At 65.2% G+C, this 137425-nt stretch overlaps 1 protein-coding gene across 3 annotated transcripts; it reads right to left on the bottom strand.

Annotated features, from left to right (window-relative positions):
• Window positions 1-63158: 63158 nt before the first annotated feature.
• ADGRB1 (adhesion G protein-coupled receptor B1) lies at window positions 63159-130430 on the bottom strand. 3 transcript variants are annotated; one of them, XM_047073828.1, is made up of 30 exons: window positions 129641-130430; window positions 120019-120180; window positions 118619-118729; window positions 118012-118176; window positions 117345-117509; window positions 116699-116863; window positions 116256-116420; window positions 115957-116058; window positions 114617-114723; window positions 114211-114405; window positions 113995-114063; window positions 113237-113345; window positions 111895-112038; window positions 111338-111413; window positions 111113-111215; window positions 110273-110316; window positions 93686-93827; window positions 86461-86564; window positions 84301-84403; window positions 83491-83641; window positions 82697-82766; window positions 81221-81287; window positions 79087-79172; window positions 73566-73737; window positions 70509-70604; window positions 68895-68934; window positions 65976-66658; window positions 64760-64795; window positions 64450-64554; window positions 63159-63959 (listed from the first exon to the last, which is right to left on the bottom strand). In XM_047073828.1, exons 1-30 carry the CDS (start codon window positions 130428-130430, stop codon window positions 63762-63764), a joined length of 4725 nt encoding a protein of 1574 aa, XP_046929784.1. In that variant the 3' UTR covers window positions 63159-63761. The 3 variants fall into 3 exon arrangements, with proteins under 3 accessions (XP_046929784.1, XP_046929783.1, XP_046929785.1); XM_047073827.1 differs by having other exon boundaries at window positions 116699-116877; window positions 117350-117509; XM_047073829.1 differs by having other exon boundaries at window positions 82715-82766; window positions 116699-116877; window positions 117350-117509.
• Window positions 130431-137425: the final 6995 nt, after the last annotated feature.

Genomic DNA, 137425 nt, shown 5'->3' with positions numbered 1-137425 from the left:
CACCTGTCCAGTGGGGGTTCCCAGGTTCAGAAGACTGGTGTCTGCAGAAGATTCTGTCAACCCCGACATCATGCACTCCTGCCAGCACCCCCAGATTTTATTTTTGCACATAAGCCATAACCCACACTCACAAGCTGGCACGGGCTGCAGGGAGGCCCCAGGGTCCTCAAGAGGGTGTGGCCAGCCCTCCCTGTCCCCAGTGGATCAGGCCTTGATGTCAGGCCAAGCTGTGTGCAGCCCCCTGTCACCTTCCCTGAAGACAGACTTTTTAAGTTTTTGTTAATAAAACACTGAAACTTCTCGGTGCGCGCTGTCATTTCTCTGTGGACTTGGGTTGGCGGGCATGGAGTGCGGAGGGAGGCAGCTCGGGGTGGTGGGTCCCTGGAGCCCCCACAAGTGCAGACTGAAGGGTCTCTGGGGACCTAGGGAGCACAGGCCCATCACCCCACAGGCCAGTTGGTCAGGGTCCTGGATCCTCAGGGTAGAAGGGCCTTAGGGGCTCCCCCCACAGAAGCGAACGCCTGAGGCGGCCGGCAGTGGGTGAGACTGGGCGGAGCCCTCGTTGTAGCTGAGCTGAGCACTGTGCCCCCAAATCCTCCGCCCACTGCCTGCTGGGGTGTGTGTGGTGGGGGTGTCCTAAGAAGTCTGCTGCCAGGGCTCAGCCCACACGGAGGCCTAGGGCTAGAAGCCAAGGGGTTCTTCTCGGGCATCGAGCCCCGGGGACCCAGGCAAGGCAAGATCCCCACTGGGAGGTGACCCTGACAAGTCCTGGGTCATAAACTTGGTCTCTCCAAGCCTGTCTCCTCATCTGCAAAATGGGCATACCATCACTAATCTAATCCACGCGTGGGTTCGAGAACTGAGACACGAGGGCCGTTCGATGCCCCGTGGGCGGTTGGCCTCGCCTGCCTCTGTGAGGTCACCAGGCCCCCAAGACAGAGGGAGAGATAGCCTGGTGGGGGCTCAAACCCCTGTTCCAGCCAGCGTTCAAGGAGAAGCAGGCCCAGTGGGGGTGGATGGTGAGCGGTTGGTTGTGAGCAGTTTTCTTGCTCAGTTGTGGGCCCGGCTAGGCCAGTGCATAGGCCGTAGGGCAGGCTGGAACCCCCCTCCCCCCCCACCCCCCCCCCACTCCCCGGGCTCAGGCTGAGCTACCGTGGGACAGCTTCTTCCTAGGTGATGGCTCAGCTCTGCTCTTAAGACCCATCAACGGATTGAGCCAGACCCACCCAGATTGCCTTGGTGATGATCTCCCTTAAAGTCAACTGACGATAGGCTTCGGTCACACCTGCAAAAGGCCTTCATAAGAGTTTGATTGGATGCCCGGGGACGGTTCCCTAGCTAGGCTGACGTGTACAAGTGACCAGCCCCAGTGCCACAGTCATGGACAGGGGCTTGTCAGGTACCCAGCACAGGTCCTGCCCCTCCAAAGGGGCTGCTCTGCTCCGGGGGCGGGGGCAGGGAGTGTGAGCCCCGCCCAGCCTGGGGAGGGCTGCCCCTGCTAGAGCTTCGATGCAGCATCGTGGTGGAGGACGCGGCCTGCTGGGCACACAGGGGAGACCCGGGGCGGGCAGGAAATGAGCCGGAGCAGAAAGCAACACCTGCCACAAGGAAATGTCGTCACCCTCCGCATGGAGAGGGCTGGCGGCCCTGAGCACGGTGCTCCCGTGGCGAAAAGGCAGCCTCTTCCCTATTCTTCCCTCGTATTTCTTTTAAATAATGGCAACTCTGACAAGAATGGGGAGAGGAAATTGACGGGAACAGGAGGCAGGGGCACCATGGTGATGCCTGGGAGGCAGGGATTTCTCCCGGAGACAGGCTACAGCTCACATCAAAGGCTGGAAACTGTAGGGGCCTTTTCTTTTCAATAAGAAGTTACTTCCGGCAATCGGTAATCGGGTGATTGTGAAACAGGCTCTCGGAGCACTTGCAGTAAGTAAGGGAGATGTGGCTGAGTCCCTGTGTCCTCAGAGCGGGCGGAAGGCGGAGCAGGGGGGGCTCGTGGGGTGGAGGGGCCCAGCCCCAGTGACTCTGGGCACAGGATGTTCCCCATAAGGGCCCGCCTCACCCCTCCCCGGTCCCGCCCATCCATTGTCACAGACCACCCAGCCTCCTCTCCTGACTAGGCGGTGGGGGAGACTTGAGGCACGGGGAGGGGCTGTGCTTGCCTCCTTTTGGGGATCAGTGCTGGGACTGGAGGCAGGGCGTCCAGGAGCCCTGGGGGACTCACCCTGCCGACCCAGCTTGGTGGGGGCTTCTGAGCCACGTGGACGTAAGCTCAAGTTCCCAGGGATGCCTTTTCTAGAAAATCAAGTCTGCCCATAGCGCTGGCGTGAGGGTCCGTGGGCAGGGTGCCCAGGCCGCAGTGCGTGCTCAGTGGGTGCCCTGCTGCCCCTGCAGAGCTCAGTGGGGACTTGGGCCTTGCATATCCCCTGAGGTGCTGTTGGGGATGGGCCGCTGGCCACAGCAGTTAGGAAACTGCCTCAAAGGGGCACCTGGGGGACTCAGTTAAGTGTCCGACTTCGGCTCAGGTCATGGTCTCACAGTTTGTGGGTTCAAGCCCCGCGTCGGGCTCTGTGCTGACGGCTTGGGGCCTGGTGCCTGCTTCGGATTCTGTGTCTCCCTCCCTCTCTGCCCCTCCCCCGTTCGTGCTCTGTCTCTGTCTCTCTCTCTTTCAGAATAAATAGACATAAAACAATTGTTTTTTAAAAAAGGAAACTGCAGGAAGAAAGGGGCTGGGGAAAGTGTAGCAGTCAGAGGGAGGTCCAGCCGCTGTAACAAAGAGGCCCGACAAACAAAACAGCTTATTTTCTGCCACATAAACATGTGGCTGGCAGCTGGGCTCTATCTGCTTACTCAGGACCTTCCGAGGGCTCTGCCGCCCCCAGGCCACTGTCTCCGTCTGCTGGTGAAGGCCAGAGGAAGGGCCCAGAGACAGGAAAGGCATACCGTAGTGTTTAGGCCCAGGGAGGCCCGGGGAGGAGGCCCATCGCTGCCAGCCACAGCCAGCACAGGGGATGCTGTCTCGGGTCCGCAGGCAGCTGCCAAGGGCCCACACGCGTGCAGGAGGGAGGGAGAGGTCTCGGTGGACAGCCGGAGGACAGAAGGCCACATGGAGGACCGTTTGGGGTGATGTGAACTCCACCCTGCCCAACGAAGGTCTGGCCTCTGGCCTCGGCTGCTGGGAGGTCACCGCCAAGCCCGGGGACATCCAGAGTCCAGTGTCCTTGCTTCCCCGGGGCTCTGGGCCACACGGGATCGGCTCGGCCTCCCGAGGGGCCAGAGACTGAGGTCAGCCACGCGGGCAGTGAACCAGGTCTATGCGACGGAAGCCAGATAAAGGCCTCGCACGCCGGGGCTGGGGGCTTCCCCGGTTGGCGACGCTGGTGCGTGCCATCACGTCGCTGCCCACGGCCCCACGGGGAGGGGACAGTTTGCACCCTCCTGGGCCCTGCCCGGTGCGCCCCAACCCCTGGCTGATGGTGGTGTGTGTCCTTTCCCCGCGATAAACCGTGACTGCGAGCGTGATGCCCCCCGGGGGTGCTGGGAGTCCTCCTGGCGGACGATCCCGGGGACCCCAGAGTCTACAGCTGGCATCAGAAGTGAGGGTGATCCGGAGGATTGTTCCAGGTGACACCATTTCACAGGTGATGTGACTCTAGTCCATAAGGGACTTTTAACTCCAAGAGGATTTAGGATTAACGTAGACACTTAAAAGAGAGATGGGGCGCCGTGGTTCAGTCGGACTTCGGCTCAGGTCACGATCTCACGGCTCACGGGTTCAAGCCCTGCCCCCGGCTCTGTGCTGACAGCGCGGAGCCTGCTTCGTATCCTCTGTCTCCCTCTCTCTCTCTCCCCCACTCGTGTTCCCTCTCTCAAAAATAAATAAACTAAAAAAGAAATTTAAAAGAGAATCAACCTCAAAACGTTACCATCTTTGCCAAGAATTAGTATGTGCTTCATATTTTAAGCATTTTCACACTGCAGACAATTTGGCTGATAGAAATGATGCTGACGCGGACTGTCTCACTGGGCCCCTGGTTACGCTCGCGGCTTTGGGTAGAAACCATATACGATTTTATGTACAGTGTCGGAACGTTGGGAAGAGCTTAAGAACCACCATACCGTTCAGCATCATTTACTGAGTTTATAATAATTGAGTTTTTGGAAACTTCACGTCTGACAAAGTAGATTCCATGTAGAATATATTAATCTTGTGGATGTAGCTTAAAAGGCTTGAAGACAGGGGCACCCGCGTGGCTCAGTCAGTCGAACGTTGGACTTTGGCTCAGGTCACGATCTCACGGTTCGGTTCATGGGTTCGAGCCCCGCATCTGGCTCTGCACCGAGAGTATAGAGCCTGCTTGGGATACTCTCTGCCCCTCCTCTCCCCCTGCCCCTCTCCCCCTCCCTCTGCCCTTCCCCCCCTCCTTACCTCTCCACCTCTCTCTGCCCCTCTCCCCACCCGCTCTGCTCCTCTCCCCTCTGCCCTTCCCCCTCTCTCTGTCCCTTCCCAGAGTGCTGGCCTGCCACAGGCAAGGTCTCTCTCTCTCTCTCTCTCAAAAAGAAAAGGCTTGAAGACATAAATGGGACCAAACGTTACTTTGAAGTGCCCTCAAGTGGCTCTGAGCAGTGAGGACTGCAGTGTAACTTGGAATCTGAAGGGAAAGCTTGGTTGGGGGTCGGTAATTGGCCTGTTCCAGCACTAGTTTAAAGAACAAAGTGGCCTCTGAGCCCTCGGCCCAGCACAGGAGCGCTCCCTCGCAGGGGACTGCCGTCCCCGTGCCCCTTGAGTGACTGGTGGCCACTGTCCAGCTGACCTGTCCTGCCCCCGATGCCCCCGCTCCCCATCTCGTCCCCTGCTCTGCTCCCCGGGCTCCTGCTTTTCCTCCTTCTTCCCTCCTCTTCCTTTCAGTTGGATCTCTTTGGGGTCTCCGGGTCCCTGTTGTCTCTGTCTCCATCTCTCTCTGTCTCTCTCCTTTATGACAGGATTCCCATGATAGGGTCCCCTAAGATGGGCTCCCTAGAAGAGGATCCCCTAGGACAGGATCCCCTAGGGCTGGCTCCTCTAGGACAGGATCCCCTAGGACAGGCTCCTCTAGGACAGGATCCCCTAGGACGGGATCCCCTATGATGGGTGCCTCTAGGATGGGATGCTCTAGGGTGGGCTCCTCTAGGACGGGATCCCCTAGGACAGGATCCCCCAGGACACGATCCCCTAGGACAGGCTCCCCTGGGACAGGATCCCCTAGGACAGGCTCCTCTAGGACAGGATCCCCTAGGACAGGCTCCCCTGGGATGGGCTCCCCTAAGACAGGATCCCCCAGGACGGGATCCCCTAGGACAGGCTCCTCTAGGACAGGATCCCCTAGGACGGGATCCCCTATGATGGGTGCCTCTAGGATGGGATGCTCTAGGGTGGGCTCCTCTAGGACGGGATCCCCTAGGACAGGCTCCCCTGGGACAGGCTACCCTGGGATGGGGTCCCCTAGGACAGGATCCCCTAGGTTGGGGTCCCCTTCGACAGCCCCATATTCTCAACCTGGAAACTGAGGCACAAGGAGGTACAGGGACAAGACCAAGATTGCCATGAACCGGCTAGACTCTTGCTCCCCATGCCTCCTTCCTGGAAGATGCTGGCAACGGCGTCCTCACCGGAGGGATGTTTCTGAGCCCACACCCTCCCGCACTCCGCCTGGCACACGCTCCCCCTCCTGGAGGCAAAGGGGCAGGTGGTCCTGTGTCTACGGGAGAGCGCTCTGCTTCGGGCCCTGCCTTTGCCCCCACCGACCCCTGGTTCCAGGTCCAGCCCGGACCGTGAAGCTCCCCGTGCTTCCTCCTCCCCTGGGCTCCTCCACCAAAGTCCCCGCAGACCCGCCACCCAGGGGCTCCCCCAGGGGCTCCCCCACGCTGCCGCGCTCCCAGCCTCTGCCCTACTTTCCGGGCAGTGGCCGTCGCCTGTTTCCTCCGGGAGGGAGGCCGGGCAGACGCAGCCCCGCGGCCCTGGGCTCCAGTGGCCCCAGCATGGGGCCAGGAGCTGCAAGGGGGTCCTCCGGCCCGCAGCCCCCATTCCCCTCTCCGATGGAGCCTCAGAGCCGGACCGGCCGCCGTATGGACCCGGAGGCGGAGGCCCCGGAGGGGCAGGGAGTCGCCAGGTGAACCAGACGGCCCCCTTCGAACCTCTGTCCGCTTCAGGCTGAGTCTCTGGGGCGGCGTGAAAGCCGGACATCCGGAGGCAAGCTTTCCTTCCTGGGCCTCGTCCTCTCTTGTCCCCCCTCCCCTCCCTCTGCAGCCCCACCCGGGCACCTCTGCCGGCACGCCGCTCCCCTCCCTTAGCCACGCCAGAGCCGCCCTGCCCAGATGACCAGACGACCCCAGCGCCGACCCCGGGCCACCCTGGGGGACGCGGGTGAGGGCCGCGTGGCCTGAGCCGGGAGCTGAAGCCAGACCGCGTGTCACCGCCAGGGGCACCCCAGACCCTTCACCGCGGCTGACCAGTCCCACTCTCGCCTCTGCACCCGAATCTGCACCCTTCGCCCCGGGCCTCGCGATGCCCCCAGTCCCGGCTAGAGCCTGCTTGTCCTCCCACAGTCTCAGGCTGCGTCTGCAGGGAGCCCCAATTCCAGACCCCTGCTCCCAGCCGCCGCCCCGCTGTGCTGGGGGGCGACACCTCACGGGCCAGAAGCCCCTTTGGCAGGCCTCCCTGGCCTCCTCGTCCCCCTCCTTCCCCGGCCCCCCTCTCTCTGTGCAGCCTCCTCTGGCCCCTCCCGTCCTGCCAGCCACTTTGTCCTTCCAGAATCCCTTAGAAGCAAACCTCCTCCCGCCCCCCCCCGGCCCCGTTCCCTCCCGTAGGCCCCCGCCCTCTGCCTGGCTCTCCCCAGCTATTTCCTGCCGCCCACCTCTGTGCACACTGCTCCAGAACGCCTCCTCCCTCGGACCTGCCCTCTGCAGGAGCCCTGGACCTTGGGCACAGCCCCACCTGAATGACTTCTGAGCACAGCGTCCTCGGCTCAGGCCCAGAAAGGGCCGGGGGCGGGGGGGGGCCGGCGTCCCTCTCCGAGTCCCTTCCCCCGTCCACGGCTGGGCCCCAAGCTTGGCTCTGACCCACGGGAGGACACGCGCCAGCCGCGCCCCCCTCTGCCCCGCCTCTGAGCCTTGGTGCCACACAGAGCGTGCCAGGCTCCGGCCCGGGCGCCCGGAAGAGGGGCGTCTTGTTTAGAGGCTGCTCCCCAAAGACAGCAGCTACTTGATGAGGGAGCGAGCACCCCGCCCCAAGGGTAACCGGATGGCTCTAGAAGGAGGGTCAGACCGGGGACTTCTGAGGCCCTCTGACGCCTCGCTTGCTCAGTCCTCCGGATGGCGCACCGGGAGCCACAACGCTGCCTCCACCCCCTCGCAGGGACCGGCCACCGTCCGCCAGACTTCTATTCATCCTCCAAAGCCCTGCTGTCTGTCGTTCTCTCCTCTGTGTCTGGCGTCTTCCATGCCAGGAGTCTGGGCTGTGAAGGAGGCTATTTTTAGCCTCTGTTATCCCCGTAATTATCTTGTCTCCGTTTTGCCCTGTATTGGTGGAGTTCTGCCGGAAAATGTCAGTCTGTCTCCACACTCGGGGAATGGGGGCGAGGGAGACCCTCACCGTGGAATGGGAGGGCGCCCCCCGCGGCGCTCAGAGAGCCCCCCGGGGAGCTCTGCTCTGTGCACGGCCCGCCAGAGACGTGGGCCCCACCTAACCGAGGCCAGGAGGACTTTACAGGAAACCGTGACCCCTCCGGCCACAGGGAGCTGGGGATCCCAGGCCGTGGGGCTGGGGAGGGCCCCCACGGCCCTGGAAGTAGGGCCTGGCCTGGATGAGGCGCCCTGAAACCGCGTCCGTAATGAATTCTTGTCGGTGCGCGTTCAGACCTGGCCCTGGAGAGCAGAAGCGTCGCTTTCCCCCGATCCCCGGCTGAGGCGAGATCTGGCGGTCCACTCAGACCCCCACATCGCCCGGAGCCCGTCGCGGTCAGGAAGGAACCCGTGTGCCCCCGCTGCTCCTCGAAGCCTCCGAGGAGACCCTAACTGGGGCGTGCTCCTTTGCGCAGGTGAATCGCCGCTGTGCGGGGCTCCGGGTCAAGAAGAGATAGGGTGGGGGCCTGTGTGCTGCTGTCTGGGGCCGTGGGGTTCCGAGTCCGGCCGCGGGCTGGAGACAGGCGCCTGTGGGGACAGAGGCATGGGACGAGGCTGCTCCGCCCGGGGGGGCGGGGGGGCGGTGACGTGGCCCGGGGTCTGGGGCTGGGACGCCCCCTAGGACTCCAGTTCCTGGGCCCCGGACCTCAACACCTCCCCGAAATCTGACGTGTGACGCCGTCGGGCATCTCTGTGTCCAATCTTCCCTTGGCTCCCGCTGGCCTGGCCTTAAAGGCCCTTCCAGGGCCATCCCTCCGTGGATGCTCGTTTTTGGGAGTTGTTGTTCCTTATTTAGTGTGTTCCTGCATTTCTCCCCTGCCCCATCATCCAGGTGTTGCCATGGGAACCAGGCTGTGGTACCCATGGCATCCTTGATGGATGAGTTTCAGGCACCTGTGTGTGTGTGTGTGCGTGTGTGTAGTAGGGGGTGTGTGTGGAGGGAGGGGGTAGGCGTGTACGGGGAGCAGCGGGGGCAGGGGCTGACAAGGGCCCCTGGGGTGCCGGATCCATCAGGAGGCGCAAGGGGGTGGTGATCAGAAATCTCCATTCGTGGTCCCATCACCGCCACTGTCCTGTTCCTCATGGTGGCCCCTCCTGCTGTCACCATCCCAGCCGGGCTGACATCGGTGTCCAGAAAGGCCCCCAGTGGCCTCACGTCATCCCCCGTGCCCTCACAGCTGCCCCCTCCCTCCGCCTCTCCCTTGACGACCAGGACCAGCGGCACGGCTGAGCCCCCTCCTCGTGTGGCTCGGGCAGCTGTGGCCTCCGCGCTGGCCGCGGGCCCCCAGCAGTGACACGGGTCAGAGCGTCTGCCTCCCGCAGACTCACTGGGCTCCCGTCCTCCCCCTCAGTCTCCCCATCTCTGCGGTGGCAGCCGTGAGGTCACCCTCACACCTGCAGAGTCCTCCCCTGGTATCCGCTCCTGGGACCCAGACCACGGAGGGTGGGGGGCGGAGGGGAGCGGGGCTGCCGTGGGGGGGGGGGGGGCTGCGGCGCTAAGAGCAGCTCCGCGCTGTCTCGGTGCCAGCGTCCCGATGAGCTGCGTGGGAGGGAGAGGAGAGCCAGGAGACTGCAGGGCCGCAGCCTCCTCCCTCCTCCTGCTCTGCCTCCCCCCTGCCCGCCCCCTCCCCTGCCCCCACGCCAACGCGTGGGCCGTTGGGGAGGGGATGGGGGCGGTCTCTGGAGAGCCAGAAGGAGGAGGGGGGGGTGTCTCATCCCAGGGCAGAGCCGGCCCCCAAACCACGCTCTGCTCCCAGCCCTGCAGACCCCACAAAGGACGGTCGGGGCCGCGTGTCGCCTTACGCTGACCACTTCCTCACTGGCAATGCTGTGCATTTACCGGGTTAAATAAAATGCGTGATTTAAATGAATTTCTCTGGTTGCCAGAACGTTGTAAGTCACATTGGCGGCTCGCTCTCTGTTGCCTGGTGCTGGGCGCCTCACCCAGGGAACATCTCCGGGAGGGGCAGGGGCTGGTCGGCTGGGCCCGACCGCCGGGTGAAGGGGCCGGGTCCCGGGGTTGCGGGAGCTCTGGCTTCCCCGGCCGTCATCCGGGAGCCCTAGGGGCCCCAGAGGCTGTGAGGGGTCTCCGGGAAGAGGCCAGAGTCACCGCAGGGGTGTGGTTCCCGAGCCCCGAGGACGCAGGGAATTGTGGCCAGGAGAGATCCCAGGGGAGCCAGCCTGCTTCCCGCGCAGGGCCAATTGGGTGCTTATCCAACCGCGGGAAGGGATCCCTCCCACAAAACCCACACCAGCTGAGATGCGGGGCTGGGGCCCAGCCTGCAGCCACCCTGCCCCCACAGTGGCACCCCAGCCCCGCTCCAGGGCAGGCCCTTCCTCTTGCCTTCTGCCCTCCCTCCCTGGGCCTCAGCCCCCCTGGGGGCAGCTGACCCACCCCCTCCAACCCAGGGGCTCCCGTCATGGTCACCCCAGCCCTCGGGGACCTGGGTTAAAGACTCCTGGGCTGTGCCTGAGGCCTGCCCTGTGGACTGTTGCGAGGGAAGGAGTGGAAAGTGAATTTCTAACAGGCCTTCCAAATGTTGTCATGGTGATGCGGATCAAAGCCCCTGGGGGGGGACTCCCTGTCCCATCCCCACATAGGAGGCCACACTTCCCTTGCCTTCAGTGCGGGCACCTGAAGGACAGTCAGGTCAGTCTCAGGGGAATGGCCCAGGGGGCTGTGGATGGCTGCCTGTAGCCCCCCCAACTAGCCGGTGACGCCTTCGTCCAAGAGGTGCCACCTGCCTGTGAACACGGCAGTCCAGAAAGGGGCTGGGGACCGGCGGGGCCTCTGGGCCCGGCCCACAGACTGAACCCTTGCTCATGGCCTCCTCTGTCCCCTGGCCTTGGACGTGGGGCTGGGTGGTGCCGGTGCCCGGATGTGTCGGGGGGGGACTCGGGGCCTGCCCCCCAAGATGCCAGCCCGTCTGTGCCCTGGACTCAGCTGTTCAGAGAGCCCAGACTTGTGCGGCCAGGCCCTCTGCGCCCGGGTCCCCCGGCGGGGGGTGCGGCCGCCCTCCCGGGAGACCTCCGACTTCCACCGACGGGCAGCTCTGTGGCCGTGGGCCACCCATCAAAATGCACATAATTCTTGTCCGTGGAAACCCCGCTAAGTCTGGTGGCAGGCAGGTGACCGACCACTGCCCCATCCACCTGCAGGTTCATTTCCACATTCCTTCTTCCCTGTGTCCGTGTGGGGCTCTGGTCGGAACATCTTACGGGTTTTGACGGGGAGTCAACCCTTACCGGGCACGAGCTCTGGCTCACGTGCGTTTCTTCCCCTTTGGCCAGAAAACCGGAATATGTGCTTCCCTTCACCTGCAGCGACCCGGGCCCCACTGAACCTCAAGCCTTCCTGGAGCCCCGACCTCAGGCCTCCCTAGAGGTTTTCCTGGGGGATCCGCATCCTGTGGACCCCTCCTCTCTCCTCCTGGACCCGCCTGCAGCCTCCGCCTCGGCCCTGCTTCCTGCTGTCCTCACAGCTCTGCGACGGCAGGTGGGCTCCCCAAGGGGGGCGGGGCTTAGGTATGCTACAATGACCCCATCCCCCCTTACTTCTGGGCCCTCACTGTCAGGACCAGGGGCGGGACCGTCACACCCTTCCTGCCCCCGAGTCTCCAGCTCTAGTCCTTGCAGCAGTTCTGAGATGAGTCCAGCCTTCCGAGTCTGTTCATGCAGGCTTCCTCCTGCTGTTTCCCCTTCCTCCCGTGTGCGGGGCCCGCTCCTGCCGTGTCCCCAGGAGCACCCCTTATTCTTTCCCTTCCCTCTCTTCCAAAAGGCTGGGTACTTCCATGTGCACCCCTCCCAGGACAGCCCCACCCCCCACCCCCTACCCCCCTACACTGCACCTTGTGCTACATTGTGTTGCATTGTCATTTTCCTTCCTGGGCTCAGTTCCTCACCTCCTCCAGGTTTGTTTTATGAAGCTAGTACTACCAGAAAGAGACAGTACAAGAAAGAAAGAAAGAAAGAAAGAAAGAAAGAAAGAAAGAGAGGAGAGAAAGAAAGAAAGAAAGAAAGAAACAAGGAAAGAAAGAAAGAAACAAGGAAAGGAAGGAAGGAAGGAACAAGGAAAGAAAGAAAGAAAGAAAGAAACAAGGAAAGAGAGAAAGAAAGAAAGAAAGAAAGGAACAAGGAAAGAAAGAAATAAAGAAAGAAAGACACAAGGAAAGAAACAAGGAAAGAAAGAAAGAAACAAGGAAAGAAAGAAAGAAACAAGGAAAGGAAGAAACAAGGAAAGAAAGAAAGAAAGAAGAAAGAAAGAGGGAAAAACACAGATCAGTGTCTCTCATAAATATAGGTACAAAGATCCCTAACAAAATAGAAGCAAATAGAATGTCGCGGTGTATAAAAATAATCATGTACTGTGACCGAGAGGCTTGTTCCTAGGGTGCAAGGCTGGCTCAGCATTTGAAAATAAGCAATGTAATTCACCATATTAATGGGCCAAGACGATAAATCACATGATCATGTCTCTTGATACTGAAAGAGTAGTTGAGAAAATGTAACACTTTGGTCACGATAAAAACTTGCAGAAAAATAGGAATCGAGGGGAGTTCTCTCGACCTGATAGTCTACAAGAAACTTACACCTAACATCACACCAGTGGTAAAAGACCAAACGTTTTCCTCCCAAGATCGGGAATAGTGGAAGTCCTAGCCACTGCAATAAAGCAAGAAAAATACATAAAAGGCGTACAGATAGAAAGGAGGAGATAACACTATCCTCATTTACAGATGTCACAATCGTCTGTGTAGAAAATCCCAAAAAAAACCTTTCGAGCTAATAAGTGCGTTCAATAAGGTCACAAATGAGATCAACACACAAAAATCAGTTGCGTGGGGCACCCGGGTGGCTCAGTCAGTTAAGCATCTGCCTTCAGCTCAGGTCATGATCTCGCGGTCCGTGAGTTCGAGCTCCGCGTCGGGCTCTGTGCTGACAGCTCAGAGCCTGGAGCCTGTTTCGGATTCTGTGTCTCCCTCTCTCTCTCTACCCTGCCTCTGCTCATGCTCTGTCTCTCTCTGTCTCAAAAATAAATAAACGTTAAAAAATAAAAAAAATCAGTTGTGTATTTCTATGTACCAGCAATGAACACGTGGAAACAGAAATAGAAATATCATTTACAGTCGCTGGGGAAAAAATGAAATACTTAGGTGTAAATTTAATAGAACATGCTCAGGCCTTGTCTGCTGTAAGTACAAAAGATTGGTGAAATTCAAGAGGCTCTAAATAAAAGGAGCGACATACCATATTCATGGATTAGAAAAGTCAACAGGGTGAAGATGTCAATTCTCCACAAATTTATGTAAGTTTTAAGGCAACTCCTGTCAAAATTCCACAAGGACTTTTTGTAGCTATGGAAAAGATTCTTCCAAAATTCTAAAATTTACAGGAAAAGGCCAAGGAACCAGAATAGTTCCTAGAATAGCTGAAATAGTTTTCAAAAAGAAGAATCGGGTGTGAGGGATCGATCTACCCACCTCTGAGGCTTGTCACGACGTCGCTGCAGTGATCAAGACCGTGCAGAACCGGGGGCGGGAGGGGTGCACAGGTCGGCGGAACAGGACACAGGACGCAGCACCCAGGCGGGGACCCCCGTGCGGCCCAGCTTGTCTGCCTGCCTTGCAGGGAGGACACGTGTGAACACCCAGCGCAGCTGAAAACCTCCCCCTCCCTCACCCCGTGGCTCCCACGACCCCACGACCCCCACAACCCCCCACCACTGTGTAGGCAGCCCCTCCTGGAGGCCCCCCGTCCCTGACTGCACGCCTTGGGGAAGGGAGGGGAGAATGGGGATGGGACAGGCCCTGGCTGGGCCAATGGGGGCGTGGCCTGTGGTTGGCCTTTTCCCACCACTGCTGCACTAGGATTTGGACACAGCTCCCGTCAAGTTCCTCCATCGGGCCAACTTGCCTGGTTATTTCCCTTCGCTGAGCGCACCTTCCCTCCTCTGTGCCAGTGGCTCACTTCTTCTCTGGAGACCGGCAGGGCCGCCCATGCCCACCAACTCTACGCAGGAAAAGGTCTCATAAAGGGGTCTCTTCAAAACCTCTATGGCTTTGGGGAGACTGGGGGGTTCTGCATTACCATTGCCCTTGATGGGTTATCTGGGGTCTTAGATGACCCCTATCTTGCCTCCCTCCCTGCTTCCTTTACATGTTTGGAAAGATAGTGAGTTCCCCAGCCTTGGAGGTAACCAGCCAGAACCTGGAATGCCAGGGACGCTGTGGAAGGGACTTCTGTCAAGGAGGCAGGAGACTGGTCACGCAAGTCCTCTCTGGGCCCGAGAGAGCTTCTCCCAAAGCTAGCTGGTCCTTTGGAAGGAGCCTACTGACGGGGTGGGGGGTAATTTCAGCCTTGAGGAGGTGGCCAAGGGAAAAGTGAAGGAATCGTCAAGTGACTGTCAAACCCTGGGAGGTGGAGGGACATCACCCTCGTGGCTCTGCAGCTGTCACCTCACGCTGTCAGCAAGGTGGTCCTTGAAGAAGCAACACCTTTGTGATCAGAGCTGCTGGATTATTCACGACAGAGCAGTGCCCCAATAACTTGTTAGTGATGGTGGGTCCCCTCCGCTTGGTGTCTGGGAGACCCGGCTGAGCCGGAGAGAAGCTGGTGACAGGCTCCGGGAAGACTGAGGGTCTGACCTCAGGGCCCACGCTCCTGGGGGGTGCCCGGCCCGCAGGAAGCCCTTGGAGGTGACGGTCTATTGTCCCGCGCATCATCTGGTCCCTGAGTGCCACTGACGTCGCTGCGGGGTGCCGGGGGCCGGAGGTGATTTCGGGGCTTCACGGTCCAGTGAGGGGACAGACCCCAACCGGCAAACACAGTGCGAAGGAGGTGTCCTGGCAGTGACGAGGACGTGGTGTCCGTGGAGCCAGTGACGACGGGGGCGGGCAGTGAGGTGGGAGAGGAAGGGGGTCCCCACGGAACCCCCAGGAACAATAACGTCGACTCTGCAGGTCCCGCCGGCTTCCGGCTCTCAGCCACACGAGGCAGGAGGGGCACGGGCTGTCTACACGGGCTTCGGGCTGCCCGCTCCGACCTCGGATGCTGTGAGAGGAAGACGCTCTCAGCCGGGCAGGCTTGGGCCGCGTCGGCTGCGCGCACTTCGGCTGCGCGCACTTCTGGCTGGGCCCTCCTTGGCTAGCTCAGGGACACCTGACCAGGTGGGGGCGCTGCTGAGTGCCAGCCTCTCCAGGGGCCCCCAGGCCTCGACCCACACCTCTGCTCCGGGTCATACCGGCGGCCCCAGCAGGGAACCCTCTCAGCAGCAACAGGCACAGAGGCCCTTGCCATGTCCCAGGCCATCGCTGGTGAGGCGGGGGGGCCAGCGGGGGGGTGACAGCGGCAGCATTCGGAGCCAACACGCTCCGCCTCCCCCCGGTGGGGGGGTCTCCTTCTGATGGGGTTCCGTCAGCAGGGGAGGGGCCCAAGGGGATGGGCACAAGAGTGTCTCCACCTGATATGGGGACGCGGCCTGAAGGCGCGCGCCTGTCCCTCTGCTCGCCTGGCTTGGCCCCCGGCCTTCTGGGGACTTCCACGCTCCTGGCCAGCACACCGGCACCCCCTTCGTCAGCCCCTTTGTTTCTCCCCTCCCGCTGGGGCTGGCGGGCAGAGTCCCCGCCTTCTTTCTGGTAGGCTCCAGTGGTGGCTCGCGGTGGGGACCCGCTGGGACCCTGCAGGTGAAAGAGGGACATGGGGGAGGGGCGTCCTACATCCGCCAGAGGTGACTGGAGGCGACTGCAACTCGGCTTTCAGCGGATCGGCAGCAGCTGGGAGGCGAGCCCCTCGACACGGCTCTCCCTCACCCACTGTGCTCTGGGTGCCCAACGCTGGGTGCTTATTTGATGCTCGAGGGAAGAAAGGAGGGGAGACAGGAGGGAGTGACGAGAAGCCGCGCGGCCCGCTGGCCTCCGGTGGCCCCCCAACCGCAGCCTCCTGCTTCTTCCTGAGTCTGCCCAGACGTCACCGTCCTGGCCACCGTTTCCCTGATTACCCACTCTGAGGACAGGACCTGGCCCAGGTCGCCCAGCCACCCCACCCCCCCAACGCTAGCCTGGTGAGTATAAGCACCCAAGTCCTCAGTCATCCTTTTTCGCTGTCTTCCTGCCCCAGCACGCTGACAAGCGGCTCACGAATAAATGCTCAGTTTACCTTCATCACAACCCCATGCCGCGGCTGAATTTTACAGGCAACTGAGGCACAGAGTGGCTCAGTGACCTGCTCGAGGCCACACAGCATGCGGTGCGGGAGCACAGCTGAGCCCAGGCCCTGAGCAGGAGGGGCCCTGGGGGATTTGGCCGTGGTCGGGCTGACCGCCGGAGGGGTGAGCCCCGGCCTGGGGTTGCTTGGCTGCAGACATCTTGAAGCACCCCCCCCCCGCCCTCCCTCCGCCGAGAAGGCTGCCCCTCCTGGCCTTCCCTCCCTCTCCATCTGCGGGCAGAGCAGGACCCAGAGCCGGGACCCGGGAGGAGAGTGTCGGGAAGGGCCTCCGAGGCCTCTTGCCTTGTCTCAAGTGCGGCGTGAAGCCTGAGTCTGATGGCGACCGGGCGCCGTCTCCCTGTGGCCGACACCCTGCTCCTTCCTGCTGCTTTGAAGCCCCAGAAGCCTCCCTTCTGCCAAAAGGCAAAACCCGAATCCCAAGCCTTGCGTTTGCAAAGGATACTCGCCCCCTGCCCCCGCCGCGGGGGCCACATGCGGCCCCCCAAGCACCCCCTTCTCCGGGCCCTGGACCGGCTTCCCCTGCTGTACGCCTTTGTACGCTGTTCCCTCCCGTCGCGTGCCGCGGTCTGGCAAGCTCCTCCCTCTGCTTCAGGCCCCAGCGCCAATGCCCCTTCCTCCAGGAAGCCTGCCCTGATTCTCCCCGGCAGACCTGGACGGTTTCCACTGGGCGCTTTTGAATGACTGTTGGTTTAGGAGTCTGCCTCCCTGGCAGGCTGAGCCCCCCTTTTCTTCCTTTCCCGAGCCGACGGGGGACAGTACATTCTGGGTGTTCAATGATCATATGTGGAATAAGTGAGTCAGATGGTGACAGCCTGTCGCGGGGAGCCGTGGGCTGTGACGGGACTCAGCGGGGCCCGTGTCTTTCCCATCCCACCTCCTCCCCACAGGGAGGGGTCCGTCCGTCTGAAGCCGTGAGGCCCCCACACCCTGCCTCCCCAGCTCCACGCGGACCTTGGGCGGCAGGGAGAAAGTCAGCCTGGTAAGGCTCACAGAGTCACCAACCGCAGGTGCAGAGGCGGCCCCCCTCCGTGGCACACGCTTGGGTTCCCAGGCTCCCCAGTGTGACCCCAGGGCTCCTGCGGTTCAGGGCCTCCCTCCGCCCAGGGGTCCCTCCGGTGGGGGTGCCGGAGCCCCCACACTGCTCCGTCTGCCGCCTCCATTTCTGTGCACCTGATTCTGGGTTTTCAAACTCCGGCAGTGACGGGTGCGTGCTGAGGGACTGACACCGGGTTCGGGGGCCGTGAGGATGTGCGGCAGGGCAGGGGCCTTGTCAGCTGCAGCCCTGAGAGCGGATCCCCTCCGAGGGGCTGGAGGGTGGGCGGCCCTCGGACGGCTGCCTGGGAGGCCCCATGAGCCGAGCCTTCCCCGAGCACTCTGTCCACTCCATGCCGCCGACTCGGGACCCCTCTGCCCCTGGCTGCCTTCCCCCAGTACCCTGCGGTCACTCCCATGCAGCTCGACCTTGGCCACAACGGGGCTTGTCCCCACCTCTCAGATTGCTTGTCCTGCCCCCTTCGCCCCGCCCCTGCCACCGAGCAGCCACACAGCCCACCTGTCTCCAAAAGCCTCGCGGTTATGGTGTCGAGGTGGGATTCCTTCCCCCCAGCCCCACCCCGTGCCCCTCCCCTGCTCCCCACCGCTGCCATTGTCAAACCCCCCATGACCCCCCCACCTCGGCCTGCCCATCCTCGCCCCTCCTCTCACAGTGGTCCCCCCCAAGAGCACCCAGGGTCCTCTGTCCCTCTCTTGCCTCCTCCAAGAAGCCTTCCCAGGCCGCTCCTGATTCCACACCCACTCCAGGGTGAGGGCCATCCTCCTGCTTCCTCAGATTTTTGGCCCCCAGCCGCAGGGCGATGGCCACACCACGGGCACCTGCACTCTCCTGTCTAGAAATTGGCACTTTGAGTCCTGGCCGCTGCTTGACTTCTGACGCGGGCTGTCACCGGCCTCGCCGGCTCCTGGGCAAATGCACCCTGGCCGCCCTGCAGCCCTCCTTCTCCAGCCGAACTCAGGCCTGTTTCCCCCAGCCCCTCGCCTCCTCCAGGACGCCCCTTCCTGGCAGCAGGATGCCTCCCAGCCCCCATGCCGTGCTCCCAGCCTCGGGAGGGGCACCCACTGAGCACGGGGCCTGGGGGCACCAAGCCCCTGGGCTGGGCAGGGACCGGCCAGTGGGGTACTTCCCGGTGCCCCGGCGCCCCCCACTTCCGCTCAGAACCACCACTGGCCCCTTGCTCTACCCTCCAGGTGGCTGCCCGCCCAGGCCCGGCGCGCCCGCGGCCCCTGCCTGTGGCCTTTCTGCTCAGAGCTTTGAAGCAGAGGCCAGCCAGTGCCCAGTCCCTCCCCCCTGACCAGCCACTCTTCCCCAGACAGCCCTCGTCACCACAGAGATGGCACGTGCCACCGGAGGCCCAGGAACTGAGGTCCCCGTTCAGATGTGGGGCCCTCGAGGGCCCCGAGCCCGCAGTGTGGCCCGAAAGTTCGGTTCCACCTGACTGCAATCTGGAGGTGTTGAGGGTCTTTAGCGAGCCGCCCCCCCACCGCCCCGACACATCTCAGGGCCACTCTGGCCCCTCTTCTCGTGGCAAATGGTCCAAGGGGCTTGTGGGGGTTGGGAAAGCCCTTTATGTGTCCCTACAGTGCCCCAGAGCCTGGACAGGGCTGCATCAGGGTCCCCCACCCCGCCACGCCCTCCCCACCAATACCCTCCAGAGCTAAGAGCTGTGGGCCTTGACAGGGAGTGGGGGGCACAAGCACCCCCCCGGCAGAAGGTTCCTCGGGCCACAGCTTTCAAACTGCCCAACAAAGCGGCCGCTGCCTGTCCTGGGGGAGGCCTCGTTCTGGGGCTTTCTCTCTACACCGGGCTCCCAGCCTCCCGATGGCCTCACAGGTGGAGGCCTCAGGCCAGCCGCCCACAGGCCCCCCGTTCTGAGCCCGGGACCCACCTCTCCCACGGCACTCATGGCAGGAACCCCCCCATTGGACCGCTTGTGGGGTCACCCCCAGGTTCCTTGGGGCCCCATCCCTTATCAGCCCCTGCTGGTGGCTACGGTGGCCTCAAGGGGCCGGTTCGCATTCTACTCGCCCGCCTGCCTCTCCACCAGGGCAGCGGCGCCTTCTGGGGCCTCACCCCGAGCTCATCCGAGGGGAGGGGGCCTCTTTCTAACTCAGCGGTCTGCAGCCCTGGGATTTTCTCTGCCTGGGGAATTGGAGAGCCCCACTGTTGATCAGGGATGCCCTCGAGAGCGTCCCAGAGACAGTGACGGACCTACAGCACTCTCAAGGGGACCTCTTCCAGCTGCCCCCAGGGGTGGCTGGCGGGGGCGTCTCTGGAGGAGAAAGTTCTTGCAATAAAAACTCTTAACAGGTGGAGGCTCCTCAGGGGAGTTACGCGGCACGCTGTTCTCGGGAAGGCTCAGGAGTGCACCGGCTGGTGGGGCTGGGGGGGGCGGAGGGGGGGTCCCGGGCGGAGGGCGCGGCCGAGGCCCCCTGTGGCAGTTGCCAAGGAGGGGGCCCCTGGTCTGTCCCGGCCAGAGGCTGCTTTCAGTCACTGAGCAGCCCTGGGGGATGGTGAGGTGGGTGGGCGGGTGGGGGGAGAGGATCCCTTGGGGAGCACTGCCAGGGAGGGGCTCGGCTTCCCCCGGGGGCAGTGGGTGTGGCTGCACCTCCGAGTGCCCGTCAAGGAGAGGCCGTCATGGAATACGCCCGTGGGCAGGTGGGAGCAAGTCTGCACCCGTTTTATATTCTCGGGGCTTTTGGGGGCCTGGCCCCGGGCAGCACCCGGATGGTGGTGCCGGGGACACACACCCCCGAGGGTCTTCAGGGTGCTGGTCAGAAGCAGGCAGGGGTCTCTCCAAAGAGGGGCCCCTCGAGCGAGGCCTGACTGCCGCTTCCCGGCTGTGACAAGGCAGGGTGGGCACCGCCGTCTCGGGCCCGTCTGTCTGGGTCAGCGTCCGGGCTGGGGGCCCTCTCGGCCTCAGGAGCAAACCCGCGGCCACGCGCGCCCGGAAGGCCCTCAACTGCCCACGATGTCGGTTGGGGATGGAATTCTCAGGACAGGGTGGCTGTTTGGGAAACAGGGTCAGCCAGGGAAACGCGGTTTCTGGACCCACTTTCTCAGGAGACGTGTCCCCACTGAGCCCTGGGATCAGAGACTCGAAGACTCACGGAAGGAAGGCCGCCCGGAGGTATCCAGCCCGACCTGAGGCACAACTGAGCCGCCCGTAAATGCGCAGCTGGAGCCACACCCACAGGCCTTTCGAGATTTTTTGTTAATGTTTATTTCTTTTTGAGAGAGGGAGAGAGAGACAGAGAGGCAGAGCAGGAGCAGGGGAGGGGCAGAGAGAGAGAGGGGGACACAGAATCCGAAGTGGGCTCCAGGCTCCGAGCTGTCAGCACAGAGCCTGACACGGGGCTGGAACCCACGAACCGCGAGATCATGACCTGAGCCGAAGTCAGATGCTCAACGGACTGAGCCACCCAGGTGCCCCCACCACAGGCCTTTCTAGATGCCCCCCAGCACTCAGGGCACCACACTCACAATCACAGACGATTTTGACGGGGGCCTCCGGTCTGCATGACGTCCACGGGGCCTCTGCTGACCTCCAAACGGCATTGGGGAAAGCCAGACACACAGCTGCTCCTGCCCCCCGCTGCGCGGTCTCCCTGGGTCACTGGAGGAAGGCCCTTCTGGGTCACCTCGGCCTGGCTTGGCTCCCAACCCCGTGAACCCATAAATGTCCTCCAAGTCTCCCCCAGGCTCTCTTGGAGAATAAACCCTTTGCCATCTGGTGGCGGCCTGTCAGGGCCTCTAGGGCTGGGTGACCTCGAGCTGTCACTGCCTCCCAGCGGCTCAGATGTCTGCAGGACGCTGCCGGTTTGTGCAGGGGCTGGGGATGGGCTGACGTCCTGCCCCCCTGTGAACCTCTCCCAACACCGGCCTCTCCCAGGCCTGAGCAGAGCCCCACCCTCGAGGCCGGGGCCTGACCCCTCCCTGTCTCCTCAGGGTCCCCGGACCTCAGAACACAGGTTGCAAATTGTTGCAAAGGGTACAGGAAACAGAATCCCCTGGAAGCCCGACACCCCGAGATGACTTTTGACTGTAAATTTGAGTCATCGAATTTTTTTATTCCCTGTGGGCTCCTAAGCATTTCCCCACGTCATTGAACAGTCTTTAGAAACCCGACTTTTGATCACTGCCCCTCCTTCCTCTACTTTGGAACATAGCTTTTTAAATCCATGAAGCACCCTCGAGTAGGTAGATTTTTCATGCGTTTCTCGTTTTCCAGAGATTAAATTCCCAGAAATGTGCACCTGTGTGCACTCTGGGGGACTTAGCTGAGATTCCCTGTCTTGGGGGCTGTTATCTTTCACAACCTTTTAAACAGTCTTTACTCGTGAATAACATCTTTTACACGAGATTTCGTGGATTAGCCTGAAGCTCGTCTCTGAGTTGATTCCCAGCGTCCCTGAAGCGTGTGTTTAGCAAGGAAGGCTCCCCGTTGGGACCTCATGGCCCGGGGAGGGAGGCATAAAGGGCACCCCGGGGGGCGAGTGGGTGGGGGCCAGAGCGGAGGGCCAGCAGGTTAAGGGAGCACGGAGTGGAGGGGTATGCAGGCGACGGGGAAGGCGTGCTCCGGGCAAACGTAGCTTGTGCCAAGGTACAGGTAGGGTCTGAGTGCGGACCCTGGGGACCAGGCAGGGAGCAGCAGTTGACAGGGTCCTGGGGTGGTTCCTTCCTTTGAGAGCAGTGGGTAACTCGGAGGGTGGGTCACTGCATCTGGTGGTGGTGGCGGGAGAGGAAGGGCCCTGCAGGTGGGGGGCCATCCCTGTTGGGGGAGATGAGCGAGCAGCGGGGGAGCCCATGCTCTCCCCTCCCCCAGCTGCTTTCCTACCTAGCTGACCTCTGCCGTCTCTGGCCGAATCACCCTCTTTGGGATTTGATCACTTCGGGGCCCCTGAACATTACTTCCTGGGGTCCGCGGTCCCCCTCACGGACTTTGGGGTCTCACCTCACCCACTCCAGGAAGCCTCCCAGGCCTGCTCCCACTGTCACTGCCAACAACCTGGCCCCCACCCCAGGCTGGGAATGGGTGACAGTGGCCCTCGTCTCACCCACGGAAAGGGCTTTGGGGACCAGTGCAGCCTGGGGTTCAACCTCCAGGAAGAGCTCTCTCCCCCAGACACCAACATCCTCCCGGCCAGGACCCATAGCCAGAGTGCAGGTCACAAGGGCCTTGGAGGAGGGGAGCGCCTGTGCATGGGGTGTTGAGGGCGCCCTCAGGAGCGCATCACCAAGAGTCAGGCGGGAGCAAAAGCGGGGCCTGCTGGGGTCAGGAAGGAGTCTCGGGGACCCTAGATGAGGGAGCAGTCAGCTCAGACCAGGGTGGGGAGGGAGGGGGCTGACGTGGGCCCCGAAGCGACGGGGTGCTGAGGGTCTGGGCGAACAGGGGGGTCAGATGTTGGGATCTGGGGTGCCGGCTGCAGGTGGCCCCGGGACGAGGGCAGGGCTGGGCTGTGGCTGTCGGCTGCCACCTACTCCAGGCCTGTGCACAGGACACCGGACATCTGTCGAGTGAGGGAAGGAGGAGCGGGGGTACTCGGGAAGTACAGGAGGCTCCCCCGAGAGCCGGCTGGCACCCCTGTTCCCTGGCGCCGTGCCGGTGGGTGTGAGAGCCCAGACGGACGGGGCCCCTGCCCCTGCTTGGGGAGAGGCTTTCTCTGGCTCGCCCTCAGGAGCACCTGCTAGAGGGCATGGACTCACGGGTTCACCTGCCTTCACGTATTCCTGTACACACTGGGGACTTGGGGTGCAGACACCCCTGCCTCCGGTGGGGAGGGACCCAGAGCGGGGCCCCAGCTCTCCGGGAGCCTGGAGCAGAGGCCGGGAAGAGAGACTTGGGCTCAGGAGATGCGCGAGGCTCCTTTTGGGGCCCAGGGAGAGAGGGGGCAGTGGGCGGAGGAGATGACAGTTTTGGGGAGTCACCAGGAGTTAAGGTGGAGGTGGGACGCCAGAGCCCTAGTGTGGCTGATGGTCTTGGAGGCGCCCTCTCCTGGAGGAGGAGCCCCCGGGCCAGGGTCCTGGGGGAGAGCACTTGCCGGGGGCCCAGCCCAGAGAGGGATGGCCCGGAGCCCAGGCTGGCTGCATCGGGGTCCCCTGGAGGCTTCTAAGAAATGCACATTCTGGCCTGTCCCGGGCCCTCTGAACCAGAGGGTGCCCTGGAAGCGGGCCCCTCGCCATCCCCTCACGCTGGGGAGCCTGGTGGAAGGGTGGGCGGGTGTGGACGGCCCAGGGAGACGTGACGGCAGAGGAGGGCCCCGGGCTGCCATGGGGCCGCAAGGCCGGTCAGAGCACAGGACTCCTCCACGCAGGCCCAGGTCGGAGGGGGCGGTGGGTGCCTGGGCTCTGGTCCCCCTGCATCCTGGGAAAGCTCTGGTGAAGCTCCTTTGACCCTCCACGATGCCCCTGGGCTGTGGGTGTCTGGACAGTGGGAGGCCCGATTCGGGATGTGGAACCCGAGCCTCTGGGAAGGGGAGCCTGGGGCTGGTGAGGACCCGATGGCCTTGAATGTCAGCTCATCCTTCCTCCTCCCCTAGGTCCCCAGAGCTCACGGAGCTGCGTGACTCAGGGGGCCCTGGTAGGTTGGGGTGACTGACTGGGGTAGGGTCCTGATAAGGTTGGGGCGACTGGGGTGGGGGCCCCAGTGTGGCGTGGCCTCTCTTCGGCAAGTCTGACTGGTCCTGCCCTCTGTCCCCACCCCAGAACCTGCTCTCCAGGGAGGTGACGCTGTCCGTGGTGGCCACACCCAGTGAGGGCTTCTCCTGTCCCCACTGGAGGTCCAACTGCCTGTCGCCCACAGGGCAACAGAAGCTGGATATTGGTGAGCAGGTGGGCTGGGGGCTGTGGGGATCGGGGGCCCAGCGGGCGGTCTCTGGACAACACTGTCCTGGTCCCCTCCAGGCTCGGAGCACGTCCCTTCCCCCGGCCGTTTGTTTCAGGTCACTTGGCCTCCATTTGCCAAGTGTCCGCTCTGTGCAGGGTGTGGGTGCAGAGCCAAGGGCGGCACGGAGGGTGCCGTGGTCTTGTGTCTGCCGGGTGCTGAGGGCCGCCTCCATGCACACCTGACAGAAACTTCTGGAAGGGCTTTGTCTCTGGAGTCTGACAAAGCAGGTGAGGCTTGCTCTGGAGGCCTTGTTCTCCCTGCCGGCCTGCAGCACCACGGAGGATCGCAGCCACCCAGGGCACCCCCAAGAAGAGACCAGGGTCCACAGCTGCTCGGGGGCAGGTCCGGGGGGGAAGGGCACTGCCTCTGTGCCACCGGCTTCCTGTGGCCCTGACAGGGAGGGGCAGGGTGGTCCCCCACCTGCTCTGGGGGCACAGGCCCCTCGAGAGTGCTGTAAACACGAGCATTTGTTGTTTATTTGTGGTTCTCGTGCTGGGCAAGTAATAGATTCCCAACAAGCTTTCATTGAATGAATGAATGAATGAATGAATGAATGAAACAGCAGATGGACCCAGACGGCAGCGGGTCAGCACCACGAGTGAGGCCACCTCACAAGCCGCCTTAAGCCTGGGCCCGGCGCTGGCTTCGAGCGGTGGCCCTGGCTGTGGGTGTCAGCCAGGGCTGGGGGGGTCCTGAAGTGGGGTGTGCGTGGGCCCACCAGCAGCCCCGAGACCGTGGGCCACCGGGCGATGCTGGCTCCTGGCCCGCGGTAGGGACCGGCAGCGCGGGACCCACCCTGCGGCTGACCCCAGGCCTGACTTTGTTTCCATTCCCAGGGGGGCGCTGGCCTCGCACCCCCCACCCCCGCTTTCTCCTGATCAAAGCAGCACTGATCACCTCTGTAAACCGCGTTAGAGGATTTGGTTCTCAGAAGGCTCCCAGGCTGTGCCTTGTGAGCCGGGAAGCTGGTTGTCCGAGTGGCTCGGAACACGGTTTTGATGTACGCTCGAGAAAGGAGTGCTGTCATCTTTCGAAGAGGACGGGTCCCTGCGTCCACCCCCAGTGCTGGGACGGCGTCTCCACCCCGCGCTCCTCCGCACCTGTGCCTCGACAACCTGACGGGAAAAGCCCTGTCTCCCCGTGGTTTTAATTTGCTTTCCTTGTATCGCTGCTCAACGGCCTTCTCGTCTCTTTACTGGTCACCAGGGTCTCTTCTGGGCGCCTCTCCACCCCTTCCCTGCGGTGGCTCAACGCTCTCCTGACCCAGAAGGGTCTGGAGCATCGATACTGGCCTTCTGTCGCAGACGTCCCGTGTAGACGCCTCCTCAGTTTACCGTTCCGTGGGCTGTAACGATGCTTGGGCCCTAAGCCGGTGTCGCTGACTCTAAAAGCGTTTTCCCTTTTGCCTCTTTGTGTCGTATTCAGAACCTCTACTCTGGGGTTTCCGGATAACAAAGCCACGTCTGCTCGGCACGTTCACAGCTGCCATTCGGAAATTCAAGCTTCGTAACCGCCTGCTATTTATTTTGGTGTGAGAAGTAGGGCAGGGACGTAGGTTACTTTTTCACTCCAAACGATGAGCGACTCCTTTGGGACCGCGTTCTCCTGGGCTGGCGTTTTGCGCGTTCCCGTCACGAGGCGTGTTCTCTTCGCCTGGCTGGCTGGGCTCAGCGGGGGGCTGTGCCCTGGCACCCGGGGCGGCGTCTGCCCTCTGTGTTTTGCCTCCTGGCTGCGCTCACACCGGTTCCCCTGCAGACGCGTTGTCAAGAAAGTCCTTTGGGCCGTGTGACCGAAGGGCCCGGCCGGAGCCAGAACGGGGGGGGTCTAGGATTCCGTCCGGCGCCCCCGGCACCAGACTGCTCTCCTGTCCTCTGCAGAGCACCTAGGCAGGGCGAGCACGAGCAAGCCCCCCAGTGACGGACCCCTCTGGGAGGAAGCGCTCGTCGGCAAAATCAGGACCATGTCGGCCTTGCAGAAGAGCCAGGCGTTGGAGGCCGTCCACTGCCACATCCGGGAGCACACCCAGGTGGGACCCCAGGAGCCCTGCTCGTCCGTGCGGGACGCTACCTTCTGCCACTCCAGGGCTCACAGGGGGTGAGCCCGGAGGCCCGCACTGCCGCTTGGCTCCCGCCGGCCTCGGCCGCCCCCGAAGCCCCTGACCTTCAGGGACGTGTGGCAGAAGGTGCCGGGATGTAGGAAGGTGCTGGGCCACAAGCGGAGGGGCAGGTGGGGCACAGGGGCCCTGCCAGCTGGTGCTCAGACGTTGCCACTGGGGCCTGGCGGCAGGTGCGGGCCAGGGAGCCACACGGAGCCAGCCAGCCTGCCCCCCGCTCTAGGCCCCGGGGACTGGAGAGGACAGGGTGGTGTCCGATCCACCTCTGTGCCTGGGGACCTCCCAACCTGTGGGCCGCAGGAGGCTCCCCAGCTCAGGACTCCTGCCGTCGTGGGGGAACAGGCCCTGCTTTTCCCTGACGCCCCACACGCTCTGGCCTGTTCAGCGTGAAGGCCTGAGCCACCACCGGCGGTGGCTGAGCTCCCAGGTCGGGTGGGCCCCCCCCCCCCCGGCCCCTGTCCTCCACCTTCCTGCTGCAGAGTCTTCAGGAGTTCGGGGCCGACAGACAGAATTGAGTACGAGGGACAGCAGCACGGACGTGTGCCTAGAGGGAGACGGGCTCTAAGCACACACACAGCTTGGCTTCGGGCCCCTGGAACCTGGCGGATGGCCAGGTTCCTGCTCTGCTTCAGAGCAGGGGAGGGAGGGACATCCGGCCAGTGGGAAGAGCCCGTGCAAAGGCCCTGAGGTCAGCAAGATGGCAGCATGAGAGGGCTGGGGGACACCGGCAGGGCCAGAGTGTCACGGGCTTCCCAGCCAGCTTAAGGGGTGCAGGGGTATCCCGCAGGTGGGGGGCTGCCAGGGACCAAGCAGAGGTGGGCACAGCCCTCTGGCAAATATCTCCTTCCCCTTTGGGGGGTGGTTTGTCTTCTCTGCTCACCCACAGGTGCCCACCCCGAGTTTTCATCCCTGGGGTTTCCCAGCGGATGCGGGGGTCCAGCTTCCCCCGGAGGGTCGGGTGGGGCCTGAACACTGTGTTCCGCCCACAGCTCATCAGGAAAGAGGTGCCCAACGCGGGCCTCCAGGAGCTCCTGGCGGCCTTGAACCTAGAACTCAAGCAGCCTTTGGAGAAGGTCAGTGCCTGGGGTGGGGCTTCCCGGGGTCTCCTACGTGTGCTCAGAGCCCCCGGGAGGCTGTGACTGCAGAGAGCCGCGGCCGCTCAGGCCCCTTCCCCGCTTCCCAAGTGATTGTCGCCATCTGAAGCTCTGCGCACACGGACGATGCCGGGAAGGCGCGAGGGGTGCTGTTGCAAGGGGACGGCGGCCTCGGGGCCACTTCGTGTTCGCTGAGCCCTGGCTCCCAGCCGGCCAGGCCCTCTTCCGGGCCCCGGGGACGCGGCGGAGGCAAGGGCGGCAGGCTTACGCTCTAGCGAGGGAGCCGCGCTCGACAGTGGGGTCATCGGTGACAATCAGGAGTGCGCTCTGTTCAAGTTGTGTTGCCCGATGTAGAAACTACACATTTTCATCGGGAGAAAGATAAAGGGGAATTCCGGAAGACCCTGAACGCAGCCTGCTGCGCCCGCACGAAATGAGGCTGGGGGGCAGGGGGGCGCAGCTCTGCCCGGGACACCTGAGGTGGGCGGGAGGGGAGGTCCGCTGTGACCGGTCGGCCCCGCACAGGACGGCGCTCAGGCTCGGCTCGGGTGTGCCCGGGGCGGGGTGGGGGGAGGTGGGAACCGCGGGAGCCTCCGGGGAAACTGAGGCACCGCAGCCGACACGGCGTCTGGGTACCGCCCTGAGGACCCGCGAAACTTGGCGCTCAGGGTCTGGCGGCAGCCCCAGGCGCGGTGAAGAAGCAGTTCAAGGTGGGCGGGGAGGGGGTGCTGCGGCGGCCCCCGCGCCTCCTGCGGCCTCAAGCAGACAGTGGGCGCAGCAGCCTGAGGCAGGAGCCGCGCAGCTCGGGAAGGTGCTCAGGACAAGCTCCGCGAATTCATTCGCCCCTCGCCCTGCGGCGGTGGCGCCCCTGCCCCCGTGCCCCGTCCCACACCCGCCCCCTCCTCCCTCCCCCCAGACCTTCCTCTTCCACTTTTACGGGCTGATCCTCCGAGAGTGCGCCTGTGTGGACCTGGTGAGGAGGCACCTGGCCAGCCTCCTGGAGCTGTCCCACCAGCCATCCGGCCAGCGGGAGGTGGGTGGCGGCCCTCGGCACCCCCGCCCCTCCGCCCCGCCCCCCGTGCGGAGGTCGCTGCTTGACGGCGGACGGACACCCCACCCTTCACGCCACGACCTGGTGGGGCTCCCGCGGCCCCCGGCGCTGTGCCGAGCGACAAGGGGCTGCGGTGCGGGTGCCGCCTGGAGGTGACCTCGGGCACCTGTCCACGGCCGAGTCCTGGTTCCATCCCGCCCCGGCGGCCCCAGTGGGACACACGCCCTTCAGGGCAGGGGTGGGGCTCGCCCACCTTCCTTTGCGGGGCCCCCGGGAGGGTGGGGAGGAGACGGCAGGCCGCGTCCAGCACTGCCGCGTGGGGACGAGCTCACGGCGTCTCTGGCCCACAGGGCATTGCCGTGGCCATCGGCATTGTGTCCTCCAGGCACATGCAGGAGGTGTGGGCCACGCTGGGGCACGTGGGCCGCACCAGGTTCCCGAGGACTGTCTTCACGTCCCCAGACAGCCAGGTAGAGAGGGCAGCGCGGGGGCGGCAGGGGCCAGAGGCCCGGATCGGTGCTGGCTTGCTCTGAGCCTCAGTTTGCTCGTTGCAAACGTGGGGGTGACCCCTGCCCTGCCCACCTTCCTGAGGGGCCGGTGTGTGGGTGTCAGACCTCCGTTCTTGCTGCGGCCCGGGAGTTTTGAGCCTCGTCCTTGGGGCCCCGCACGGGATCCAGCCTCCGCTGGGTCTGACGGTCGGGAGCCGTGTGGGCTTGCCTCGATTTTCAGGTGGGGCGTGTGGCCCGGGTCCTGTGTCCACCTATGCTCCCGCCCCGGGGGTTTACGTGGAGCATCTGTGCTTTGCTAGTTCTGGGCACCCCGCTGGGAAGAGACATGAGCGACAGAGACCCCCGGACGAGAAGCAGTACCTCCAGCCAGAGGGCAGAGGGCGGGGAGCCCGGGGCCGGGGCCGCGGTCCTGAGGCGCACGCGGGGAGGGCCCCCCCGCGGAGGGCGGCAGGTAGAGAGCCGATTCCCCAGGGGCCACCACTCTGTCCGCAGCAGCCGGACCCGGACACGCACTGGAGACGGGCTGGCAGCACCTCCCTGCTCTGCTACGGGCAGATGGCCGCGCACGCCGGGGCGCAGATCCTGCCCTGGGTGGACAACATCGTGTCCAGGATGGTGTACTACTTCTCCGGCAGCCGCTACGTGAGCGCGGCCCCGGCCGGGGCGGCGGGGGGTGTGGGGGCCGCGCGTCCTCTGACTGGGGCCGGCCCACTGACCCTCCCCGGACTCCACACGGACAGGACAACATCCTCAAGACCAGCTTCCTTTCGGCCACCATCATGCTTTTGAAGGCTCTCAGGCAGAACAGCACCCCGAGCTACAAATTCTCTCAGATCCCAGAGCTCATCCAGTGCCTCCTGGTGAGCGATGCCTGCGGGGGTCCCGGGGGCTCCCAGGGCCGCCGGCGGGACCAGGAGGCTGAAACGACCGGGCACTCTGACTCCACCCCCCCCCACCCCCGCCCAGTGCATCCTTCAGAAGGAGCCCAACTTCCTGACCACCCTCTTCCGGGAGAAGATCATATTGGTCATTGTGGGACTGAGGTAACTCTCCTTGGGGTCCAGAACGAAGACAGGCCAAGTCATTGCGTGGGGGTGGGGGTCCACATGTGAGGAGACGGGATGCGAATAAGGGACCAGGAACACGGGGCTGGCCCTGCTGAGGCCGCGCACCGTCAGCCTCGTCTCCTATCCAAGACAGGTCGTTAATGTTGAACCTGGTCACACACCAAATCCAGGCCTCAGTCACGACCTGAGCCTGACCCTGGGCCACGCGCTGAACCTCGACCTTGACCCCGGTCGCATTCTGGGCCCTGATCCTGGTGACACCCACTCGTAAATCTTAAGTTGTGTAGGCCTCTCCCCGCTGGGAATCCATTTCAGCCTGGCATCTCACTCCTGAACCGTGGGCTCTTGTGAAAAAGTCCAGAATCTTCTCCGTGTTTCTTCCAGCGACCTGCGGCCCGGGCTCAAACCCATGGTCAAGTCCCAGATCCTGCAGACCTGCCTGCGGAGCCTGTACACGCTCCCACCCACGGAGACGCTCAGGAGCAGCCTACCTCCGTTGGACGTGGCCCCGGACGTCACGGTGACCGCCTGTTCCCGTCCCTGGGTGCTGGGTTCCGGGTGCCGGGCCGGCCTGCCAAGCCCCGGCCGCGTGTGTGAGCGAGGGGAGCACCGGAGAGAGCTCGCCCGGCCCGGGTTTCTTCCCGGCTTCGCCACAGGCTGGTCTTGACCTTGGAGCCCGAGTCTTGAGTTCTGCCCTCAAGTGGGGCTCTGGTGTCCGTGCCGCCCCCGAGGTGCTGTGACTCAGATGGGGCAAGGGAGTGACAGCCCTCCACAGATGTGTCCGAACAGGGCTAGCGTTTCTTCCTCGGGTGGGGCAGACAGAGCAGCTCGGATCCCCACCACCGGCGGGCCCGGCGTGGGGTCTCCTCCCAAGACCCCGCTCCCTACCTGGAACCCCCCGGTGGGCGGGGACACACACACGCACCCACACGCCACCAGCCAAGCTCCTGGGAGTCCCCCGTCGGCAAGAAACAGCAGGCCGGCGTGGAGACGAGCCACGGCAGGGACCTGAGCTGTGGCCGGGCTGGGCTCCCAGGGAGCAGACTGTGGGCCCAGAGTTGGGGGTACACTCTCAGGAGAGGCCCGGTGGGGAGCTGAGAGGGTGGGGTGGGGTCACAGGAGAAGCATACCCTGGTGCGGCTCAGGGAGGGCTCAGCCGATCCCCTGGGAAGCTCTGGTACCGAGGGAGCTCAATCGTGACATCGGCCGGCCCATCGCTGGCCCGTGGACAGCCCGCTTCGGGGGAGCGTGAGCTTGGAGGTCAAGTCCCGAGCGTCCAGCAGCCGGGAGTGGGTGCCTGGCCCCCGAGTCTAACATCTAATTGGAGCCCTGTCCCAGGAGGGAGGGGCCAGGGCACCAGAGGGGAGGCCACGGGTTGTGACACATGACACGGGCGGGAGCTGGGTCTGGGTGACAGATTTAACAACCAAAGTGTCACTGCCACGCAAAACGTGGCACTTTTCCAAGTGTATGGTTCTACACGTTTTGGCCTGGATTTGTGAAACTATCCTCAAAGCCCAGATGAACACGTTCATCACCCCCAGAGCCTCCGTGTGCCACCAGGGGACTCCTCCTTGCTATTGTCATCATAGTTGGTATCTCCTAGAATTTCACCAAGTGGGATTATGGGGGTTCTGCTTAGCTTTGCCTGGACGCTTCCCGATCAGACGACCTGGAGATTCGTCTACACTGCAGCCTGTACGGACGGCTCATTCCGGGTTCCTGTGGCACGGTATCTGACTTTTCGGATGCCCACCGGGTGTTGACGTGCTCGCCGCACGAGGGGCACTGTGTTATCTCCAGCCTCGCACTGCTAGTCAGGCTGCTGTGCACATTTGTGTGCGGGTCTCTCTACAGACCTGGATTCTGTTTTTTGGGTAAACACCCAGGCCCGGACGTCTGGGCCATAAGGCAGGTGTGCGTCTAACTTGCCAAACTGCCTTCTAACCGGCTGTGCCGATTTGACTGCCAGCAGCAGGGACGAGAGCCCTGCTCCTCCCACATCCTCGTCAACACACGGTGTAGTCGGTCGTAAACACTGGCCATTCTCCTGGGTGTGCAGCGGTGACTGGTGGTTTCAGTGTTCGTGTCTCTACTGAGAGGAGCATCTTTGTATCTTTTGACCATCTTTGTGTCTTTTTTTGGTGAGGTGTCTGTTCAAATCTTATGCCTCATTAAAAAAAATTTTTTTAATGTTTATTTTTGAGAGAGAGAGCACGAGTGGGGGAGGGGCAGAGAGAGAGGGAGACACAGAATCCCAAGCAGGCTCCGAGCTGTCAGCACAGAGCCCGACTCGGGGCTCAAACCCACGGACGCAGGATCGTGACCGGAGCCGAAGTCGGACGCTTAACCGACTGAGCCACCCAGGTGCCCCTCTCATGTCCGATTTTTAAGTTGCATTATTGATTAGTTTCTAGAGTCCCTTTTAGAGTTCTATGGGGGTCCTTTATCACCCAGGTGGTCTGAACATATTTTCTCCCGGTCTCCAGGCTTTCTTTTTGTCTTAATGGTCTTTTCTGAAGAGCCGAAGCTCTCAATTTTGAGGTTGTTCAATGTATCTGTTCTTTCCTTCGTGGGTTGTGATTTTGCTGTTGTATCCAGGAATTCTTTCCTTAAGCCAATGCCGCAAGGATTTTTCTCTGCTTTCTTCTGGAAGTTTTACGGTCTTAGGTTTCACACTGAGGTCCGCGATAGCTTCTGAGCCAACTCTTATCTGCTGTAAGGAACGGCCTGAAGCTTAGTTCGTTGCGCATATACGGACACCTTGGTTGTTCAGGACCCATCCGGGTCCCAAGTTCGCCTCTGTCGAAAGCCAGCTGACCGCGTGTCTGTTTCCGTTTCTGCCTGTTTATTCTCTTCTGAGCCGTGTCTGCCGATGCCACATGGTGTTGGTCCTGGTAGCTCCACAGGAAGGGGTGAAGGCCCCCAACTTGGGTCATCTTCTTCAAAGCTGTTTTCTGCTCTCCCGGGTTCTGTGCACCTCTGTGCGAGTCACAGAATGAGTGGCTCAACCTCGAGTGAACGGCACCCTGGGGTTTCGACTGGACTTGCACCCAATCTACAGACCGACTTGGGGAAGACCGACACATTAACACCGGTTTGTGTTGCGAGCTGGGCGCTGGCGCACCTCTCCGTTTAATTAGGTCGTCTTCAAACCCCCAGCAGCATTGGCCGGTTTTCCGTGTGCTCGCCTCAGACGTCTTTTGTCAGAGTCTTTCCTCTCTCTGTTTTCTTCTGATATTGCCAATGATATTTACATTTTTAGCTTTCAGTTGCTCGTTGCTGGTTTATAGGAACACAATCGACTTTTTTCGTATGTTGACTTTGTTCCCGAGACCCCGCTAAACCGCGTGTTAGCTTTTCAGAGCCTTCTGTAGATTCCACAGGGTTTTATACGTGACGTGTGTGAACAGTCTCCTTTCTTGTCAATGGGGACGGTGCTGTGCTGTCGCCCTCCTACCCCACCGCCCTTGCCAGGACGCGCCAGTGGTGGGAACAGACACCGCGTTGTTCCTGATGTGATCAGGAACGCATCTGTCTTCGCCATCGAGTCTTGCTGTGGGCTCTCTGATGCTCTTAGTTAGGTGGAGAAAGTTCTCTGCTAGTCCTGCTTTTCGGACAGTGCTCATCAGGATGGATGTCGGATTTTGCCCACTGCTTTTGCTGGGTCTATGCAGATGATCAATTTTGATACGCTGTTTTCATTTTCACTCAGTTCAACGTACTTCCTGGTTTCGGCTTCAGTGCTGGGGGAATACGCCCAGGGGCGCCGTCTGAGGACCCCTGGGCTGGGCAGCGTGCCCACAGCAGCATCGGGAGCTCACTGAACTCTGCCCCCGTTCTGGGAAATTAGGGGCAGATTCAACACCCTCAGCGGTTAGGACCTGAGGCCCGGCAGCCGGGAGGGCACTGTGTGTCCCCACCAGGGACCGAGTGGGGACCGGGCCTGGAGTGGACATTATGATCATTTCCGCAGGCCCCGCAGGGAAGGGTGACTGAGCCCTCACGGGGGCGAGTCCCAGGGCACCAGGGGAGAGATGGGCGAGGGTGTCGGCCAGGGAGGGCCACGGTGCTGGCGGGTGCCCCCCCCCCACCCCGGGGAGTGACACCAGGCCACCGGCCCCGCCAGGCGCTGTACCGGGAGTCGATGCAGGCACTGGACCTGCTGTGGACGAGCTATGCTTCATCCTGCAGGTGAGGCTTGGGCTGGCGGGGGGCGCACGACTGGGGCTCCGCCCGCCCGGGGTGCGTCCCTCGGACACAAAGGCGGCCAGGTCGGCGGGTGTGCCCCACGCCGCTGACCCGGGGGCTCTCGTCAAGGCAGGGGTGGGCGTTTCAGAAGAGCCGAGGGCCCTGCGAGGAGAAGGTGACCCTGGCTCATCTCCGGGCACCGCCGTGGGCAGGGAGGAAGTCCCGGGGATGGTCTGCGGGCTCCCGCACAGCCGCGCAGATGTAGGCCCTCAAACGCCCTGGCTTCCCTCTGGGCCCAGACCCGGCCTCGCCCCGGGGAGCTGAGCCGGTGGCCGGGCACGGACGGGCGAGCCATCTGGTGGGCACGCCCGGCTGCGGCCGGCCCGCCACCGCTCCGCGTCCCAGCGGCCACGTCCGGGAGGGGAGGGTGGGTCCGTGCGCTGAGCCGGCCTCGGGCTCTCCTCTCCCGTCGCAGCACATGGTGCCGTGGCTGAAGTCAGACAGCAGCCACGAGCGCCAGCGGGCCGTGCAGACCATCTTCCTCTTCCTCAAGAACGTGGCGGACTACGTGGGGCTCACTGTGAGTCGCCTCGCCCGGCACCCTCGGGAGGGCAGCCAGGAAGGTGGGCCTGAGCCCAGAGAGGGGCCGGGAGCCCCCATGGCGCGGCTGCCTCCGTGCTGGGCACCCCGGCCCTCGCTCCTGATTCTCGCGGCCGTATTCACGGAGCGTCTCGGCTGCTAGGCACGGGGCCGGGGGGCGAGACGCAGGCCCTGGGGTGCCCCCAGTCCCGGGGCAGGGGTCAGAGTTCAAAGAGGGCGGTGGGGGAGCTCGATGGCCAGGCCGCCTCAGAGCAAAGACTTGAAGGAAGCGGGGAAGGGAGACCGGGTGGCGGGGGAGGCGGTCCCGCCGTGGGACGAGGGCCTGGGGGCGCCCTGCCCACGAGACACCTGGCGGCCGGGCCTGGCCTCGCTCACTGCCCGCCCCTCCCAGGAGGAGGCCACCCCCTCCATGCTGGGCCACCAGATAGGCCTGCTCATGCTGCTGTGGAGGGACAAGGAGCCCGTCACCCAGAGCCACGCCCACCAGCGCGTGTACCTCCTCCTGCAGCTGCTGACCCAGCAGAAGGGTGAGCTGGGAGCCCCCCACCTCCGGGGCGCTGGCCGCTTGGCCGCCCCAGGCCCCCTGACTCGGTGCCCCTCGCCAGGCAGCACGTCGGAGTTCACGTATTTGAATAAAATGAAGAACTTTGAAGCAAATGCCAGGAGGGAATCAGAAATGAAGTTCTACGACCTGGTGAAGGTGGGGCCCGAGCCGCACGCAGCCCCTAGCTGTCCAGCAGTGGGGGCCTCTCCGGCCTCCACCTCCCTGCCCATTCTGCAACCTACGCAGGGGAGCTGGGGGGCGGGTCAGGCGTAGCCGGGACGTGGACGCTCTCTTGCAGGGAAAGCACCGCATCACTCTGCCCCTTGAAATCTCGGCCTGCACCCTCCCGCCCGTGACCTGGAGGTGCGGCAGGGCCCCTCTGGAGCCCGGTCCTGAGGTTCTTGCTGACCCCTCCCTTCTCGGCCCCCACTCCTCTTGCGGCCTCACCCCTGGGGCCCCTCACTAGGGCGACAGCTGGGTTTGCCTGAGGCTGTCCCGCGCTCACTACTCGAGCACAGTCCCGGGCAAGCAGCATGCTGTCTGTCTCCCTTGTCCATCGCCTCTGCCCTCCCTCCCTGTGTGTGTCCTTCCCGGGCCGGCCCTCCCCTCAAGACGGACGGGGCATCAAAGCTTTGGGTTTGAGTCCAAGCTCTGCCTCCAACTGCGGGGCGGTCATTCAACCCTTCCGTGCCTCGGTTTCCCCACCTTCCGAGTGAGAGTCCCTGAGTCTGACCCCCTGCCTGCTCTCAGGACAGGCTGGGACAGGAGCAGCGAGCCCTCAACGCCTCCGTGCAGAGGGTCGTCCCCTGGGAACCCCTCCTAGGGAGCCGGCCGCCTAGAAGCCTGTGGTCCTGGTGGGTTCCCTAGAAACAGAGCCTGGGGCAGGAATTTCAGTGCAGTTTAGGGGACAGAGACTCACGCTCAGGAGGAAGGAGTAAGGGAAGCAAGCTGGGGATGGGAGCAGCCAAGAGGGGGGTGGTCTGTCTGACCCAGGGGAGTGTGGCAGCTTAAAGTGTCCCCCACCTCGAGGCAGGGGCTGGACCCTGCACCCCGAGTCAGTGACTGGCTGCGGGCTGCAGGGTGGGGGGGGGCACCTGACTGCCTGGGCACGACTGCTTGCTCCCACCATCCCCACAGTGATCCTTCAGCCCTCGGCGGCCACACCTCCCACCGCTGAGGCAGGAGGGGCGGGGCCCCAGCAGCCTGGTGCGGGGGAGGGGACAAGTCTGCTCGCCTGGCATTTTTTCCACCTCTGAGTACGAGGAGCGCCCCCACCCCGGCCCTGTCTCCAACCCCGACGCAGGAGGGGCTGGAGGGCTGAGGACCACCAGGGAGGGTGCCGCCTCGGCCTCTCACCGCAGCCCCCCCCCCCCCCAGGTGCTGGATGGGAACCTGACCGTGGCCCGGCACACGCAGATCGTCCTCACTCTCCTGCGAGGGCTCTGCAGCCACAACCACCTGCGCCGTGACCTGGCCTCACAGTTGCTCCTGATGACCGTTGAGGACCACAGCATCAAGGCGGAGCAGGTGGGCGCTGAGCCCCGGCTGCGGGCCACCTTCTGCACACCTCCCCACGGGAGTCGGGGGACCCCCTAAGGAAGGACTGGGGGGGGGGGAGGCGGGCTGGCCCCGCGTCAAGGGCTGCCCGCGTGCACGCGGACGCACCCGTGTCTGTGCACACACGTCTTCACAGAGAGCGCCCAGGCCTGGAGGCCGTGGGTCCCGAGCTCAGTCCTAGCCATCCGCAGTCCACGGCCCGCCTCCCGCTCCCTGAAATAGCACAGCCCTGTTAGCAGGGCTGAGACCCAGCGATGCCCCAGGGCCCCTGGTTCACCCCTCCCGGCCGGTCCCGGTCGGGACCCTCAAGGTCCCAGGGCCCTGACAGCAACACCCTGCCTTGTTCATTCAACCTTACTCAGGAGAGAAAAATTCCCTGCCCCCACCCCCTCCCCCACCTCCCTGGGGATTTAACTGCCTTTCCCGGGGCAAGGGGGCGTGGCCAACCTAGTTCACAGCCCACACAGACAGGACCGTCTCTCAGGGGCTGCCAGGCCCATCAACCCTCCTGGCCGCTCGGGGTTGATCCTCACTTTTTCACAGGCACACAGGGAGATGCGGTGAGGCCGCGGGGACGGCGGGGCCACACCAGCTGTGAGCCACGGTGCCGCTTCCACCGCCGACCCCACCGGGTCCCGTACGTGTCCAGATGCCTCATCGTGGGGGAGGGATCACGTAGCGGTCAGGCTACTGGCCGAAGGCTGACGAGGCCATCAGGATGCCTCACGGGGGAGGCAGACCCCGGCCCCAGCAGGGGACGGAGGCGGGAGCTGGGGGTGGCCCTGACGCCCCCTCCCGGTCTGCCCGTCCCTGCTCAGGTGGCTGAGATCCTGCAGGGCTTGTTCCAGGAGCTGCCCTCTATCATCTTCAAGAACACCCTGCAGACCGTGATGCAGGCCGTGTCGGTGTTGGGGACTCAGCACACCCAGGAGACAGTCGAGGTGATACTGTCCCTGTGTCACCCCTCTGAGAGGTATGGCACTGGCACCCACGACCCAGAGGTGAACACCCGTCCTTCCTCCGTGGTCTGCCCTCCCAGGCCACAGTATCCCTGGCCAGGCAGCGGCATGCACGACACTGGCCCTTCCAGTGAGAGAGACTCCACTCTCCTTCCCAGACTCCCGAACCCGGAGGTGTTCTAGGCTGAGGGGTTAAGGTGGAGGCTCCATCAGTCCCCGGAGGGGGCTTTCGGCATGGGAGCGTCCCTCAGACCAGGACAACTCCGAGAGACCAGCTGGCAGAGGAGCTGGAGGTCAGCTGGCCCCCAAACAGCCCCCTCCAGCTGCCCAGGGCCCCAGCACACATACGGGCCCCCTGCCCTTCCGGGGCCAATATTGGGTTTCCAGGCTGCACCGTGTGGACGTCATGAGCTCCAGCACCGTGATGCTGGGCCTGGCCTGTGAGTAGAGACCCCGTTCTAAGCAGCCTGAATGGTGTGTGTGTGTGTGTGTGTCCCCTGAAGTCTGAGGGCCACTGGAGCACCAGGGTGTCTCCACAGCGTCTCAGGGAGCACCGACTTGTCACAGGCCCACAGCACCTTGGACAGGGAACAGAGCTCTGGGGGATGCAGGTCTGTGAGCCCCGCATGCCCCCCACCCCGCCCCAGGGAGACACGCCCAGTGCAGACCCACTTTGCCCGCTTTGCCTGAGGGGTGAGCCCCCACCCCCACAAGCTGGGGGGAGGACGGGGGCTCTGTTTGGGGTCACGTGGCAAAGGAGTGCGGCAAAGCGGGAATCAGCACCGACATCAGGGAAAGCTAGCCTGTCCTGTGCTCGGGGCTTCGAGCGGGGGCCCCATCCGGATACAGCCTCCTGGACCCCGCGGATGGAAGGGCTCACTGTCCCTGGGGGGCCGGGCCATCCCAGGCCATCCTGCTGTCCCGAGGGTCACGTCCCGCCCGCCCCTCCACCCTGCATGGCCAGCCACCTGCAGGCACTGGGCCCCCTGCCTCCCCAGACAGGTCATACCCCTGTGGAAGGCCCTAGCCAGCAACACCCAGCTGGCCCGCAAGGTCCTCACCCTGCTCTACATGAAGCTGAGGCTGCGACCCCCCAAAGAGCTTGTCAGGTTCACCCAGCAGGCGGAGCTCATCTCCCTGCTGGTGAGCAGCACCCCCCCGCGTCCCCACCTGGGCCCCGTGCCCCCACAACCGCGCTGTCATCCAGGGGCCCTGCGCGATGCCTGGCTGAGCCGGCAGGCAGAGGGTCTCGGCAGGAGTAGCCGAGGCCTCTTGACTGCTGAGTGGCCAGCAGAGCGGAGCCAGCGCCCCCGGGGAGTGTCCCGGCCCGAGGCAGGCACAGGCGGCAGGGGCCTGGGCCTGGGGGGGGGGGGCGCCCGTGCTTGGGGCTCCCCACTCCTCTGCTCACTGGAGCCGGCCCCGGAGAGTCGCCCATCTGAGTCCCGCTCTGTCGCCCGCCGCAGGCCCTGGGTACCATTTACGAGCTCCTGTACACCCGGGAGTACAAGGCCACGGTGCGCTGGGCCTTCGCAGGGGTCCTCGTGGGCCTGCTCACGCAGCTCCGTTACCTGTTTGAGCTGGATGTAGTGGACGGCATCTCAGACTACCAGGAGGATGTCCTAGACGGGAAGCCCCTCAGCCCCTGCAGGTGACATCTGTGATGGGCCTCGGCGCCCAGCCCCCTGGGGAACCCCAACCGTGCCCTCTTTCGGGTTCCTTCCACATACCCACGGAACCCCTGGTGGGCACCAGGCCCTGGGCTAAGTGCTAGGGACCCGGAAAGGAATGCACTCTGGCCCCACCTGGAGGCTTTCGGTCCCGAGTAGGGAGCAGGGGGCACAGCCACCAAAAGCCAGCGGGAGTAAGAATCCTGGGGCAGAGCAGGCTTAGAAGGTGACAGCTCACCGGGGCCCAGATGGGAGAGGAGGTCGCCGATGACCTTACGGTCCAGGCAGAGAGCCCAGCCCCGAGCCCCGACTCACCTCTCCCCACACCCCCACCTGCCCCTAGGACATGCCTGGAGGCCCTGAAGGGTCTCTTCTGGACCACCAACTACTGGGAGGTGTTTGCCTACCTCAAGCTGCTGAGAGGCTGGGAGCTCTTTGAGCACATGGAAACCTACACCGAGGGGGTGACCCTCTTGGCTAGGTGCGCACAGCCTGGGGGGCGGTGCTGGCCCCAGAGAGCATTCCTCACGGGAAGGCTACACCCCATATTGGGAGCTGGGCTCCAGACTCAGTTGCCTGGGCCATCTCCCCGAGTGAGCAGGGGGTTATGGGGGCCAAGGATGGAGACCTCAGGGCCCCCGTGCCTGCCTCTCTCATCTGACAGGGCCATGGCCCACTATGACTGTGAGGTCAAGGCCGTCTTGGGACAGGCGGTCATCTCCCTGAAGAGCTCTGAGGAGCGGGACAACATCGTGGCCATCCTCATCATCACGGAGGTCAGCCCCTCCTCGGCCCCGCCCTGCCCCTGCCCCTGCCCCTCACCAGCGTCCTCGGGCCCTTCGGAAGCTCAGAGAATTGGACTTCCGCTCCAACCCTCCCACGTAAAGGTATCCTAACTTCTGCCTTCCGTGTCAGACCTGCTTGCTCTCTGGAAGTGCTTCCTTACGTCTAACCCCACTATCTCATGCTGCGCCACAGGCCCATTTTCCCTGGTAGCTGACGGTGCCAACACTACTCAGTTTCTCAACAGCCACGAGCTCACCCAGTACATGTCTCGGAGAACCGTGGACAACTTCCTGAGCCTGGGCCTGAACAACCCCAACCAGCTGGTGCGGGCCATGAGCCTGAAGGGCCTCAGCAGTGCCCTGATGCATCCTGAGAAGGTGAGAGCAGGGGCTGCTCGCTCCTATCCCAGGAAGACTTCAGGGAGGAGGAGGCATGTGAGAAGAGCCTCCACAGCAGGTCAGATTGGAAGGGGTGGGTGGGGAAGGCAGGGCAGGCCAAGGCAGGAGGTGGGGGGGGGGGGACGTTTGGGGAACGTTTGGGGAACGGTGCTGCGTTGCATGCAGCGGGGATCCCAGAATTTCAGGGCCGGAGGGGGCTCTGAGGTCTGCGACTTTGGCCTCCTTTCTAGTAGGGGTCTCTTACCCGACAGCACACCTGCTAGGTGGTCCTGTTCACGCGCCACCCGTCACATAGAGGACTGGCACCTGGCTGGGTTGTGGATGCACGTCCTCCTTCTGCCCTTTAGGCCTTCCAGAACAAGTCCACGCCCCACGGTGCAGGCCGGGGGGCTGGGGCTGAGGCCCCTGCGGATTGTTAAAGGAGGCAGCGCGGGCAGGGAGCGGCAGCCACGGCCCCGCCGAGTTGCCGACACCCGTAGAATAGAAACGGTGGTGAAGTCGGGAAGGGCACTTTCCAGGGAGCGGGGCAGGCCCGGGAGTGGCTGCGTCCGCCCGCAGGTGATGCTGCTCCGGAACCAGCTGGCCGGGCTGCTGGACGGCTTCGTGGGGCCCGAGCCCAAGGACCTCATGGGCCTGATGGAAATCCTGGGCGACATCCTGCACCGCCTGGGGGCCCAGGGCGTCGGCGCCACCAGCCTCAGGATGGCCCAGCACCTGCTGCAGCTGTTCGACGATGTGAGGAGCGCGGCGGCGGCGCAGCTCCTCGCCTGAGCCCGTCAGTCCCAGCAGCCGCGGCTGCCACCCCAGCCAATCCGAGCAGCCTCCGGCTGCCACCCCAGCCAATCCGAGCAGCTTCCGGCTGCCACCCCAGCCAATCTCAGCAGCCGCGGCTGCCACCCCAGCCAATCCGAGCAGCCGCGGCTGCCACCCCAGCCAATCCCAGCAGCCTCCGGCTGCCACCCCAGCCAATCCGAGCAGCCGCGGCTGCCACCCCAGCCAATCCCAGCAGCCGCGGCTGCCACCCCAGCCAATCCGAGCAGCCTCCGGCTGCCACCCCAGCCAATCTCAGCAGCCGCGGCTGCCACCCCAGCCGATCCCAGCAGCCGCGGCTGCCACCCCAGCCAATCCGAGCAGCCGAGGCCGCTTTCCCCCCCTTCCCACCCCCGGGGCTTGTGGGTAAAGTCCTGTGGACCTGGGCGGGAGCCTGGCCCCAAGGAAGGTAGGTTCTGGGAGACCCCTGGGCCGCCTCAGAAATGACCTTGCCCAAGCCTCGTGCTCCCCCACGCGGAGGGCGTGGGCCCCGGCCAGGAGAGCAAGGATGGGCGGGGGCGGCAAGGGGGCGCAGGCCCGTGGTGCAGGTGCAGGGGCTGGTTCGCAGCCTCGAGGCGTCCTCATCGCCCCCCTCTCCGCCCCCCCCCCCCCCAGCACAAAGCCCGAGGCCTCTTGCTGGGTCTCAGAGCTCAAAGTGACCGGTCTGGCCGCAGGGTGCGCCTGGTCCGCCCGGGACAGGGGGTGAGGTCGCTGTGGCCGAGAAAGGTTGGCCGCAGCCACCGGAGGGGGTGGCAAGAGGAGAAGGCGCCCCAGCTGCCCAGAAGGCTGGGTTGTGCGTGCCAGTGGGCGGCCCAGGCAGCAAGGTGGGTGCGGTGGAGAGGTGCGGTGGAGGGGCGCAGCGGACGGTCCCAGAGCTGGAGAGGGCGGGCGTCGGCGTCAGGGTGCATTGGCCACGCAGGTCCCTGGGCCGGAAGAAGGGTGAGAGATGGGCGGTGGCTGGCAGATTGGGGGGGTGGGGGGCCGCCCTGAGGCTGAGGGCTCTACCTGCCGGCAGGAACAGGCCGACGTGCGCGGAGGGGCCATCCTCCTGTACGGAGACGTGCTCTACAGCGGTGGCAAGAAGTACCAGCAGGCACTCAAGAATCACGCTTTCCAGGCCCTGGTGCCACTGCTTTTCCACCTGGCCGACTCCTGCCCCAAGGTGGTCATGGTGAGTGGCCCCCCTGCCTTGCAGGCGACAGGCGCAGGGAAGGAGAGGGCCCGTCCAAGGTGGCGCTGCCCTCACCTCTAGGTTCTCCCCCCAGTCTAGGAGCCCGCGAAGCACCCCCCACCTGTCACACACACACACACACACACACACACACACACACGCAGTCAGCCTCAGGAGCCTGGAGTTTGGGGCCCTTCTCGCTCCCCGCTCTCCCCAGGGCCTACTTCAGACCGTGCCCCCCTCAAGGGCACTGCCCCCAGGGAGGCACCGTGTCTGACTCCCACAGAGGACCCATAGGGCGGCCCTAGAGCTACCAGACATTTCACAGGCCCCAGGTTTCCCAGATCATCCGTTTGAGCGGCCCCTCTGGCCTCGGGGAGTGCCCCTTCCCCCCTCTACACTGGGAACACCTGCTTCTTGCCTGAGACCCCATCCAAGTGCCCCCCCCCCCCCCCCCCCGCTCAGGGAAGCTTTCCTGGCCTCCACCCCTCAGCAGCGTTCTGCTGGCCCTGGGTCCCCATCCCTGGGTCTCAGCTCTCACTGTGGTCACCTAACAGCTTGGCTCGGCCAAGTAGGCCCTGCCTGCTGCCCTCTTGATCGTGGCCACCTCCTTCCCTCCAGCCCCTCCTGGGGGCCTTGGGAAACTGCCTGAATTCCTGCTTCCTCCTCACAAAGGGACTTCCTTCAGTCCCAGGGCTTCTCTCTGCCCCTGCCCCAGACCCACCAGACCCAGGAGCCCTCCGGACCCATCACGGGTGGTGTGACGGGCTGGGAACGCCTCAAGCCTGGGAGAGGGTCCGCATCAGGTCTGGGTCTGCACAGCCAGCCAGCAGCCCGGAGCCTGGCACAGGGCAGCTGCTGAGTGAATGTGCAGCTAAATGAAGGGGTGAACGGAAGGGTGGATGGGAGACCAGTAGAAGGCAGGGGTGTCGCCAGGTGGGGGGCTAGAGGGGTACAGCTGGGAGTTCAGAGGAGAGTGTCGAAGAAACCAGGAGAGGCTGCCTGGGGGAGGCCGGCCTACTCAGCCTCACAAGCTGTAGTCTTAGGATAAGTGGCCCAGAGGCCAGGGGCCTCTGAGTGAGGTGGGCGGTGCATTCTGTGAGCTAACGGGAACACAGGAAGTTGAGGGCAGGCCTGGGCCCGGGGTTGGGTCGGAGGGTCCTCTGTGATCAGGGCCTCGTCCTAGATGCTGAAAAACAGGTGCTCCCCCCCTCCGGAGCACAGTGTCCTGGGGACAGAGGCATGGTGGACTCAGGAGGAGGTTGAGGGCTTTGGAGTGAAAACCAGGTGGGCCGATCCCCCCTCAACTCAGCAAGGGAGGGAGAGTTCAGCTCAGGGACTGGCCTGTCTCGGCTCAGGCCACCGCCATCAAGTGCCGCGGACAGGGCTGCTGGGTCGAGGGTGTGGCAGGCTGGTCCCCTCCGGCCTTTCTCCTGGGCACATGGACGGCGTCTTCTCCCCGTGTCCTCACGTGGTCGTCCCCCTGTCTGCGTGTCCAGATTCCCCTCCTGGTAAGGACACCAGACAGCTTGCCCTAGGGCCACCCAGGGACCTGATTACCTCACCTCTGTTGAGACCGTGTCTCTGGACAGTCACAGCCTGAGGTTCTGGGGGTGATTTCCACCCATTGTGGGTGGTACAGGGACCCTTTAAAGGAGTTCTGAGACTAGAGGCGGGGCTGTTGGGTACTGGTGAGTGAGGGACCAGCCTTCCTCCCCTGGGTGCCTGTCCCCCGGCCCTTGAGAGACTCCCTCAGGGTCAGGAAGGAAGCCTGGGTGGCCAGGGTGACCACTGGCCTCTCGAATTTTCACGTGAATTAGAGCACGGCACCCACGGGCAGGGCCCGGGGGCTGCGGGGGGCTGGTCGGTTTGCGGGGGAGCCAACTCTGAAGGCCGCGGGACCGCAGGGATGGCGCGTGGACGTGGACGGGAGTACGTGATGTCGCATGTCCCAACGTAGCGGAGGAGAGCCCCTGCCCCGGGCCAGGAGGACCCCCACCCCCAGAGCCGAGGGCATGGCTACGCCCCTGCGTGGCAGAGAAGCTGGTGTGGCACAGAGCCGAGCCCGCCGAGATGCCGGGACGGGTCCCACACGGGGAGGGGTCACAGGAGACCGGCTGTGAAACAGCCCGGGGGGTGGGGGAGGAGTCCTGGGGGTGCCCGCGGGATCGAGGGCGGGAGCCCCTCCTGTGTCCCCACGCTGCCCCCGTGCCCTCGCGCCAGCTGGCGAGGATGACACTGGGGCCCAGGTCCGCTTTTACAGAGTGCACAGCAGGGGTGAATTTGGAGCTGGGAGGGGAGAGAACGCTCCAGTGGGCGCCAGGGCCTCCGCCTTGGGGGTGTGGCCCGGGCTGGGTTTCCTGCTCTTGTCTTGGGGTGCGGGTCTTTCTCTGTGTACGTCTGTCAGAGACCTTTGTGCCGCCGCGGGGTGGATGTTACAGTGACATCCCGTCTCTGAGGTGTCGTGGGTGCGGGCGGCCCGAGTCCCGCCCCAGGGCCTCATGCGGCTCCAGGCCGTGGCTGAGGCTTTTCAAGGAACTCGTCTTTTCTCTTGCTCCTAAATCAGGCCCGGGGCGGGGGAGGGAGAGAGAGACTCCCTTTTGGTGCCCTTGTGCCTTCCCTTGGGGTCCTTCCGGTCTGGTTCCCGAGGTGCGTGGGCGATGTCAGGTCCCCCCCTGCCTCTGGCGTCCTGGGCGTGAGGTTGGTCTTTCCTTCCACGGAGACACCTCGGGCGCCCGGACTCGATGCCCACCTCAGCCCGTGTGCAGGGACAGCGGGGCCACCTGTCACGTGCTTGTGGTTCCGGTCTTGTCCTGCCCGCTTTTGCCCTTGGGGACTTGTGTTTAGCTGGTTGCTGAGGAGAGCGCGTGGAGAGGTCCGTGCTTGCCATTGGTGTCTCGGTACCTAGTTGACCGATCTGACCAATTTATTTTTTTTAACGTTTACTTAATTTTGGGAGAGAGAGAGTGCGATCAGGGGAGGGGCAGAGAGAGAGGGAGATAGAATCGGAAGCAGGCTCCAGGCTCCCGGCTGTCAGCACAGAGCCCGACGCGGGGCTTGAACTCAAGAACGGTGGGATCGTTACCTGAGCTGAAGTCAGACGTTTAACCGACCGAGCCACCCGGGTTCCCCTGATTTTACCAATTTATTAAACACTCCCGTCTGTTAGAGCGTGAGACCGTCAGCGTTATTGAGTTATACTCACAGGTTTAACCAAGTACGTTTCCCTCAAACATTTATTTTTCTGTGGGTTTCAGACCCATTGAAATGGCTCTGAGCCCCCACTAACAGCCTTGCTGTGACAGGGGTCCCGGGGACGGCTCAGGCGCCAGGGGAGCCCGGAGACCGTGGACACGTGCGTCCTCCCCGCCTTCCGTTCTGGGCCCCCCTCCCGCTCTTCTCACGTGGACTTTCCTGGCTTTGCACATTTTTCCCGTTCTCCCACCTTCCAGGAGTTGGAGTTTTAGGAAGCAGTTGCCGCCTCGGCTGGCAGGGGCTCAGGATGCCCCTAGTCGGGCAGCGCGGCTGGGCTTGCTGGTGGCAGGGGCTCCTCCCGCAGTGACTGTCCTCTGCCCCGGCCCGCTGCCTTTGGGCCGCTCGCTGCCCCGTATGGTTTCCTTTCCACGCGGCAACTTGGTTCCCGGAAGCCTCACGTGAGGTCGCTCACGGCTGGCGCTCCTTCCCGTCATCCCGATACTTCCAGTCCGTCAGCTTTGCTAGGAGCCCCTTCTTCTGGAATTTTCTAAGAGTTGAGACGTGTGGATTAGGGCTTCTCCAGTCCCGATGCTCCCAGCCCTCCCCGGGGACATCTTCGTGCCCCATTGTGGGGTGTGCCATTGAGCCCTACTCACCCCCCCCCCCCCCCCCCCCCGCTGACCTCGGCCACCAGTCACCTTGAGCCCCGGGCCCCCTGGGCCACGTGATGTGCTCATAGCTCTGCCTTCCCTCTGTCCCGATTCCCCGTATGGGCCCAGGCTCACGGCCAGGCCTTCTTTTCAACAATCGCAGAGAAAAGAAACAAAACGCCGGTATTTAAGTGCTCCCTCACTTTTAAGCACCGAAGTTAAATCTATTATAGTTTCCCTTCTTTTACAGAAATCTCCTTCCTGTTTTCTCTTTGCTGACTCCTGCCTCTGGAGTAGTGCCGCGAGTTGATGGCCTGCTGGGTCCCCAAGGCCCCCGTGCCACAGTTCCGTGAGCCTAAACCTCAGACGTTGCTGTCTCCCGGCTCTGCAAGCCAGCGGCCTGTGGCACGGTGCTGGCCAGGCCACGGCCCCTCCCAGGCTCCTCTCCCGGGCCCGGCGCTGCCCTGGCTTCGAGTGTCACTGCGCCCGAGGTGCTCTCTCTGCACGCTGGCGCCTCCCCTCCTAAGGCACCACCTGTAACGCGTCAGGGCCACTGGGGGACCCCATTTCACCGCATTGCCTCCAGAGGCCCCATCTCCGAGTGTTGTCCCATTCTGAGGTCTGGGGGGTTAGGAATCAACAGATCTTTTTTGGGAGAGGCGGTCCAGCCGGTCCCTCAGCTCACGAAGGACCCCACTCCTTCCAGGGAGGCACCGTTACCGCTGCTGGTGTCATTGCTTTATTGTTCAGACTGTCACACCTGGCCTGTCTTGAACTTGAATCCTGTTTCCAGTGAGCTCTGTCCCTGGACTCTCTGTCCGTAGGCATCCTTGTTTCTGAGAGCATTAGAATGTTCCAGGCCCTTCCTAGTGCCTGTTCTCTCCAGGGATCAGCCTCCTCCAGGAAGTCCTGGTGTCTGAGTGGAAAAGGGTGTGAGAGCCCAGAGTGCGTCTCAGGGGGCTCGGAGCTCTGGGGGTGGTCCCAGAACGGGCACAGAGCAGGAAGGCGGTTGTCTTTTTAAGGTCACAAGCTGACGGCCAAAATCCCAGAATGTGGATTTGTGACAAGAAGGCACAGGCGATCACGGTGGTTGAGGGGGAGCGGGGGTGAGGGGCTGGGACCTCAGGCCGCCCGGTGCCTGAACCTGGACCTCCCACCTGCAGTGTTGGTCTGACGTTTGTGGAGGGAAGCTGGTGTGGGCGGAAACGCAGCTCCGAGGGTCAGCCCGGCCAGGGCGCAGCCAGAGAGAGGACGGCCAGGCCGGGCAGGGTGACCTGAAGCGGGCGCCCCTCGGGGGAGCACGGCCTGGCGCCACGGTGACCAAGGGTCCCTGCGGGAAGTGCGGGCACCAGGGTGGCCTGGGGGCTGAGGCGAGGGGGCCGGCGTTCTTGTCATGCAGGTGGCAGAAAAGCTGGTTCCAGCAGGCTTAGACGGTAAAATAAACCGGTTTATAATCCTGCAAAGGGCCAGAGGGTGCTGCCACAAAGCAGCTTGGGCCAGCAGTGGAGACGAGCAGCCCGGGCTGCGTCCGTCCCCTGCCCCACCTCCTTAGATTGGTCTTATCCTCGGTCCAGGGGCCGTCCCGTCCTGAGCCTGCTGTCCCCTCCTAGAGCAGCCGCACACCCCGCGTGTCCACAGCACAAGCCCAGGGGAGCGAGCGAGGGCGGCAAGAGAGACTGGGCTCCAGTCCTGGTGCAGAAGAGCCCAGCAGACCTCCCTGCCTCCTCTTGGCTCTGACTGGCCCTGGGTCTGTTGCTGAAGCTGGGGAGGGTGGGGGTGGGAGGGGCAGGGGAGGCCTCCCGGAGGACGTGTCGGGGAGAGGTGACAGAGTGCAGGGTCCCAGGTCCCTTGACACAGGCCCAGCCCGAGGTGGGGGGGGGGGGGGTCATGGGTCTTGGGACTGCAGGGCTGGCAGGGGGCCTCGGGCGGAGCGGCATCACAGGGAGCTGTGGGGCCCATCTCTTCCCCCTCCCCAGGTGGAGAGCAACCTTGGCAACTACCACCGGTTTCCCATGCAGGCGTTGACTTACCTGAGCAGCCCCGACAGGAACCTGAAGCAGGCGGCCATGAAGTTCATCGGTGGGTGCTGGCCCCTGGTCTTGTGCTCCGCCCACTGTGCCCACCCAGCCCCCACCACTCAGAGCCCAGAGCTGCCCCCGGGAGGGCCGGGCTCCCGTGTCCGGGGGTCGGGTGGGCCGGTCTCCTGTCGGGGCCAAGCTGGCCTCCCCCAGGGGCCAGGGAGGCGCCCGTGCCCACCGCCCTCCGTCCCTGGTGCAGGGGGGATGCTGCAGGACTACTTTCCCGACCTCTGCATCTGTCTGAGGAAGGCCGACGTGAGGACCCTCAGGAAACGTGAGCCCTGGCCCAGCACAGGGGCCTCTTTGTTCCCCAGCTCTTAAGAAGGCCCCTTAGCCGGCCTGTCCCCAGAACAGGGCATCGTCTCCTCCTTGAGACTCGGTTCCAGGACAGGGCTGTGCCCCCCTCCCCACATACACCCCACAGGGCTCCCGGGACGGCTGTGCACCTCCCCCCGGACCCTCCTCCTTCAGCTCCCGCAGCGACTGCCCCCTGCCCTCCCCTGCCCCGGGGGGCTGTGTGTCAGACCCGGGGGGTCTTCGTGCAGACTTGGAGATCTTGAAGCAGGACCCAGACTCCGTGAGCCGCAGATTCTACAGCAGCTTCCTGGAGGACATCTGGGAGCTGTCCCAGTACGTGACCCACTGAACCGTGGCTCGATGTCGTGCTGGTTCCCGGCGTGTGTTTGACGTTCTGTATTAAATGTGACAGAGTTCCCTTTGGCCTCCCTGGGCTCTCCCTGCCTTGCACCCCCTCAGTAGGGCTGGGTGGCCTCCCCTCCAGACGCAGACGCTCAGGATGTGGGGTCCTCAGCAGCTCTGCTGGTACTCGGCCCGGAGCCCTGGGGGTCAGCCTTGACACCTCTCCCAGCCCTCCCCAGGTCCGGCGGTCCCCAGCATCTAGAATCTTCCCACTGCCCTGCCGTGGTCCAAGCCCCCCAGCCTCCCCTCCTGCACCACGCGTGGCCCCGAGACCCTCGGGGCCCTGTGTCCACCTTCCTGTGCTGCCCTTTTGGTGCCTGGTCTCACTGGCCTCCCTGCCTGCCCCGCCCCCTCTCCCTAGCCCAAGTGGGCAGGGCAAAGCCTTCCTCCTGCTCCGGGCCGCGGCGAGGGGCCCTTCGGTTGTGTCCGACGGCCCCCTTGCCCACTGTGGCTGTTCTGGGGATGGCCTGTGGGCACGTGGTAATCGCCTGGTAAACGTGAGTCAAACCAGCGAGTCAAGACCATGCCTGGGACACAGCTCGCGTCCTCCCGGGGTGCCACTGGCCCTCGGAGAGAAGTGCAGATGCGCCCCAACAGCTGTCGGGGGGCCCAGGGACCACCCCGAGACTCCGCCTCCAGCCAGGAAAGTGAGGGGAACTTTGTGGAGAGGGCCAGCTGGAGGCCAGCCTGGAGGACGTGACCAGGGAGTGGTCAGGGGCGGAAGGCACCGAGCGGGAGCCCGTCTCGGCAGAGGGTGCCGTGTGAGCCAAGGCAGGGGCCCGCGCTCTGCCAGCGGCGGGCAGGGGGCGGCGGGCTGGGCAGCTGCGGATGCCTTCGGGTCTGGGCCTGCGTGTGCCAGAGCCGGGGAGCCCATGGCGGTGTTTGGTGGGAGAGAAGTGTGGCCGCACCCCACGGCCTTTCCCGGCAGCCGGGCACGGCCCGGCTCCTGCCGTCCGAGCGCCGCGTGGTGGTGGCGCTAGGTGGCCAGGGCGGGGAGGCCGGGCGGGGAGCACCAGGGCGTGTGCCCCCTGGAGGAGGGCCTGGGGCAGGGGGGCGGTCCGAGCTGGGGGGGGCGCTGGGGTCTGGGGAGGAGAGGCAGGCTGGCTGTGAACGAGAAGCCCCGCTTGTCGTGGTTCCCCTGAGGAGGGTGTCCCGGCAAAGAGTACTTAGGATACACGGCAGCTGGCGGGGGGAGGGGTGGGGGAGAGGACGGGCAGTGAGGCGTCGCAAGGGCCTGGAGCAGAGTGTGCCTCCAGAGAGGGCGTGGGGACCGTGGAAGGAATCCGTGTCTTGCTCCAGAGCACTTTGGGGTCGGCCGTGGGGACACGAGCCAGAACAGAAGTTTCCGACGCCTGCGGCGTGCAGACTAGGTGTTCCGAAGTGGCCTCCCGCGAAAATACAAGTAGACCTTGGCTAGATTACAATAAATGTGCTTTCGGATGGATTGCTGACTCTCGAGAACAGTGAGGGAAACCTTCAAAAGCTTAAAAGCAAAAGCAAAAGAATGGAAGTAGCCGAAAGCCAGCCGACAACGGGAGTGGTGGGTGGAAAGACACTGAGGACTGGGGGCCCCGGGGCGGGGCCAGGGCCTGGCTCCCCAAGTGAGGGAGGAGGGAGCGGGGGCCTGATGCGCGCAGCCTGGGCTCTAGGGGTGGGGGGGGGCTGGGGGCCGCGTCGCCCACCGGTTCCCGCAGCGGCACCGCAGCCCGGCCTGTGAGCAGCGACGGACGTCGCGGGTAAAGAGCGGACACCGGTGACAGCACGAAGAAACCTGCGGCGGCTGGAACCGAGATCTGGGGCAGGCAGAGCGGTCGGTGAGGAGGCAGTCCCGCAGAAAACTTGTCCCAGGTATGAGCAGGCGAGTCACACGGGAGGGGCCCCCAAAGCCAGCAGGCATTCACTCGGAGAGGTGCAGAAACTCATTAACGATTTGGGAAGGTGCACGTTCCACCAAATGATGCTTCACTTCATGCCTTTTTGGGTGACAACAGCTAGGGAGTCGGCCGATGCCTGGTGCTGGCGAGAACTTGCGGTTATGAGGGGCCTGGCACGTTCTGACGGCCTCACACCGGGTTAAGAATGCACCTACCCGGTAAGCCGGCAGTCCACACCTGCATTTACAAAGGAGAGCGATTCTTGGGGTGCCTGGGGAGCTCAGCCAGTTAAGCGTCCGACTTCAGCTCAGGTCACGATCTTGCAGTTTGTGAGTTTGAGCCCCGTGTCAGGCAATCCTCATACAAAAGGGGGCCTGTGGGGGGACATACACCATCGTGGTGCTTGTGACGACGGTTTGAAAAGTGGACAGATGAAGGACAGGGAACGTAGGCCACGGGGAGCCACGGAACGGTGGGAAGTTCCGGTTCTGGGCAGGGTGGGAGCCCGCGCACTCCACGTCGCCTCTCTGGGGAACGTGGCTGAAACTCGCGGGCGCCGTGCATGGAGGGCTCTCTGAGGGCTTCGTAAATACCAGCAGGTGGAGTGTAGACCTCAGAGCACCGCTGAGCTGGTGGTGTGTTCCCCGGCACTTCCTGGACTGCACTCAGCCAGCCCCAAGCCTGGGTGTGTGCAGCAGGTGTAGACAGAAGGAGCTTCGAGAGAAAGCCCCCTGTTCTGCGCAGGGAGCTGGAAGAGGGGGGTCCTAACGTGACAGGGAAAGGACAGGCCGTGCCCTTGTTCTTCTGTCTGCTTTCTGTCTCTGCCCCAGTCCCCAGCAACTCTGAAAAGGAGGCGGTACAGACACCTGAACCCAAGGGGGTTGCAGGGAGGGTGTTGCTTTTTTGTGTTTCTCCTTCTGTGGTCTTGGCTTGGGAGACAGAACCAGTTGGAGCAGGTGCACCGCTGAGGGGCGAGCTGAAGTCCCAACTCTCTAGCCAGAAGGCTAGAGTGGGGGTGGGGGCCCCCTAAGAGCCAAGAAGTATTGGGAAGTTCCACGAGGAGGGGTCTGGGGGAGCGACCACATGAAGTCGTGCGCGTACCCTGGGCTCACCCTGCTCTGGGCCAACCAGAAACAGCATATAGAGGTTTTTAGAGCTGATCTAAAGGGCAGACCTGCCCAGGTCCCGGGCTTGCCCCGTGCACAAACAAGGCAGGTCTCAAGAGCTTGGGGAACGATTTGAAAACCCACCTGGTCTTAGGACCACAGCTCACGGAAAGTGGGGCTGGCAGCAGGAACCTAGCCTATCTGATTGCCTGTGAAAACTTCCCCTCCCCCAGATCGATATTCCTCTCAGAATTCAAGTAGGACCGGGCGTCACAACCAAATAAATACCACAGTGTCCGGGATGCAATCCAAAATTGCTTCCACGTGACAGGACAGGAATATCTCAAGTGCAAGGGCAAAGGCATTCCATAGATACCAACTAAGAGATAACACGTGTTGAAATTATCAAAGACCTTGAATCAACGACTTAACCGAGCCCTAAGAGCTCGTACAATAAATGGAAAATTAGAACGTCTCCACAGAGAAACAGGAGACAGAAAAAGAATGAAATGTCAAGGCAGTGTGGTTTTGGCACGAGAAGACACGCGGTGGTCAGTGGAACAAAATAGACCCCTCCCCTCCCCCCCAATTACAGCCCGCTGATGTCTGGCAAAGAGAAAAAGTCCATTCAGTGGGGGCAATGATAGTCTTTCCAACAAGTATGCTGGAATAGTTGGACCTCCACGTTCAAAAAAGAGAATCCAGACGGAGCCCACACGCCGGTCACAGTCGTGAATTCCAGTGGATCTGAGCGCGAAACGTAAAATACAGATCTGTGAAACCTCTAGAAGGTCCCACAGGAGAAAACCTGCATGGCGTCGTGTGTGACCGTGAGTTTGTAGATTTAACACCGAAAGCACAATCCACAAGGGGGAAGAGTGGATGTCAGACTTCTTAACAACTTGTGTTTTGCCACGGCTTCCTCTGGAAGGATAGGAGCCCGCGGGCTGACGGGGGACGGCCGCCCACGAGACACAGCCCCGAGCCCCGCAGGAGAGCAGCCGGCGCCCCGTCCCCCTGCGCGTGCAGGTGTGGGTGTCTCCCGGCAGCCGGCGCACCCTTGACCGCGGGGCTGGCTCTGCACGTGTGTGCGTTTGCCCAGACTCCTCAAGCACTTGAGGTGGGTGGGGCTTAACTGTACATAATGTGTGCCCCAGGAAGGTGGGGGTAAAGCATGGAAAGTTCCGGCAGGCACATCGGCGTCAGCATGCACGGAGTGTGTCGTTACGTGTAGCTTCATCAGGATATACGTCGGGCAGTATTTTTTTTATTAACTCTTGTGAAGAAAAAGGAAAAAAAAAAAGAAAACGGATCAAGTACACACATAGCAACCCAGATCTTTTTAAAAAAAATTTTTTTAAAAAGTGCTTAGTGGTTGGGGGCACCCGGGTGGCTCGGTTGGCTAAGTGTCCAACTTCCGCTCAGATCATGAACTCACAGGTTTGTGAGTTGTGTGCCGACAGCTCGGACCCTGGAGCCTGCTTCAGGTTCTGTGTCTCCCTCTCTCTCTCTGCCCCTCCCTTGCTCACGCTCTCTCTCTTTCTCTCTGCCTCTCAGAAATGAATAAACATTAAACAAAAATTTTTAAAAAACGCTTAGTGGAAAAAAGTCAAAACAGAATGAGGTATATAATATAATTTAAATAAATTTAAAATCCGTACACTTTGATAACTGTCTCACAGTTTATTTTTATTTTAGACAGTGTGCGAGACGGTGGCAGGGGTGGGGCAGGGCAGAGGGAGAATCCCAAGCAGCCTCCATGGTCAGCATGGAGCCCGATGCAGGACTCAGTCCCACGACCCTGGGATCATGACCTGAGCCGAGATCAAGGGTCAGACGCTCAACCGGCAGAGCGACCCAGGCGCCCCTGTCTCACGGTTTTGTAAGACGTTAACGTTAGAGGAAGCTTGTGAGGGGTATACAGAGCCTCGGTACTATTTTTGTAACTCTTCTGTATGCCTAAAATTAGTTCCAAAAGTTAAAAAAACCTTTTTCCTTTTTTTTTTTTTTCCTGAGAGCAATTACAAAGGAAATAGACACATTAACTAAACTAGAGTAGTTGTTTATGGGTTGGGGAGGGTTATGGGGAGAAAAGGGATAAATAAACACCCAAGACCGGGACTGCAGGGGGCAGTGGTGACCACAGGGCAGGGGCAGTGGGCCGGTGGGCCCGGAGTGGGGGCAGCTCAGTCTTCTGCTTGTGCAAAGAGAGACCGTTACCATGGACAGGCTGCAAGGACTTTGGAAGAATATGCTCAAGAGGGAAGGCATGAAATTTAAGGGGACTTGACGTAACATTGTGATTTGTAACAAGCATCATTAGGTCTCGGGCCTCCTTTCTGAGACGGCGGCTCCTAAAACCCTGGGGTTCATTAGTGAAGAAAACCCCCGGAAGGTACTTTTGTTGTGTAAATGAGACGACCTTCGGGCCTCACCTCAAGATGGTGGGGGGGAGCCACGGTGGGATTAGACGTTTGGAATTTTCAGTCTCACCCCTGACATCTGGGGAGAGGGGAAGGGCTGGCAGCTGAATCGATCACCGATAGCCAATGAGCTCATCGGTCATGCCTACGTAACGAAGCCCCGTTAATGCCCCCAAAGGAAGGGGTTCAGGAAGCGTCCTGGTCGGTGAACACTGGTGACACGGGGAGGATGGCTGCGCCCCTTCCCCACACCTCGCCCTGCGCACCACTTCTGTCTGACTGTTCTGAGTTACATCCTTGTACAATGGACCAGCGATCGAATGAGTACAGTGTTTGAGTTCCGGGAGCCGCTCTAACAAATTAACCAAACCCGTGGCGGGGGTCGTGGGGACCTGCCGCGTAGGCTGGTTGGTCAGAAGCGGTGGCGACAAGCTGGGCTCGCAGCTGGAGCCTCAAGTGGGGGCGGCCTTGTGTGACGGAGCCCTCAGCCTGGGGGCGCTGCAGCCGCGTGCGGGTCATGTTGGAGTCGAGTTGACTTGTAGGACACCTGCTGGTGTCTGGAGCGTTGCTTGTTGGTGGGACCTCCCCCCTCCAGCACCGCCGACACGCACACCCACAGATCGGAATTGGGCACAGAGCCCAATTAAGTGGTGAGCAAAGTAACCGTGAAACACATAAGTAAATACAACCAAATATTGTCTACTTTTTAAAAATAATGTCTCGGTTATGCAGTTTCAAAAATACGGAGCTGAAATAGTAGACCACGTAAGTCCGAAGAGAATGATTAAAATGTTCTGAGGTCCTTGTATTGTTTGAAAAGGATTTACTATTTTGATAAATTTCAGACCTCATAAAGTTAAATAACTGGTGAAATGTCAAAGGGAAGCTGAAAAGGAGTAGAAAGAATCTATGGTTTCTGGACCAAATACAAGGTAAAAGTGGGTTAAAAATAAGTATTTAAAAAGTGCAATTGTTTCAAAATTCAAGGAAGAGGATTTTTATTCTTTTTAATGTTTACTTATTTTTTTTTTTTTTTTTTTTTTTTTTTTTAAATTTTTTTTTTTTCAACGTTTATTTATTTTTGGGACAGAGAGAGACAGAGCATGAACGGGGGAGGGACAGAGAGAGAGGGAGACACAGAATCGGAAACAGGCTCCAGGCTCTGAGCCATCAGCCCAGAGCCCGACGCGGGGCTCGAACTCACGGACCGCGAGATCGTGACCTGGCTGAAGTCGGACGCTTAACCGACTGCGCCACCCAGGCGCCCCTATGTTTACTTATTTTTGAGAGAGCGAGAGAGAGACAGACAGACCGAGACAGACAGACCATGAGCAGGGGAGGGGTGACGAGAGGGGGAAACACAGAATCCGAAGCAGGCTCCAGGCTCCGAGCTGTCAGCACAGAGCCTGACGTGGGGCTTGAACCCACAAACTGCAAGATCATGACCTGAGCCAAAGTCGGCTGCTCAACCGACTAAGCCCCCAGGCGCCCCAAGAAAGATGATTTTTTTTTGGAGAAAGAGGATTTTTTTTTTTAATTTTTTTTTTCAACGTTTATTTTTGGGACAGAGAGAGACAGAGCATGAACGGGGGAGGGGCAGAGAGAGAGGGAGACACAGAATCGGAAACAGGCTCCAGGCTCTGAGCAGTCAGCACAGAGCCCGACGCGGGGCTCGAACTCACGGACCGCGAGATCGTGACCTGGCTGAAGTCGGACGCTTAACCGACTGCGCCACCCAGGCGCCCCGGAGAAAGAGGATTTTTAAAGTGCCATTAAAGCAGGACGAATAGGGAACACTGAGAGGAGTGAGCCCCCACCCAGCAGTGGTTACACACAGTGTGATTAAAAACCAGTTCAAAAACAGAGATCCTCTGGTTGGATTTTAAATACTATTTAACAAAAGATAGTTAGGGTATTTACATTAATATCCAACACGAGGGACTGTAAGTCAAAGGATAAAAACATTATTATGTAGAGAGGTGGTCCCTTCAAAAGAATAAAAGATTTGATTTGCTGGGAAGATGCGACAGTTCTAAACTGTGTTTAGACATATAAACAAGGCAAACTTTGGTAGAACTACAAAAAACTCTATCCTGGTGGGGATTTTCAACATACCTTTTTTAACTATTGGCAGGTCACAGAGAAAGAAAACCATTGGCTGCATGGAAGACGAGCACTGAGACTCACAGGCTTTTCACTTTACAACCATATTAACTATTGTGTGCTTAGCAGTTAGAAAATACACAGGGAGTATTTTTTTTTTTTTAATTGGTACCTGCTATGCGACAAAGCAGGTCTCCTATGGACTAGCTCCTATGCTGGCATTATAGCTAGCATAGCTCCTGTGCTCCTATGACAGCATTATAATTAAAATGGAAATCACAAAAAAGCAGATTTAAAAATTTCCATGATTCAGGACTTTAAAGCACATGAAATATCAAAGAAAGTAACCATTAGAACAACGATAATGGGAAAAGGTGGAGCTAAAGCAACACCTTGAGGGAAATGTGTAGCCTAAAGGCTTACATCAGATGCATATCGAAAGCTGAAAGTTTGATGTGATAAGCGTCCAGCTTAAGGAATTAGTTATTTTTGTTCACAGTGAACCCGAGAAGAAAGGAGATAAAGATAAGAGCAGGAATTAATGAAAGAAAATGAATACAGCAGGCCCACAGAGCTAAACATTTGTTCTTTGCAACAGCCGGTAAGACGGCACGCAAAAGAGAGGAGAAGGCACGATTCAAACAAAGGCCAGATGAAAAGGGGACCCAGCTACAGACACATTCGAAACCAAAAAAGGCGATGAGACTATTAGGAGCGATTTCATTCCAATACATTTGGAGACTTAAGTTGAAACGGACGGATCTCTAAAAATATATGGCGTCCTAGAAGCGACTCAAGAAGTAGAAAGCCTGAATGGTTGTGTAATTAAATGCAGTGAGAAGGCCTAATTAGGGGAGCCGTGGAGGCGTGTGGCGAGAGGGGAGTCCCTGGCGGAAGGGGCCCGGAGGGAGGGAGGGACAGGGGGCGGGGCGGGAGTCTCACGGTGGGGGAGGGGCGGGTGTCTCCGCCCGGCGTTCCCGGGGAAGGCAGGGGTAGATGGGTGCAGAGAGAAGGGCACGTCGCCCTCCTGCCCGAGACAGCATCAGGGCCTGGCAGGTGTGCAGCCCGGTAGGCGCTTTAAAGTAGGCCAGGCCACGGCGACGAGTACGTGGGCGGCACGTCTTGCTTTGCTTTAAGTTATGCAACGGAAATGACTCCTTTTCTTCCCGACGATCCTCCGCTCTCACAAACCTAGGGGGCCAGCGTGACCTCGCTTAAGCGCACAGCGACCGTAGCCTGAGCGCCTGGTTTCAGAGCTCCCCACGGACGCGCCTCTGCAGCCTTGGGCAAGGCGCTCACCCTCTCTGTGCCTCCGGTTGCTCTTCTGCGAGAGGGGATGGGAATAGTAGCCCCTGCCCCGCGGGGGTCTGCCCTTCCCCGCTGCCAGCAGCTCGACGCGTCGTTCTGTGATGCCCTGGTCCTCCCTGAGGTCCACCTGCTCTGTGAGCCTCCGGCAGGAGCCCCCTCTCCTGCCGCCCCTGCCAGCCGGGCGGCTCCCCGCCCTGGCCGTGTGCTTCCGCTCCTCAGCCTGGCCCTCGGCCTGGCCTCCACCGTCCCCGCTCCCCATCCTGCCCACTTGGCTTACTCCACTGCCCACCCCCCCGCCCCCCGCACACACACACCTTGCCATGTCCCGGGGCGTGGGTGAGAGTGGTCTGCACACCCTCCCCAGCGTGGTCCTGGGGGGGGCCCCTTCCCCGGCGGCCCTCCCTGCTGTCAGAGGACAAGATCTCATGTGCGTGCCGGAGGGAGGGGGGACCGGACCCCCACACCAAAACCTGAGGCAAGACGCGTGGTGGCTCTAGAGAGACAGGGAGCCACGGGTGGGGTGGGGGCGGGCGGCTCCAGCAAGGTGAGGCCAGGAGAGGACATGGCAGCCATGGGCAGAGACTGCGGGGCCAGGATGTGACCCTGGCCACACCTGCCCCCTAGTGACTTGTTGGTGTCCCGGGGGAGGCCAGAGTCCATTGTGGCCCCTGGGATTCCCCAGGGGTAGGGCCTGAGAGCAGAGTGTCCCTCCCCAGCAGAGAGGCCCCTGCCCGGCTCTCAAGCCGTCTGCAGCCTCCAGCCTGGGGTCTGTCTGCCTCCCCGGGTGCCCACCTCCCACCCCGATGACCTCCAGGCTCAGCCAACTCCCCACCCTCCTCCCCACCGCCAGAAGCCTCGGGGGATGGTGGCCCTGCTCCGGCTCTCAGGGCACCGTCACCGGGCCGCGTCCCCTCCTCTCCTCCACCACAACTCCATCCCCCCTCTTTCCTGTCCTGGCCCCCCTCGCCGCTCCCCACCCCCCCCCATCCATCCGGGAGGTTAAGTCCCTTTTAGAGGGACCGGGCTGGAGCCTGTCAGCTGCCTCCCCTCTGAGGATCCGGGAACCCTGAGCCTGGAAAGGACAGGAGAGGACAGGTGGGGCACAGGCTGGTGAAGGAGGCACACCAGGGAGGGGACAGGCCCCCTGAGGTCACAGGCAGCCGAAGTGTCCCGGAACCAGGCCACTGCACCCACCGCTGCCTCCCAAGGAGCTGCCCGTGATGGAGAGAGAGAGGGGTGCCGCTGGTGGGGGTGCTGCCTCCTGCCTCCTCCCGACTCCCCTTCCTGGGCAGGATCCATATGGTGTTCCCAGAGAGCCATATTGGGTCCAGCAACACCTCCTCTGCCTTCCTGGGACAGCTGGGGACGCCTGCGCCCTGCAACTGGCCCAAGCAGGGCTCTAGGCTGCCCCCCGCCACCGTCTCCAGTCGGGGTACCCGCTGGCTGGGACGCCAAGGGGAGAGCCGGCCGACAGCCCACCCTACCTTCCTCAGGGGGCCCTGCACTTCTGTCTTCGGAGATTTGGGGGAGGGGTCTGAATGTGATTGTCCTAAGATCCCACGCACGTAAGGGGAAGTTTCTGGATGAGCAAATCTTCGATTCCGTGATTGTAACTGCTCAGACCCCAGTACTCTTTGTCCAAGGGGCTGTGCTCTACAGGGGGCCCCTGCCCCGTGCCCTGACCGCTCTGGGGGGAGACCCCTGGGGCCCCGGGCTGAGGGCTGGCTGCGGTGGGAGGGAAAGTTCTGGAGCAGCACAGCCGGGAGGCTGACGTGAGCAGTGACTGTCTCAGGGCTTCCGGCTCTGCCAGATCCTTATTTGGAGGTGGTTCCGCCGGAGTGACTGGCACATTCCGAGCTATTCAGAGACACCCTTCCCCTCCTGGTTATTTTTAGGCCCTAAGAGAAGTACTTGGGAAGCCCGCTGCTCCCCGCCTCAAGAGGTTACAGGGCCACAGGCTGCTGGCCTTGGAAGGGATCTGTCACCCCATCCTGCTGCCACAGTGCCAGAGGGGAAACTGAGGCCCAGAGGGGCGGGGCTCGTCCAAGGTCAAGGCCTTCTGCCCCTGGCCGGCCCACCTTTGGGCCCCTCTGTGGACCGTTCTGAGCAGACCTGGCCAGGACCGTGGGACACCCCCGTGCGGAGAGGTGCACCAGGTGGGGACCCCCACTCCACAGGAGGTCTGAGAACTCCCTTGGTCACTGGCAGTAGTGGGCACACTGGTGACGCAGGCAGAGGCCCGTGTGACCCCTCCCGGCCCTGACCGGTGTGCCAGCCCTTCCGTCCAGGGCCTCGGCGTCCTCCCCAGGGGGCGGACACTCCTCAGGATGAGCCCAGACACCTGCAGGGGTCTGGGGGGGCGGTAGCAAGGGACCCCAGATTTTGCATCTGTCAGAAAGGGCTGCCGGTAACCTCCCAGGGCAGTAGGATGGCCACCAGGGGTGGGTGGCGGTTTCTGGACTTTTGAGGTGGGACAGCAGCTGCCTTGTCACCCCAGGGGAGCCACACAGGTCCCGTGTTCCCCAGACATAGCCTGGAGGCTCCAGGAGGAACTGGGGGTGGGTGGAGCAGGCCCAGGAAGGGCACTCCCCGCTGGTGGAAGGTTCTGGAACAGTCCCGGGGCATGAGGCCCACCGTGGATTTGCTCCTCTGTGGGGGCAAAAGCCGGTGTCGGGTGCGGGGCCAGGGGAAGGGACGGGAGCCTGGAGGCGGGCCCTTCATCTTGGCTGAGGCCAGGAGGGGCCGGAGGGTGTTGCGCGGCGGCCGGCACGGCAGTGGGAGGCTGGCCTGGAAGAGGGCCTTCCAGATTGGGGGGGGGCTCGCTGCTGGCGGGGGCCAGCTGGGGGCTGGGCCCGGGGGTGGTTGTGAAGGCTTTTCCAGGGAGGGTCTCCCCCTGCCCAGGGGCAGGGCGTCTCCACCGGGCGAGCCGGGACTGCTTGGGCTTCCCTCCGGGCTCGGCCCGGCCCTGCTGGCCTTGGTGACAGGAGGACGTCGGGTGAGGAGGACCTGGGTGTCAGGAGTGTGTGGCCTGGAGGAGGCTGCCTCCAGTTTGCCCTCCCCCCCTTCCCCCCGGGGGACTCAGGCTCTGGTCTTTGTCCTCGGGGAGCCTCCTTCCTACCCTTCTGTCCCTCCATCTGCCAGATGCCCCCGCCCCCCCCCCCAGCACCACCACCAGCCACACGGATCACCGCCAGCACCGCCAGAGGAGCTCTGGCCGCACGTGCTCCCGCCCCTGAGGGTGACCACCGCCATCCTGGGCGCCACCCCTAGGCCACGATGCACTGCCGGTGGCAGGCAAAAGGGGGCAGCGGAGGCATTCTCCGAGCGCCCGTGGCGGGGTGGCACTTGGACAGAGGCGCCCGGACAGTGAAGAAAACATCTCTCTGGTGGCCCGACCACCTCTGGAAAGGAGTGGCTTCTGGCCGTGGGAACAGCACGGGGAGCCTCCCGGCTGCCACTGGGTGACCTCCCCACAGGGATGAGGGCTGGGAGAGCTGGGCTCACTACCTGGCACCCGGACCCCTCCCCGGTCCCTGAGGCAAGAGCGCAGCAGCTGCGGCAGGCCCCCCACGGAAGGTGACGGAGGCGGACCCACGAAGGCCCAGGGGTTTCCATGAGTCTGGGGGGGTGGGGGACGTCCCCGGCAGGCTTCCTGCACCGAGGCCCGGAGAGAGGACAGCCATTTCTGCGACCAGTCACCGTGCCAGGTGGCCATGCAGCACGGACCAGCCGTGAACATGGGTCCCGGGGCAGAACAGGGAACGGGCTTCTCCTGGAAGGACACAGCCTTCTTGGAGGGAGCCGGGACAGGGAGACCTGGGTCCACTGACCCTGAGCCCCCGGGTTACTGCCATCGCATGCGGGGAGCGTGTGGCTTGGGTCCATCTTGGTTTGCTGTTTTTCCCAGCTTTTCTGTTGCACAAGCGAGCAGCACAGGGGAGGGCAGGTCACCGGCCAGACCCTGCCCGGGTCACACTACGAGGGCAATGGTAAACCCTGTGCTCCATGCGCCGTCCCCCCAGGAGCGTGGCGGGGGGCTCAGGGCTTTCTGCACCAGGACCCCCTTCCTGGGGGCGCTCCGGCTTCCTTCTGGGGAAGGATGAGGAAGGCAGCCAGTGGCCGCCCTCGTCCGAACCGCCCCCCGCGCCAGGCCAGATGCGCTCGGAGTCGGAGGCTTCTCTGTGTCGGGAGAGCCTGGGCGCACCCGGTGTTCGAATCAACCTTAAGCCTCAGCCGGGGGAGGTTTGGCTGCCACATCGCACCCACAAGAGTTGGCTTTTTGAAGTGTCCAGACCGTGGCTGAGAGGCTGGTTCCCGGGGACGTGCGGGCCCGTGCCAGGGCGCTTGTGGCCACGCATTCCCCAGCCATGCCTGGTCACCACTGGTCCTTCTCCCTCCTTAGTCACTTGTGGCCGTGACCCGAGGGGGTCGTGACAAGTGGTGGGTGGGGCGCCGTGAGGCCCGTGCCAGCAGCTCCCCCGCTTTTCGGGGGGGTTGGCATTTTTTCATCTTGAATGATGCGGTTGGGGGACCGTAATCCGGGGCGCTGGGACCCGCAAACAGACCACTTGCACACCCCTTGTTTGGGCCAGCGGTCACTGCCGCCTCCCGGGGTCCAGCGGGGTCTGGGGGTCTGCCCCCAGGGTGGGAAGGGCAGCCTGGTGGGGAGAGCCTGGCTCACGGCCCCTCCCAGCCTCGCACCTGCCAGCCTGGCTCCCAGTGGAGGCGCAGGCTGCCCCCTGCTGGAAATACAGAGGAGAGGCAGGACCCGGCATTTCCCCTGGAGAGACAGGCTTCTCAAGCTGTGTGTCCCGGGCCTAGGTGGGGGGTGGCAGAGGGCGGGGCAGGATGGAGAAGGGGGCGCGGCTCTGGGCGTGTCCACATTTGTTCCTCACACCTGCCCCAGGACAAAGGGGAAGGTTGGGGGGGGGGGGACACAGGTGATGCAGAGGGCAGGGGTCCTGGAGGAGACAGTGGGCACACCAAGGCCAGGCGTGAGGGGCCTTCCTCCCCCCACCACATTCTCTGCCCCTGCATTTCTTTGCTGTCTTGGATTGTCCCTCCAGCCATGACTCAGGGCGCAGGGAAGTCACACGCCAAGCCCCGTGGGTCTAAAAGTCTGCGGGCAGGGGAGCAAGGGAGCCCAGCATCCGAGGGTCCCCCTCGGTTCCCTCACGGCATCCCCGGGGACCACGTGACTGCCGGCCTGGGGACCGACGCCCACACAGGGTGAGCTCCTGACACCCAGGCAAGGTACGAGGCGGGAGTGGAGGCCAGGTGCCCACCCGGCCTGCCCCGCCCTTCTGACCCGGATGGAGGGACCAAGGCGGCCTCCGGGCTCGTGCCGCACAGAGAAGGCCCACACGGAGGGGATGTGGGTTTTTAATTCTTTTTATTGAAGAAAAGAAAAGGAGAGAAAAAATAGATTCCCCACCCCTGCTTCTTCCCGGAGTGGGCTTCTAGTCCTGCCCCTGGGGTCAGCACAGGTGGGAGAGAGGGCTCTCCACCTGGGTCTGGGGAGGGGCCCCGGGCCCTGGAAAGGTGAGGCGGGGGGGGGGGGCTGGCTGCTTCCCGAGGGGGAGGGGTGTCTAAAAAATGGTGCCAGGCCAGCTGGGCCAAGCAGGCTGGTCCTCTGCCGCGGCAGCTCAGGCAGGTGTCCTGGGGATGCTGGCCGCACCCGCCCCGCCACTGTCCGCGGCCGCCCGCCCGCCTGCCCGCCGGCGCCGGGCTCGAGGAGGGCAGAGTCTGAGGCACCTTCCGGCCTCTGGAGCCCTGTGCCCACCCGGGGCCGCCGGGGCCTCCTGTCCCCTCTGGCTCTGGTCCCAGCGCCGCGGGCCTCCGCCCGGCCGCCGTCCGAGCGCCCTGAGGCCGGGGCGCGGGCCTGGCCCGCAGCCCGGGAGCGTGTCTGTGCCCGTCCTGCGGCGGGAGCGGGCGGAGCAGGATGTCCTCCTCGGGGCCCGGTGCGTGGCCGCCGCCCACCCGCTCAGACCTCGGTCTGGAGGTCGATGATGTCCTGGCCCACCAGCGGGATCGTGGCGCCCGACTTCTCCCACTCGACGCTCCGCAGCTCCAGCGGTGAGGGCGGCAGCGGCTCCAGCTCCTTCTTCACCCACGCGGGCGTCCCGTGGGCCTTCCGAAGGCTCTCCCAGGGCCGCTTGTTCGGTGTCTGCTGCTTTTCCGGCTGCTGGCCGGCGGGCGGGGAGGGGGGCAGGGGCCGAGAGGGAGGCCACGGGGCAGGAGCGGAGGAGGGGAGGAGAGAACGCACACGGGAACCAAACAGAGAGGAAGGGACCTGAGCGGGCGGAGAGGCAGGCTGCAGGGCCCCCCCCCCCCCAGGGCCGAGCGGGAGCGGAGCGCTTCCCGCCGCCGTGGGGGCCCCGCCTGCCCGGCACCCCTCCCTTGGCTGTTGCCTTCCTTGGCAGAAGCCAGACCCCCCGTGCACCGCCCCGTGCACCCCTCCGGACGGGGCTGGGCGTGGGGCGGGTCCCCGGGAAGGCCGGTGTGCGGGGCTCTGGCGAGGGCTGCGTCGGGCCAGTCTTCGGGAAAAGTTGAAGCGAGGGGAAGGAGCGCGTAGGGACTTCAACCAAGGGCTCTCCCTCTGCCGGCCCCGCCCCAGGGCCCCGCCCCACCACCCCGCCCGCAGCCCCAAGGCCCCGCCCCGTCCCCCAGACCTTGCTCTCTGGGCCCAGCACCTCCTTGTCCTTCTCCGCGTGCTGCAGCTTCCGGTTCAGGTCCTGGAACATGTCCTGGTGCCGCTTCCGGGTGTGCATGATTTTCTGCGGGGCGGGAGGGGCCGGGCATCCTGAGCCTGGAAAGGAGCCGCCCTGCCTGGCCGGGCTCCTCCCCCCCAGCCCCTCCCTGCCCCTGGTTGGACTCCAGCTGCCTGTCCCCGACCCCCCCCCCCCCCCCCCCGCCCCCGGGGCTCTGAGCACCTCCGGCTCCGGGTGTTTGGGGAAGGGGACACCAGGAGGTGGGACCCACCTCAAAGTCCAGTTCTGCATACCGCGACTTCCGCCGCTGTGGGGAGAAGGGGGTTGTGCGCATTTGCAAGCAGTCGCCCCAAACCTCCCAGACCACAAGTCCAGGCCTCTCCTCGCCTGAGACAGGGGGAGACTGGGGACCCCCTCACCCCATGGCTACTCGGGTTCTCCACCAAGCTGGGGAACATGCCTCTGACTGCCCTATAGTTGGCAGCGCCCAGGCCGCTTGTAGGCCCCGCCCCTTCCCCGGGGACAGCGGGGGCCCAGCCCGAGGGCTCTGGCGAAGAGGGTGGGCAGAGGGGGCGCCCGCTGAGCCAAGGGGAATAGAAGCCCAAGGCCCCAGACAGCAGTGACAGTCACACGACCGCCTGGGGCTCCGGTATTGCAGCTCCAGAATGGGGGTAAGCCTGCAGATGCTTTTCATCACGTTCTGTCCCAGACTGTCCCCAGGGCCATCTCCCGCTTCGAGAGACAGAGGACAAGGGTGACGCAGAGGGCAGGGGTCCTGGAGGAGACTGTGGGCACACCAAGGCCAGACGGAAGAGCAGGGCAATGCCTCCACATTCTCTGCCCCTGCCTTTCTTCACCGTCTTAGATTGTCCTCCGGCACTGGCCAGTGACGAGGAGACGAGAACTGGACGCAGGGCGGGTGGCACGGCTGGGGGACCACAGAGAACCGGGGCCTGGGGCTGCTTCACCAGAGGCAGTGAGCCAGGAGGTGGGGGAGTGGCCTGGGGAGGGCGGGGGTCCCTGGGGGTGCTAGGCAACGCTCCCCCCAACGCACTCCGAGCCCCATGCCGGACAGGCTGAGTGTGGTCACTTCCAGGCTTCAGGCTGACCTAAGGAGGGACCTGCTGCCGTGACCGCCCGACCACGGAATGGACTAGACTGCAGCCAGCCCAAGTCCAGCTGGGTGGGCCCCACTGCAATGGCACAGGCCACCAGCCCCCCGTCGCCAGGGCCCAGCAGGCCCAGGGGCAGCGTGGCCAGAGAACAGGGTGAGGGCAGGCCCTGCCCGGAACCAGCTCTCCGGCGTAGGCCTGTCCCCACTCTTGCCAGGGGACCCCTTCCGGCAGGAGTGAGGCCAGGATGCCGGCCTCCGGCCTTCCCAGGCCTGGCCTACCTAACGCCGGCTGCAGCCCAAACCAGCAGCGCCCACAGCACCCCTGCCCCCCCACCCCCCCCCCCCCCCCCCGGGACCCTTGGGCTGCCCTCACCTCCAGGGAGCTCACGGACAAGGTGGAGACGTTCTCGTTCCTGGTCCCGGTCCCCGAGCTGGGCCCTGGGTGGGCAGCGGGCTCCCCGGGCTCCCCCAGGCTGGGGGGCGCTGGCTCCAGGGTGGGTGGCGGGGGTGGTGGGGGCGGGGGCGGTGGGGGCTGGGCGGGGGGTGCCTCCGGGGGCCCACCCCCTGGGGGCTGGCGGGAGGGTGGGCTGCGGGCGGGGAGGCCCGCGTCAGGTGCCATGTTGAGGTGGATGAGGCGGGTCTGGGGCATCTGATCGATGTGGATGCTGTGCTTGGGCTCCTCCTGGGGCTTGGGCCGCAGCGTGGCTGTGGCCGTTGGCAGGATTACATAGCTGGTGTCCAGGGCCTTCTCCTGGGCCCGGCTCAGCTCCGAGTCCAGCTTCTTGAAGATGTCCCCGTCCCCGGCAAAGGAGGACTTGGGCGCCCTGTCCTTCTTGAGGGTCAGCGAGTGGTTGGGGAAGTCGGGCAGGGGGCCGCCCGGGCAGCGGGGCGAGCCGTGCAGGTGCAGTTTGGACACGTTGGCCGGCAGGCTGTTGAAGTTGGCGGGGGGCGCCTTGGCGTGGGCCAGCTTCAGCTTCTCCTCCTCGGGCAGCGACGGCCGCTTGAGCGTGCCCGTGATCGTGGCCGTGCGGCAGGCTGCGATGTCCTTGTTCAGCACTGTGGGGGCAGGTGAGGGGGTCAGCGCGGCCTCGGGGATGCCTCGGACGGTCTCGGTCCGGCGCGCCCCGACTTGTGTTCGGTGCCGCTGCAGCTGGGAGTCCTTGGCCTTTTCAAGCCAGGCTGGAACACGGGGTGCTCCTGTCTGCCCCCGCAGACAAGAGGACAAATGGCCGCCACCACACACAGCCCCTCCCAGCAGCTGAGCGGGCCCCCGTCGGCCCTGGAGCCAGCCCGCGCTTCTCGGAAGTCCAGGGACACTCTCCTCATCGCTCCTGCGGCGCGGGGCCCTGGATGCCTAGCCCGCTTCTGTTCGGCTGCAGTGGGTGGGGGCGGGCCACCACGACCTCCGACCCGGCCTCCAGCTTGCCCACCACCTGCCTCGCTCTTACCCGTCAATCCAGCCTCACTGGCCCACGGAGAGCCCAAAGCGGCCAGGCCCACTCGGGGCCCGTCCACGGGACGCCCGCCGTGAGCGCGGGAGCGCTTTCCCTGCTGGCTGGCGGGCACCCGGCCACACCCTCGTCCAGCCCCCAAACGCCCACAGCTCCTGTCAGCGGCTTCCTGTGCCACCCCACCGGCACCCGCCCTGCGAGCGGACGGTCACTCGCCAGTCCCCGGTACTCTCCCTCCTCTCTGGCAGAGCTTCCCCGGCCCCTTCTCTTCTCCGGCCTCCGGACGCCGACCCCCTGCGCCCACGTCTGCAACCGTCCCCCGCTCCAGGCCGACCAACAGGGGACCTGCCGTCTCGCCCGCCAAACCTGTGCCCCTCCGGGGTCCCCCCTGCAGAGGTCGCCCCGTCCACCTCACAGCGGGCCGTCGCCCGGACAGAGCTGGGCACCTCTCCTGCAGAAATCCGGCTGTGGGTCCCCTGTGTGCTCGGCCCCAAATCCAGACTCCTTCTAGGCCCCCAGCCCCCCAGCCCGTGTGCCCACCTCACCCTGTGTTTGTGACACCAGCCCCCCCCCCCCCCCGCCGCCGCCCTCCGCCATGCCTCCAGTCGCTAGCTGCCTGAGAGATCACGGGCCAGGCTGTGCCATCTTACCGATGAGGAAGAAGTGGGGGCCTCGGAGGCCAGCACCACCCAAAGGGGGCTGGGCCCGAGCCTCCAAAAGCCCTCAAGTCTTGGGGTCACCTCTCAGGGAGGCTGCCTAGACTACACGAGACCAAGGTGGGAAGTGAAAGACCATTCTGTCCAGTTCCCACTCAGCCCAACCAGAGGTCACCTCCTCCAGGAAGCTCTCCCGGGGGCCACCGGGCAGCAGCTGACACTCCCAATCTGGGGCTGTCTCGACCCCCGCCCCCATGGCTATCTCTGGAGAAGACGCTCCTCAAAAGTATCTGACAGACCAAGGCAGTGCGACCGGCTGGTTCTCCACCGCTCTGAACGGCATTGCCTGTCACTGCCGGGACCCGGCTCTCAGAACGACGACGTTAAAGCGGTTTCCTTTCATTGGGCAGCTGATTCCCCTTTTCCCCTTGCTTCCAAGAAACTCAGCATTACTCTAGGGCCCAGGGTTGGCTCCTCCGCCCTGCTTTCCTCCTGCTCCCACTGATGTCCCCCCAGAAGGCTCGGCCAACCCTCCGCCATGGCTGGATGGAAGATGAAGACGCGAGGACAACACAGAACGCGGGCCCCGGAGGGACGCAGGCAGGGGCGGGTGACGAGGTGGGTGACAGGTGGGAGCGGGGTGGCTCCAGTGTCTCACAGCTGGTGCAGCCTCCCCGCCCCGAAGGCCAGAAGTGTCGGAGGTGGCGGGGGCGGGGGGCACAGGGCTTCTTGCTCAGGGGCTCGGCGGGGAGAGGACAGGGCCAGGCCCAGGGCAGCGGGCCCCAGGGGTTCGCTCCAGTGCTAAGCATCCCGCCAGCACGCATCAGCCTGGTGAGCCCAAGCTCCCGGACAGCTTTCTGGCAGTTTCTTCTGCCCTCGACCCACAGGCCCTGCCTGCTGCAGCCTCAGGGCAGTGGGTGGGGAGGCGCAGAAGTGGTTGTGCCGCCAAGGTTGGGGCGGGCCAGGCCCCGGAGGAAGGCCCGTGTCTGCCTGTACAGACCAGGCCTCCGGGCAGTGGCCCCTCCATCTGGGCGGATGTGACCCAACCTCACGGCACGGGCTGTGGCGGGCAGCGGTGGGATGAGGGCAGACGGATGGACAGACAGACGCACACACAGAGAAAAGAAAAAGAAGCAAGTGGCCCAGGCGAGGGCCACCTGTCGCTCTCACCTGGCAGGCGCTCACCTGATCTACAGGCCAGATCCACGTCCTTCTCGAAGTCGGTCTGCAAGACAGAGGCGGGGCGGGGTGAGGCCCCGGGCCGAGCGGGAGCCGCACCTCGAGGGGTGTGCGTGTGCGCACGCGCGTGCCCGCCACGGAGCGCCAGGAGGGCTACAAGCTCACGGCCGGGGGCTCCGGGGCTCAGAGAACCCCCGGCGGGTGGCCCCGCCCCTGCGTACTCCGTGTGCGTGCGCGTGTGCGTGCGTGCGTGCGCGCGCCTGCCAGGGCGTTTGTGGATGAGCTGGGAAGGCCGGTCCCACTGCAGCTCAATCGTGCTCCTGTCCCCCCCCCCCCCCCCGGCTCTGTCGCCCCCGGCCCCTGGGACTCCAGCACAAAGACCAGAGCCTCTGCCAGGGTCTCATGTCCCTTCCGGGGGGCAGGGCACGCAAAGGGTGTCACGCCAGAGCCCCCGGGGCCGCCGCCGGCTGATGTGCAGGGCGTGGGGGGCTCCGCCCTCGTCATCTGCTTGGTCCTCGCCACAGCCCCGGGGGTGAGGAAACAGAGGCCAGCCGACCAGACAGGCGGAACGGGTTCAGGGACAGATGTCCGGTGCCAGGGTGAGGCCAGCTGTCCCCTGAGCGGTGGCTGAGATCCCCGCTGCGACACCTGCCCCACCCCAGCCCAGGAGCTCGGTGGACTGGGAAACCCGGCTCGGGCCACCCCAGGCTGTGGCGTGGCCTTCTCCTGGGGCCGTAGGGCTGGGTCCTAATCCCAAACCTGGAGGCTCCTTCTCTGCAAACCAGAGGTCGGGTCGGTGGGAAGACTATAGAATCTGAGGGGAGAAGTGGGGCCCGGAGTGGTATCGGGGGCCCCCGCCCACGACCGTGAGGGTACAAGCCTCCTCCCGGTGCCGGCCGCTGGCATCTGCTGAGGTCCCGGCTGCGAGCCTCGCAGCCGCCACGAGGTGGCTCGGCGCCCCGAGGACTGAGTGAGCAGCTCCCGGCTGCCAGGCTCACTGCATACCGGGGGGCACCCAGCGGGCAGCAGGCGGCGAGTGACAGCCTGGAGAATTCACCCAGGGCGCTGCCAGGACCTGAACAGGAGGAGGCCTGATGGCACAGGTGGGGGCGGGGGTCAGGGAGGGCTCCCTGGAGGTGACGTCTTAGCAGACACCCGCGAGGTGGGCAGGCGGGGTGGGCAGTACCTGGACCCGAACGGCACGTGTGATGCCGGAGGGCCTGAGTGGACCCGGCTGGGGACAAGGCCACGCGGGGTGGAGGGTGAGTGGACAGGCCAGGGCTGGTCCGCCCGATGGAGGCTGAGTGAGCCAACGTCCCACCCCGGCTGAGCTGGAGGACAACGAAGGGGGCACGGGAGGTGCAGAGATGGGGGCGCCGCAGCTGAGGCGAGGGCACTGTGGCACCGGGGGTGGGCACGGGCCGGTGGCAGCCTCGCCCAGACGCATCATCTGGGCCCTGCCCGTCCCCAGACCCCGGACCAGGGATTTCACCTTGGTGAGCCCCAGTCTCCCCAGTGTTGGACTGGGCTCGGAGCTCTTCCTCAGGGGCCGCTGGAGCCTAGAGCAGCTCCGAGCAGGGTGAGGAGACACCGCCGGGGGCACCGCGCGCTGAGCCCTACCATGAGCTGGGCATGGCCGTTCTGGAAGGAGCCCCCCGAGTCCCCGTTGCCCTCCTCCTGGCGGTCCACCACGCGACACTTCACGGCGTCCTGGACCTGGCGAGAGAGAGCAGAGCGGTCAGCGGCAGCCCTAGACCGCTCGCCCGGCAGGGTGGCGGGAAGGCAAGGGCGAGGACCGCGGGGCGGCCTGCGTGCCGGGGCCCTGCCTCCCTTCCCGTCTCTGAGATTCTCTCCGTGCCCTTTGGGGCACGGAAATTCCAAACTCAGAGAGTTCCAGGCCTGCTGAGGACGCGCTGCAGCCCTCCGGGCCGGGGTGTGTCCGTGAGACCCGGCCGTCAGGCTGAGGAGGGGCCTGGAGTCCACACCCTGTGCCGAGTGACCACGGCCTCCGCTGCCCCCACTGCCCTGGAGGCGCTCCGCCGGGCTCCACGAGGGCCCTGGGACAGGGTGGCGGCGGGTCCCAAGCCGCGTCACTAACAGCACGCTCCACCGAAGGGGATCTCACCCATTATGGCCATGGACTCTTCAGAAGGGCGGGGACGGCGGCTCTGGGCCAGAGGCCACCCAGGCAGCCGGCACAGGGCGCTAGAGGAGACCTGCTCCTGCAGGGAGGTGCTGGTCCGTGAGCGTGAGGAGCAAAGGCCGCACCGTCACCTGCGGCTGGGGCAGCAGCCAGCAGGGCCCCCCTCGGGGAGCGGGCGCCGTGGGGCCATGATGCGCCAAGGGAGTAAGTGAAGGCACGGGAACAGTGAAAGCACAGAGGGCTTCCTGGAGGCGGTACCTGAGTGAGGTGGGCAGCTCTGGGAGGAGGGGGCGCTGAGGCTGGGGCTCCTGGCTCCCAGACCCAGCACAGACCCGCGGACCTGCCCCCACTCACTCCAGGTGCTGAGCCCAGGGCGCCCGATGCTCCACAGCTGATCGCGGAGGTGGTGCTGGGGTCTCGCCGGCCTCAGGGCCACTGCCTGGGCCTCCCCTGGCAGGTGCACCTTCTTCCACCCTTGTGACTCACTGAGCCACCTAGCAGACATCTCTAAGCACCTACTGTGCGCCCAGCGCAGGCGGGCCACGGGCCAGGAGACAGCAGATGGGAAAGCAACGTCTCCGTTGGCACAGAGAGCAGATGTTCTCCCAGAGGGCCTCGTGGCCCCTCCTCCAGGTAGGCCATCCGGCCAGCCTCATCCCCTCTGCTGCCCTCAGGAGTCTCACGACCACGTTGCTCGTCCACCTGCCAAATGTTCCATGCCCTCCCCACAGAGGCCCGACTTTCCCCTGGTGGCAGGGTCCCTGTAGCATGGGCCCTGCAGGTGGGACCCAGGAGGTCACAGCTTATGGGGAAGTCCAACCATCCTAGGAAATCATGCGTCTTCAGGGGTGCCTGACTGTCCCCCAGAGCAGGCCCCTGAGGCAGACATCCCTGCTCTCCACCTGGCAGCCTGTGCCGGGTCCCTGGAGAACCTCCTATGTGGGTCAGGTGGGCCTGCAGAACGCGCCTTCTGTTTTCCAGTTTCTACCTTCTCTCCTTTGCAGGACACAGCCTCTGTTTTATCCGGTTACTGAGCTTCTCCGCTTCTGTTCTCATGCTTTGAATTCCCACAAGCTCCCTTTCTGTTCTTTTTGGGTAGCCTGCTGTTCTTGTTTCACAGAAGCCGGGCAGCTGAGGGCCAAGGGCGTGAGCTTAGAGCCCGGTCAGTGACATGTGCTCACACCCCACCGAGGCGACCACCCCTGTGCTGGCCTTGAGCCGCCCCATCCATAGAAGATGGAGCAACGAGCAGTGAGAATTGCTAGCACGGATCAGTCAGGCCAGAGCCGGGCACGCGTGGCTGCCAGGCTGGGGGCGCGAGCGCTCTCTCTGAGGACGTCGCCTCGGGGCTGTGGAACGGCTTCTTCCTGGGCTGTCTCTGGGGCCCACGGCTGCCTGGATCTGAGACTTGTCCGGCACAGGCTCCCCTCGGGTCCTCAGGATTGCAGAGTGGACACGCGGGACCGGCCAGACGTGGACGTGTGGTGGAGACTGTGGCGGCGGCTTGCCAACAGGGCTGTTCCAACATCAGAAGCTTCGGGTCTTTGTCATCCGGTCTTTCCCTGTGGTCGGAGCCCCTGGAGGGGGGTGCTCACCTCTCCCCCAGGCGGTCTGAGGCTGGGGGCCCCAGCTGTCGGGGTGACCAAGGGCCAGCACACAGGTTTACGCACCCCTGTCTCGCCAGGGCACCCCAGGGCGCCCCCAGACCAGGGCCCCAGAGCCCCCACCCGGGGCGGTGGAGCTGCATGTGGGGGAGGTGGGGCGGGGGCGTCCGGGCTGCTACCTAAGCGGACAACCGGCCATCCACCGCAGACCTTCCCTGGGCATCCAGGGCCCCTGCAGCACCACTTCTGGAAGCTCTCTGGCCTCAGTGCGCCGGGCCCGCCCCACCGCCAGCTGTAGACCCGGCTTCCTCAGGCGGGCTGAGTTCCTGACCCCCGTCCTTCTCCCCGAACTCCCAGGCTTCACTGCGAAGCCCTTCTCCCGCTTTCTTTGCAATCTGTGCTTTAAAATCGCTTTGCCATCTTTCTAGGAGGTTCTAGGAAGGGGAGGTAATTCTGCGTGTCTGCCCACCCGCTCCGGCCCCTTCAGCCTCTGTGGACATCCCGGCCTCCTCTGGCCTCACGAGGGCACCTCTTCCGCCCACGTCCGGACGCACGTTCTCCGCGTGTCCGCCTTCCCGACGCCAGAGCGCGTCACCGGAGCTGTGGCCACCGGGCGGGTGGCCGTCGGGAGAGTTTGGTGAAAGCCTCCTCCTGCTCCCTCTGGAGAGGCCCAGAGACACCGGGCCAGGAGTCTCCGCCGTCGTTGAAAGCTGCTGACGTTTCCGGTGGCTCTTGGTCCCACCGAGCCCAGCAGGACAGGACCCCTCTGGTCTGAGCCGGCGAGGGGTGCGGGGGCGCTTCCAGGAGGGGGCCTTACGCAGACGACGGCCCTCGGCCGCCCCAGCTGTGCCGCGCGTCCCCGCCTTATGGAGCGAGCGGGGGTCCCGAAGCCGCGCCCCCGCACCCCCGCCCTTCCCGCAGGCCGCGCACCTCTCGGCGCAGGATGCAGTGCACCATCACTATGACGAAACCCTCCAGCGAGTCGAAGACGGCGAACAGGATCTGGAAGAGGGCGGAGCGGCGGTCGGTGACGGCGAGCACGGCCGACATCCAGGTCAGCGCCAGCAGCGGCAGCACCACGCAGGAGCTCCACAGCGACGCCCTGCGGACAGCGCAGCGGGGGGCCGCGTCAGGGCTGCCCCAGCCGCCCTCCCGCCGGGGGGCGCGTTCCTGGGGGGCCCCGCTTGGCGCCCCTCTCCCGGGGCTCTCCACCCGCTCCGGTCCTGGTCCTTGAGGAGGCCCGGGCCCTCCTGGGGAGCAGAGTTCTGCCCGGCAACCCGCCCGGAGTCCAAGGGCTCCCAGAGACTCCGGAGGGTGGTCTGCGGGAGGTGGGGGGGGGGGGCTGGGCAGTGGTGAGAGAGGAACTCTCTGGAAGACCCGGGTTCCTGACTGTCCAGGACGCCACAGGAGGGGAGGTGCACTGGAGGCAGGAGCTGGGGGGCTACAGGGTGGCCATTGTGGGGCGGTGTTTGGCCAGGCCTCTGAGCTCTGGACAGAGAGAAAGAGAAGGAGAGAACTACTCCAGGAGATGACAGACAGACAGGGCCAGACAGGGGTGGGGGTGGGGACAGAGACGAGAACAGAGACCCACAGGCACCTCATCGTCTCGGCAGGCCCCGCTCCGCTGGTGCCCCCAGGAGCCCCCCACGGCAGCACTGCCCTCTGCAGCCTGGCACCTCCTGGTACCACTATGGGCCACGCTGTGGCCGCTCGGAGCCTGTCGCGTCTTCCGAACGGCGCAGTCACTGTTTCGTAGCCTCGGGGCCTGTCGTGAGGGCACCAGCAGTGGGGCTGGCTCGCATCCGTGTCTGCGAATTATGCCTGACCCCACCCTCACCACTGTTACAACTTCCGGGGCTCTGCCCCCATGGGCAGGTGACTGCCTTGCAGGAGCTCCAAGGAGGCTCTGGGGCCATGGTCATTCCCATCAGGAGTGGGGGCTGGGGTCCGGGCCACCCGCTCCCCTCCTTACAGGACACCTTCATCAAAAGGATGAGGCAGATGCAGGTGGAGTAAGAGAGGTGCAGGGGCCCCAGGGGTGAGGGGCACGAGGAGGGGCGGCGGGGGCGAGGGGGCACGAGGAGGGGCGAGGGGGCACGAGGAGGGGCGAGGGGGCACGAGGACGGGCGGCGGGGGCGAGGGGGCACGAGGACGGGCGGCGGGGGCGAGGGGGCACAAGGACGGGAGGCGGGGGTGAGGGGCACGAGGAGGGGAGGCGGGGGTGAGGGGCACGAGGAGGGGAGGCGGGGGTGAGGGGCACGAGGAGGGGAGGCGGGGGTTGGGGCACGAGGAGGGGAGGCGGGGGTGAGGGGCACGAGGAGGGGCCGCAGGGCTGAGGGGCACGAGGAGGGGCCGCAGGGCTGAGGGGCACGAGGAGGGGAGGCAGGGCTGAGGGGCACGAGGAGGGGCCGCAGGGCTGAGGGGCACGAGGAGGGGAGGCAGGGATGAGGGGCACGAGGAGGGGCCGCAGGGCTGAGGGGCTGTTGGGAGAGAGGCTGGGAGGACCTGGGGTCCGGGCTGGACCTTGCTCACCGGGCGGAGGCAGGAGCCCTCCCCAGAGGTGCTCCCTCTCTGCCCTGCGGTGGGGAGCCTGCCACAGGCCCTGCCCGAGCCATTGTCCTCCTCTCTCCAGACCCGTCTGGGTGGCCTGCACAGAGGACAGGCCTGTCTCCTCCCTGTCTTCTTCCTCCTCCTTTCCCCTCCCCCTCCTCCCCCTCCCTGCTCCAGGACCCAGGTCCCCATGCCAGCCCCAGCCGCAGCCCCATTTCTTCTCCAGGACAGCCCCCCGGCCAGCTGCCCAGTGGCTCGAGCCTGAGCCTGGAATCACCCCGAAGCCCCCCACGCTTCTCTCCTGGCCACTGCGTGGGCTTCAGACCTAGACCTCACAGACCCGCCTCCCCTCCCCTCCCAGGGTGGGGGACCTGCCGATCCCCGGCCCCCCTCCACCCCCGGGTGCTGAGGCCCCCAGCCGCGGTGCCCGTGCCCACGAGGGGTGCTCTGCCTGCACGAGGGGCACAACCTGAAAAAGTGGGCCCTGCAGGACTGTGCACACACTGCCCGGCTGTCCTTTTCCCTTCCCGGCTCTGAACCTCTGTGTCTCCACCGTGGCCGGCAGGGCTCCCTCGTCTGTCTCCTCCCTCCCAAAGCGGACCCTCTCTGGCCACCTTCGGAGCAGGAAGGCAGGGCAGAGCCCCTGGGGCGGGCAGAGGGGCAGTCTCATCCTGCTGTGAGCCATCTTCCCTCGGGCCGGAGCCCTGACGTCTACAGCCCGAGGTGGCTGGCAGATGGCCCGGGCTTGGGGACCCTGCCTTAGTGGCATCCCCGCAGCCCCGAGTTCTGCCGGGGCCGCGAGGAGGAGCCCGTGCGGGCCCGGGTGCGATCAGTGGGCAGGAGAGGGGCTGGCGGGGAGGCCCGCGGGCAGTGGTACCGCCTGACCCTTCGGAAGGTCAGATGCCCCTGATGCGCAGGAGGGGCGTGAGCCTGGCTCAGGGTGGGCCGGGCCACTGACCGGAACCTGCTGCGTGACCTAGCAGGGAATGTCCCCCAGGGCTCTTGCGACAGGCCCAGGATGGCACCCTCCACCCCGAAGAGACTGACGCGTAAAGCAAACAGCGCGTATTCCCGGAGCCTCGTCCCTGCCTGGGCCTCCCAACTTGGTTTCTGCCTCAACGGATCCGTCCCGACCTGAACCCGGGTCCCCCCACGGCCAGGAGTGCCCCGCACACTCCCCCGTGCTCGCTCACGGGACACTCCCCCACCCCCCGCACCCACCCACTCACGCACACATGCGCTTACAACACTCAGCGCACAACCCAGACCCCGGCACAGCCACACGCCGACGGCAGGCCGGTGCAGAGTGTTCCGATGCTGACCCGGCCCCATCCCGTCCTTGGCCACACGGAGGAGGGGAGCCTGGCAAAGGGCCGGGTGGGGAGGATCCCCAGAGTGGATGGCAGAGGTGACAGAGGTGACAGAAAAAGCTTCAAACAAACAAAATGTGACTCAGAGAGCAGAGCCGGGGGCGGGGGGCACTGGCGAGGAGAGGCACTAACGTGGCGTTACTGGCGGCTTCGGAGGCGGCGTCGGCCGCAGAGGGGACACCACACTCGGCACGTTTGAGGGCGCGCCCAAGGGGGGCCCCGGGCGGCTGACTGCAAGTGAAATGCAAAGGCCGAGACGAGAGCAGACACTGTTCTCACGGAACCGGGGCGGGGCAAAGCAGGCACACAGACCGGAGCAGTCCTGCCTGAGCCTTCCTAGGCCGGCCGGGGTCCCGGGAGTGGGCTGGGGGTCGGGGGACCGGGTCCCGGGTCCCGGGAGTGGGCTGGCTTGTCAGGGGGAGGGGGCACCGGGTCCCAGAAATGGGCTGATTGGGGTGGGTACCGGGTCCCAGAAGTGGGCTGGTGGTGGAGGGGGGGGATCCTGGTCCCAGGAGTGGGCTGGCTGGTGGTGGGGGACCGGGTCCTGGAGGGGAATGGTGGGGGGGGGCCGGTGCCGGGAGGGGCTGGGGGTGTGGGGACCGGGTCCTGGGAGTGGGCTGGCTGGTCGGGGGGAGGGGGCACCGGGTCCCAGAAATGGGCTGATTGGGGTGGGTACTGTGTCCCAGAAGTGGGCTGGTGGTGGAGGGGGGGGGAACCTGGTCCCAGGAGTGGGCTGGCTGGTGGTGGGGGACCGGGTCCTGGAGGGGAATGGTGGGGGGGGGGCCCAGTGCCGGGAGGGGCTGGGGGGGTGGGGGGACCTGGTCTGGGAGGTGGTTAAGGGTGGGGGGAGGGCACCAGGTCTGAGCGGGGGGGGGGGGGGACCGGGGCAGGGGGTGGGGGCTGTGGTGGGGGACTGGGTCTGAGTCGGGTGTGGGATGGGCCCGGATGGCTCCTAGGGGAAGGAGGGTTGCCACAGGAAGTGGGTGCAGGCTGGGTCCTGGGGTCAGAGGGTTTGGGGTCCACGAGATAGATAAAACAGGGTCCTGGGGGACGGCAGGGCCGGTCCTCGCACACGTCCGTGTTAAGCAGAGGGTGAAACGAAGAATGTTCACACGAAGAACTCCCAGAATGAGGCCATGGCCACTTCCCTCCGGTCCCCCGTATCTGCTCCGACCGTGCACTACCCCAGGCGGCTGCCCCAGCCGGGGAGCACGTGCTGCACCCGACCACCACCAGTCAGCTACCTGGGCGGCACCCTCCCACAGGCCCTGTGTGTGCGCAGGTGTGCGTGCGTACGCGTGCGTGTGCACACGAGTGTGTGAGCGTGGGGAGGACTCCTCCTGCGGGGGGAGGTCTCCGCGCAGCCATGCGGGCACAGCTGGGAGTGCGTCCGCGCCAGGGCACCGGCTGCACGCCCAGGAAGGGGCCCCAGGAGGCAGGTAGCCCGACGGACGCCCTGGGCTCTGGCGGCTCAAACCCGCTCTCCCCGCCCCTCGCCCCACTCGGCTGCAGGGACGGAGTGGAACGAGGGAGCCCGCCCAGGGGCGACTGCGGAAGCCGGGGGCCGAGCCAGCTCTGAGTGAGCGCCGCGTACCCATTGCTGCAGTGCTCCGACGGGTGTGCAGCCCTCGGCCGGCCAGGGATGTGCGTGGGGGGCGGTGTGTCCTGAGGGCGGGCGGGGTGGGGCGTGCCAATCCCCACTTCCAGGGGATGAGGCCCAGGGAATGGGGGACCCAGACTCCCAGCCACCGTGGGCACTCCGGGGTCGTCGTCCACTTCCCCTAAAGCAGCGTTAGCGGCTTTCTAACCAGGACCAGAGAGGATGGTTTCCTGAAGCTTCTGTTCACTAGGGTTAGCAGGAGGAGCAGGAAGAGGAGGACGGAGACAGAGACAGAGACAGAGACAGAGACGGACGACTGGCACGGAGGGAGGGGAGTAGGCACCGGCGAGGGCAGAGGGATGCGCAGAGCGGCAGGCAGAGGTGAGGTGCGGAGGGCTCAGAGGGCTGGGGCAGGATGGAGTCAGGGGGTCAGTCTCAGCCAGTAGCTGCCCCCGTCCGTGACCTCAGGGCTCCCATCCCCTGGGGGGCGGCCGGGGCACACTCGGGACCAGCCTCCTGCAGAGCCACGTGCCCTGTGGCCAGACGCTGCCCTCTGGGCTCCGGCTCCCCAAGTAGGAGGAGCATCCTACCTGTCCCCTGGCCCCTCCTCCCATCGCTGAAGCCGCCATGAGGATGGGCAGGTTGCATCCCCGCTCGGGGTCACCCAACCCCAGGGTAGGGAAGGGGGGGCCGGGTGCACCCTTCCACCGTCCCTGTGGTCCCCGCGGGGGGAGGGTCTCCAAAAACAAGGGGCTTCGCTGTTTCTGAGGACTAGACGGAGAAACTGAGGCGCAGGGCAGGGCAGGGGCTGCCTGTGAGCCTTGCACAGGCCTCTGAGCCTCCTCTGTCCACCTGCTCTGGGGCCCGGGGGCAGCGGGTGGGCTCTGGGTCTTTGACTCAAGGCGGGTGAGGCGCCCGGGGCCGGCCCTACCCTGCCCGCTCCTTCAGCTTCTTGTCCGTGATGCCGTCTTTGGAGACGAGCTTGTTGAACACGAGGATCCCGATGACCATGTTCACCTGCAGAGAGGAGCAGGGCGTGGGGGCGGGGCTCCAGGGGAGAGAGCGCCACCCAGCAGGCTCGCCAGCCCCGCCGGCCTGGCCACCTCCCCCCGGAGCAGCCGTCGGGTGGGGTTCTCCCGCCACAGGGCTCCACCCAGGGCGAGGTGCTGCTGCTCAAGTCCCCCACGTGACCCTCCCACGTGACCCGCTCCCCAAGGATTTGGGAGCCCTGCCGGCAGGGGTGGACATGAGAAGGGGCCGGGCTGACCCAGCTGGGGCTCAGAGGGTGACGTGCAGGGCGCCCTCCAGAGGCTGGGCCCCGGGCTGGCCTGCACTGGGCAGCCCGGAGGCCCATCTGCTGTCCCCACTGTGGTCGGCAGCGTTTGCCGAGCTGGGATGCCATCTGTCCAGAGGTCGCAGGTCAGGGATCAGGCTGGCTCTACACACAGGGTGCCTGCCCTGCTCAGACCACAGAAGGGACCTCGTGTGATCCAGCCGCCATCATGCTTGGGTGTGCCCTGTGCCCCCGCAGCCGCTCACCACCCCCCCCCCCGCTCCTTCGATTCCTCCCACGACAGGGAGCTCATCCCTCGCTAGGGCCCAACCGGAGGGCCGTCTCGGGGACATCCTCCCCGTGCTGGGGCCACGCTGCTCCTGCACTGCCATGGTGCCCTTCCTGACCCCCTCCCGCCAGCCACCCGCACCCTACAAAGTGCTTCCTGCTGTTATCGTCGCGTGAGCTACCGCCTACGCGAAAGAGAAGCTGTCCCCAGGGTGCGCCCGTCGGCCCAGCCACGACCCTGGAGACCTTGGGGGGGTCCCTTCTCCTGGGTCGGGAGGCTCCCAGCTCATTTCTGTGCTCCCCTGAAGGCCCTCCCCTTGGCTCCCACACAGCTGCCTGACAGCTGCGAGGACTGGCCCCACACTGCTCGGATCTGGATATGGGGCGCCCCGACGCCCTGCAGCCCCTCGATCTGAGCGCTCATGACTCCACACACAGCAGCGGCCAGGCCCTGCCTTTCATCCCCGTCTGAACGGAAAGTTCCTGGACTCCGGCACCGGGCTGGAGGCATGTTTCCTGGGTGACCTCATTTTCTGACAAGGCCAGGGGCAGAAGGGGCAGGACAGCCGCTGCCACCACCCTGCCTGTAGCGGGCTCTGTGCTGTCTCTACCTGTGTGTCCCTGTGTCACTGAAGGGGCCCTGGGCTGGGGTCCAGCCGTGCCCTCCGGATGCATCCTGGGAGGGGGTGTGGGGGATGGGGGCTCCTGCCTCCACCAGCTGAGCCTCCCATCCGTCCTGGGTCGCCTGTTTGTAAAACGGCGAGCCGGCCTGGCCTCTGAAGAGCGGCATTGACATGCACAGCACGCAGGCCTCTCCCTTCAAGGAATAAAGGAGCCGGGACCCTCAGGCTAGGCCCGCTGCCCCACCGCCTCCGCCCTCACATGCGGGGCCTCCCCCGGGCCTGTGCCCAGGTGCCCCCACCAAGGCGGTGTGGCCCTGCGTGGAGAGGGCTGGGCTCGGGCAGGGCGGGCGGAGGCCCCCAGCCGTGCCCAGCTCCCCCTGCTCAGCCCTAACTTGGGGACAATAACCCTGTGTGCCACATGGCACGGTTTCACATCCGTCCCCAAAGGAGTGTGGGAAGTAGGGGCGAGGGAAAACAAGGAGGTGCTTCCTTCTCGAGAGGGTGACAGCTGGTGGCAGCAAGGGACAGGCCCCTGGCCCCCCAGCCTCAGGCTCTGCCGGCTCCCCTGCTCCTCACCCAGGCCTAGCTGGCCCTCCCTGCTACCCCGTCAGCCATCCGCCCACTGTCCCCACTCGGCCAGTCGCCTACCCGGTGAACTCACACCTATCTCCTGGCAGGTACACGGCCGGTGCCCGATAATCACACATGCTGTGCTCACAGAAATAAACGGCCACTCCTGCAGCCCAGCCTCTGTACTCCTGCACCCCGAGGGCAGGGCAGGGGGACCGTGAAGGCCATCCACCCCTTGGTGATCAAGGCGACCCAGAAAGGGCAACGCATACAGCCCACGGCCACCTGGGACGGCGGGGAGGGTTCAGTACCAGCACGACAGCGGCGGCCGGTCCCACGAAGGCATACAGCAGTCCCCCCTCCAGGGAGAGCCAGCAGCTGGGGAGGGAGACGGGCTGGTCAGTGGCCAGGCGTGGGCCCAGCCCCCGCCCCCCGGGAAGGCAGGTGAGACGCAGGGGAGCGGCAGAAGGAGCCGGGCGCTTAGCAAGCCCTCCTGTGTGCACGCCGCGCACTCACGCTGGCTTCCCAGCCCTCGGGGCCCCGGGCGGCACTGGCGGGCCCGGCTCACAGACGGAGAAGCGGGCGCAGGGCAGCGGCACGGCTGCTCGGACCCACACAGCACAGAGCCGGGCTGGCCAGGTAAGGGTGCCTGACCGCCCCAGGCTGGCCCCCACTCTCCTCCTAGATCCCCCCCCGGCCCCGCCCCGCCCCACGCCAGCCTCACACACAGACCCTTCTTCCCGACAGAATTCCAACATTCTGGGTCGGGCCCACTCAGCCCAGGCCCCACGGCTGGGGGCACCCGGTGCTCTGCTCACACATCTGGCCTGGTCCTGCCTCATCGCACACATGGTCGCCAGCCCCGCCACCCACGGTGGCCCACGGGAGCCCCGAGTCCAGCGAAGACACTATTCTTCTGCACCGTGGCCTCTGCCCTGAGCATCCCACCCCATGCTGTCAGACAAACCCCTCTTCATCCTTCAGAACCCCCACTTTAATGGCCTCACCCTCCCCTGATCCACCCCTGACCCTCTCAGCGCGGGGGACAGTGTCCATATTTACCTCCCGGCACTCACGCTACTGGGGTTTCCGGTAAATGGGTTTTCATGTTCACTGTCCCTGCTGCCCACGTGGGGCACTGCTTCAGGGCCCAGCCATGTCCTGTTCCCCTGGGGCTCCACAGAGAACCAAGCCCATGCAGCCTGCATCAGTCCCTCCCCTTGCCTCTGGCTCCCCCGTTCCTCCCCTGTGGCCTGTAGCCACAGCTCCCGGCCTGGGTTCCTCTACCCCAACCCTGGGAATCATCACACTGCTTTTAGGATAACCCCAAGCTTCCTGGCTTGGCATTCAAGGCCCCCGGACCTCGCCCAGCTGACCCTTCAGGGCCTCCCTGACTTCATCTGCAAAACAGGCCCCCTACCACCTGCCTTGCCCTGGAGCTATGCGCCACCCCTGTCACCACAGTCATGCAGAGGTGCACACGTGGGTACAGAGGGGAAAACAGGCCACCGGAGCTGTCCGAGGTACCTAAGGAGGAGGTGCAAAGCTCCAGTGGCCCTGAGCCTCGTTTTTCTCCATCCTGCTGCCCAGTCCGGGAGGAGCTGGCTGATTAGGGGAAGCAGCCCCTCGAAGAGCCCAGCCTTCAGCCCCGGGGCCCCCACCCTCTCCCAGCCTTAGGTCTCTCCTCTGTGAGACGGGCACCCAGCCAGCTGTCACCTTCTAGGGCAGTGGGAGGGTCTGGGGGAGCCGAGCGGCCTCCACCCCATCCCCACCCTGCCCCGACTCACTAGTTCATGGTGCTGTACCCTTTGGCCTTGGTGAATCCCACAGAAATGGCCACGACCAGCGCAGGGAGCCCTGGGGAAGGACCAGAAAGAAAGGGAGTCGGTCCCCCCACCATCTGAGCCCCGTCCACCCTCTGCCTCCTTGCAGCCCCACGGGTGGGGTGAGGTGGGGGCACAATGTACCTCTGAAGCCCCTGAACGGGGGGTGACACCTAGCATAAGAGAAGGGGACAGGAGGTGGACGGGGATGAGGGCCTATGGAACCGTGGTCGTGACAGGCAGGTCAGCAAACGACATACAGGACACTGAATCACACTTGAATTTCAAATAAAAAAGGAAACATTTTGGGGGCACCGAGGGACTCAGTTGGTTAAACACCTGATTTTTGATTTCAGCTCAGGTCATGATCTCACGGTTCGTGGGGTCAAGCCCCGCGTCAGGCTCTGTGCCGACAGCGTGGAGCCTGCCTGGGATTCTCTCTCCCCCCCCCCCTTCTCTCTGCCCTGCCCCAGTCATGTGCACACGAACTCTCTTTCTCAAAATAAATGAATAAGCGTCAAAAAAAATTCCAAAAAGAAAACACGTTTAGTACGAGCGCATCCCAAATATTGAATGGGATGTACTTTAAAAATCAGTCGTTACCTGAAATTCAAATGGACTTGGTGTCCCATTTTATCTGGCAACCCTGTGGAGGCCCAGGAGGACGAGGGCAGGGCAAGGGGGGAGGGGGAGGGGCTGCAGCAGGGCAGGCCCGGGGAGGGGCAGCCCCACCGCCCACCTGCCCCGGCACCGCTCACCCCAGCCCAGGCAGAGGAAACGCTTGCGGATGAGGCGGTTCCGGAGGCGGCCGGTCACGGCCATGTAGGACTGCCAGGCCTCGGTGAGCACCCAGCAGAAGGAGGACAGGAAGAAGAAGTGGAGGAAAGCAGCCACCAGAGTGCACACCACCTGGGCGGGGCAGGCGGGCAGGTTAGGCCGGGCAGGTGCCCACTCACCTGTTCCCTGCCCGCCCCGAGTGAGGCTGACAAGCTCTGCGTTTGCAGCAGCAATGAGGTCAAATCCCCAGGCGCGAAGCCACCGAGGGGTCCCCCGGTCCACTGCCTGTAGGAGGGCTGCTGATCGGCTAGCCGCCCCCTCCCCGCCCCCCCCAGGAGTGCTTGTGTCACCCGGGCCACAAACTGCCGGGGACAGAGCCCCCTCTCCCTCCATCTTTCCCGACTACCCAGAGATACACCCAACGCCGGTGGGAACCCGCTCAAGGGCTCTGGGTTCAGTCCACCTGTTCAGCAGGTGGTGAACCCGACACCCAGGGAGGACAAATCACCCTCAAGCCCACATGGCACAGACAAGACCAGACGGTCTGGGCCCCAGTGGTGGGCCGGGGCCAGGGTCCTTGAACCGGCTCGTCTCGGAGCGCCAGTCCAGCTGGAGACTCCAGACATCGGGTCCTGGCCAGATGACAGCTGCGGTCGGAGGAGAACGGGGGACTGTGTGTGGCCCTACGCTCTCCTCCCCGAGCTTCCTTGGGACCCTTTTGGGGGGCATCACCGTCACCCCGTCCCACCTGGGCACGCCGGGGTGTGCACGGTAGGGCAGAGATCACCTACCTTATTGCGGGTCTGGGTCTGCCCGATGAGGATGAGGGCGTTGGAGGAGATGATGGAAAAGCAGAAGTTGATGAGGATCACAGACCGCTCTGAGCGGATGTACCTACGGGAGACAGGGTGTCAGTGCCCCACGGGGCCTCATCGTCACGGGAACTGGGGTCCTGTGGATGTACCAAGACTAGGGCGCCACCTCCTCCCTGCAGACCTTGCTGCGGCCACTGTCGCCACCACCGCCCCTACCACACTTCCTGCCTACCGCACACTAAATTCCAGCACGTAGTCAGGTGCCAGGGAGGGTTGTGGGGAGACACTGAGCGCAGTTGACCGTTCCCGCTGGGGATGGCTCGTCCTTAGAGCTGCTTCCCCTTTTTGCGTAAGATCTTCTCCCTGTCACCGGATCCCTTGGACACGGATCATTTCTGGGGTCTCAGTCTCTGCCTGCTCCTGGTTTTCAACCTAGCTTTCCCCCCGTCCCACTAGCCCTTCCCACCCCGTTTGATCCTGACTTTGAGGCCAGAAGACAAAATGGTTCCGAGTGGGGGCTGCAGTGGCTTAGCTATACTCCAGCTGTGCAACACTGGGCAAGTGGCCCAACCCCTCTGTGCCTCCGTCTTTCCATCTGTGAGACTGGTGGAGGGAACGGGATCTGCTGCTCAGGACGGTGACTGAGATTCAAGGGGCAGGATACAGAAAGCATTAGCCCCCATCACTTTTTCTCCCATTTTCCAGGGCAGCCAGCTCCCAGTGGCCTTGGGGGCTGAGATCCAGGCAGGTGGTGAGCAGAGGGTACAGGGCTGCCCCTCAGGGGCCATGATGCGGTCTGATGTGGTGTGTGACCTTGGGGGGGGGTCACTTTCCAAGGGGTTGGGGTCCTGACTGCGGCTCACAGGGGCAGTGACTCAGCCAGCAGAGCTCAGAAAGGAGGCGCTTTGAAAACCTTCAGCAAAACCCTCAGAACTGCAGCAGGCAGGGCTGGAGGGCGGGAGCTGTCCCAAGCCTCCTTTCCCAGAAGTCTCTGGAAACCAAGGCCTCAGGGGAGGGGCTGGCCCAGTGGGCCAAGCACGCCCACGGGGATTGGGACAGATGGTCTGAGGAGGGGCTGAGTGGGAGGAGCACTGGGTGCTGGTTAGATGCGGGGGGGTTTGGTGGTTCAGTGCTCCTGCCCTAGGGGAGGATGGGGGGGGGTACGGGGAAACAGGCCCACCCTCCCCCGCCTACACATTGATCTCTCCCTGTTGGCCTCAGGGTTCGACATCAGTTCTGCTGCCCATGGAGCCCAGACACCAAGAGACAGCTGCAGGGCTATGGGCTGGGTGACCTTGACTCATACTCCCAGCCCGAAACCTCAGTGGGGCTCACAGCAGGGCTCTGGGGGCAGGGAGGTGAGAGCTGCCCGCAGGCGCCCCTGTGCCCGCACACACTCATGCTCGTCTGTGGCCCGCGCCTGCGCATACGTGTCCCTTACCCCAGGGCTGGGGACGGCTGGGGACTGCTGCCTTTCCCCCACCCTGCCCGGCAGGGGGAGCAGTCCAGGGGTCCTGTGACGAGGCCCCGCGGCCCGGGCGAGGGGAGTGAGGGGCAGGGAGGCCAGTGGAGGCTCTTGCCCTGAGACCTGACCCCGGGCTCAGAGAAGACCTCGCACGCCCGTGCGGCAGGACACAGAGTTTGGGGGCTGCGGGGTCCCAGGGCAGGGCGCTTGGCTGGGGAGTAGGCTGGCTGGCATCTGCCGGGGGGGGGGGGCATTCCGAGGGCAGGAGGACGCGTGGCCACCTTCCGTGTGCAGCAGCGTGGGCACAGCAGAGGGCAGGAGAAAAGGGTGACCGGTCGATCCCCGACCGACACCTGCCCCACCTCTCCAGTGCTACCCAGCGTCCAGGCAGCGGCCCCCAGGGAGCCCGTGGGGACTGTCGGGGAGGGAGGGGGACAGAGGTGCGGTGGGGGTGCGGTCCATCTGTGATGGCGGTGGGCGGGGGGAGACAGGGGCGGGGTGGTGACGACAGAGGGGACGGTACCGCCGACTGGGAAGGGGGCTCTGGACCAGCCTGTCCCCGTGGCCGCCCTCCAAGAAGAAGGGACAAGACTTGACCCCGGCCGCGGCGTTCCTGGGGCCCACGGGGGCCGGCCCCCCCACCCCGGCCCCTGCCCGCGCTCAGGCAGCACCTCCACACGGAGACGTAGATGATGATCAGCATGAGCAGGGTGAGGGACGACACGCCACAGCCCACGATGAGCGTCACCGATGGCACGGTCCCCTTGTCCATGTTCTGAGGGTTCCGGGGCGGGAGAAAGCGGAGTGAGGGCCCGGCCTCGTGGGCGCTCTGTGGCCCCGAAGGCTGGGGGGCGGGGGAGCCAGGGTGGAGCCTTCCCTCTGCACCCCCAGCACTCCCCACCCCCCCACCCCGTGCTGCCCCTACCCCTGGCCTGGGCAGTCCCGTGAGGGGCTTCTCCTCTCTTGCTGGAGGCGGGGCCTTCGCTGGCGTAGCTACAGTCACCTGCTGACGAAGCCTTTGCCTACGCTTCACAGACCTCCCGCCCCCACCCGATTCCAGAGGAGGCTCTCCCCGTGTCACAGGCAGGTCACACCCCCCCCCCCCCCCAGACAGCTCTCCCAGCCCGCACGCCTCTGGAAGGCCAGCCGACAGCAGAACGCGGGGCTCCCTGCACCGGCCCCTTGGCTCCCGCTGCATCCGACCGGCATCCGACCGGCACCTCCAGCCTCCGCTGCCTCGAACCCCGTTCCCTCCGCCGACACCGCTGCCCCGCAGCCCCTCCGGGCGCCCCGGCTTTACGCTCTTCCCTCGACGTCCCTTCTGCTCTGCCAGGTCCCTGTGTTTCACCTACCGTGCTTGGCCCGCTGATCTGCACCCCCACCCCTGCCCTGGCCCCCACAGCCCTTCTCCAAGTGGTGGCCAGAGAATTTTGTAAAATGCCATTAGAGGCCACGTCCCTGCCCCGCTCAGAATGCCCCCTGCCCCGCTGGAAGTGCTCCCTGCCTCGCTCAGAGTGCTCCCCTGCCCCGCTGGAAGTGCTCCCTGCCTCGCTCAGAGTGCTCCCCTGCCCCGCTGGAAGTGCTCCCTGCCCCACTTAGAGTGCTCCCTTGCCTTGATCACAGCGCTCCCTGCCCCGCTCAAAATGCTCCCCTGCCCCCACTGACTGCTCCCTGCCCCGCTCAGAGTGCTCCCCTGCCCCGCTCAGAGTGTGCCCCTGCCCCGCTCAGAGTGCGCCCCTGCCCCGCTCAGAGTGCTCCCTGCCCCGCTCAGAATGCTCCCTGCCCCGCTCAGAGTGCTCCCCTGCCTTGATCACAGCGCTCCCTGCCCCGCTCAAAATGCTCCCCTGCCCCCACTGACTGCTCCCTGCCCCGCTCAGAGTGCTCCCCTGCCCAGCTCACAGTGCTCCCTGCCCCGCTCAGAATGCTCCCCTGCACTGCTTACAGCGCTCTGTGCCCCCCTGGGAGTGCTCCCTGCCCCACTCAGAGTGCTCCCTGCCCCACTCAGAATGCTCCCGTGCCCTGCTTACAGCGCTCTGTGCCCCCCTTGGAGTGCTCCCTGCCCCGCTCAGAGTGCTCCCCTGCCCCGCTCACAGTGCTCCCCTGCCCTGCTGGAAGTGCTCCCTGCCCCACTTAGAGTGCTCTCCTGCCCTGATCACAGCGTTCCCTGCCCCGTTACAGTGCTCCCCTGCCCCCACTGAGTGCTCCAGTGCCCTGCTCACAGTGCTCCCTGCCCCGCTCGGAATGCTCCCCTGCCCCGCTCAGAGTGCTCCCTGCCCCGCTCAGAGTGCTCCCTGCCCCGCTCAGAGTGCTCCCCTGCCCCGCTCAGAGTGCTCCATGCCCCGCTCAGAGTGCTCCCTGCCCCGCTCAGAGTGCTCCCCTGCCCCGCTCAGAATTCTCCCTGCCCCGCTCAGAGTGCTCCCCTGCCCCGCTCAGCGTGCTCCCCTGCCCCGCTCAGAGTGCTCCCTACCCACGCCCCACCCCCAAACTGTGAATGCTCCCAAGGCCACTGGGCCTAGCCCTGCCCACCTTCTGCCTCCGCCTCATGAGACTGCCCCGTCACCTGGCTGCCTCCTTGTTCCCACCTCAGAGCTTTTGCACCAGACGGTCCCTCTGCCCAGAACACCCTTGCCAGTATGTCGGTGGTGGTGCCTCTGGTGCCTCTCAGAGGGGCCTCAGGCTGGAAAACAGACCAGTTTCTCCCCCCCACGTAGCTCAGCGCAGCCCTGAGCGCCTAGCTGGTCCGTGCTTACGCACGCACCACGTGTTCCCCCCGCCCCCCGCGTGACTGCCGGCCCACACGTCCGCGTCAAGGGCCACGCCGAGCCCCAGCGGGCAGGGCACCCTGGTAAGCGGCATGCTGGCACGTGGCAGGGGGACGGCACGCTTGTTGAGCACTGACCGCGGCTCCTCGGCGGGAGGGACCCAAGAGGATGGTCTCTGCGGGCCCTCCCCGGCCCGCTGCCTCCGGGCTTGAGGGGGAGCGGGTGTGCTGGGGACATGATCAGGAAAGCACGGCTGGGGGACAAGGGGCTGCTTAGGGGCCCCCACCCTAAGGGGGACACTCCTATCCCTGCTCCAGGCTGACTCGGCCGACACCGTTCAGGGCAGCTCTCAGAGCCCGGCTGAGCCCGGCACGCTGCACCGGGCCTCCCCCACTCCACTGGCTCCTGAAGGCCCAGCCCCGCAGTTCTGCCCGCAGATGGTGCCTCCCGCCTTCCTCAGGCACCTAGAGTCGGAGCCCCCGGACAGGGCACCCACGCCCACCCGACAGCGTGGGGTCCACCCACGTGCGTGCTGTTCCTGCGGCCTGGACGGCCCTTCCCCACACTGGAAACACCACTTCCCGCCCCCCAGGCCCTTCAGTTCCGGCCTGGGTCCCCCTGCTGGGGGAGGCTGGCTGTCCCTGCAGCCGGTGTCCTCGTGTTCCTGAGCCCCCTTGGGCCAGGCCCGGCCCGGACGCTCAGTCGATGAGGCCGGCTGGGTGAACGGACACGGGAAGGCAGGCTCCAGGAAGATGAGGAAAGTCGTCCAAGGTCAGCCAAGCGGCCAGCAGTCCCTGGAGGCATGACCCAGGGTGCAGCTCCCACACAAACTCGTGTGTCCACACAGGGAGGTGGAGGACCCCAGGGAGGCGGGGGCTCGAGGCCACGGCCCGCACCCTTGAACTTGCCAGGTAACCCCGAAGTCCGGTTGGCCACGCAAGTCACGGGTGGCCAAGCAAGTGGCTCACACCCGCTCCGTGGCCGGCTGCGGCCCCGACCTCCGTGGCCATCTGCCTCCATCTGCCCTCATTAGGCCTGGCAGCCACGTGCCCGCCCACTCCCTCCCCCTCCCCCTGGCTCATCCGTCACTCCTGACAGCCCCGGCCCCGCAGGTTCTAGACGACGTGGGGAAGAGAGGGGGACAGGATGAGTGGGCAGGGGTCCCAGGGAACTCTAGCTCTTGTTGGGGGGTGGGGGGCCAGATTAGAAATCTCCGGGGCAAGAGATTGGCTCCAACCCACACACAGAGAGAGAAAAGGTAGAAGCCAGCCGGCCTCCTGCTGGAGACAGGCTCCCTAGCCAAGTTCGGTGCCACCCCAGGGCCTTTGCACATGCTCCTCTCACTGCCCAGTGCTCTTCCTCTGACCTTCACAGGGCTGGCTCTTCCCTCAGCTTAGATGTCACCACCTCACAGAGACCCTCCCTGAACACTGAGTCTGAGCCAGCCCCTTATCTCTCTGCCCCCTCATCTCCTTTTGAGACTTTCCAGGGTCCCGGCCCTCCCCCTACCCAGGGGCTCTCTCTTTTGTCGTCTATGTGGTTACGTTGGTTTCTACCACATCAGCTCCCTGCTTTCAATCTTCTCCCCAGCCGTGTGCACATCTGATGCATCCTAAACACAGATTTCCTCCTTCCGGCGCCACCTCTGTTGTCCTGCTACTGCTCCAACACCACCCATGGCTCACAGCTCCCACGTAAATAAGTCCTCACGCCACCACAGCCTAATTCCTGCCCCACTGAGGCTTGACCCCAGTCACAGGCTGAGCCCTGACCCTGGTGAGGCTAGGAACACGGTTTCAGGCACATCACAGGAACACCACCAGCAACAACCGTGCTTTATAGAAGCCCGTGCTTGCCAGGCCACGCTGGGTGCTGTGAATATCTCACGGAGCTCGGTCCCCGCTGCAGCTCGGAGGCAGACAGCATCGCCCCCTCACAGATGTGACTCAGAGCAGTTACTCAGCCTTCCAGCGGTCAGCGGCACGGCGGGCATCTGACATTCTGCTTCCGCGCACAGCTCGGGCGGGAGCGGGGGACGCCTGGGCCCTGTCTCCCCTCCCTCCTCGCCCTGGCCTGGGATCTCATCTGTCCCTGGCTCCTGGGGTGTGATCACAGCACCCCATCCATACCGTCATCTCTTGGCCCCGGTTCTGGACTCCAGTCCCTCGCGGCCACTCCATACCGCAGGATTCCCGGCGCGTCCACCTGCTCAGACCCGGATCCCCACGCCTGCCCAACCCCATCGCGCCCCAGCCCAGCCCAGCCCACCTCTGCCACCACCCCACCTGCCAGCTGGGCTCTTGTGCCGCCACTCCCGCTGGGATCCCTCCAAGACACCAATCCCACACCGTTCTCCAGCCCCCCCCCACAGCCCCCCGGCTCCCCACTGCCCTCAGGACGCAGCCCCAGCTCGCCCCAGCCCCGGCCTTGCCACGGCGTCCGCACCCCTGCCCTCTGAGCCCCACCTCGTCTCCCGCTTGCTTTCTGCCGTCCTCACTTTGCCCGGGACGACTGTCACTCCTCTCCTCCAAGCTCAGCTGCTGAACTCCTGCTCACCCCTCAGGGCCCCACTCCAAACCTCCTCTTCATGCGTGCCTCCCGAACCACCCCCCCCCAGGAGGGAAGGAGGCTGCTGCCGTGTCCCCCGCCTGTCTGAACACACATCCGTCCCCCGCATCGGGCCCCGTGCTCCTCCAGGACGGGACTAGACCTGGCACGGGCCGCACCCCAGGCACTCACAGGGCTCGGACGGGCTGATGGGGTGCACGGCAGCTCAGTCCCTCCCGCTCAGGATCTCTGGGGTCACCCCTCGCTGGGGCCAGAGCCGGCCGGGAAAGGAGAGGGAGACGCTGGCAGGCGAGCACGGGGGGTGGGGGTAGAGCCCACCCCAGCGCTTCTGGCGCTCTGACTCGGAGCTCACCCCATGCCCTTGAGGGGGTCACACGATCAGGCAGAACCAACTCTGGCACCGTCCTACAGATGAGGAAGCCGAGGCTCGCCGTGGCCAGGCAGCTTGCCCTCGGTCCCGCGGCCAGTGGGGGAGAGCTCCTGTGCCTTCAGCCTCAACTCCTTTCAGGGGGACAGGGACGGGGTCCCACCGTTACGCACACAGACACGCTGGGTCCGCAGCTGCCGACCCCCCCTAGCGAACAAAACCGCAAACTGTTCACAGACCGAGACTCTGTGCTCCCGTCTGCCCGCCCCGGCACAGAGGCCTCCGGACGCTTGCGCCTGGAGGCGCCCGGCGCAGGTCGGTGTTCCGGGAGAAGTCCGGGACACCGAGCCCTCCGCTCCTGGTTTCACAGCACCACCACCCACCCCTCACTGGAGCTCGGCCCCCGGCCCGGACACCGCCTTTCTGTGGGAGGCTCTGTCCGCAGCACACGGGGGCCCTCCCACGCTGCAGACCCTGGTGGAGGAGACCCCCCCCCATCAACCGGTCGCCCCCTCACAGTCACCCTGAGTAACACACGGCCACTTCCGTTCTATAGGAGGGGAAACAGAGGCTCCGAGGGGTGGAAGGCCAGGCCAGAGTCACCGTGTGTCAGGGCCAAGCCAGGGTTTCAACACTAACTCCAGGCACGCATCCCACTCCGGAACCCTCCCCTGCCCCGTGCCTTCCTCCTCACGCTCCGGAGAACGAGCAGCCACCTGGGGGTCCTGTTTGCTCTGGCCTCGCAGGGGTCTCAGAAAGCCCCCAACCCCACTGGTGACAGAAGAGGCCTGCTGCTTTAGCGCTGACGACTACCTATGCAGACAGTCACCTCTTCCAGGGAGCCCCCCCGGACGGCCCTGGCTCCTGCCTGCAGGACCCTGGCCCAGAACCAGCAACACCAACAGCCCTGTCACAGGGACAGCCGGATGGGGGAGGGTACACTGAGGTCAGGCCCAAAAGCAGAGACCCCCGTCCAGCCAGACTTGCCCCAGGACCTAGGGCCTTCCCCAGGAAGGCTGTAGACCCTGAGGGCACGCTCCCCAGGCCTCAGTTTCCCTGCCTGTTAATGGAAGGTTTACGGCAATGACCTCTAAGGTCCTGTCCGTCCAGCTCCATCCCCATCAGGGACCCTGGCTGACAACGTCACTCTCCGAACCCACGTCCCACTGGACAAAGGGGGTGGTGGGCAGAACATTCCCAGAAAGGCCTGGAGCTATTTTCCACATGGAACCCGGGGGTTCCTGAGGGCAGATCTGTGATACCCCCATCCGACGAGGGCCTGCTACCCCAAACACCCAGGAAAGCCCGGTCCCCCCTCCCCACGGTCCGTCCTCCACATCTGCTGCTCAGTGATCCTTCCCCACCGGGCCTGGACCCAGGGTCTCTGTGGGCAAAGACCCCAGCCCCTTCCCTCCTCGGGGGGCCCAGTGGATGGGGGGGCTTCCTGGGACCCCGTGAATGGAGCCCGGCACTGGGCAAGACGGCCCATCAGCTCCAGTGGGCCAAGCCCAGCACCCAGGGCTCCAGCCTGGGAGCTGGCCCCAGATGCCGTCGCCATAGAAACCGGCAGCCCCCACAAGAATCACGGGAACAAAAGGGAGGCCCCTGAGATGATGGGGCCTTCCCCAGGAGGGCTGGGGACCGGGGCCAGACCCAGCACCCTCAGGCACTCCAGGACTCCTACCTGGGGACACGGCTGCCTCCAGAGGCCAGGGTCTACTTGGGGAGGTTGGGGAAGGTCTCCCATTTAGGTGGCAGCTCCTCCCTCTCCCAGGCGGGCCAGGACCCTGCCCCCCAGCTGAGGGGGACGCCAGCTCCGCCAGGCCAAGCCTTCCCCTCCGGGCCCCCAAAAGCCTGGGCCCAGCCTGCCCGGCTCCCCGAAGGGTCGGTTCCCTCCAAGGCCCCAAGCCCCCAAGGAGAGTGGGGGAGACTCACCCATCAGTCACTGGGGGGGGGGAGGGGAGAGGTGCCCAGCCCCTCCCCGGCCAGTCCCCAACTCCACACCGCCACCCACCCGGCTCCCACCCGCCGTCTCCAGAGGCCGGCCCCCGGCCAGGCCGCGGGGGGCGGCCGGGCGCACGGCCCCGGGCAGGGATGAGTCCGGCCCCTCCCGCGCCAGTCCTGCGCCGGAAGCGCCCGCCCCGCGCCCCCCGCGCCCCCCGCGCCCGTCGCCCCCGCGCGGCCCGGCCGGGGTCTCACCGCGTCGGCGCTGAGCTGGGCTAAGATGGCGAAGGTGGAGAGCCGGTCACAGAGGCAGCGCGTCCGGAGGGCGTCGAGGGGCACCGTGCGGCAGCCGCGCCACGACCAGGGCCCGAGCTGCGGGGGGGCGGGGGAGGAGGGCCTGGGGGGGGGCGGGACACACGGGGAGGGGGGGACAGGGGCGGCGTGAGCGGCGGGCGGCCGGCGGCCCGGCCCCCTGTCCCCGCCGGCCCGCGCCCGCACCTGCGCCCGCAGCCGCGCGCCCGCCCCGCCGCCGGCCCCCGGAGCCCCGCGCCCCATGGCCGCCGCCGAGCCACGGGAGAGCGAGTCGCGGGAGCGCGGGGCGCCGGGCCCTGGCCCCGCGCCCGGAGAGCGCCCCGCCCGCCGCGCCCCCAGCGCCGGAGCCGAGCCGAGCCGGAGCCGGAGCCGGGCCGAGCCGGAGCCGGAGCCGGAGCCGGAGCCGAGCCCGAGCCGGAGCCGGAGCCCGAGCCGGAGCCGAGCCCGAGCCGAGCCCGAGCCGAGCCGGGGGCGGCGGGCGGGGCGGGGGCGCGCCGGGAGGGGTGCCGGGGCCGCCCCCGCTACTCCGCCCCCGGAGCCCGGCGCGGCGCTGGTGACCTTGGGACCGCCCCCGCCCCCGCATCCACCTCCGCCGGGCTGGTCGCCCCCCCGGTGTGCGCCGCCCGAGGCCTGGGACAGAACGGCCTTCCCCGCTGTCTAGAGGCCCCTCGTTGCGCCTTGCCATTTAAACACGGGGACTGAAGGACTCCGGCGCTCTGCGCACCGGTCGCTGTGGATGCGAGTCCCCCACCCTTCAAGGCCGGCCCGCGGGTCCGGGAACTTAGGAGCCTCCGGCCGGCACACCTGGTCCTGGGCTGGGCCTGCCTTCCCTCTGCCTGCCGGCCGCCCGGCAGAAGGCGCCCACGGGGCGCGGGCCCCGGGTTGGGGAAGGGGGCTCCGGGAGGTCTGAGGGGGCCAGACTGCAACTCGGCACTTGAGGCCCCACAGAGCTGCGCGTGCCCTGCGTCTGAAGCCGGAGCCGCAAAAGGCCTGCCCTCTCCCCAAGTAACTCGGGCCCCGTGCCTGCCCCCAGGACTTTCGGGGAACATTCTAGGTCTCGGCAGCGAGGGTCTTCCCAAGGCCTGCCCGGGAGTCCCGCTTCAGCTCCACTTCCTCGGAGCCCGAGGGAGCCACCGAATGCCTCCAGAACCTTCCGCTCGCCTGCTTCCCCCCCACCAGCCAGCTCTCCTGTGTGCGGGGCAGGCTGGGGGCCGAGCCGCTCCCTGCCCAGTGCTCCCCACAGGAACCCTGACCACGCGCGCGTGCACGCACACACACTCACACACACCCCCCGAGTGCCACTCTGCTAGCTGTGTCCTAGCTGTGTCACCTCGGGAAGGTTCCCGTCCTCAGCCCTAGCTCGCTCCCTCAGCTCTAAAACCGGGGGGCAGGACAGCCCAGAGGGTGAACACTCTTGAGGCGCCCGGCTCAGGGCTGGCGTCTGCGGGGGTGCTCAGGCTCCGGAGCTGCAGGTACCGGAGAGCCCAGAGTCTGTGGAATTGGAGATGTTACACAACCCCCTTCCAGAGCTTCAGGCCCAGGGGAGAAGGGATATACTCGGAGCTGGGCCGGAAGCCAGGGCCTGGGCCTTTGTCCGTTCTCCTCCCTCGGGGAAGGACACGCCCCCTCGGTACGTTGGAGGAAAACTGGGGCCAGAGGGGGCTAGGCCCAGGAGCCAGCCCTAGGCTCTGCGGGCTGCATCGGGGCTCTGTGGCCCCGGGGGCCCCCACCCCCAACCCTGTGCTCCAGCCAGACTGCTCAGTCTCTGAGTTCAGTGAGAAAAGAGGACGCCCCCAAGGGTTGGGGCCCTCCATAAAATAAACAGGAGTTGCCATTAGCCCCGGGGGAGCGTGGGGGGGGGGGGCAAAAATCAAAGCCTACTGAGGCTACGGCAGACGCGTCTCCTCTTCCTTCCTCCCGAGAGGGAAAGACCCCTCACCGCAAACGAGAACCGACGACACGCGATGGCAGGAATGCCAAGGGCGTCCCGGAGCTCCCAGTGACACCCCAGGTCCAGCCTGGTCCTCCCCACACCATTGGCCAGAGGTTTGTCAGGGCCTCGCTGGGGTGCCCTGGTGCACCCCACGCCCCCCCCTGCGTCCCCCAGCACCGCGCAGGACAGGGCTGCGGGGCGCGAGGCCCTGGCTGACCCCAGCCTCTGCTCCTGCCGTCTGTCCCCGCTCCTAGCAGGAGCGGCCTGTTCTCACGCCCGGGGCTGCATGCGTAGCTACAGCCTTCCAAGCGCAAGCCGCTGACCGGACCCCGAGACGGCCGACGGCACAGGCAACGCGCTCCGAGAGAGAGTCCCGCAGGCCGTTCCCGTCTGGAGACAGAGCCCGACTGCTCGTCCGTGACATTAGCCCGGCAGCTGCTCGGAAGAGCAGGCGTCTGTGGCCGGCCTCCCGGGTTCGGGTCACGGCTGTGCTTCTCACGATCCAGGCCCGGACACTGCCTCTGCTCTCGTGCACTGAGCAGAGTCGGGCAGGGGGGTGGGGGTGGGGGAGAGACCCGGAACCCGGCTCTCTGCCTGGGAGGACCAGGCGGGGACAGCTCCCTGAGGCCTGGGGTGAGAGGAGTCGGGCTGGCTGGGGCCGGCAGCCTGGCAGGTTCCCAGCCGGTGCTGGAGAGTCTGCAGGGCGCCAGGCTGATAGCTGCAGGCCACCTCCCGGGAGAATGGCCTCGAAGGGCTCCTGATGAGGACGCTAATTAGCTTATCAGCCTCTCAGAGGAGGGGGTGAGGGGCCGCTGCCCACTTTGCCTGCCCGGCGGCAGCCTCGGGCCACGGAGGGCACAAGAAAACACCCACGCCCGCTTCAGAGAACCTCCCTTCGGGCTGGCAGTCCAGGAGGCCGGCAGCTGGTGGCGGATCTGGAAGGCACCGGACCTGGAACCCGGGGGCTGGGGCTCACCCAGACCCCACAGGGCCAGGGTGCACGCTCCCTCGGCTGCGCCTCTCCCCGGCTCCGGCAGGCCCCCGTGGCCTGTATCAGCCTTGGGCTCCTGACAATGCAGCACAGGGACAGGGACCGTCTTCCGGCTCCCTCTCACACATGGATAATAACCGCGCCCTGTGCGTTTTATTTTAAGCTTTGCGGTAACCCCCAGCTCCACTGTGTAGATAAAAAAGCTGAAGCCCAGAGTAGAGAGAGAGGTGGCCCGCCCAAGGCCCCAGCCCAGGCCAGGGAAAGAGGTTGCTCCGATGGTCAGCCAAGCCTGCCGTGCTGCCCTTCACACCAGCCAAGGACTGACATCGAGCAAGACAGGTGGCTGGGTGGTCCCTGACCCGAGCACCCCATCGGCATCTTAGGCACCCCCCGACCTGGGAAAGGCCAGGGAGTTCTCGGCCCTTCTGGCGGCAAAACCTCTAGGAGGCATGTCCTTATACCTCAACATCTGGGAGCTCTTGCCACATGTGACCGGAATCCTTCCTGCCTCGGGGACACCTGTTCCCATCTCCGCAACACGGGCAGGTCATTGCCTCCTCCTGCACACAGCGCCCGCACTGGGAGACCGTTTGCTGCCTCTTGTCTGAGCTTCAGAAACTCGGAATACTGGGTCATGGAGCCAACCCCCCACCTCCCTGAGCCCAGGCCTGAGGAATCTGGGTCACTGACACCTGCCCCTCCCCTCACCAGGCCCAGGGTGACAGAAGGAGCTGGGGCAGTGGCACCTCCCAGGACCAGGAGGGCAGGGGGGTCCAGGGGTTAGAGCAGGAGCCCCTCCCTGCCTGGCTTGAGGGGGTCGCTGGGCCCCTCGGATCAGGGCTCCCCTAAAACGGCTATGTCTCCTCCATCAGACCAGGGCTCCCAGGGCAGAGCCACGCCTCCCTGGTCGCACCACCGACGTGCTGCGAGGCCAGGCTGGTTCTGCCCCTGTGGCCCCCCACGGCCACCACGGCTACCATGGCCATCATGGCCACGGCCAGCTCCCAGCCCCCGCAGCCAGGCCGTCCCTGACCCACAGCTTCTGTCTTCGGGGACCTTCTCCCATCACACGCTCCACACTGCTCACGGCTTCGGGGTCCTGTTCGGCCTCCTCCTCTGGGAGGGCAGGCCCGGGCCCAGCCGCTCGGCGTCGGCGCGCAGTGGGGGTGGGACAGCCCTCTGCCCCTCTAAGCTCTCGCTGCCAGAGGTCAGCCTCCAGGCCCCGCCGCCTCCCTCCCATACCTGCAGCCGGCCACTCAGCAGACCCCACTGGCCTCCGTGTAAACGGCACCAAAGTCTGACCGCCGCTCGCCGCCCCCCGAGGCACCACCCTGGTGGGACCCCCACCGAATCTCCCGGCCACTGTGGCCGCTGCCCCCCACAGTGCCAGCGCCACGTCGTCCTCTGCTCAAGCTCCCCCAACCCCCTCCTCCCTCAAGGACCCCCACCCTCCCTGAGCTGACCCAGCACTCTGACCCTCCAGGGCTCCCCTCTGGCCACTTCTGGGCGCTGGACCCCAGCTCCCAGTGCAAACCCCCACCTCGTTTCATGCTTAGTTCAGTGGGGGGCCACCACCTCGTCCCTGCGTCCCACGCCAGAGCGCCTCAGAGAAGACAGGCTGTCTCCCATCCGCCACGGGCCTGGTCCCCAGCCTGGCTCAGGCAGCACCCCCAAGGCACCTCCCCGGGGCCCCAGGGTGGGTGGGAGCCAAGGGGTGTCAGAGACCCTGGGAGGAGGCTCAGCCCACGAGGGGGGAATGGGGCAGCCAAGGCCGGTCCCCCCTTGGGCAGATCCCATCCTGGCCACTCGGAGCTGAGGCGCCCCTCCTGTGAAGTGGGCACAGATCCTCACCCAGCACCCTGTTCGGGGAGACACAGGGACACACGGCCCGCAGGCCTGGCGCTCTCATGGTATATCAGGGGACGGTGATGGGGAGGGTGTGCCGAGAGCCCCCACCCCCACCCCCGTCCACTGCTCCAACCAGGGCATTCGCTGCTGGTTCACGATGCCTCCTGCCAGCCCACGAAGCGGCTCTGTTACAGGGCTGTGCCCAGCAGGGTCCCCTGGGGTTTGATGGGCTAATTCGCACCAGAGTGTAAATGACTCACGGGTGTCCTCCCACACAACAGGAAGAAGGGAAGAAGCCAGAGTGGCACAGCACAGCCGGATGGGGCAACAGGGAGCAGGCAAAGTGTCTCTGCAGGTGGGGGCTTCTAGGGGCTCCTCAAGGCTTCTCAGCCTGGCCTTGGAGGTCCTCAACAGCCAGGCCTCGACTTGTGCTCCCCAAACCGACTATGCCAGGCACAGGCCCTGCTAAAGGATGCCTCACCCATCAGGAGGCCCACCTCCCACCTCTGCCTATTGACTTTTGAGCCATAGATCAAGGCTCGTGCTGAGTCTCCTCCTCCAGGGAGCCTGCCGGGATAGCCTATGAATTCCTGAGCATTGTGCCTGACCCCTCCTTCGGGTCCTGCCCTGCTTCTGTGCTGAGGCTCCCCTCCTGGGTCCTACCTCACCCAGCAACCAGAGCTCATCATGACTCCCAAGCCCCCTGGGCCCGGCGGGAACCGCTGATGACCCAGAACACAGCTGCCCTCTCCTGCTTCCAGGCCTTGGTTGTGGCCGGTGCCTCTGGCCACATGTCCTCCCGTCCCCTGGCTGACTCACTTGGTCCTCCAGGGGTCCCCAGAGCCCCTGCTGCCTCTGGGAGGTCTCCGTGAGCGCCCCCGCCCCTTCCGTGCCCAGCCCCTGTCTGCTGCCAGCTTGTGGGAACCAGCAGGGTTGGCTGAATCTGCTGCCCCCGGGGCTTGGCCCACATCAGCCCCATCCTGTCTTGGTTCAGGGCCTGGGAACAACACCCGTGGTCCTGAGGGGACCCTGGTGTCTGTGACCCGTAGCCCCAGGGGGATGGACACCCGCCTGACCTGGGTCTTGCTAAGTGAGCCGCCAGGTGAGGCCCGTGCTCCTGCCTGTGGGGCCGCCTCTCCTGGTGCTGACAGCGTCTGGGCCTCGTGGCCACAGCACCCGTGGCCGCTCTCGTTCCTCACGACGCCTGGTGCCAGCCTCCCCGCTCCCTCCTGGCACAGCGGGCCCGCCTGCCCCGGAAACGCGGCTCTCCCCACGGTCTGGACTCTCGTCCTCACCCCCTCCACCCACCCAGGCGGCCAGGGTCCCCGGAGAGGCCGGGACCCTGGGCTCCCCAGCCCTGCAAGAAAGTGATCGGGCCTCAGAGGCCAGGCTCCCGCCGACCCCGTTCCCCTCCCTGGCCCCTCCCAGGTCGGAGGCCGCCACCCTAGAGGTCCTACCTGAGCCTGTCGCTTCCCTCAGAACTTTCCCTGGTGCTCGTCCAGCCAAGCCGTCCATCGTGTCACCTACCCCTGCCAACCGAGGGGCCACTGCCCTGACACCCAGCCCCGCTCATGCTCCAACCACGGGCTCCTTCGCTGGTCATTCGGGAAGCGTCTCCCCGGCCTGTGTGTGCGGGCCCTGAGCTGAGTGTCCCCTGACTGCGACAGATCCCAAACCCGGCCACCCGCCACAGCCAGGCCCGGTCACCTCCAAGATGCCCTCACCGCTGCCCCCACCCTACGGTACCAGCAACATCGTCACGTCGCTGCCACGCCGTCCGCGTGCATGGGGCCGCCGCCGCCGTGGGGCACGAGAATGACGCCCTCACACGGCCACCGGGGCCATCGCCACCACCAGCAGCAGCATCGAAGCCATGGATGCCACCGTATCTGTCCCCTCCGCGACAGCGTCAGTCCCGCCACACCCGCGACCGCCGGCCGTCCAGCCCTCGCGGCCACCGTCACCACCCGCCGCCACCAAGAGCGCACTCGTCACCACCACGGTCACCGCCGCGGCTGTGGCCGCACGGTCCCCGGTGTCACCTCCACCGTTAGCATCACCATCACGCCCGCCATCACCGCCTCAGAACCAGCCGCACGACCAAGACGGACGCTGGCTCGCAACCCCCGTCACCGACATGCAACGGCGTCTCCTCGGCACCCGCCACATCCGGGGCGCTGCGGAGGCGGAACCCTCACGTCCTGCCAGCCAGGACAGAGCGCGCGCAGGCGGCCGCACCATTGCCGTGACCAACCCCGGACCCCACGCCGTCGCCGCGGCCTGCCCCTGACCCCACCTTCCAGGGAATCACCTGACTCCCAAAGGCCCGTGATTCAGGCCACCTCACGGCCATCCCACCACCCCCACTTCTAAGGGCCTCTGCAGCGAGGCGTAGAAAGGAGGGCGGACAGCCACGGCCCCTGGCCGACCACCTGGGCGTCCTTCCCGGGCCTGCCCCGCATGTGGCCGGCCCACGGGCAGGCGAGCAGCCGGTCACCGCCCCCCAGGGCCCCCAGCAGGGGCATGAGGCCGGGGCCACCCGGGAAGTGGGACTAAGACCTTTCTGCCACAGAAAACGAACAGTTGCGCCCCGGCAGAGGGAAGCAAGTGTCTCACGGGAGGAAGGTCACCTCCCAAGTCCACCCCGTGGCACGGACGCCTGCCTCAGTTCCTTTGCACGTGCTGCACCGGGGCCCAGAGAGCCTCTGCCACCCGCCTCCGGGTTTTGCGCCCAGCCCAGGAGCCCCCTACCGGGAAGCCTGTCCCCCACCGCTTTGGCCTCTCGCCCCGGCCCCCCCCCCCGAGGGCACGTGCTGTCCCCACAGGGCACCGTGCCAGCTAGTGACACAAGCCCCCTGGAGTAGGGTAAGGATGGCACCTACTCACCGGTTATTTCCCGGCCCCACAATCTGTGCTCGACACACATCACCTCGCTTCAGAACTGTAGCAACCCGTTTACAGATGTGGAAACTGAGGCTCAAGGAGACGACAGGCTCGTCCACGGCGACCCCATTAGTAAGAAATGGGGCCGAGATCTGAGTCCAGGCTGCGGCAGCTCAGACGCCTGCCCCCTGCCCCCCGTTAGCTGCTGTGTCGTGGTAGGACCCTGGTGGGCACCCCAGACACGTGGGCGTGGGCGTGGACAGGGACGGATGCCCACGCAGCGCAGCCGGTGGTGTGGGTGGGCCTGGGAGGCCGTGGAGAGCGGGGCTCTCAGGAGGAGGAGGGAGACTGGGCTCCAGCGGGAGGCGGCAGGATGGGGTCTGGGCAGCGGGCAGCCCCCAACCCTGACCCCACCTCCGGGGAGGATGATGTGGGGCCACAGGGCTAGCGGGGTGAGCCTCACTGTGAATGCAGAGTCTCGGCAGGGCACGCGTGGAGGGACAGAGGGACGGATGAACGGAGCCCCGCTGGGAGCACCCTAGAGCAACTGTGTGCTCGTCAGGCCCAGGCCCTCCCCAGAGCCCCCTGCTCTGTCCCCGCACGCACCCCTTCCTGCGCCAGCATGGCCCCACAAGGCAGCTCCCCTTTCACCCCGAGGCACCCACCCCTCCAGCCCAGGGTCCTAGCGCCAGCACGGCTTCCTGTGGGCCCACCCCCTCCTCCCCGAGGGTGACTCCGGGCCCCTTTTCCTCACTCCCCACCTGCCCCCAAGGCAGGGCCTGGCACGGGCTCACGGAGCAGGGCCTGTGGGGTGGGGGTGCTGAGGGAAACGGCCCCGCCTGGTCCCGGGCCCCTCTCCCAAGGCCTCTGGCTGCTCGGTCACGTGACCAGGGACAGGCAAGGTGGTTGACTCAATCTGCACCCACAGCCGCCCTATCTCCCACCCCTACAGGCCTCCCACCCCAGCCAGCCACGTGCCACCCAGTGTGACCCCACTCTACCAGGCAGATCCCGTGAGCCCCGGGGCCTGCCCTCCCTGACTTGCCACCTTGGCCCCCCTCCCCTTCGCTACGCTCACCGGGCCGCCTGCGGGTGTGGAGACGCTAGACGACGGACAACAAAGGGGGACCCGGTCACAGCTGGACACAGCCCAGCGGGAGGCTCGCGGGCCCTGACCCTTCTTCCAGGAAAGGCCCCCACCCCCAGATGCCCCCTCCACGCCAACGCCCGCGGGTCCTCGAGCACGTGTCTGCCACCCCCACGGTGCCCCCGGCAGGTTCCGCCCCTTCCCCTGCGGAAGCCCCTCTCCAGACACGCCTCACCAGCACTGTCACAGGCCGAGCAGCAGCTGGCAGTGCTTTCCCTAGCAGAGAAAGAAAGGAGAGCAGGGGAGGGGGCTGGGGGAGGGGGCGGGCCAGGGGAGGGCCGGGGCCAGGGCCAGCTCTGGGCCTTCGCTGGCAGTTTCCACCCTCTGCCGTCGCCTGGGAGGCGCCTGGTGGGGGCTGGGGGCTGGTGGCGCTCATCTTGTCCATTGCACGGTCAAGGCAACTGAGGCCGGGGCTTGCGTGGCCAGTGTGAGCAGAGCCAGGGATTCCTGAGCAGGAGGGAGGGGCCATCCTGACCAGCCAGCCGTGGCTATTGGACCCCCACAGACCCCCAGTCGTTGGGACAAGCAGGTCCAAGAGGACCCCCGGTGGGGACAACTTGGAGGCGTGTCACGGGCAAGCTCAGGTCCTTTGACCCTGCCCTCCCGGGAGGGCCCCTCTCACCCCATATGTGAGAGTGGGATGGGGGTGGGCTCACCCGGGTGGATATCCTATTGGGTGGGTGCTACGGGGGCACCTTGATGGCAGGACATTGTCACCGAAGTCAGACCACGCTGGGCAGATTGGATGCAGGAAAGATGTGTTCAGGGAATGAATGCGTGAATGAATGAATGGACAAATTTCCAGTCCCCCGAGGATGAGGGGACCCCCCTCAATGGGGCACACGCCAGCAGCCTCCTCTGTTCACCTCCTGAGGATCCCTGGCAGGGGAAGCTCTTGGGCAGCAGAGGAGACCCTGCCCTGGGGCGGGGCCCACATCCTGCAGGGGGAGAGGCAACCAGGAAGCGGGAGCTCGGGGCCCCTCGGACTTGCTGCTAACTGGGGTCTGAGCTGGGAAGTGGTGGACAGGAGTGCGGGTGTAGGAAAATGGGCGGGAAGGTCTCTGAGCCTCCCAGAGCAGGCGGCGTTTGAGGCAAGAGCAGAGCTGGGCACAGATGGGCTGAGAGTCCCGGCTGCCCCGAGGCGGGGGGGGGGGGGCCGTGAGGGGGCCCGTGGGGTGCAGAGCAGTGGCTGGGGCAGCCGGGCTGTGAGCCGGGGTGCAGGACACAGGAGCTGTCGGTGGGCCACGACCTGGGGACCTGTCCGCCCCCTCCAGCTCCCGGCCCTGCAAGGAGACTCAGCAGCCCCTTCGGGAGAGGGCAGGCCCACAGGAGGGCCCGCCAGCCCCCTACCCCCCAAGAACAAAGTCGGGGGAGACTCAGAGGAGGGAAGGGCACTGGGGAAGGGGCTGGGCAGAGTCCAGGGCTGCGGAGGGTGGGTGGTTTCGCCATCCCCTCCCATCTCCCCCCTGCCTGCCTCCTCTGCTCCCATCAGAAACCAGCCTTCGTGGGAGGAATCCATCTGGGAACCAGCCGCTGACAACGACCTGGGGGCCCTGCCAACTCTCCCTTCCGCTCACCCCCCCCCCCCCCCGCGGCCTGCCCCTCACTGCTCTCTCCAAGGAAACCAAGGATGGGGGCAAGGCTCTTAAAGGGACCAGGACACACACAGGTGCAGGGACCCCAGGGAAGGGGCCGGGCCCCGGGGCCTGAGTATCCCTGTGTGGCAGGGCCGGGGAGGGGCGGGGGCTGGGGGCTGCAGCACAGACCGGCATGGGCCGAGGGGGGGCCCCCGCTTGTCAGACAGCACCCTGGGTCTGCCTCCCCGGCAGACCGAGAGCTTGTGCGCGCAAACGAGGCACATCGGAAGAGCCTGCAGTGGGGTCAGGCTTTAAGACAGGAGCCCCACGGAGCGTGCAGGACGCCGGCCTCTCGGCCAGCCTGTCCCCGTGTCCGCCGTGCCGGCTCAGGTGGCACAGAGTAAGGGTGCCAAGAGCCACCGCACGAGGGAACCCCCAACCCGGTGGGATTCCCAGAGCCTCCACGGCCGATGTGAGCGTGGGTCCCGGAGCTGGGGACGCGGTGGGGGTGGCACCCGGCCCTTCCCGGGGCCCCTGTGTGGCAGGCCCCCAGCAGACACCCCCAAACGCTGGCGTCGCAGGAGGAGCCCTCTCGGAGAGCCCCTGCCCCCGGCCGGCACGCTGGGCCTCAGCGGACCACAAGCAGGTCAGGGCAAAGCCCACGTTCTCCGAGGATCCCGCCAGCTCTGACTCTCCCGCTCTAAGTCAGCGACGGCCGAGGAGGACAGCAGCGGCTGGCTCAGGAGCACAGGGCCCAGGTCCCAGGAGGTGCTCCGGGCCTTCGCCAGCCCCCATCACCCCCCGGCCCGCCCACCCCGCGCTCATCAGAGTCCTGAACGGAGCTCTGCGAGAACCCCTCTCTCTCCCTAGCACCCCCACTCCGCGGGCCCTCGCTGCTGCCGGGGCCGGGCCGGCGGAGGGCTGCGGGGGACGGCCCCGAGCCACGCTGCCGGCTGAGGTCCCGGAGCAGGCGATCGGGGTCTTTGGCGGGGAGGGCGGGATTCGGCCACATGACTGGGGCTGCTGGGGCAAGGGGGACTCCAGGGGTCGGTCAGGGCCCATGTTTACAGAGACGTCAGGCGTGGGCGTCGAGCCTTCGTGTGGAAGTGTGTGTAGCTGGGGGCGAGGCAGGTGGAGCGTCTGTACTGTGGGTGGAACCCTCTGACTCATTTTTTCTAAGACAAGCGAGTCACATGGTCAACTGTCGCATGTGTCTGGAGGAGGCGGTGGCCCTGCAAGCATATGACACACGTTTCGTTATATGTGCACAGGCACGAGTGATTTCAGATGAGACACAGGGGCAGGGCTCAGAGCGACCAGGGTCAGGGCTCAGCACGCGAGCAGGGTCAGGGCTCAGAGGGTGACCAGAATCAGGGCCTGGAGTGTGACCAGGGATCGGGGCTCAGAGTGTGACCAGGGTCAGGGCTCAGAGGGTGACCAGGGGTCAGGGCTCAGAGTGTGACCAGGGTCAGGGCTCAGAGGGTGACCAGGGGTCAGGGCTCAGAGTGTGACCAGGGTCAGGGCTCAGAGTGTGACCAGGGTCAGGGCTCAGAGTGTGACCAGGGCCAAGGCTCAGAGTGACCAGGGTCAGGGCTCAGAGTGTGACCAGGGCCAAGGCTCAGAGTGACCAGGGTCAGGGCTCAGAGTGTGACCAGGGTCAAGGCTCAGAGTGACCAGGGTCAGGGCTCAGAGTGTGACCAGGGCCAAGGCTCAGAGTGACCAGGGTCAGGGCTCAGCACGTGAGCAGGGTCAGGGCTCAGAGTGTGACCAGGGCCAAGGCTCAGAGTGACCAGGGTCAGGGCTCAGAGTGTGACCAGGGCCAAGGCTCAGTGTTTGATGAAAGTCAGGGCTCAGCAGGTGACCCGTGTTAAGGCTCCATCTGTGATCAGGGCAGGGCTCAGTCTTGGATCGAGAAATCACTCTCTCTCAGCTGTGGCCACTGGCTCCCTCTCCCCCAGGCCCCCACCCACAATCCTGCAGATGCCTGGCACTCTTTCTCATCCCGCCTGCACACGCAGGTCCACGCCAGCACAGACTCCATTCCTGGGCACACGGGTAGAAGCGGACCGGGGCCCCTGCCCCTGGACCCTGTTTCAGGTCACCCAGGAAAACCTGGGCTCTCGCGAGCCCACTCCCGTGGTGAGGAGCCGCCCACCCGGCCACGGAAGGAGAAGGTGTCTGGGGCAGAGCAGAGGGGGGCCCGGGGGACAGAGCCAGCTCCCTCCAACCCCCACCCCCCCAGCCTCTGACCCTCCCCCGTGGGCCCCGGCTGCCCAGTCCTGGATCAGACGCCTCAGCTCCCCACCCCGAGCCTTCAGCTGAGTCACAGGCCTCTAGGAGGCTCGGCTTCCTCAGAGGTGACAGGCACCGTCACCCAGGGCTCCCAGGGCCGTGCCCAGGACCAAACAGGGAGCCGTGTGCAAATGCCGTCCTTGGGGCCCTGGGCCCCCAGGCACAGATGTGATCCCAAGCATCCAGAGGTGACCAGGGATGGGTGGGGCATGTTGGAGCAGTGGGCAGGCCCCCCCCCCCACAGCTGAAGGAGGATGGGCAGGTGGAGTTCACGGCCAGAGGTGAGAAGTGGGGACCTGGCCACAGTGCTCTCCCTGCTCCCACCCAGCTCCTACCCGTGAGCGGGCGGACTCTGAACACAGGATGGGAAGCCAGGGCTCTGGGAGTGGGGGGTCTGCCTCAGGCCGCACAGCCACACGGTCCTCCTTGGCTGCACGAGGGCCCCCGGGACAGCGAACTGGACACACGCTGGGCTGGCCTGACCTCCCACAGCCTGCTGTCCAGGAAGGGCGAAGGGGATGAATCCCACCAGTCTGGAAAGTAATTTACTTCCCAGAGCTTAAAACTGTCTGGGGACTGGACGCCAAGGAAACAATCAGAAATGTGGGTGCCGCTGTCCGAGAGGGTGTCGTGTTTGTCCGGAGAAAGCGGGAGGCCCCTCCAGCGGGTGTCAGTCAGGTGCCCCGGGGGCTGCAGGTGGCCTCTCAACAGCCCCCGGGGAGCGGGATTCTAGCTGTGGGCAGGGGCCAGGCGCCATGGACTTGAAGTCACAGCACAACCCCACCGCCTGCAGACGTAAGGCTCTGGGGGCTGGTGGGGTGGGGGGCGCCGCAGGCCTGTGGGCCCCACCTCACTCCAGTCAGACACAAGAGGCTGTGCTGCCTGTCAAACCCGGAGAAAAGCAGTGGGACAACGACCAGAGCCAGAGTGCCAACTCGCCAGGGCTGCAGGTGACCCAGCCCCCACTCAGGCCTGTCCCCACGCCCCAGGCCCAGGGCAGGAAAGGCCGGTGACGTCTGCCGAGTGGCCCTGCACGCCCCCAGAGCAGAGACCTTGCGCGGCCTGTCCCTTTTGCCAAAATGCCTCTCTCCAGACACCCACATGCACATGCTGTGTCAGGCCTCTGCTCAAACATCATCTCCTCAGAGAGGCTTCCCCACCTGCCACCAGATCCATCTGGCTTTGCTCCTTGGCATGTGACATGACCTGACATTTTCATAGGAATCTATACATTCCTGCTTTGCTGTCCGTCCTCGTTGGAGACAGGACAAGAGGACAAGGCTGAGGATACAGCAGTGTCTTCTCCATGGTCAGTAATCACTGGAGGATGGATGGGTGGATAGGTGGATGGATAGGGATAGACAGATGGGGATAGTTGGATGGATGGATGGATGGATGGATGGATAGGTGGATGGGTGGATGTGTAGATGGATGGATGGTGGATGGATGGGGTGGATGGATGGATGGATGGATGGTGGATGGATAGATGGATGGATGGATTGATAGGGTGGATGGGTGGATGGATGGATGGGGATAGATGGGTGGGTGGGTGGATGGATAGATAGATGGCAGTGGATGGATGGATGGATGGATGGATAGATTGGGATGGATGGATGGACGGATGGATGGATAGATTGGGATGGATGGATGGATGGATAGATGGATGGATGGATGGATGGATGGGGATGGATGGGTGGACGGATGGATGGGGCTAGCTGGATGGGTGGATGGATGGATGGATGGGTGGATGGATGGATGAATGGATGAATGGTGCATGGATAGATGGATGGATGGATTGATAGTGGTGGATGGATGGATGGATGGATGGATAGGGATAGATGGGTGGGTGGATGGATAGATAGATGGCAGTGGATGGATGGATGGGTGGATGGATAGATTGGGATGGATGGGTGGATGGAGCTATCTGGATGGGTGGATGGATGGATGGATGGATGGGGATGGATGGGTGGACGGATGGATGGGGCTAGCTGGATGGATGGATGGATGGATGGATAGATTGGGATGGATGGATGGATGGATGGATGGATGGATGGATGGATGGGGATGGATGGGTGGACGGATGGATGGGGCTAGCTGGATGGGTGGATGGATGGATGAATGGATGAATGGTGCATGGATAGATGGATGGATGGATTGATAGTGGTGGATGGATGGATGGATGGATGGATGGGGATAGATGGGTGGGTGGGTGGATGGATAGATAGATGGCAGTGGATGGATGGATGGATGGATGGATGGATGGATAGATTGGGATGGATGGATGGATGGATGGATGGAGCTATCTGGATGGGTGGATGGAGCTATCTGGATGGGTGGATGGATGGATGGATAGATGGATGGATGGATGGATGGATGGGGATGGATGGGTGGATGGATGGATGGATAGATGGATGGATGGATGGATGGATGGATGGGGATGGATGGGTGGACGGATGGATGGGGCTAGCTGGATGGATGGATGGATGGATAGGTGGATGGGTAGATGTGTGGGTGGATGGATGGATGGATGGATGGGGATAGATGGATGGGTGGGTAGATGGATAGATAGATGGCAGTGGATGGATGGATGGATGGATGGATAGATTGGGATGGATGGATGGATGGATGGATGGATAAATGGATGGATTGATAGTGGTGGATGGATGGATGGGTGGATGGATGGATGGGGATAGATGGGTGGGTGGGTGGATGGATGGATGGATGGATGGATGGATGGGGATGGATGGGTGGACAGATGGATGGGGATAGCTGGATGGGTGGATGGATGGATGAATGGATGAATGGTGCATGGATAGATGGATGGATGGATTGATAGTGGTGGATGGATGGATGGATGGATGGATGGGGATAGATGGGTGGGTGGGTGGATGGATAGATAGATGGCAGTGGATGGATGGGTGGATGGATGGATAGATTGGGATGGATGGATGGATGGATGGATGGATGGATGGGTGGATGGATGGGTAGATGGATGGATGGATGAATGGTGCGTGGATAGATGGATGGATGGATTGATAGGGGTGGATGGATGGATGGATGGTGGATGGATGGATGGATGATGATACCATCTCAACAACTTCCATAGTTCCTGACACAACCACTGCCACAAACTGGCACCACCCTGTCTGTTTTCCAGCCACCTGCTCTTCCTGGCCACACCTCACGTGCCACCTGTACCTTCCAAATTCCATGTTTTTGCTCAAGTTATGCTTCTGCGTCCCCTCCTCTGCCAGGCAAACCTGTCTTACTTTAGTGTCAGCTCCCCCGGGAGGCTTCCTGACCTCCCAGGACACACATTTATCACCGCACCGCCCAGAGCACAAGGGATCACCGCACATACCCCCAGGCGCAGGGGACCAGGCTGCACACGCTCATGCTCCTGGCCGGCCTAGGGCAGGGGTGCAGGGGAGCCTAAGAGAAGGTGGTGCCAGGGCTGAGAGAGGCGGGTGGTGGCGGTGTCATCCAGCTTCCTGACCACACCCTCCCCAGCAGCGGAGGCCTAGCTGCCCCCAGGCTCACCTGGCCCACCGGGATCCAGCCACCAAGCTCTCTCCCGCACCATGTGCCCCCAGTTCTGACCCTCCTCTGGAGGCTTCTCCCTCTCTGGGGCCTTTGCACAAACTCTTCCCTGGGAGGGCTGGGAGGCGGGCTGGGGTGGGGGGCTCCAAGCTGCCTCAGAGCCAGACCTGGGCAGTGGGGGATCATTCAAGACAGACGGACGGGAGGACACGGCCTCCAACCTGAAACCGCAGCCCTCCCCTGCGGGTCAGCGCCCCCCCCCCCCGCCCCGGTCCACCCTGGAGGCCCCCCCCAGGCCACAACGTCCACGTGAACTTACACATCTGTCTCGTCCCACAGGATACAGGTCTGGTTGGTGGTGCCCTGGGGGAGAGAGAGGAGTCAGGGTCACGTGCCCACCCTCCAGGCCCCACCCAAGGTCACTGCCGGGACCCACCCCAGGCATGCTAGGCGGGTGCTGGGACTGTGCGATTGCCCCAAGAGGTGGAGTTTGAGGAGGAGGACACTGAGGCCCAGAGTGGGGAGGGGACTGGCCCAGCCCCCAAGCCCAGCTGCATGGCCTTGAGCAGCTCTTGTCCCCTCTCTGAGCAGCTCCCGGCAGCAATGGCTGCGGCCCGTCTCTGGGTGCCCAGGCGGCCAGCCCAGCTTAATACAAATGGTGGAAGAGGGAGACCCCTCCCCAGGGGCCCTGAGGGGTAAGCGAGCAGGAATGAGCAAACGCGCCTGTCCTGCAGGCCTGGCGTGCCAGCACTGGGACCACGGAGGTGAGAGCGGCAGGGTCCGGGGGCCCTCGTGAGGGGTGGTGCGCTCTAAGCACTGGTGGTAATTGCTCAGTTCTCAGCCAAGCCTCTAGCTCACATCTGATAAGGGAGAGAGCCCAGGCACAGAGAGGTTGAGCAACTTGCCCAAGGCCACACAGTGGGAAAGAGCAGGGCTGCAGGAGAGGACTGAAATCTGTCTCCCACATAAGCTCGCTGTGTGAGCCTGGGCAAATCACTATACATCTCTGAGCTGCAGTTTCTCCTCCCTCGTTCGGGGATCAAAGCGGCTCTCCCGCGAGGCCGACGTGAGACCCAAGGAGGCCGTGGGATCCCCCCTGGGATCAGGTGGGAGGAATCAGGCACGCGTACACAGACGTACACGCGTCAAGGGCACTCACGTTATACACGTGGGCAAACTCAATCTCCAAGGGCGTGAGCAGGGAGCGAGGCGGGGGCTTCACGGTCACCGAGATGACCTTGGAGTTCAGCACAGTCGTGTTCCTGGGGCAGAGCCAGCAGGCCGCGTCAGCGAGCCTTCCCCGAGACCCAGGCCCACCCCGGAACGCCCCCCGCAGGCCCGCACCCCTCGCTCGGCCCCGTCCCTCCCAGGCTGGGCCCCCCACCTCTGCAGGGCCAGGAAGCTGCCCAGGTTTCTGTAGAGCACGGTGCCCACCACGAACACAGATGAGTCGTCAGCCTCTGGAAGAGGGCGCCGCGGTCACCTCTCCCGGCCGCCCCCGCCTGGACCTTGCTCCAGCGAGGGAAGTGTGTGTCCCCAGGCGGAGGCCCGGGCTCCTGGGTCATGTCCACCCCCATCACGCGCACAGCGCTGCAGTCGGAGAGCTGGGGTGGCTGCCTAGGTCCCTCTAAGTGACCCCCGAGGGCTGGGGGCGGGCCTCCCATCCCAGGAGCCAGAGCGGCAGCTGTGAGCCTCCAGGAGGACCCCTCCCCTCCCTGAGGTGAAGGTCCCTGGTCCATTCAGCAAAGGTTGTCTGGGAGCCTCCAAATGCAGGAAGGGCAGGGAGGGCTTCCTGGAGGAGGCGTGACCTCAGGAACACGGAGAGGAAACGACCACTGGCCTGGTCCTTGAGGCGGCAGGCCAGACTCCAGAAGGAACCTCCCGGGGGTGGGGGCGGTGAGTCTCCCGTGAGGGCCCCTCCCGCAGCCTGGGTCCCCTCACCTGCCAGCCCCGTGGAGAAGACACTCTTGGACACGGTGACCCTGTCCTCTGGCACCTTGGCCCAGTCGCCCGTGGCCCGCCAGCCCTTCATGGGGAAGCTGATGTCTGTGGCTCCGCTGGCCGGGAGCTTGTGAATGCTGAGGACTGGGCGGAGGGGACGGCCAGAGACACGGGGACGGACGGACAGAGGCGGAGGGCAGTTACACGACAGGGGCCTCGGCCCTGGGGAGCTCCCGGCTCAGAGCGGGCACCAACAGGGGCAGCTTTCCCGCCTCGTCCGAGCCCTCAGACAGCCCCCACCCCCCGCCCCAGCGGGAGCCCCCCTGCCACTGTGAGGACCCAGGCTTGGATGCGGCCCCCAGGGCCCCGGGAGGGGTCGAAGGCGGCTTCTGCAGTCAGGCCTGCAGCCACGAAGGGGTGCCGGGGGTCCCCCTTCCTCCCTGGGAGGCTGGAGCCCGGGACCCCTCCCTACGGGCTCTATAGAAGGGGTAGGAAGAGACTCCACCTCACAGGGCATCCCTGGGGGCCGCGTGGCACACCCGGGACAGGGGTGGGGGGGGTCCCGGTGTCTCCAAGTCCCCTTCACCCCGGCCCACCAGTGTCGGATGGACGCCCGCTCCCCTCACCCCGCACCCCGGGGCCGGGTCGGGGCCCGCGCGGAGCTGCCCTCGACGGGTGTGGGGTGAAGGGGGAGGGCCTCCGGGGCCAACGGCCTCCGCCACGGTGCCCGGACGCCTGGGCCTTCACCCACCTCCGGGCCTGTCCCCCGACAGACACCCACCCCCGCGGCCAGTTCACACCTCCATCCGTGCCTTTGTTCACATGGGGCCCCCTGCCCGCACGCCCGTGCCCCTCCAGGCCTGGCTACCTGCCTGGTCCCTCCTTCACCTGTGGGGCCAACTCTGGGGACCAGGGCGTCTTCCCTCTATGAGGACGTGGGGACAGATGGGGCCCACTCTCTGAGTGCGCAGTACACGGAGTATGGGGTGTGTAGGTATATGAGGTGCATGGGGGTTGGGGTGCGTAAGGTGTGTGGACGTGTGGATATGAGGCGCGTGCGTGTGAGGCGCGTGGGGTGTGAAGCGCGTGCGTGTGAGGCGCGTATGTGTGAGGTGCGTACGGGTGAGGCGTGTGGGGTGTGAGACGCGTAGGGGTGTGCAGGTGTGAGGTATGCAGGTGTGAGGCGTGAGGGGTGACGACGGGCACGGCTGTGGCTGCGAGCACAGCTCCCGATACCCCTCAGGCGGTCAGGGGCGTGGGGTCGCCTGCGTGAGGGCCTCAGCGAGGCCACCGGGCCCGTCCCCGTAGACGAGGGGACGCAGGCGGGAGGGCCGGAGCTCACCAAGGTTGTCTGTGACCTGGTACGCGTCCCGCAAGTCCTTCATGCGGAAGCCGATGACGTCCACGAAGTCCTCCACCAGCCGGAAGAGCTCCTTGGCGTTGGGGCCCATCTGGGGACCGGGGGGGGGGGTGGCGGGGGCCCAGAGCAAAATGAGGGTGTCCCGGAACACCCCGCGCCCGGCCCGGGTCACACCCTCCCGTCCCTCCGCTCCCGCATCGGTGGCCCCCTCTCCGGGGTCCCGGTGCTCCTTTCCCGGCGCCCCGACGGTCCGGACCCGACTCTGGAAGCAGAGCGGGGCCTCTGAGCACCCAGCACCTCTGAGCACCGGCACCGTTCTGTGGAGCGGAACCTTGAGTCCGGGGGAGGGGGCTGCCGTGCTGGCGGGCAGGGGTCCAGCCCGCAGAGACCGGAGGGGTCCCCGGACACCCACGGCCCCCGCGCTGACTACTGTCCGGGGTCAGTCCAGGAGGAAGGGAGGCTGACCCTGTCCCGGTGGCCCTGACTCGCGCCACGTGGCCCACACGTTTTCCCACGCCCGCCACCGAGCCCACGAGGTGAGCTACCATCCCCTGGCGGATGGGGAGACGGAAGCTGGGCGGGAATCAGCTTCCTCAAAGTCACGCCGGTGCAGAGGCCGTGCTGGGACGGGAACCCAGGCCACCACCCTCCGCCCCGCTAGCCCGGGCCCCAGGGAGGGAGGAGACACGCCCGTGCCCACCCTGCTGCCGTGACCTCGGGGCCCAGACTGGCATCCGTACCAGCTGGGCCTCCTCCCACTTGTCCCGGTTCTCCTCTGCCAGCAGGTTGCTGATGATCTGCACAAAGTTCTGGAAAGAAGAGGAAGAAGGACCAGTGAGCCGAGAAAAAGCGCCAGAATGTGGCTCGGCGCGCGAGTGGGGTCGGGGCTCTGCAGGGGGCCAGGTCCGAGCCCACTCCCCCTTCGTCCTCCCCGGGGCTGCCCTCGGGGGCCCCACCTGCGCATCCCCGGGGGTGGGGCTATAATACGCCCTCCGGAAGATCTCCGTCATGTTCCTCAGGACGTCGATGGTGGAGAGGAGGTCCCCGCTGTAGCTGGTCCCGTCCTGGGAGATCTCCACCAGTGTCTGGATGACCTCGGAGACCCCCTCCCCGGGCAGCCCACGCTGAGCCTTCGCCAGGTGCTCCCGGGTCTGGGGAGATGGAGGGCGGGTGCCACGAGTCTGCAGGATCCGCCCGGGCAGGTACCGAGGACCCCCACGCCCGGGCCCTCTGCAGCCCCCAGCCCGTGGCCCCAGCTGACTCGCGTCCGCGGGGCAAGCCACGGGGGCCACGGGGCCACGTCTGGGGTTAAAGGGCAGCGGAGTGCCGGCCAGGGCAGGAGACCCCAGCGGCCACCCTCACCATCATCTGGATGTTCCGGTAGTCGATGGAGACGCAGCGGATGTAGGTGGGGGGCTCCCAGTAGGCGATGCCTTCCTCGTCCAGCTCACAGCGTCGCAGGATGAGGCCTGGAGAGAAGTGGGTCATCTCTGCCTCCAGTGCAGGGGTCCCACCCGTGGCCCCCCGGCACACGCCCCTCCCGCCCCGGAAGCAGGGACTCGCCCACGGCCTTCCACGGAGAGCAGGGCCAGCACGCGGCCCAGCCTCCCTGTTCCTTTCCTTCCACACAGGTAGCAGCGGCTCCTGAAGTCAGGTGCCCGGGACCCCACGTGCACGGGGGCGGAGCGGGGGGGGGGGCTCTCCTGCAGTCCCCCCAACCCAGAGCCCCCGGAGAGCCAACGGCCTGGGTCCCTGCCCAGCGTCACCCACAGAGCACTAGAGGCCTCGGAAGGCCCTGATGGCCCGTTGACACTGAGGGGGCACCTGGCATCAGTTGTAACCCAGAACTTACTCCCAGGAAGTGGCCAGGGACCTGGGCATGGCTGCGTGTCCAACAGTGATGGCCCCAAAGAACTGTCATGACCCTGTCACCTGGCAGGAGCCACTGGGTGGGAAGGGACCCCTGTCCCACAGCGTGGTGCGGGATCACGAGCGGGAACAAGGTCATGGGGGCAGGCAAAAGGCCAGAGGTCACACCCCCGGGACCTGTATTTTCTTTGCTTCTGTGAATTTGCAATAGGCTGCCAGGAACGTGCAAACAAAACAGGAATGGGACCCCACCGTCACCTCCACCGCTGTCCCCACCCCGTGTGTCCCCACCCTCTACCGCTCGCTTATGACAGCCCTGTAGGGAGAGCCCCAAACACCCTCCTTTTGTAGAGAGAAAAGGGAGGCTCAGAGAGGTCATGGCACTTCCTAAACGTCACACGGCACATAAGGGTGCGCAAAGTGCCGTGCTCCTTCAAACAAGAGGGGAAAGACCGCCAACCCCTCAGGGCGCTAAGCCCCTTCCCCTAGGAGCACACCCCGCTTTTCCACACACCCCCCCAAACCCTCCACAAGAACGCATGGGGGTTAAGGCTGCTGGCTTCCCACGTATTGGCCCAGCAAGCCCAGGGCAAGTGCGGTAACTTCTTTGCGCCTCAGTTTCCCACCCATAACTGGGCACCTTCGAGGGGCACGATGTGCGGTGGGTGCAGGTGCCGTCTCTGGGTGAGCGCTCAGGACACAGCAGCCGGCGACGTGGCTCCTGGCCGGGCCGTCCTGGCTTCCGTGTGCCAATGGAGCTGCCTGGGCACGGCCTGCAGGGGCCTCTCAGGGCCTCGCATGTTATCTCTGAGGGTGGGACGGGAGTCCCTCACCTGTGGCATTGCGGGGACACCGGACCGCGGCCACCTCTCCTGCCGGAGTCTCCTTCCAGATCACAGTGCCGAAGTTGTCCTCGTCACAGATCTCGTGGGGTTCTGCCAGGGGCCGGAGGCAGTGGGTGCGGGAGGGCGTGGGGAGGGGGCCGTGAGCGGGCAGCAGGCTCGCAGAGGGCAAGACCCCTCCGGAACATCTGCCGTCTGGGGTTGTTCCCGGCAAAGCGAAGCCCCAAGCCCACCCAGTCGCCGGGATGCCCCTCCCCCAGAGCCCCGCCGCAGGGCAGGAGGACCCTCACCAGGGCACCGCTGGGCACTGCACTGCCGGTACTCATCTTGCGGGCCCTGGCACGCTGCTCCCCCGAAGAACGGACCGGAGCAGAGGCGCTCCCTTCGCTGCGTGCCGCCCCCACACGTCACGCTGCAGCCGCCCCACGATGCCCAGGTCTGCCACTTCCCATCCACTGCGGGGCACGGCCAGGCATGAGGGCACACAGATGGCGACCAGGCGGGGACAGGTCCAGGAGTCACGGGGAACCAGGGGTCCAGCAGCAGGAAGCCATGAGGAGAAGAGAAATGGAGACTGAGGGAGCGGAACCGGAGCTCAGCTTGGCGCAGAGGAACACAAGCGCCTCCCGTGTACCAGTCCCCACGGCCACCCCCGTGTCCCACGGACCCCCACACCCCCGTGGCTCACGCCCTTCAGGCCCCCCACCCGCAGGCCCCGGGGCGGGACCCTGACCTGGGCACTGCTGCAGGAAGCAGTCTCGAGTCTCCACCCAGTGGCCCTGGCACTCGGCGCCCCCGTAGGAAGGCCCATTGCACTCCCGGGTGCGCTGCTGCCGGCCCTGGGAGCAGCTGGCAGAGCAGGTGCTCCAGCTTGACCACTCGTTCCAGTTTCCGTCCACTGCCCGGCCCGGGGGAGGAAGGGGACAGGAAGCCAGCGTGAATACCCAGCCAGCCTGGGCCGCAGGTGTGACTCCGGGAGCCCGCCCGCCACCCCACCGCCCAGCCTGGGCCACGGGTAAGAATGCGCCCGTGGTCTCACACCACACCAAGCCTGGGGCACAAGTGTGAACACCCCTAGGGGCCTACCACTTCACCACGCATTCTGGGTCACAGGTGTGAACACCTCTGGGGCCCACCACACCGTCATGAAGCCTGGAGCATGAGCGTGACCACTGGGGGGGGGGGGGGACACCATCCCAACACCCATGACACGTGAGTGAGAATCCCCTAGGGTCTCCAACCTCTAAGCAACCCAGCAAGCTGGCCTTGGACTCCCGTGACCCGACCCTGTGACCTGCGCCAGTGGTCCAATGGGCCCTTCCCCACTTCCTTTTCTCCGCTGCCCAGCCCCCCGCCCAGCTCCCCCTTCTCTCACCTACCAGGACACAGGGCAATGTTGCAGAACTTGGTTTGCTTCTCAGGGCCCTCACAGGGGTTGCCTCCAAACTGGGGGGGCCGGCAGGTGCGCGTCCGGTCCCGGAAGCCGCGGCCGCAGGTGCTGGAGCAGAGGCTCCAAGGCGACCACTCATCCCAGGCGCCGTGCACTGCGGAGGGGACCGGAGGGCGCCCGCCGCTGGACTCAGCAGCCCCGGGTGGGACGCGGCTGCCCCGCCGCCCCGCCCCCTCCCAGCTGCTCCTCCCCCCGCCGCCCCGCCCCTCCCAGCTGCTCCACCTCCCCGCCCCGCCCCCGCCCCGCCCCCACCCAGCTGCTCCTCCCCCGCCCCGCCTCCTCCCCGCCCCCTCCCAGCTGCTCCTCCCCCCGCCGCCCCGCCCCTCCCAGCTGCTCCACCTCCCCGCCCCGCCCCGCCCCCTCCCAGCTGCTCCTCCCCCGCCCCGCCTCCTCCCCGCCCCCTCCCAGCTGCTCCTCCCCCCGCCGCCCCGCCCCTCCCAGCTGCTCCACCTCCCCGCCCCGCCCCGCCCCCTCCCAGCTGCTCCTCCCCCGCCCCGCCTCCTCCCCGCCCCCTCCCAGCTGCTCCTCCCCCCGCCGCCCCGCCACCTCCCAGCTGCTCCACACCCCCCCGCCGCCCCGCCCCCTCCCCGGCCCACCTGGACACACCGCCGAGTTGTTGCACAGCCGCTGCTCGCGGAGAGGCCCGCTGCACTGCGTGCTGTAGGAGGAGGACACGCAGAAGCGCGTGCGGGTCTGCCAGCCCTCGCCGCAGGTGCTGGAGCACACGCTCCACGGGGACCACTCCTCGGCCGCGGGGTCGCCTGCGGGCCCAGACCGACATCCTCGCAGGCCTGTGGCTGCCTCTGTGCTGAGGCTGCGCTCAGACCCCCAGGAGCAGGGCCGCCGCGCTGGGCAGCCGGCACCGCAGCCAGGCTCCTAAGGCCCTGGGATTCCAACCCGGGCTGACCTGCGGGACTCGCCGTCTCCCCTACAAGGCTGAAAGCCCCTGGGGGCGGCTCGTGCCCTCTCTGGGTCCGCGGGGTCCAGCCCCAAACAGACCCTTTCGCCTCACACCAATCTCCAAAAGCCGACAAGGGCCTGGCACCCAAGAGGTTGGCCTAATGGTGAGTTGTCAAGGTTATTACTTAGAATTGGCAGCAACTAATAACATACAGTATCTGCCCAAAGACCCAGTCCCCGAAACCAACCTTCCCCACTTTAAGGTGTCTTAGTCCAACTAAAACGGCCCATTCCGCAGCTCACCTGTCTGTGGGGACGGGAACCCGAAGTGCTGCAGCTCATCCCCCAGCTCCTCGCGCCGCCGGGCATCCGTGGACCGCAGGGACTGGCTCCGGGAGCTGGTGCCACCCGCTGCTGCAAGAGCGGCTCGGGTCAGTGTCCAGGCCACAGCCTGCAGCACCGACCCCAGAATGCGAGAGCGGCGCCCTGGGCCCTGTGGCCCTCAGTCCCTGGCCAGGCTTGCCACACCAGGGCTATTTGGCCCCACTGGACAGCTGGGAAAGCTGGAGCCAGGACAACCCCGGCCTGACACCAGCCCCTGTCCGGTCACCATGAGACCCCTTCCTGTGGCTCCCCTCTCCCCCTTCCTGTACCCCTTCCCTCTCTTCCCCCTGGGGTCCACCTGCAGGACTGCTAGTCCCAGCGGCTGCTGCCCTCTCCTGCTCAGCGTCCCTCCAGCGCCCCTGTCTCCCGTGGCCTGGCCTCCCGACACCCCAGAGCCCTCCCCAGGTTCTTGAGATGAGCTCCTCTCTCCAGGAAAGGTTCGTCAGGGAATAAACCACCCGAAAAATGACAGTCTCATTATAACTTGATTTAACGTTATGGAAGCGACTAAAATATGCATAAAGACATTAGAACCTTATTACAGAAATTCATTCTGGAGTCAGGATCAGGCTGGGGCCAGCAGGTCTGGCCAGGGCTCCTCGGGTTGGGGAGAAAGGGGCAACCCCACAATCAGCCCTCCCGGAACACCCCAAAATTCCCAATCCGCTCGGATCCGAAGAAATCTCCACCCAGTTCCCGCCTAACTCCGGGCGGGGTGGGGCGGGGCAGGTCCCACCCCTCCTCCTGGGCCTTTAGCTCCCTGGTTCTGGCCCTGCCTGCCCCGGGCCTCGGCCCCGCCCCTAGCTAGGCTCCACCTTCCTGGCCCCGCCCCGCCTCTTTCAGGCCAAGCCCCCACCCCCACCCGACCTTGTCCTGGGGGTTTCCGCTACCTGGTCCCACCCCGCCCCGGTCTTCCACCCTCCTCTCCCTTGGCCCCGCCCCGGACTCCTTCCTCCTCCCCAGGATCCTCCCCAGGCACCACCCCCGCCCCCCCCCCCCCCCACCGCGCGCCTGTCCCCTGGCCCCACCCCGGACCCACTCCCTCCCTACTCCTGGCCCCGCCCCGAGCTCCTCCCTCCTCCACGGGTTTCTCCCCTGGCCACGCCCGAGCCCCCCTCCCCTCCTCTGGCCCCGCCCCGGTCCCACCTTCCTCTCTCCTAGCCCCGCCCCCGGTCCCTCCCTCCCCGGGCCCCGCCCCGGGGCCCTCCCTTCTCTCACCTGGCCCCGCCCCGGTCTCCTCCCTCACCTGCTCCCCCCGCGGGCCCCCTCCCTCCACCCGGCCTACCCAGCCCAACCCGCCCGCGCGTCCGCGCACTCACGGCCGCAGGCCTTGCGGTTGCACAGACGGCCCTCCTCCAGCACCCCCTCGCAGCCACCGCCCTCGGTGCCGGGAGCAGGCAGGCAGGTGCGCGTCCGCGTCTGCAGGCCTCCCCCGCAGTCCCGCGTGCACTCGCCCCAAAGGGACCACAGCTTCCAACCACCTGGGAGGAATCAGAGGGCGGGGGTCAGGGCCAGGGGTGGGGCAAAGGGCTGGGGTGTCTTTCAGGGAGTGACCTCTGGGAGTGTCTGCTGGGCGGGAACCTTGGGCACAGGACACCACCCCCTGCCCTCTCCCGGCACGGAAGACCCGCAGGTATGAAGCCAGCAAGTCCCCGGCTGTGGAGGCAGGGCTAGGAGGCCAGTGTAGGCCTAGACAGGCCATCATGGCCTGTGAAGCAGAGGCAGGCAGGGACAAGGAGGGGCAGAGGTGCTGGGGTAAGGGTCTGCTCTGGGGGGATGGCCTTGGGGGCCTGGTGTCCCTCTGGGGTGCCAGGCCTCTGCTCTCCAGCTCTCTGTGTTCAGGTACCTGTGCCAGGGTCTCTACTGGCTTTGAACCCAGGTCCCCAATGTAGGGGCTGGACACAGAGCTGGAGCCCCAGGGGCGTCTGAAGAATGAATGAATGAATGAATGAATGAATGACACCCCTGCCCACCCCAATGGCTGCCTTATAAGCTTCTGGTGATAGGCCCTAGGGCAGCAGGGGACCTCCTTCCTGGACACACATCTTCAAGCCCTGTTGGATCCCTCCCCATGGTCCTCAGTACAGTGTTCCCTGAGGCCCCCACCCCTGGCCACAACCTGTGTGCTCTTTCCCTCACCCCGTGCAGGGACACCAGAGGAGACCAACGTCCCATAGCTGGTGGCCGCACTGGGGCAAGACTTCCCCAGACCTGACCTGGCTGGCCTCTGGCTGCTGAGGGACCCTGGGGACAAAGGCCTCCACACCCCTCCAGCTACCCCCTGCTCCGACCCCAGCCGCCCCCTTTCAGCCCCCGTCATGAGCCTCCTTCATCTTCGCCCTGTCCCCCACAAAACTCAGGACCTCATTTCCCTGCGGGGCTGAGCCCCCTGGTGGCCCTAGTGCGCTAAGGGCACTGGACAGGAGAGCCTCCAAGCACTGGGGGCCGCTGAGGGGCGGGCGGAGTGTGGAGGCTGCATTGATGGGCTGAGGAGGGGGCTGCTTCTGTCCAAAGGCCATGCTTAAGGGGCCCAGACGCCCCCACTGCACTGGACTGTGGCCACCGCCATCTCGTTTGTCCTCAGGGGCGCCAGGGCCCCCTCACCCTCAGCGAAGCAGGATCAGAGCACGCTCAATAAGGGTAACCAGCTTCCCCAAGCACCTCCTGTGGGCGGGCACCCTGACCTCACACCCACTTACGAAGTGGCCAGGGAGAGGACATTGCCAAAGCCCAGCACCGGAACCCGCACTCGGGCTGGGCCGCTGCCCCACCCCACCCTGCCTGCTTGCCTGAGGCTAGAGCAGGGCAGTCGGGCTGGCCAAGGGCAGGTCACACTTGGCCTGTCAGAAGGGTCCAGGTGCCTCTTGGAGTCTGGATTATCTGTGGCTTGGGGAAGTAGGCCCTGCCACATGGGGAGAGAATGAGGCCTGCGGGAGACCCCAGAGGACGGGCCCCAGGACAGGGGCTCAGGGCGGGGCGGGAGTGGAAAGACCAGGTTTATGTGGCGCCCCCCCACTTCCCCCCCCCCCGGCTGACCCCGGGATGGTCCAGTCCATCCCACCCTGGCCTCATGCATCTCATCTGAGGACAGTAGGGGGGCTACTTCCCAGAACTGAGTGCGTGAAGATAAATGGCCCACAAAGGCTCGGAGAGGGAGGGAGTGGGCAGTCGCTGGGGTCAGAGTTGACCCGAGAACCCACTTTGATTTGTAGCAAACTTGTCGGGTGCCGATCCGTTCCCTAGACGGCCACTTTTAAGGTGCCGGCCACCTCCTCGTGGTCTGTGTGCCTGGAGTGGGAACCGACCAGCAGGGGGAGCCAGGGGCAAACACATGGGAGGCACAGGCCTGAGGGCACCGCGTCCCCCTGGGCCCAGAGAGGCAGGACACGCCTGCCAAGGGCACACAGCGGTTAAGCCTCTTGTCCTCCAGGGCACGCGGGCATGTCGGTGCTGGATGGAAGGGGAAAGCAGGTCAGCTAATGCATCCAGACCACAGGGACCAAGCCCGAGGGGCTGGCTCAGACCTTAGCCACTGCCCCTCAGCGGGCAGGCGCGGACCCTGCTCGCTGGGGCTTATAACTCCGTAACACAGGGCTCCCAGATGTGCTGTGGGGGGCCTAGGAAGGCGCTCTCCAGGGCCACACGGTGGGTGCAGGGCTGCGTTTTTCGTGGTGCCTTGCCCTAGGGGGCAGAGGGGCCTGGTTTGAGCCCCTTTTTGGGGTCTGGGACAGATGCTCTCATCGGTCACTGAATTCCCACAAGGGACACCTCGTGGGTCTCATTGTTCATATGGGAAAACCAAGGCCCAGCAGAAGTGGAGAGGTGCCCGCGCCCCCCAGCGTCCCCCCCAGCAAGGAAGAGACAAATGGGAATTGAGCCAGGCTGTTGGACCCTGCAAGAAAGGTTGCTCCTCCCCCAGCTACTGTGGCCAGTTCCCCCCAGGGGACGGACCTCCTGGGCGGGGGAACTCTGCCCCTGCCTGTGCCCCTCCCCTGCCCCGTGGGCTCTGTCTATGACAGGTGCCTCAGCTCAAGGAGCCTTGAATCCCAGCCCAGCCGGGAAGCAACTTGCAGCCCATTTACGGCGGAGGAAACCGAGGCTCAAAGAGGGACGGTCTGGGCTGCCGGGGGGCTAGGGCGAGGCCACCGCCGGAGGGTCTGCCTGGAGGGAGCCTGAGCCTCGGAAGGTGGACGGAGCCAGGGTCTCAAGTGCTGGGTAAGAACCATAAATACGGAGGATAGTACCTCAATGCCACTTCCTCTCAAACTGCAAATCTCCTGCGAGGACTCCAGAGAGGTGGGGCTGGGGGGCCCTGGAAGAGGGGTGGGGAGCCCCCAGCATGGCCTCCGCAGGCACGCGGGTGAGCGGCTCAGGTCGGACGGCGGAGGCTGCCCGGACATCTGGCCCGCACGCGGGGGTCTCGGCAGCCTCACGCCCCTGCCGCTGGGCGGGCCGGACGAGGAGGCCAAGCTACCTCCCTGGGCCAGGAGAGGGGCCGGAACTGAGCCCATGATCAGCCTCCAAAAGCCCCCCTGTGCCTCCAGATGAAGGCCGCCTGCCAGGACTGACCACGAGCCCCAACCCAAGGCTCCAGGCCTCAGTGCTGTCACCTGCTGAAGCCATCCCGTCCCGAACCGCGGACCCAAAGGAACAGAGAGCGCTGGAGTTCAGGGAGCTGGGCCTGGTCACAGGGTCAGGGGGCGTGTCCTGCCTGTCCCTCCTGGCTGCCCCAGCCCAGCCCCCACAAGGAAGCCTGAGTGACGTGGAAACTGGCAGTGGGTGGGAGAGAGAGGGTGTCCAAGCCAGGCTAATTGGAGGATGCCACTCGGTTCCCATGGCAACTGCTGCAGAGCTCAGTCTTTCAGGATAGACTCAGGTTAGGCCTCAGCTGCCAAAGCACCCACTATTTCAGGGCTGGTTACCTTGGTGACCCAGGTGGTGAGGATGGGGGGAGAGGGGGTGAGGAGGAGGGGGCGCACCGGGAGAGGCTGGGGAGGGGGGGGCCACCGGCTCAGAGGACAGACTGGCCCCAGGTCTAGCTCTGATCCCGGTCCCACACTGATTCCTGGCCCTGATCACACACTGAGCCTTGATCCTCATGACAGATTAACTTGTGATCCCGGGCACAAGTTAATCCCCTGCTCCCCCATCACGTTTGAGACCTGGTCCCCGTCACACACTGGTCCCCAACCTTGGCCATACCCTCCCCGCTAATGAACACTCAGGACATGGAAGCCGCTATTTTTGTTGTCATTTTTATTTTTAACGTGGGTCCCCACACACGGCTGACGATGCTCGTTGAGCGAACACGTTCGTGACAGGAGTCCCCGTGCAAGCACTCCTGGCCCCTCAGCGCTGGGTGGCCACGGCGTTCCTGGGCTGAGTGGGCTTCCAGGGGCAGCGGAGGAGTGGGCAAGGCTGGGGGGGTGGGCTGCCCCTCCAGGCGCGGAAAGAAGTCCCCATTCTTCCCCACTCAATGCCCCTCTGTCCCAAAGCCTCATTTCCATCTCATTAAAGGATGAATGGGGCCAATTAATGGCCGCCAGGCAGCCTGGCCACCCAGGAGAGAGGGCCGGCGAGGGGGCTCCCGGCCTCCTTCCCACCCCGGTGCCCCAGCCTGGAAGCTGTGGTCTCCCCAGTCTCGGCTGGGGATGGGGGCGCTCCCCCAGCTGGGCCGCGCCGACTTCCGGGTTCCCCAGGCAGGCGGCCCGTGTACTTCCCGTCTCCTCCAGCAGAGGGCTCCCCAGTCCGGCACGTGGGGTCAGCCCCTGCCAGTTGCACCTGCAGGGCTCCCCAGGGGCCCACCGCGCAGTCCAGCTCCCTGGGAGGCCCCTGCACCACCCCCCCCACCACCAAGTTAGGGCCTATCCAGGGGCACCCAGGCTCCTCCTGTCCGACCCTCGCGTGGATGTGCAAATGGGGACCACGGGGGACAAGACAGCTCTCTGATGCCCCTCCCCAACCCAACCCCCGTCCACCGGCCCCTCACCCCACACGGCCCGACACTGAACTGATCCTCCAGTGGGGCCCACAGCTCCCCCTGCGAAGGCCCAAGGGGCCAGCAGCCCACCGCACTGCGGCAGGTGCCATCAGGCCTCAGGACGGGGCTGAGAGCCGTGCCCACGGGCCACTCCCCGGGTAAGGACAGGAGGGCTCCTCCAAGCACGTGCGCTAGAGGCACCACCTCCTTTAGCCTCGCACAGACCCGGTTCGTCTCAACCCGGATCACAGAAGGGAAGCTGAGGCTTGCCTAGGTGGCCGGCTTGGCCGCAGCTGCAGGGTTATATGCTTTCTCGTTGCTTCTCTCTCGCGGTCAGGCAGGCGTCCCCTGTCCCGGGAAGGGTGTCCTGTGAAAAGCCTGGTGGCCGAGCCCCAGCTCTGCCCTTTGGCGCTGCGTGGCCTGGACACACTCCCGAGTCCGACGGACCCCCGTCTCGCCATCTTTCCGGGACATGGGACCCAAGCAGGGCCGTACCGCTAGGCATCCCTGGCATCCTGGGCCGGGGGAGTGTGGGGGGGGGGGGCTCTGGCCTCAGGGGGGCTCGTCCTGCTGTTCCATCTGGAATGGGCATTGTCTACGACGGGGCCTGAAGCCTTGTTTTCCCAGAGTTTTATCAACTGGCCCTTGTGCACTGTCCCTGCCACCCCCCCAACCTCCAGAGACATCTGGGGACCCCTTTCTTGCACCCGAATCCCACACCCAGCCTCCTTCTGTAGCCTGTGGACCCCAGAGAGGGGCTCCAGACACTTCTTCCCAAGGGAAGTTGGGGCGGACCGAACTTAGGGTTGGGACGACTCCCGCGCCCTGCAGGGGTCATGTGTGCCACGGCAGGGGCCACCCCAGCTGAGCGGGACAGGCCTGGAGGCAGGGCCGCGTGGCCTTGGGCGGGTCTGGCTCCTCTGCCCAGCACCTCAGTCTTCCGGCGCCCGCACACGGCCCCGACCTGCGCGCCTGGACCCCACTCCCGTTCCAGCCCGGCAGCCCCGGCCTACGCGGGCACACGGAGGCGGGGCGCACGCACACGCGCACACAGGGACACACACAGGGACACGGACACACACACACACGCTTGCTCCCAGCCCCCAGGATGCTGCCCTTTCATTATCTTACATGTCGCTTCTGCAATAAAATTCTTTAATTAAAACATGAATATTTAAAACAGCCCTTGAGAGAAACGGCCCCATCTCACCAGAGGTGGAAAAGCGCACAGAGAGACTGTGGGAAAGAGACGGGGACACGGGACACGGGAGCCGGCCCTGCCTGAGAGACCCCGGCAAGCGGTGGCCAGGCGGGCAGCCGGCCGGCAGCAGGGAGGAGAGGGGACAGTTGCTCTGGCCTGAGGAACGCTCACTGGGTCGGAGGCGTGACGTGGCCATGTGGCGTTTGGACAGGCCAGGCTGGGGGAGGGCTGAAAATGGGCCACGGGCTGGCCAGGCCGCCTGCTCGCTCGCAGCTCAGCCGTGCACCGCCTTCTTGGGGTGCAGATGGAGAGGACGTGCCTGTCCCAGCCTCCCCTGGCCAGCGTGAGGGGGCGAAGCTCCCTGGGCACCAGGCTCAGCAGACGAGATCTGGGGTCTGGCACCTGCCCAGCTCGGCTGCAGGCCTTGAGTGATCGCTGTACCTCCTGGTCCAAGCGCCCCCACACGTGCGCACGCGGCCCTCCCAGAAGAGATTATTGTGGGCGAAGCCCCCGGGCGGACCACCAGGAAGCCATAAGCCGGCTCTGACGTCAGCCTACCCCTTACAAGCTGTGTGACCCTGGCTGCTGCCTCAACATCTCTGTGCCTTATTCCAATTCACCAGCGCTCATCAGGTGCCTGCTGCGGGCCCGGTGCTGTTCCACGTGCCGGGGGTTACGTGGATGACCACGGCACACACCCTGCCCTGTGGTGCTTACAACCCGGCAGGGACAGAGAAGGGGGCGCGACCTAACAAATAGAGGAAATTCTCAGTGCGCTGTGGACAGAGAAAGAGACACAGTGTCTGGGGGCGGAAAGGGGGGCTCTGGCTGCTGCCACTTTACACAGCACGGTCAGGGTTTGTTGAGAAGGTGATGTCTGAGCAAGGACTTGAGGGAGGGAGCCCCGAGGGGATCTGGGGAAGAGTGTTCCAGGCAGAGGGGACGGCCAGTGCAAAGGCCCTGGGGCAGGAGGGTGCTTCGGTGGGCCTATCTGACCGGCCGCTAGAGGGAGTAACCTCGTTAATATGTGGATGCTTCCGGCACAGAGGAAACCCTCAAGACGTGGCTGCTGTTACTACTAAGACGATTTTTACCCCCAAGGTCCCAGAAGTATCAGGGCCCTCTGGATCCGGGGACAGGCACTGGGGTCCGAGCTATCTCTGGGCCTGGGTGACCACCGTCTGGCCCACCTTGCCCAGTGCAGAGGAGCCCCCCGCCGCCCCGTCCACGTGGCGGGCAGTCCCAGCCCACACACAGTCCACATCGCCTTCCCACAAGACCGCCAGCCCCTGCCACGCAGCCCCCCGCGCTGAGCTTTGTCAAAAGCGCTGAAATCAGCCCTGCGCAGAGCCCGGCTCAAAACACGCGCGTGCACCCCCACCTTCCTACCGTCCTCTGAGCACCACCTCCCAACGTTCCCTTTCCCGGAATCTGCGGGCAAGCCCCCCGCCCCAAGCGCCCTCCTCCTCCCGTCTGCCTCTTTGCCCCCGAGCCCTCTGTCTCCCACCTAGTGATGAACCCGAGGCCTCGGCCGCATCGCTGCCATCGTTTTGGCTTAGACGCACTTCCTCCTAGGTGTCATCCTTCGTGCCGTCCGGGAAAGATTAGTTTTGCTGTTTCCGTTTTAAAGACAAGGGGCCTGAGGGGCTGACAGCTGCTGGGATTGGCCCCGGACTCACAGCGTGCTCGGGTCAGGCTGACCCGGCCCTGTGCTCCAGGCCCCAGAGTGCCCCACTCAGATGCAGCCCCACCTGGGAGACCCCCGGGCATCCCACCCTGACCCCTGACCATCCCCTCTGACCTCTGGATCTTCCTCCCCACTGTGTCTCCACCCAGTGCTTCCCCAACCCGGCTGACGTCCTCATTCCTAGCTGGGAATCTGGGGGGTGGGGGTGGGGTGTCTAGCCACCTCCTTCCCCAAATCCTGCTCCTACCCCCCCCCCAGACCGGCATCCTCCCACCCTGCTGCTGCCCTGCCCCCCCCAGGCCAGTGTCAGCTCCCTCCTGGGTGCCGGCCCGGCTGCCTCCCTGTCCCCGGCTCCCCCTGCCCAGTTCCAACGCTCTTCTGCGTTTACAGCCTAGGACCATCAGCCTGTGTCACTCTTCTGCCTCAAGCCCCTCGACGCTAACAGAGACCAGCTCTTTCGCACAGGTGCCGGGCCCTGGGGCCGTCATACCCCCTGTGGCACGGCAGTCCTTCAGGGGGGAAATGGCCGCGGGGGGTGACCCGGCCCTCGCTGGTCCTCCCACTTCCCAAACCAGCCGCTGCCCGGCCGCTCTGTTCCTCCGGGTCCCCTGAGGACCACTCCCATCCTGCCACGCCTCAGAAGCTGCCCAAGCCAAGGTCACAGTGACCTACATTTGCCCAGCCCACGGATCAGCCCTTCCAGACTCCTACCCTACGGCTTTCTGCTGGATTCCTGAACACCCCGTCTGCCCCTTCCCCCCGGGGGCTGTGCCTGCCTCCTCCTGAGGCCACTGGAGAGGCGCTGGCCTGCCCCCCTTCCCCTGCTCCTCTCCAGTTATGCTCACGGCTTCACGGAGGTTTCTGGAATCTACAGCCGGGACCATGATTGGAACCGTGTTCCAGGGTAACTGGCTTCCCCTATAACCCCTTGGGGCTTCTTTTCTGCCTTTAAAGACTCTGTTGCTAGTAGGGCGTTGACCTCATTGGCTAAGGGCCCTGGACAACGTCACCCGGCCCCGCAGTGACCCACCCAGCGTGGAACACCCAGCCAGGCCTGGCCCCTGGATGCCCAGCCCCTGTATTCCGCTGGCAGCCCCGAGGTCTGAGGCGGGCTGCCCCCTGCCGCTCCAGCCTCCCAGGGGCGCCCAGGAAACCCCGGGCAGCCCGCCAGGGGTTCTCGACCACCAAGCGCACACAGGACTGACCTCCTGCCTGCTGCCCACCGAGCCCCACCCACCTCCGTCCCCCTCGCCACATCCTCCGCTCGGGCCCCATCTCTCCGAGGGCCGACGGTCACACAGGACGCCCCGACAGCTGTGCCGGGCACCCCGACACCATCCACTTCCGGCCTCTGCCCTGCCCGTCCTGGGCCTTCACTGCCCTTCCCACCCCCACGGCGCTCACGTGCACCCCTCCCAGAATCTTGAACACGGTCCCCTGGTGCAGGTGACCCTGACCTCCAGGCGAAACAGAGGCCCCACCCCGCCGGGGACCCTTCCCCTGCGCCGTTTCCCAAGACGCCCTCCCCTGTTGCTGCCTGGCACCTTCCCCTCCCCCCCGCCGCAGCCTCACAACAGCGGGTCTTTGTGGTTGTTTTTTGTCACGGCGTGTCCCTGGCGCCTGGACACCTTGCGAGCGCGGTAACCAGCTGCTGGGGGAATGATCTGTGCCGCCGAAACGCACGCGATCCCCAAACCTCGTCCCCCGGCCGCAACTCCAAAGGGCCCGCCCGGCCCACTTCTCCACGCGGCCCGCAGCCCGAGGGGCCCCCGCAGACCCCGGCCACGGGCCTACTGGCCCCATAGCGTCGTCTGCCTGCCACAACGGGAGGCCCCTCCCCCAGCCAGGAGTTAAAGCTCCTTCGTCCGCGGTTCGGTTCGGTCCTTCACCGACGCTCAGCACGCACCTCCGGGGCCGGTGGCGAACACCTCAGGTCGCCTGCCCTCAGCGCCTGGCTTCCCCGGGGGGCGGGCGCTGCCCAGGGGCAGGTGGCCGGGACAGCCCCCTGCAGAGAGGACCCTCTCCCACCGCCCTGTGCCCAGACAGCCAGCCCTCTCCCACCCGGCCACTCACCTGGCACGCCGTCCCCGCCCCGATCCTGGGTCAGGCTGGTGAGGCAGTTCTCGGGGCCGCCGGCCACGCCGTCCCTCAGGCAGACGTCCCCTCGGGGGGTCAGGGAGCCAGAGGCAGGGTCGCCGGTGTCGCCGCCCAGGCAGGCGCAGGGGGTCTGCATGATGCCGCAGGGGTGGGAGCTGCGGCTGCCGGCCAGACAGGCGTCCAGCCAGCGGCACAGCATCTGGCAGGCGGCCCGGCTGGGGCTGCGGTTGCCCACGACCAGGTACTCCACGGAGAAGTCGTCGCCGGGGCTCTGGGGCGTGGCCGGCAGCCCGGGGCCCCGCTCGCGGGGCGGCTGCTGGCGCAGCATCTGCAGGAACTGCTTGCTGGCCTGCAGGAAGGCCAGGGGCGCCGAGGGGTCGCAGAGCTGCAGCACCTCGTCGAAGCTCTCCACGCCCAGGTAGGTGCGGGTGGACTCCAGGAAGGAGTCGAACTGGTAGGTGCGGACGCGGCCGGGGCCGCCGCAGGGCGCGGGCGCCTTGGCCACCTTCATGTAGAGCGTGTAGCGCCGCGGGTCCGGGTTGCGCAGGGTCCAGGAGCAGCGCGAGGCGTTGGCCGGGAACACGGCGGCCGCCTGGAAGTACCCGAAGAACTTGCCCTGCACCAGCGTGGCGCACGGCTCGGCCCCGGGCCCCGCGTCCGCCCCCGCGGCCGCCCGCGCCCAGCGCCCCAGCAGCAGCAGCAGCAGCAGCAGCAGCGACGGGCAGAGGGTCCGGAGGGGCCCCGGGGCGGCGGCCTGGCCCCTCATCCTAGCTCGCGGGGCCGCCGGGGTTCCGCGGGCTGGGCAGGCAGGCGCAGGCCAGGCCTTGACATGCCAGGGTCCGGCGACGGCGGGGCTGGGCTGGCGGGAGCCGGGGGCGGGGGCTCCAAGCGGGGGCGGGAGAAGGCTCCGGACGACCTAAGGTTCAGGGCCCCGACGCTGGCCTGTGGCCCTCAGCAGCAGCTGGAAGAAGAGGAGAAGAGGGACGGTGTGAGGCCACGCCCCACCCCCCGCCCCCTGCCCCGGGGAGGCTGGGACTCTGGGCACTGGGGGGCCGTGCCTGCAACCCGCCAACGTGTCCCCCTGCACGGGGACGGTGGCCTCCTCCTCCAGCTGGGCCTGAGCAGGGAGCGGTGGGCAGCCCCCGGCCGGGGCCCGGGAGGCCTGGGCCGGGCCCGCCCGGCTCAGACTGGCCACGCGTGGCCCCTGCGGGTCCCGGGGCTGCCTGCTTGCTCACGCCATCATGGCCACGGCGGCCACTCGGCCCGTGGGCCTCTGTGTGTCTCCCTGGCCCTGTGGTGGGGGGCTGGGCGCTCTCTCCTGGCCGTCTCCCTCATCGGTCTCCTCTCTCTGTGCCCTTCCTCCTCCCCAGTCCCTGCCCGTCAGGGAGGAGAGTGCAATCCTCACAGAAGGGGAAGGGGAGAGGTCATTCCGGCCATCCCCCGGCAGTGGGAGCGCAGACCCTGTGACAGTGTGATGGGGGTCACTGCCGCCTCTCAGGCAGTCTTCCTCCCCCTCTGGGACCCACTGGCCCCTGGGCCCGCGGCTCTAGGAAGGCAGTGCTGGGCATGGAGTCACCCAGAACCACACACATCCAGGCCTCGGCCTACACTAACCCCTTCCCTCACCCCTTCTTTGTGACCCACCCCTCCACTTCATGACGAGGACACTGGGGCTGAGAGGGTAAGAGGGTAAGTGGCTTGCAGGAGGTCACAGTGAGAGGCGGGAAAACCCACACCTGAACCCCTTCGCGGCCCCAGCCTTGTGCCGCTGGGTCCCCTCCCCTGCTCTGGGAGAGAAGGTGCCGGCTGTGTGTCGCCCCCTCACTCCTGGGGGAAGGGGACGCAGCTGCCAGCCCATTGGAGCAGGGACACAGCAGAGCCACCCAGGGCTCAGAAAAGGACGGTGTCCCTGCTGGACCTGCCATGTGGACCCCGGTGGCTTCCTTCTGCTTCTGGGCCTCAGTTTCCCCAACCATCCCCCGGCTCCTAGCTGGGCCAGGCGCCGGCCCCATGCAGCCGCTGAGCCGGTGGGTGAGGAAGACAGCAGCACCCCCCCAACCCCCCCACCCCTGGCTGCTGGGCCTCCTGGTGCCCGTGGCCTCCACTATGCAGACCTTGCACATGATGGCCGCCTGCCCCCAGGGACTCGCCACTTCCTGCTGCCCAGCGTCCTTCCTGCGTGGGCTGTTGGCGGATCGGGGAGCTGGGCACAGGTGGCCTTGGGCCCTGAGAGGACTGGCAGACCCTTCGTGGCTATGTGGCCTCGGGCAGTCCTCACCCCCTAGCCTCAGTTTCCTCATCTGTATAATGGGGGAGAAGCCTCACTGTCTCAGCAAGAGAGTAAGATCTAGACCTGGGGGTTTACCCATGTTTGGGGCAGGAGGCAAGGAGGAGGAGGGGAGAGGAGGCGAGAGCGAGGTTCTGGGTCACCAGGGGCAGCTGGGCCAAACCCGGCCCCCCAGGGCTCTTTAGTGGCAGACATTCAGGTGCCCTGAGGAGGGAATTCCCAAACTTCTCATCCTGGCACCTGTGGGCAGGGCTGAGCAGACGCTGAACTTAGCCCTTACCTCTGGGAAGACCCTCGTCCCACGTCTAGACCACCTGGGGCCAGCCCTGGATGTGGGCATAGCAGAGCCCGCTTGCCCTGGCCACCTGCCCCCACATTACGGGGACGGACAGGCCATGGCAGGGTCCTACAGCCAATCCCAGACTTGGGAGGTCCCCGCCATCTTGTTGCAGAGGGGTGGCCGTGTGTTCCAAAACCTCATCTGAGCCCCACTTGCACCCCCCCCACCCAAGTCCCGGGCTGGGACCTGATGTGGAAGCCGGTCCCCGGCCTTGGGACAGACTCTCCCTAATGCCCAGAGGGTCCAGGGGACTTAGCCCCAGTCCCAGAACAATGTCGGCACTGACCCCAGCTTAATGCTCACCTTGCTGTGCCCCATCACTACCCCCAGGGGCCCGTGTGGTCTGAAATGACCCACGTGAGGGCCCACGTCACCTGTGTCCATCCCCTCTCCGGCCCGGACACTCCCTCGGGGCCTCGGGGGGAGGTAAGGGAGGCAGGCTGGTGCAGGGGACGGTGGTGGAGAGGGAAGGGGGGACGCTCGGAAGAGGGGCTGGTTCTGGGGGACCTGGGGGGCCAGGAGCAGGTACAGGAGGTGACGTACACAAGCACCAACCACTGAGGGCCTGTGCCGGGCACGAGTTCTCCAGGGCCTCAGCCAGCCCCTCTGGAGAACGGCCAGCCATGGGGCTGCGGGTGAGAGCACGGCCCCCGCCTTCCGCACCTCCAGGAGGACTCGGCATTCTGGTGAGCCCCGTCCTGTGCCAGGCCGTCGCATCTGTACAGCAGCAACCCCAGGGGCACCTGTTAGGGCTCCATTTTGCAGATGGCATATTTGGGACCACAGAGGAGCCGTGTCTTGGTGGGGGCTGGTAGGTGCTGAACGCCAGAGCCAGGATCCAAACCCAAGTCTGCCAGTCAGAGCTGGTGCCCTCTGCACCGCCCAGCACTGCCCTGGGGCGGGCAGAACCGGACCTAAGCCTGCTCCCGTCCCAGGCCACGCTGAGGTCCTCCTGGCATGTCTCCCGGCCAGCCCTCCTGGTCACTGGCTCACTCCACAACCGGAGCACCTGCCGGGGGTGGAGGCCCCCCTGCAGCGTCCCGCGCGGCAGGACAGAGGTGGCAGCGGGGTTAGAAGCAGGACAGCGCTCCAATCAGAAGGGTCCCTCACGAGGGCGGCCCGGGCGGCCCACGGTGGGGGGAGTGGGCCTCGGGGGGAGGCAAGGGAGGCACGGTGGGGCAGGGGGTGGTCGTGGGGAGGGAGGGGGAAGATGCTCAGGAGATAGGACAGAGAGGCCCCAGTGGCCAGCTGGGGTATGGGATGTGGAGGGGACACTTCCGGCCTGGACACTGAGGTGGCAAGTGCAGGGGTGAGCGTGCGGTAAGGGCAGGTCGGGGCAGAGCTCAGAGCCCTTCCAGGCGGCGGCGCCCCGAGACCGAGGCCCCGAAGCGGGCCTTCAACAGACTACCAGGGCTGGAAGATGGCCTGTGAGTGTTCACCCATGGGGTTCTCAAACAGGGCTCCTATGGAGCTCTGGGGCTCCAAAGGGGGGACCCCAAGGGCCGTCAGGGAGCCAGGGCCAGGTGGGAAGCAGTAGGCGTCCTCTAGAACATCTCTGACTCGAACTGCTCCATCCACACCCTGGGCGTCGGGAAAGGCTCTGCCAGCCAGAGGGCTGTGCCGGCTCTGAGGACACCAGCCTGGCCTCGCTTCTCCCGGCTGGGTCGCAGGGCAGAGCTGGGCAGGAGGCCCGGGCTGCCACTGTGGATGGCCCCTGCACCTGCCAGTGCGCGCTGTCCCCCTGCCTCTCCACGCCCCATCCCCAAGCGGCTCACAAGGCCTTTCTGGCCAGATGAGCCTCCTTTATCCTCATTAACTACCCACCTGACCCCCAACGGGGCCTCGGAAAAATGGCTCAGGGGCCCCTCCCCTCCGAGGCTCCTTGCACCAAGGCAGGCCCGGGCAGGCAGAGCGCCGGGCAGGCTTGGGGCACGCTGGTGTCAGGCCCCAGGTCACATAGCCACGGTGGAGGACAGGTCAAGTCCCTCCCAGGCCGGGGCAGTTGGTGCTGAGACAGGGTGGGGGCATACGGCCGGGGGGGCGGGGGGGGGACCTGGCACTCGGGGTGGGGTCCTGGAGGGAGGGGACAGCGTCTGGGAGGGGTCCTGGGACGAGTGGGGGCAGGGCCTGATCTGACTTCATTCGGGGTCCCTCTGACCGCTGCGGGCGGGTGCAGGCAGGGAGAGCCGAGGATGTGGCCTGTGTGGGATCTGGGCGGGTGTGGGGCGGCGGGGGGGGGGGGGGGGTGGTGGAAGCCAGGGTCTCAGAGACGACCAGGCTTCCGGATTGGGCAAGTGAGCAATGGGCGGTGGGGGCCCTCACTGAGATGAGGGGCGGATGCGTGCACACACGTGTGCGTGTGTGAATATGCGTGGCTACACGTGCACCTGGGCGCAGATGTTTCCCCGTATTCGTGAGCACACGCGTGACCGTGTGCACGCGCGTCTCTGGATGTGTGCACGTGTCTGCACGCACGCACACATGTAGCATGCTTGCACAAGGACACACGGCAAGAAGAGAGCCGGGCTCAGTGTGTGCTCACTGGGACGTGAGGGGCCGTGGGGTGGACACCAGAGCTGGGACGGGAGGGCTTGCCCGGAGGGGACCGTTTAGGCAGCGCCCCGTGGCCGGGCCAGAGCCCCGGGGGGGCCCAAGGGCCCCTGAGAAGGAGGGCCGGGCGGGGTGGACGGCCGGTGTCTCTGGCAGCACCTCCACTGTGTGTCCCCGGGCTGGCTCAGGCCCCCACCCGAGCCTCACCTGGCACCCGGGCCTCCGCTGGCCAAAAGCGAGGCGCTGGGGGTCTCTGGCCGTCCCCAGCGATGGGCTCTCGTGTGGCCACAGGTCACTCCTTTCCGTGAACGCTCACAGTCTCTCCCAGGGCACTGTCTCCTCCCCAGACACAGGCCACTTGTCCTCCGATCCCGGCCTGGGTCACTGAGGCTTTTGTTGCCCACTGCCCCCCTCGGGCTCCCAGGGACAGCGACGACTCACGCCCAAGCCTCCCTGGTTCCTGCGTGGGGAAAACTAACCAAACTGCCCTCGCTGCCAGAAAGTTCCTCCCGGTGTCCGGCCCCCACCCTGAGGCCCGCCTCAGCCCCGGCCCGTCGTCGCAAGGCCTCCCAGAGGCCCGTCGGGATGGGGGCCAGGGAGCCCTGTGGGTGTCTGAGCAGGGTCACAGGGTGGAGGCTGCTGGGACGGGAGGTGGGTGACCGTGCGGGTGAGGGACTGAGAGCGAGCCGGGCGGGGACGGGAAGCTGGGGGTCAGCCGAGGAGGACCCCTAAGAGTCACCGCCAGTTCCTGAGTCCCGACCACAGGCTGGGACCGGCCTAAGCTCCACGGGAACCCCTTGTTGGATGTCACGGCCCCGTCGTGAGGTAGGAGCAGAACCAAGCCCCCCGTGAGGCTCACAGGGTCACCGTCAGCCGAGGATCCTGCGCCCACCGGCCACACCGTCCCAGATGTCTCCCTGCACGTGCAGGCCAGCGGTGCCCCCGCCCCGACATCAGAAGCCCTGGGTGCCTTGGTTTCCCCGCTCCCTCAGGCGCTGTGATTCTCCAGCCCCACTCCAGTCTGTCCGACCCTCCTCCCCAGGCTCAGCGCCCTCCCCCGCAAGGCCCGGTGCACACACGCAGACCCACCCCGGGCCCTGCCTCCACATCCCCTCCCCACCCACCCCAGGCCGCCAATGGCATCCCCAGATGCCAGCCACAAAAGGCACTCTGTTGTCCTGCCCGGCCCCCTGAACAGTGCCTGCCTGTGTGTCCTGGGAAAAGGCTGCGCTGGGGGAGGGGTGGGGTGGGCGCCCTCAGCACCGAGGACAGCCCAGGGGCTGGCTGGCGGGCAGGGGCCGGGAGAGCAAGCAGATGAGGCCGTCCGGGGACGCGCGACGGCCCCTGCCCACGCAGCCTGCCCTCCCTGCCCAGGGAGCCCAGGGACCCCTACGGATCCCTCCCGGGCAGTGGCAGCCTGGGCCCCAGGGGGCCGCGTGGGCTCTGGGAGTGGGGGGGCGGGCGTAGATCCATGACAACCCAGGACGAGGGGCCTCTGTCCGTGAGCACAGACGCAGGTGGGGCGTGAGAACGTGGCTCCCCACCCCACAGTCACCGTGTGTTCGTGCTCCCAGCCTGTGCGGACCGGGCTCCCCTGAACCCCTCCGCTCACCTGCGGGGAGTCCCACGCCTGCCCCGAGGAGCCCCCAGGTCACACCGCACTCAGCAGAGAGGTAGGGGCAGAGCAGGGAGGCGCCACCACAGGGCCGCGGGGGGGGAGGGGGCCAGGCCCCGAGAGGCCCACCGCATCACCACGCCTGCCGTCCCGGCCCCTCGGGAAGCCCCCTTCCCTTGCGCCCCTGCCTGGGAGCCATGGTGGGGAGTCTGGCTGGAAGACAGGCAGAACTGCCCAAGAGAAGAAAGGCCCCCCGCCACCCGAAGGGCCGCTGCTGGGGGCTGGGAGGGGGGAACCCTGTGTGGCTCGGCCGCAGCCCCCCGCCCCGCAGCCCGACGAGGGCGAGGCGGTCTTCACCCGTATTTCACAAGGGAGGCTGACGGACTACCCGCACCAAGGGTAGCTCAGGAGCTGGGGCCTGGAGCTGGGGGCCAGCTCCCTGACGGGCCTTGTCACGCCTCCTCTTGCCCAGAATCCCATCACCCCAAACCCCTTGCAGGCCTCCAAGCCGCGCCGGGCGCCAGGAGCTCCGCCCCCGTTCCTGGCCCGGCCCCGGCCTGGGGAGCACTCGTCCTCCAGGACACCGAAGCGTCCTGCCCTCGAGGGCCTCACCTGCGCCTGCCGCCTGCCGGGCCCTCCCCAGAGTGGGCGTGTCCTGCACCCCAAGCGCGCACGCACCCAGGCACGCAGGCGCACGCACCCAGGCACGCAGGCGCACGCACCCAGGCACGCAGGCGCACGCACCCAGGCACGCAGGCGCAAGCGTGCAGTAGCATGTGCGTGCACACAGCCAGCTTCTCCCGGAGACAGTCCTAAGCGGGGACGCGACGGCATAGGTCCCAGGGTGGGGGTGGGGGACTCTCACGAGGAGGGGGCGGCTGACTGTGCTCTCCTCTCAGGGTCCGCCGGCTTGGCGCCCCGGGGGGAGCCGCTGAGCCCCGAGGCTGCCCTGGCCCCCCGGCTGCGGGC

This window comes from Lynx rufus, unplaced genomic scaffold, assembly GCF_022079265.1.
Source record: "Lynx rufus isolate CCGP_SWC_20201006 ecotype Redwood Valley unplaced genomic scaffold, mLynRuf1.p SCAF_12, whole genome shotgun sequence".
Lineage (NCBI taxonomy): Eukaryota > Metazoa > Chordata > Mammalia > Carnivora > Felidae > Lynx > Lynx rufus.
This window is presented reverse-complemented; position numbering and strand designations above follow the sequence as displayed.

Coding starts and splice junctions, on each gene's coding strand:
- ADGRB1 (XM_047073827.1), bottom strand. CDS start 130,430: ATGAGGGGCCAGGCCGCCGCCCCGGGGCCCCTCCGGACCCTCTGCCCG. Junction 81,288..82,696: donor GGGTACAGCACCATGAACTA/GTGAGTCGGGGC, acceptor CTCCCTCCCCAG/CTGCTGGCTCTCCCTGGAGG. Junction 68,935..70,508: donor ACGGCCATGCCCAGCTCATG/GTAGGGCTCAGC, acceptor TCTGTCTTGCAG/ACCGACTTCGAGAAGGACGT.